General features: G+C 42.8%; 1 protein-coding gene across 4 annotated transcripts; it reads left to right on the top strand.

The window, feature by feature from the left end:
• Positions 1-23390: 23390 nt before the first annotated feature.
• TBC1D15 (TBC1 domain family member 15) lies at positions 23391-106887 on the top strand. Of its 4 annotated transcripts, XM_077832774.1 has the most exons (18): positions 23391-23507; positions 40462-40560; positions 40827-40901; positions 45531-45669; positions 54596-54806; positions 61827-61929; positions 62659-62709; positions 63006-63203; positions 65054-65182; positions 74096-74199; positions 74451-74545; positions 76307-76423; positions 76915-77015; positions 83791-83890; positions 84346-84443; positions 103838-103954; positions 104608-104694; positions 105513-106887. In XM_077832774.1, the coding sequence occupies exons 1-18, from the start codon at positions 23484-23486 to the stop codon at positions 105729-105731; spliced, it is 2067 nt and encodes a 688-aa protein (XP_077688900.1). In that variant the 5' UTR covers positions 23391-23483; the 3' UTR covers positions 105732-106887. The 4 variants fall into 4 exon arrangements, with proteins under 4 accessions (XP_077688900.1, XP_077688906.1, XP_077688904.1 ...); XM_077832780.1 differs by lacking the exon at positions 40827-40901; XM_077832778.1 differs by lacking the exon at positions 62659-62709.
• The last annotated feature ends 6412 nt before the right edge of the window (positions 106888-113299 follow it).

Below are 113299 nucleotides of genomic sequence, written 5' to 3'. Positions count from 1 at the left end.
GATTTTTTATATCTTATGACCCTGAAATTGACCAAAATGGACCGTGAATTGGGTAGGGCCCTAGTCATCACTGCTGCTGCTCCTGATCACTGCTGCTTCTGCCATGTTGTGTTCTGAGGTTCTACCGCTTAAAATCAGATCACCTCAGTGATTTCATTGGGTAGCTGGAAACCACACTGCTAGTGCAATCTCTGCAGTGTCTTTCACTGCCCCCACCCCAACTCCAAGGCTTAGCCCCTGGATCTAATTATCAGTAAGTTTAGCTCCAGTGATCACAGAACAGAAACAAGGATTGTCCCTTGAGTCCTATCAGTTCTGAGTTTAAACACTGAGGAGAGCAGCCAGGACACTTCAAGCAAAGTCTACACCACTACATAGAAATATCCATCTCTCCCCCCCCCCCCTCTTTTTTAATTAGAATTGGGCACTGCTATCCCTGGGTGACCCCTCCCCCCCCGCAATCAGGGCTAGCTAAGTACAGTTCTGCAGCTCTTTATTCATACAATAAGGATAACAACATTTCATCACCCCTGCATTCAATATTAAAGTGAATTGTGACCCCAAATCTATCAAAATTGATCACCTTGGCAAAGCAGCTCCGTCTGTTAGACACCCAGGTAGAGTAGGTGTGTCCATGCAAATATGGTCAGTCTGAAGTCTTTTCCCCTAGTTCATCACTTTAGATGTCGTGGGAAAACTCATTCAGACCCTTCTTATATATACTACCAATAAAAAAAAATAAATTTAAAGCATTTTTATATTCGTTTCTCTATAAACCATGTGGCATACATAGAACATAATAGCACTGCATGAAGGTTTTATTGGTGTACATTTGGGATGACCTACACGCCTTCACTCATTGTTTTATGTTTGAGGAAATCAAAAATCACAAACCAATGTCAATAAAACTTTTATGCTGCACCATGTAATTTATTATCTAGCACAAGCTATCTAGAATGTATTAAAATAAAAGTCTTTTCAAACTTTTTAAAATACCATCTACTAGGCTAGAAGATCTGTTTAGGAGAGGTTTAATAAAAAAGTGAGAGGCTGATTGTGAGTCAAGAAGATAGAGGAAATCCCTATCCATAAAATTATTTTAGACTTATGATCCTTAGAGATGAGCCTAAATCAAACTCTGAATGTCTAGGAACATTGGGGATGTTTATTTGAAATCTAAATTTGTATTTTGCAAATATCTGAAACCCCAGATCCAAACTTGGGGGCATCTGAAATTCAAATCTGAGTTTTGTGGCTTGGATCCATGTCTGGTGGTAATTAACTTTTTAAGTTAAACTAGAGTAGCTTGCTCCAGTATTTAGTGAGACAATTAAGCAGTTATAAGTCTCTTCTGGCTTGCCAGTTTTTCTCAGTGATGACAGCAGATTGTGAGTAGTTGCTTGCTTCCAATAATATTTAAAAACATTATTAATTCTTTTATTCCATCACATTTTTCCTGTCACTCTAACTGCTTGACTCATAGTCAGCCAGTCCTCCACCTTCAATCCTCTCTCAAACAGATGTAATCATTTCAACCCTTATCCTCTCCCAGGTTTCAGGTCAGGTGAGGAAAAGGAGTTTTGTAAGACATTAAAAGGCCATGGAACATAAATGGAGTTTCCAGAAGAGATGGGATGGTGCAGCGAAAAGTAACAGGGTTAGCATAAATAGTGTAAAAGAGAGGTAAGGGAGGGGTGTTTGGGACCAGAAGTAGAATAGTTGTCACTAGCAGCTATGAAGAGGAGGACTAAACAGCACTGAGATGAAGGTACAGGAGAATGGAAGAAAGGGAGAGGTGGAGGTCATGAGAGCAGAAGGAAGAAGTGGGATAGAAAGAGATAGGCAAGTGAGGGGTCTGCCACTGGGCTATTGAAGCTAGGAAAGTCAGCTCTGCAGTCTCCTGAGCTATTGGGACCTGGTGGAGTTGCTAGGTTATCATCTAATGATGGTAATTAGATTATTCAGGTAGATTCCTATAAACTGGTCTCCTAGGTTACTCCTCCTCAGTGAGTTACCTGTTGTTTTAATAAAGATAGAGACAACTATTAACTGTGTGAACAGAATTCCAGAGACAATACCAATACATTTAAAAATCGATTAGCCTAGACAGTGAGATAAATGATACTTTCATTGGTGAAATGTATACAGTTCACATATTTTGTGGGGCTCACTCTATCGCTCCCGTTGAAACTATTCCAGCGTGGATATATAATAAATGAATGATTGGAGTAGGTGGCTGGGTCTGGGGTACCCTACCTCCCAGGGGGTTGCCATAACCACTGGACTACAGAATCATGCCCACTCTGTTCCTCTGGCCATTTAAGCATTTATCCACAATGGAACAGTCACTGGGCCAAAGAATGAGAATTACTTTGTAGTCCAGTGGTTAGAGCACCCACTTGGGAGGTGAGAGAGACCCCCAGATTTAGTCTTCTTGCTCTAATCACTCTTTCGTTAGTTATCCATAGTGAAACAGCTTCAACAGGCAAAATGGAAGGAGCCCCCCCCGCCCACCTCAGAATATCCAATAGCTCAGTGGTTACAGCATGCTCCTGAGAAGTGGGAAAGCCCTATTCAAATCTTTTCTCCCTTTCTAGCAGAGAGGGAGGAATTGAACCTGGGTCTCACACATCCCAGGTGAGTAGTTGAACCATTTGGCTCAAAGTTAGAAGGCTGGTGCCACTGCCTTCTGTGGTGAAATTTTGAAAGGGACCCAGTTCAGTATGTGGCTCCTGAGCATGCTTCCTGGATCTGGCCCCACATGTGACATAGGCAGCTGAATGCTTGTATTCCCCTGACTTGTGAATTGCTCTGGGATGTAGGATGGAGATAGGTGTCTGGATGCCGAGAGGGAGGCAGCAGTGCAAATGCCCAGAGGCAGAAACATAAATGCTTAGCGAACTTTTGCCCTGAAAACTTAGGCACTGAGTAAGTTTAGGTGTCAACTGGGTTTGGCTGGAGTTTTGTGCACCGCAGTGGAGCCAAAACTGGGACTTAAGTCCCTTTGTGGATCTGGACCCTAGTATTTTTCCTCACAAAGCATAGGATGAATTTCCTCATTTGTCAGAATGAGAACTCCTAAAAAGCTAATTTATTATAATTTATTTGCATTACTGTAACATCAAGGAGCCCCAGTCATAGACCAGGAGCCCATTGTGCTGCACAAACCCAGAACACACAGATGGTTGCTGCCCCAAAGAGCTCCCAAATCCTGCTTTCTTTTAAATTTTCTGAGTGATGTATCTTCCCACCATTTCCCTATGGGTGACTACACTCATTGTCAGGAAGGATTTTCCTCTAATTTAGCCTAATTTCCCCCTTCGATAGGGTTAGATTATGCTTTTAAGACATAGCATTGTGTTGTGAATGCACATTAGAGGGAGGCTCTGCCACTCATTAGATGGATACAGAATGTACTCCAGCTGCCTGCACCCAGGCAGCTCTGCTGGCTACTGGGAAATGTGGTGCTCCCCTCCTGACTCCCTTTTCAGGGAGTCTAGTGCTTTGCCTGCAGAACAGGGATGGTGAGGGGGTAGGGAAAAGAACCTCTCCTCCCCACTTTGTGCATTCATGCAGGACCAGCCTCAATCTGGACCTTGATTTTAGCCTGTATCTGCCACCCCTATTATTATGCTAAATAGTCCCTTCTACCCTTGGGCTCACTACACTTAATATCCTTACATTTCCTTGACCCCAGTCATTTGGATTATACACCTGGGTATAGGTTAGAAACAGCACTAGCTGATGATCTCCTCTACCAATAAATGAATATTTTAGATTTGTCAGCAGCTTTTGAGAGGTCTTGGTCATAATATTTTAGACTTGAGCAGGAGTGAGTCCACTTTTATTTTGTGGAGAGAACCCAAATAGTAATTACTTGTTTGCCTTGCCCTGATTGCTCTCTCATGCGGGTGCCTATGTCACCCCTCTTTTGCAATGAAGATATGAGCCCATTGGGAAGATTAGTAGAGAGACATGAGTTGCAATGCATACAGTATGCTAACGGACATCCAGCTCTACAGCTCCATCACATCTGACCTGGCCCGAGCAGTGGACAATAGCTTGGTTGAAAATTCAGGCCCTGATTTTTCCATCAGACTATAGACCCTCTGCCAGTACAAACTGGCCATAAAGCTAGTGCATCTGGAAATTGCACCAGTGTAGGAGAATCTTTGGGTAGTGTACAGATGTCATACTGCTCCATACCACTTCCATTCACAGCCGCCAGTGTGAGGAGCATGGCCAAGGGAAAGGTGGTGTGGCTAGAGTCCCTCTGCGCATACTATTACTGGTTATTGTAATGGCCCCTTTCAGTTGCTAGCAGCCAGATGTAAGTCTAAGCAGTCTTGAGGCTGCTTTAACTTATGTCAGGGCAAGAACTGGACCTTAGCCACCCCTATAATTGAGGGGCTGCAAGGTGGAATTAAGCCATCTCCCCTCCTCCACCTCCTTGTGTCTCACAGCTCTGCTAATCAGACCCTCAATGATTACAACTAAAGATCACCTTTGATGAAATTAGTTTGGTGGTCTCCACTGCATCCTTAGGGAATGTCTATCCACGATACTAAACTGCCATACTAGCTGTCCTAGAAAAGAGTGAGGACTAGACTAGTCAGGGTCTGCAGGTCAAGAATGAACTGATTTAGCAGTAATAAATGTGTGACAAAACTTGCACAACACTTACCTGACTAGAGCCAGTTAAAATATAGTGTTCCATGTTGCCTGTATCATTATTTGTATTGTGGTAGCACCTAGAGGCCAGGGCCTTGTGGTCTGGGCACTGTACAAATATATAATAAAAAGATGATCCCTGCCCCAAAGAGTTTACAATCTACATTTAAGATGAGCAACAACAGACAGAGGGGAGATATGGGAGAGCACAAACCGTGAGACAATTATAAACAGCAATCACAAAACACCAGCTGCCTGAACATTGTCAAGTGGTTTGTAGGCATTGTTGGCAAAGTGGAGGAAAGAGTCTGCATTTCCCATGCCGATATTTTGGACTAAAAGGAGATTATTTATGAACCATTACCATGGTGACCAATTATTCAGTTCTTTAAGGCTATTAGATTGTGACCTGTCATGTCGGACAGAAAATACTTTCCCCTGTGCAACCCAGAAAATTAAACAAAGCCTAAATGGGCTATTTCTCTTAGTAAAATAAGAGAAATGGAGGCAGAAAGAGTGTCATGTTGTTGATCCTATTTAATCCCACTAGGGTATCTCAGTGGCTGTCACAATGAACCTTTTTCATCAAGGGAATGTTGCTCATCAAGGGCTATCAAGTTGATAGAATACTGTGCTCCAAACCAAAAATAAAAGTTACCACAGTAGCAGGAGTAAATGAAAAAGATGCAATACTTCAAACCATACATCAGCTAAAGTGGCAATGTCAGGTCTTGTAGAAGGATTCTTGTAGAAGGAATTGGAAAGCACGGGAGACTAAAAATGATACCCTCATAAATAGTACATATAGTACTTCACAAAACCTTCACTTTCCCAATGTATCACTGCTGCTGGAATTCTGAAAACCTTTTAGATCAAATGTTTTATTCAACACCATTTTTAACTAGAGTCAATTCCGTGAAAAACTCCAAGGAATACTAACCTATCAATCAAACAGAAAGGGAAACAAGATTAAAGACCATCTTTAGTATGACTGCTATTCATTCAATGCCAAATACTAGAGGTGAAAAAAATATTTAGAAACCACACTCTTAATACAAGGTAGTGTGGATCAATAGATGGGATACCATTAGTGTACTGAAGATCGATAAAAGAAAATAGAGCCGGAGAGTCTAAAACACCCGGCCTATGATTGAGTAGCATTATTGTACAATATAAAGGATAGCAAGCCACAAGACTCAAAGTCAGTGCTGAACAGTCTGAAATACAGCCAATCCTGGAATTATTAGAGCAGAGAAAATTTAGAGCTTGGATAAATAAAGATTTGCTAAAAGAGTGAGAGATGCGTGCTGGTGAGACTGCAACTCTTTTTAATGCACATGTGACAAATATGGGTCCAGACTCTGGGTCCCTCAGAGCTGCACTCAGCACGGGACCCAGGCTGGGGCAGAAGGTGGCTCTAAGGGGCCAGACCAGCCCTGGCAGAACTCAGAGCAGCTGAAGGATTGTTCTAAATTATACCAGTTAGTTAAAACAGTCCCCTCAAGACTATACCACAGGCTGGGCATCATCAGAGTGCAGCTCTCCCTCCCTCACCTGTCCATGTTACCCAGAAAAGCCCCCAATGCCTCCTGGGCTGTGGAAAGAAGAAGGTGGTAGAGAGCCACATATGCCCATTTTACACCACCCAGCCCTGGCAGGGTCGGTCTCTATCCCTTGCATACTACTGGAGCGGCACAAAAGGCTAGGCGGAACCAAGGCTCAGCCCTGGACTTTTAACTCCAGTGATTTCTGTTCAAATCCTGATTGAGTCACAAGTCACTAATGGACATTTGTGAACACTGGGCCATTGAAAGTGTCTGCACAAGAAAACCTAGGAATTAGCTAGGACAGCTGATATGAGAATAGGAGTGTGTGAGCAGGGCAACGTGGCAGACGCTTGGGCTATTTCTGGCACTGGCTGGTCCTTTCATTCTCTCTTGTTAATGAGTGCCACAGTAAAAAACCATGAAGATAGTTGTTTAGTCTGTCGGCACCTTAAAAGGGTCCTTTGCAAATTCGTTTTACAAACTTCTTCCCACACACTGTCACTATCCCATTTATGTTTCTATATTTCAGCAAATGTGTTATTTTGAATGACATCCTGTAATCATAGTTAAGGGTTGAATATCTCACCTAGCAAGAGGCATTCAACACAGCTAATCTTATTTTGTGGGAGATCCTTGTCCCAGAAGACAATCTGTTATGACATTACAGCAGCCACATTGCACTGCTGGACCGTGAGACCAGCTCCTATTGGTCAGGGAAGTGGATGGATTATCCAGGCTTAAAGAAGTTTTAAAGTATATTTAGATTGTAACAGTTCTAGAGCATGGGCCATCTTTTCATTATGTATGTACAGTACCTAGCACAATGGGTCTCTGAACCTTGACTGGACCTCTAGCCACCACCACAATACAAATTATTATTATTAATAAGAGGCTGAGTGGCTCAGGGTAGAAGCCTGGCTAGAAAAAAATAGACAACTCTGAGGTGGGTCTGAAGGTGGGCTGGAGGAAGGGGGTCACTGATGGAAGAGGCAGCTGTTGTGTAATATGGCCAAGTCATAAGCTGCGCTTTCTGAATGGGAAGCGAGGTACAGCAGTGATTATCCCCACCCTACAGTAACTGTCCTGTACGTTTTCTGCTTTTTCCAGGAAATGTTGCTAATTGCAATAGTGCTGTAGTGCACATGCACTGGGGATGGGCTTATTTTTATTTGTCTTCTGCTTTTGAACGCTCAGATTTGGCAATATTGCCATTTGCCAGTCAGCGAGCAACACATCAGCCTCTGTTTCGTCACCACTCACAGGATCACCTCCCATCTCTCTAGACCGGGGTGGGCAAACTTTTTGGCCCAAAGGCCACATCGGGGTGTGAAACTGTATGGAGGGCCGGGTAGGGAAGGCTGTGCCCCCCAAACAGCCTGGCCCCCACCCCCTATTCACCCCCTCCCACTTCCCACCCCCTGACTGTCCTCCTCAGACCCCCCGACCCGTCCAACCCCCCCCTGCTCCTTGTCTCCTGACTGCCTCCTCTTGGGACCCCTGCCCCAAACTGCCCCCCTTGGATCCCACCCCCAATCCAATCCCCCTGCTCCCTGTCCCCTAACTGCCCCGACCCCTATCCACACCCCCGCCCCCTGACAGGCCCCCCAGGACTCCCTATCCAACCCCCCCTGCTCCCTGTCCATCCCCTGCTGTTGGCCATGTCCAACCCCCCGTTCCCCAACCCCTGACTGCCCCAGAATCTCTGCCCCATCCAACCGCCCCCTGGTCCCTTGTCCCCTGACTGCCCCCTGGGACCCCCTACCCAACCCCCCACTGCCATGTGCACATCGCTGCTGCCCCCTTACCATGCCGCTCAGAGCTGCAGGAGCTCACAGCCCCACTGCCCACACGGAGGCGTAGTTGCAGGGGAGGGGAAACAACGGGGGAGGGCCTGGGGACTAGCTTCCCGGGCCAGGAGCTCAGGGGCCAGGCATGATGGTCCCATGGGCTGGATGTAGCCCATGGGCCGTAGTTTGCCCACCTCTGCTCTAGTTTATCTGGAGGCTGATACAACCATGCAACGTTCTCCAATTGGCAAATTCAGAGCATTTCATTTTAGTACTCTGCTTTGGCTGTCTGGTATTAAAAACCACTTCCCTATCCCACTCAAAGGAACTAGCTTCCCACAGCTCTCATTGGCCGGGAACGGCAAACCGTGGCCACTGGGAGCTGTGAGCAGCCATACCTGTGGACGCAGCAGGTAAACAAAGCATCTCGCAGCCTGCCGGGGCTTACCCTCAACAAGCCGCGAACCAAGTTTGGGAACCCCTGCCCTAGAGGCAGTCAATAGGTGGACCGTGGCCCAAATCTGGGCCACCAGACACTTTTGCACAGATCCCAAAATCTTCTTATTTACTTGTTGTTGTTGTTGTTGTTATTTTATTATTATTTATTATTATTTTCTCTAGAGTCTGGACCTTGACTCTACCTTGACCAAGAAATTTGGACCTTGACAAAAATAATTGACTACCCCTGCTTTACTTCTATGAGCTGAAGCCATATTATCTTACTTTTCTTGCATTCAGGCTAATAGGGCTACTTGCATGAGTAATGTGAGCAGGATTTATCCCTGAATCTTCCAATTATTTGCCAGCTACTCCAGGTAGCCTGAGCCTGCTGATCCCTGTTGTGGCTGCATACTGAAAGCTTAATGTTTACTTGTAAATAGCTTTCCTTTTTGTGGGCTTTTCTCTGTGTTGTTACTACTCAGGGAATAAAATCTAATAGATTATGGCTCTAACTATGTTATCAATTCTTCTATTGACAGACTGAGATTCTCTGTAAAGCCACTTTATATAACTAGTTAAAGCTTATTTCAAGGTTCCTTCCCAACTCTAGGGTACAGATGTGGGGACCTGCATGAAAAACCCCCTCAGTTTATTTTTACCAGCTTAGGTTAAAACTTCCCCAAGGTACAAACTATTTTACCTTTTGCCCTTGGACTTTATTGCTGCCACCACCAAGCAGCTAACAAATATATAACAGGGAAAGAGCCCGCTTGGAAACGTCTTTCCCCCCCGAAAATCCTCCCAAACCCTACCCCCCCTTTCCTGGGGAAGGCTTAATAAAAATCCTCACCAATTTGCATAGGTGAACACAGACCCAAACCCTTGGATCTTAAGAGCAATGAAAAAGCAATCAGGTTCTTAAAAGAAGAATTTTAATTGAAGAAAAAGTAAAAGAATCACCTCTGTAAAATCAGGATGGTAAATACCTTACAAGGTAATCAGATTCAAAACATAGAGAATCCCTCTAGGCAAAACCTTAAGTTACAAAAAGACACAAAATCAGGAATATACATTCCATTCAGCTTTCTTCATGCCTTGTGGCTGCCGTTTCCTCAACCTGGTTGTGTCAGATGCAGCATCATCTTCTTTAGATTCAGCATCTCTCTTTGGAGTACTGCAAAGGACGTACATCTTGTTTTCAGCATCAAATATCGCGTGGAAGATCCTCATGGACAAGGTTACAAATCTAACCGTGACTCTGCTAAGTTGGGAGAGCAGCACTGACAGCATGAGGCCAGTGAGGTACCAAGTTACTGAGGTTTATGATATCCTGAGAGAACTGGCTGTGACATTCCTCTCTGGTGTTATCTGGACTGGTGATCTGCTCAGTCACTCGAATCCTTGACTCTGGCAGCCAGCCTTACCCTGCTCTGCTGTGAGAACCCCCACTCCTGGGCTGTTCATGCACAGCCTCTGGCATGTAAGCTGCTCCCAGCTACTTGTAACTGAAAGACACTAGCCAATATCTCCAGTCCCAGACATAACCCTAGGAACCTCTTTCTTGCAGTGTCCAGTTATGCCCACTAGATGCTGCAAGCTTATTTGAGTTTGTCAGTTTAACAAATAAATTGATATGTACCAGGTTTGTTATCCCAAGGGGAGTCTCTGACACACTTCAAACCAAATGCAGTGCTTCAGGTAGAATAAACAAATAAATGTATTAACTATGAAAGATAGATTTTAAGTGATTATAAGTCAAAGCACAAGAAGTCGGATTTGGTCAAATGAAATAAAAGCAAAACGCATTCTAAGTTGATCTTAACATTTTCAGTGCCCTTACAAACTTAGATGCTGCTCACCATAGGCTGGCTGGTTGCCCTTCAGTGAGGCTCTCCCCTTTGATCAGCGCTTCAGTCGCTTGGCGGTGGTGGTGTCTGTAGATGTAGGTGGAAGAGAGAGGAAGAGCATGGCAAATGTCTCTCCCTTTTATCATGGTCTTTCTTTCCTCTTGGCTTTGCTCCCCCCCATACCTTCAGAGTCAGGTGAGCATTACCTCATCGCAGTCCCAAACTGACCAAAGGAAGAGGGGTGACTCACTCGATAGTCCAACAGATCCTTTGTTGTTTCCTAGGCCAGTGTCCTTTGTTCTTGTGAGGCTGGGCTGGGTTTGTCCCAAACATGCCCTGATGAGGTGTGAACTACCCCTCTGCTCTTGGAGAGTTTTTGCCTGGACTTGCTTTAAGTCATGAGGACACATTCTCAGCCTCATAACTATATATATGAAATTACAACCTATAACATTACTATAACAATGATTACTATAACTACAATGCTCAGTGCATCATGAGCCTTCTGCAGATACCTGACATGACAAACTTTCCATTAGATACCACACAATCATATTATAAGGATGAACATGGGGGTGCTGGGTGTTTCCCTGAGGTACAGAACGTCACACTAGCGCAGTCAAGTAAAGCTGAGGCTGGAATCTGAGATGAGGCTAAAAGCCTGGCGAACCAGATCACTGACTTCAGATTTCTGGTCTTAATTGTTGTTTGGCACAATATCCTATTCCAAGTAAATGTTGTAAGCAAGGCATTACAAACTCAGTCAATGGACATCGTGACCGCTACTACTTTGATGAGAAGTTGCCTTGATTTCATTGTGGCCTACAGAGATAACGGATTTGAAGATGCCATCACTGCTGCCAAAGAAATGGTGGAAAACTTAGGAGTTGAACCAGTCTTCAAAAAAACTCGAATTCATCAGAAGAAGAGACAGTTTGTTTACAAGTGTAGAGATGAGGTGATGGGAAGCTTGGAAGAAAAATTCAATACGGACTTTTTCAGCTCACTCATTGACACTGCTCGAGTGACCATAGGAGAAAGGTTTGGACAAATGAAGCACCACAAAAAGACCTGGGTTTTTTTGTATGACCGTAGTAAGCTGCCAGCAGACAGGATACTCTTGAACAATTGTACGGACCTTCACTGGATGCTGATACATGGGGAATCACTGGAGGAACTGACATCAGTGATAAAGGCCTCTATGACAAATTGGACAAGATCTGTCACATTTTGCAACACCAGAAGCACTCTCCACTCCTAGTTCTCCAATTCATTCATGATACAGACCTGATATGCTTCACCATTCTTAATTCCTTTCAACGAGTAATTTTTGTTTATGGAATTTTACATGGTTTACAAGACCTGTCATTTTTATTAGAAAAATGGAAAAACTCAAAATTTCTTTGAAGAAATGATTAGTGAAGTGAGGATTCCAATTGCACGCTTTGAGCGAAGCATCTCAGCACTGGCTTTGCTGAACAGAAAGGCTTTATAAAATATATTTTTGGCTGAAATTCTGAAAGGCTGATGTGCTGAGATAAATATTTATCACCTATTATATCTGTGAAAGATGATGGAAAGTTTCCACTAAAATGCCAGTGCTTCAGATAGGGCCTTTCACAGGGAGCTGTTTTAAAGAGGTAAGAGAGCCTCAAATGGAGTTTACATGAACACTGTCAAAAAAAGGAATGATAAAGATGAAGGACAATTTGGTGACAAAACAAACAAACAAAAAAAAAGAAACAGAAAAAGAAAGAGTGCTTATTCAAACAGATATCCCCCCACAACTCAACACCTGGAAACACCTCAGGAACAAAGGCTAGACGAGGGAGGTGGCCCCAGGATGAAAGGATTTCTACGCTGTGTATGGAAGATTGGTGGACTGTTTGTACCATCAGGGTGAGACACTGCTTGATTCAAATCCTGTCTAGAGTATAGAACTTAGATTGTGATTTTGTTGTATTTCTTAGGCAGCCAACTTTGATCTGTACACTATTACTTATAATCACTTAAAATCTATCTTTCTGTAGTTAATAAATCTGTTTTATATTTTTTTACCTAAGACAGTGTGTTGTTTGAAGTGCAAAGGGAAATCTCAGGAACAGGGGCTGGTGCATTGTCCTTTCCATATTGAGAGGGGGTGGACTGGTTAATAACTTGCACTGGTCAGGCTTTTGACCAGGGCAAGACGGTACAGGTCTGGAATCTTAGGCTGGAGACCTAGGGGAAGTTGGCTGGAGCCTCTGTATTGTTGGTTCATGGGTAGATAGTTAAAGCATTCATGTAACATAGCTAGGTGTGTTTCTGTCTGTGAATGTTTGTGTGAGTGCAGGATCTGGAGGGGTCTGCAGCTTGTCACAGCATCACAATGTGAGAGGGAGCCCAGGTTGGTAGTACAGAGGGCTCAGCAGTACCCCACTTCCAGGTTGCACCCCAGGGAAGTACGTCACAGTAATTAAAAAGCATGTGATGTCTCTTGAAAGACTTGGAAGGTAATTTACTAATGGATCTTAATAGTTCTGGTTGCTGTGGGAATTAAAACACTGAATTTTCTCACTTCACTATTTGCACTACTTCACTACTTGATTTAACCGATTTCACCCTTTTTGCTGCTGTTTTCAGTAGCCCAAGAGAACCAGATCAGACTGATTTTCAGATCTATAGCCTTACAAATTTATAGCTGTTTTAAACTTTTTTTCCACTTAGTTTTTTACTCTCTCTACTTGAATATGTTTCAGTTCCATTACCCTGTTGTCTTGTCCTTTCCTGTCTCTCTACTTATTCATAGTCCTCCCAATTTTATTTTGTTTCTCTCTCTTTGGTGGGAATAAAATAGAATGCAATGCCTAATAACAGATGTATCCAGGACTTTAATGATCTTCTGCTCTTTATTCTTTGTATTTTTCCTGCTGTGTTTAGTTGATTCTGATTAAAGTAACACATCCTCACAGCCACTGACAGGAAAAGCCTCTTATGAAGAGTTTGATTCTGGCAGAGACACTCACAGGCATATGCAGATGAGACAACTAATGTTAGGTCATGGCTTGACACAAGTTATGTTGGTGTACAGCTGCTGAAGCTTGTATATTGCTTGGACACGTGCATATTTGGCTGCTTGCCTCAGCACTGCGAGTATTCCCTAGAAGTGATTGTGTCGATATAAAGTGCGGTGGGTAAATGGATTTGCATCCCAGTATGCCACGTGCCACCATCTGGCACAATGACTATTGGGAAAATTTTGTAATGTGTTGTGGGATAGAAATGACTCACTCGGGGATCTTTGGGAACTAGGAAGCCAAGTTCTCAGAATGCAATTTTCTCCATCCCATAATGCTATCCATATCCCATCATTTAAAAAAAAATATATCCCACAAACCTGAGTAGCACTTTTCAGTGTCTGCCATCTCTGACAGAAGCATGCACCCTATAGAGTTCTGCGCTATCCTCATGAATGTTGCAAATAGAGGACACACAATTCTCCTGTATTTGCAAACCTGCAGAAAGCACTGCACTGGGTATCATGGGATCCACTCATTGGTGGTGGTACCTCCTGCTGGCCATCCTGGGGATTAGCTCCAGCCAGGCCAGGCATTGTGCCCCCCCAGCGGCATCTCTCTCATCGTCCTCTCGCCCTGAAGACCACTCTTACTCCAAGAACTGCAGCCTCCTATTCATGATTTGACTCTCCAGATGGGTCACGATTAGGGTTGCCAACTTTCTAATTGCAGAAAACCAAATGCCCTTGCCCTGCCCCCTGCCATGCTCTTTCTCCGAGGCCCTGCCACACACTCACTCAATCCTCCCTCCCTCCGTCACTCGCTCTCCTCCAATCTCAATCACTTGCTCATTTTCACCAGGCTGTGCTGACCAGAGCTGCCAGAGTCCCTTTTTGACCAGGTGTTCCAGTCAAAAACTGGACACCTGGCAATCCTACCATATATGATCCCCCCCCTTACAGGGTATCAAAATCCCACTTAACAAATGGGCTCAGACAGTCTTCCTGCTCACTGCCTCGCTGGTGCCACTCCACCAGTGGCTGGTAGGGCGACCCGTGTCTGTCCTCTACTCTGGGACCTGGCTCAGGGAAAATAGACTGGAAGGCCTCTGAACAAGAACACTCTAATTCTGATGCCCATCCCAATCCCAAGCTCTGAAATGAAGAGGGTGTGGGTTGGTATGTCTGATCTCACCATTCTCTTGAGTCACTAGATCTGGGAAACTAATGTGATGCCGATTTTTAAAAAAAGGTTCAAGAGGTGATCCTGGCAATTACAGGCTAGTAAGTCTAACTTCAATAGTAGGTAAATTGGTTTAAACTTGTTCATCTGGTTCATGAATTGGTAGTGCTCCTATTCTAGCAGGAACCTGAGAAACGTTGTGCAGGACATGTGAGTGTCTATATGAAAGTAAGCATCTTTCATATTGAGAGGCGCAAACCATGTGCCCAGCTCCAGAGAGGGGATAACTGATGCCAATGTGACCATGCAGAATTTTGATTTTTGAATACCGACATTCAGTTGGTGTAGACTGAGAATTGGCCTCCATCATCTGTTTTTCTTGGGAACTAAGAAATATGGGGAGTAAAATCCTTTCCCTTGGTGAAGTAGTACTTGCTAAGGAAGAAAGTCCATCTCCTGATGAAGGATTTCCTCATGAGTGGTCCCTGAAGAGGTACCAGAAAGGGGGTTTGTTATGGGGAAATGAGACTGTGATGGGTTGGATCACAGAAATCCCCTTGGGACTATGACCTGATATGCAAAATCACAGCAACAAGATGGAGTTTGTAGCCACCCGGGCAAGTCACGTATCCATGAATGATTCAGCTTTTTGAAGGCCAACGCCATTGTTTACATGTTAGTTTGAATGTTCCCAGGAAAGCTCAGATGTGGATTGGCATCTCCCAAAGTCCATTGTTAGTTAAGTACTCCCAATTACTTGAGTAATTCCTTCACAACATGTTGGTCAAACCTTTCTTATGTGTTCCCTACAGCAAACACTTTAAATACAAGTATAGAGCCAATGCTCATAAGTCAGATATAAAAATGATACATGCATACAAATAGGATGAATATATTCAGTAGCTCATAATCTTTGCAAAGATATGTTACATGGCATATCTAGCATAAAACATATTCCAGTTATGTCATATTTACACTCATATGCATATTTTTATAAAGCATTATGGAGTGCAGCGTCACAGAGACAAACTTGATCGTGCAGCTGGAGTGAATGATCTCTGCCACCCACTTGTCTGTTGTTATTGCTTTCCAGTTGTGAGTGAAATGGGTGAGGTGGCCACCAAAACTTTGGGGGGCAGTGTAGGATGGTATTAAGAGAGGAACACAGTTCGTGAATGTCCCATCAAAAGAAACCCCAAGGTGATGGGTGGGATTGAGCAGCAGCAGTTAAGGTGGAGTGTCACAGGGTTTGCTCATCGCTGGGGTACCTCCCTGTGTCTGAATTTGGGTATAAGAAGGGTCTGAATGAGCTCTCCCCTGACATCTAGAGATGAGCTGGGGGGAAAAGACTTCAGGAACAGACCGTGTTTACATAGAGCAGCATGATGGATTATTTGCAAAATTATCATGTTTGGCTTATGTTGTGTTACAAATCACTTTAATATTGAGTGTGGGGTAATGAAACGTTGTTATCCTTATTGTATGAGGAAAGAGCAGCAGAACTACATTTAGCCTGCCCTGATTGAGGGGGGGTCACCCTAAACTGAATCCTATTTGGTAAGCAGGGAGTAGGGATGTCAAATACCAGTGAAAGGGGGAAGTGAGAACAGGTGTTCCTACCTGGTGATGTGGACTGCCTAAAGAGTCTTAGACACCATTTGATCTTCTCCTCTCCAGCGTTTAATGACAGAGCTAATTAGACTCAATTGAGAGTATCTTTTTCTGTTCGGTGATAAGCAAAACAAGGAGATAAGCCTTAACCCTGGTGTTGGGATAATGGTGAAAGGAAAAGACACTGCAGAGGCTGTACTGGCAATGAGGTTCTTTGCTACCCAGTGAAATCGCTAAGAGTTGAAATCACTACGGACCTGGGTTAAGTGAGGAACATCAGAATATAGCATCGCAGAAGTGGCAGTAAGCGTCCAATGGCAGAAGCACAGAAAAGCAGTGACAGCAAGCAACCACTGGCAGCACAGAAAAGCAGCAGAAGTAGCAGTAAACAGCCAGTTGCTGAGGTGCGCAGAGACATTGCTCAATGACCCTTCTGGGGTGGGAGGTGAACCCTTGCAAACACACCTCTGACCTCGGACAGCCAACTGTGGCTGGGGTGCAAGGGAGGGAGAGGGGAGTGTTGTGTTAAAGGTCTGTCAGACTTTCCCATCAAAAGGTGGAAAACTCAGGAAAAGGGCACTGCCCAACACATTGTGTGGTCGGGTGTTTGCTTATGGTTGTGTGCTTTTGAATGTGGTTGTGGTGTTTTCCCAAACTAATGCTTGATTCTCTTTCCCTTTTATTAACATTTCTCATTTGTTATACACAGACTCTGTGCTTGCAAGAGGGGGAGTATTGCCTCTTGGAGGTGCACAGGAGTGGTGATACGTTTTCCCAGATTACTGGGTGGCACTAAAGCCTGTTCGGTTTTGTATTGTTAAGAGGAACCCCTAAATATTGAACCCAGCCCTTTGTGCTGCCAACTCCACCTAGCAGATGGGTTACATGGGATTACTTCTGCTTGGTCTGATGATCCCTTCCTTCAGTCACTCATGCCACAGCCCCTCTTGGTCTCTAGGAGTTGCAGTACTTTCTCTTTGTGGCTTGTCCCTCCAGCCAAGTCAATATATGGTCTTCCCCTTCTGGGGTAACAAAATCTCAACAGACCTGATGTCCAGGCAGTCTTCCTGTTCAAGACTGTGCCATTTCCCAGTGGTTGGTTGGGGAACCTGCACCCTCCAGCTACTTTGGGTTCCATCCCAGAGTCCGTACATTCAGCAGTCAAGGTCTGCACCTCTCACCCTTGCTCACATTTCCCTGGCCTTCTTCCTTCTCTGCCATTTGCTGGCTTTCTTCTCTATTACTCAATAAACCCCTTCCCTCAGCATCAGGATCCCATGCCTTCTGTTCTCCTCTTGGGTTTCCTCCTTCTCTCCTCACTAGGCCCAGAGACTGATTGCAGACTTCCACATTACAGCCCATTCTGCTTTCCCTTTCCGGCTTTATACACGTCTGTTTACTCCTGCCCAGATGAGCTCCATCTTAAATTAGTGCTTGTCAGTCAAGCCTAAGGCCATGTCTACACTACAGAGCTAAGTTGACTTAAGTTATGTTGATGATCATAAGCTGCTTTAATTACATTGGTTGTGCACGTCCACACAACACTCCTTGTGTTGGCAGAGTGTGTCCACAGTTGGTGCTCTTGCACTGACAGAGAGAGCGTTGCATCATGGGTTGCTATTCCATTGTGCAACTCGTCACCCTCTGCCTCTGGGAGCTCTGGGAACAGATCACGGTGCATCATGAGGGAGTGCTCACCATCCCATGATGCAGTTCTTTCCATCCCATCATTCCATAGGTTTCTGGCTATATTTTGCACCATTTTTCAACAGCCCTTGTTAACTGGGTGCCCGCCATCTCTGCCTGAAAACATGGATCCTGAACTGTTCACCAGTCTGGTGATGAGCATTATGAACACAATGCGGCTGGTCTTGCAGTATTTCATGAGCTGCAAATCAGAAAGTGAATTGGTGGTGCCTGCCCTGCTGTGTGTCATGGAAAGAAATAATTCAAGATTGCTGCTGGCATTCAAAGAGTAGCTGCATGGAGTACACCATCTGTACTGGGTTCAGAAAATAAGCACTGAGTGGTGGGATCGCATTGTGATGCATGTATGGGATGTTGAGCAGTAGCTGCAGAACTTTTGGATGCACAAATCCACCTTCCTGGAACTGTGTGCAGAGCTCGCACCAGCATGGTGGTGCAAGGACACCAAAATGAGAGCTGCCCTTGCTGTGGAAAAGCGAGTGGCAATCGCTGTGTGGAAACCGGCAATTCTAGACTGCTACCAGTCAGTCGCGAATCAGTTTCGAGTTGGCAAATCCAGCCTGAGGGCTGCGATGATGCAAGTGCGCAGAGCCATTAATTGCCTCCTGCTACGAAGGACTGTGACTCTCGGTAATATGCAGGAAATACTAGATAGCTTTGAGGCAATGGGATTCCCTAACTGCAGTGGGGCAATAGATGGAATGCATATCCCAATTTTGGCCCCAGACCATCTTGCAATGGAATACCTCAACCAAAAGGGCTACTTCTCTGTGGTGTTGCAGGTGCTGGTGGATAACTGGGGCTGTTTCACTGACATCAATGTGGGTGGGTCGGGGAAGGCGCATTTTTCGGAACACGGGACTGATAGCAAGCTGTGTGCTGTGCCTTTCTTTCCAGACCAAAAGATTCAAATGGGGAATGTGGAAATGACCATAGTCTCTCCTGGGAGACCCTGCCTACCCCTTTCTCCCGTGGCTTATAAACGCAGGGAACTTAGACAGCAGCAAGGAGTGCTTCAGCAGGTGCTGAATGACTGATGAATGTGACTTTGGCTGATTAGAAGGTTGCTGGCACTGCCCATTTGGCAGATTACACCTCAATGTGGAAAATATTCCAAGGATCATTGAAGCCTGCTGTACTAACTCTGCATAACATTTGTGAAGCAAAGGGGGAAAAGGAGCATTGAGGTAGATCAACTGAGGGAGGCTTTGAAGGAGCATTTTGACAATGATTCCCAGTAATGTGTCTTTATGTGATGCATTCAGCCAGGCAATATTTACTTGCCACCTTAAATGACCCCTGCAGTACTTGCTTCCTGCGTGTTAATTGTACTGAGCAAATATTCCTGCCTATAGCCATTGTGTTTGAATGTTAGCACCAACTAACGTGTGTATGACACAAATAAAGTCTCATTTTATTTCAAAGACTAATATGTAATAACAGGACAAAACACAAAATTTTTGTCAAACAGGGGACATGGAAATGAGGATCAGTCTCTCGGTTACGACTCTCACAGCTGACTGTAACTCCAGCTTTCATTGTAAAACCAGTTCCTAGGGAAGAGTGCATGGGGTACTGCGAGGGACCAGGAACATGCGAGGAATGTGGCGCAGGAGTTTGGGGAGGGCATGGAACGGAGTTCTGTATTGCCTGCAGGGTGAGTCATGCATGGATGTGCTCAGATTGCAGCGAAATGAGGGACCTGAGCACCTCTGTCTGGTCCTCCAGATGCCCCTGTGTCTTTTCCAGGCTATCCAGCCCGAGTCTTTCTTTTATAGTCTTACTCTACTCTCTTGTTTCACTATGTACTACATCTGTTGACTGCAGCACTTTGTGAAATGTATCCTCCTTACTCCTCCCGGTTTTCCACCTTATCCGATGAAGGAGCTCCACCAGTGTGGAGGAGTAGGTCCTCAAGGGCACTTCTGCAAAACCAAAGAAACAATGAACAGAGACAGTATTGTGAGTTCACTCACAGCCATGATCACAAAAGTTACACACACCTCTTTCTGACTGTCTCTCTGCTAGCACACAGCTCAGCGAGAGCCCGAAATATGGTGAGTTTGGCTGGGAGAGGGTAGCTACTGAAGAGGGAATGGGCAAGAAGGGACAAAGGGCCTGGGTGCTTTGCGAAGAGGGTCACTAAATGCACCTAGGGAGAGTGTTCTGAATATTGGCTCCCTTTTCCACAGGCTGGGATAATCGAACTCGATATCTCACTCCTGAGGGTAACCCAGGATGCAAGGGTGCATCTCCTGCATACGTGTGGCTTCAGACTGGGTTCATATGCTGCTTTGGTCCCTGCAGAAATAATTGCCAGTTGGTGCAGCAAAGTTTCCTACAGCGGGGGGATAAACAAGGCAGCTCTGCCAAGGAACCTTTAGCAGAGGATTGCAGAATACCTACAGGAAACTTTCCTAGAGATCGCTATTGTGGATTCCTAGGACATCCTGGTGTACATTAACAAACTTTCCCATTGGGCCCCCACTGCATAGCATCATCTGTTAATTGCAGTCTCTTATCACTCCTCTACCAAATAACAAAGTACATGACAGCTCAATCTCCTCTCACTGTGCACTATCAAAGCAAAATGTGTGCTTACCTGAGCTCGCTTTCCCTGCTTCAGGCATGCCAGAACTGGAGTGCTGGGACTTGCTAGTCCCCTCCAGAGGCAAAAAGAGGTCCTGACTCGCTGCACCATCAGATCTAGGTCTCTGTACCTTCTTGTGTATGAACAGCAATTTGTAAGGGTGCTGGTCACAGAATGGCTGAGGGGGCGATCTTGGCCTATACCTCTATTTGTGGTGTTTCCTCTATGGAGATGGGGGTATAAATTACCCAGACAATGAGGAGTCTTTGAGTGAGTAAAGGGACTCGTCAATTTTATTTACTGAATAAGTTAGCCTCGTCAAAGGGTAGGTCCTCAATGGTATTTTGTACCTCCCTGCGGGACCCTCAGGATTGGAACCAAGATTTGCGCCTCATGACAATTGCTGTAGCTATCCCTGTCAAAGTGGCATTAGCATCATCCACTGCAGCCTGAAGAGATGTTTTAGCTATCAGTCTGCCCTCATCAATGAGGGCTTGGAAATGTCCTCTTGAAGGAGTTTGTCCTTAAAGTCCAGAATTTGGAGCAGTTGGTGAAATCATACTTTGCTAATAGGACCGGGTAGTTAACAATTCGAAACTGAAGGCTGGTGGAAGAAAATACCTTCCACTCTAGGCAGTCAAGGCATTTAGTACCCTTGTCCATGGGTGTTGCCTTGAGATGCGGTAGCCTAGACCTCTTTGTGTCTGCTTACACTAGCAGGGAGTTGGGTGCTGGGGGTGTAAACTGGAACTCCACTCCCTTGCCCGGTACAAAAATAATGCTTCTCAGCCCTTTTGGGGGTGGGGGGTGCAGGAAGCAGGAATATGCCAAACTACCCTGGCTGGTTCCATAATAGCCTCATTCACTGGAAGGGCCATCCACCTAGGACCAGAAGGCTGCAGAATGTCTAGGAGCCTATGCTGAATATCCTGGACCTCCTTGAGTTGGATCTAGAACTCAGTCACCACCCTTTGCAGGCGCTCTTGATACTGCCTGTGGTCATCAGGAGTGAATGATGATGGAGGGACAATCACCTCATCTGATGAGAAGGATACTCCCATTGGAACTGTTGGTCCCAATGGATCTGGCTTGATTTTTTTTTCTCTTGTACTCTAACAAAGCTGGTTGGTTTTGGCTAGGAAATGGTAGGTGAGATTCATACAAGGGTCCAGGGTGTCTAGCATAGAAATTCCATGGACCCCAATAATGCCAGTATGTAGGGTTGACTGGTTGGGTGGACCCTATGACATTGGGTACCATCAGTCCCCATGGATAGGCAGGTCTGGGTGAAGGATGGATCCCAGACTTTTGAGAGTTTTTGTCTGGGCTAGCATCCCTGTGCGGAGGTGATGTTTCGTCTGAAGCCTCTGACTTGGCCAATGAGAAGGTAAGTTCCAGTTCAACCAACAGAGCCATTGGTACTGGTGGACAAATACTCTGGCTGGATGGGTGGGGGAGCATTCCTATCTCTTCACATTGGCTTCTTTCTCCACTGCTGTAATGACCCTAAATAGGGTCATACCCACCAGGAGAGGAAACTGTGGATAAGGTAGGGTAAAGATATCCTCTGGGGAGCTGTAGGTTTCAGTCCATCCTAGAGTGCAGGGTTTTCTAGTGGTCAGGACAGACGGATCCAGTGCATCCTAAGTTGTGATGGAAAGTGGTTTCTTGTGGGGCGTGGGGCATTGCCAGCGCCAGAGCAGAGTCTCATCTGGAACTCCTAGATGGTGTTTGTAGGTGCTGATCCTTGGGCTTATGTATTAGAATGGAAGTTGGTACTGACAGATCCTTATTCCTTTTTGCCATACCTTCATGTTCAGAAGATTTGACTGGACCTAAGTCCTTAGGACATGCATGCAAGGACTCAATTGACTTGGATGGAGTCAGGGAGAGATCTTTTACTCTAGGTGCAAATTTGGAAGGATATCTGTTCTTGTGTTTGCAAAAGTGCCCCTTACTCTTGTGAGAAGCCCTAGGTAACAATTGTTGAGACTTAGCTGCTTTGGCCTTGGATCCTGAGCTTGTGCTTGGAGGGGCACTGCCCTCTGACTGAGGTGGTTGTCTGGAGGGCGCCTCTCTAGCCCAGGTCCAGCTGAGCTCTTATGGCCTTCTCCATGAGACGCTTCTTTAGTCGGAGCCATCATCCCTCATGGGTTCATTGGGGGACAACGGGTGGGGACAGATAGCTGAGTGGTTTGAGCATTGGCCTGCTAAACCCAGGGTTGTGAGTTCAATCCTTGAGGGGGCCATTTGGGATCTGGGGCAAAAATTGGGGATTGGTCCTGCTTTGAGCAGGGGGTTGGACTGGATGACCTCCTGAGGTCCCTTCCAACCCTGATATTCTATGATTCACAGAGGGAAGGACTGACAAATGCTGTACATGAAAGAGATGTGACCCTCCCCAAGGCAATAATGGCAACACTGGTGCTCAGAACTCATGGAGAAAGAATGAAGACACCCTGACTCCGGGCATGGTCTTTACAGAGAAATGCTCGGGGGGGAGGAAGAACTAAATTACACTAACTAGACTAAACCTCACTACTAAGAAAAATAAAAGAAAGGATTCAGAATATACAGGTCCAGAAGAATACACACAGAGGTCACTTCAGACACAGAGGATTCCCACTCAGCCCACGCAGCTCTAGAAAGGAACCTGAGCAGCATCACTCCGCAGGGCCCCGATACCCTGGAGGGGGTCAAACCCCGGTATGTGAGGCAGGGACACGTCTATGCGGGGTCCGTGGTGGTGTGTAGGGGAACGGCCATGCCCTAGCATGTGGGAGTGGGTAGGGGAGCGCTTCGCCCACGGGTACATCTGCACAGGCGGGGGCGGCGGCACCGGCCGCGTCCCCACCCGCAGGCGGCCCAGCGGTGCGCCGGCAGCTGCCGGAAGAGAGGCTCCGGCGGGGCGAGCGCGAGGTCAGGACAACCCCGCCCCCGGTTCGCCATATTCGCCTTTCTCCGCCGCCACGAGGCGAGCTGTCCGGGGCGCATGCGCCGGCCGCTTGGCCCTGGGGCTCGCGAGAGGCGGGGGCTCGAGGTTGTTGTGAAGCTGTTGGAAGCACGTGAAGCGCGCAACGTCATCATAAACACTAGTAGGGGAAATGGCGGCTCCTGGGAGCGGAAAGGTAACGGGGGAAGGGGGCGCTTGCTGCCCGCCGGCTGGATCGGGGGGAGGGGGCGAGGCCTGTGCCGACGGGAGCGCCCGGCCCGGCCCTGGTGCCGCCGCCGCGTGTCTGTTTGTCTGACCTAGGCTGGTGGGGGAAGCGAGGCCCGGCCCCTCGTACTGCTGGGCTCTATTGCTCCTTAGCCCTGGCGGGGCGGGGGGCAGCGGAAATCCCTTTTTGCTGCTGGGGGTGTCTCCCTAGTCCGTGGCGCCCAGTGGGGGGGTGGGGGGTGGGAGGATGTCCCTGTAGAGCGCGGGGAGGCCGGGCATCCTGCACTGGTTCGCTGGGGACTCCTTGGTGGGGGAAGGGAGGTGCTTGGTGACAGACAGCGAGCGCCTTGCTCCCTCCCGAGGAGCTGGTGACATCGGGTGTCTGGCCCCGTCTGAGGTGGCGTCTGTCTTGCCCGGGCCCGCCAGCCTGTCCCGCTGCAGCCCCAGCGTGTCCCCAGTGCTGGGGGCGGCGAGTTGTTGCTCTGGCGGAGGCATCCCCGCTCCACTCGTTCGGCGGTGTGTGTGTTTCCGAGGAGAATGCCAGGCTGCTGGTCAGTTTGTGGCTGTTTAAAATCGTAGCGCTTTTGTGAAGAAGTGGAGTTGTCCCATTGTCCTTGGCCATGGTATCCTGGTGTTTAGCAGCCACGCTCTTTGCCAGGCTTGGTCGGGTTTCAGTGACGTGGGTGTGTCCACCTTTTGATACTTTGGGATGTAGTGTGGTCTGTAAAGAGAAGATAGTTTAACATAAATCTAATAATTGCGTTAACATGAATATCTGTGTTCTTTGATTCATGGTCGAGCCCGGGATGGGACTTTTTTAAATCCCATCCGACTCTGCAATTCCAACTTCCACCTACTCCCGCATTGTTTCTTGCATTTTTATCACACTTCCACCTGCAAAAACTTTAGATCCTGCCAATCCCGCAAGAGAGACTGATACCCCCATGCTACTAAAAAAACAAACAAAAAAAAACAAACCATGGTCATTTAGTACATTATATACATAATTAGAATTCAGACACAATTTTTACATGCTGAACTGATGAGAGATTTAACGTTTTACAGCTGATTACTAAAGTCTGGGTTTTTGTTTTTGTTTTTTTTTGCCCACCTAATTCCACCCACAACAAAGTATCTGTTTTCTTTGAATTGTGGTTATGATTCAGATTCATTTTCAAATAGTGACCGTCTACATTAAAACACTCGTGTGCTTCAGTTCTCTGTTCTTCATTGCAGTCATCATGTTTTTCTGTGCATGCAAGTAACTACAGCTAGTGTTTTTTTGGGAATGAGGACCTTCTTCCCTGGTGCTTTTGATTATATGCCTCAGCATGGGTACCTTTACCTCTTTCTGCTGCTTACCAGAGGCCAGTTTGTTTTCTTTGTCTTTGGGAATGGTCTCCAAGGCCATGTCTACACTACTGGGTAAATCGACACTGCTGTGATAGATGCGGTGGTGTCGATTTAGCGGGTTTGGTGAAGATACCCTAAGTCAATGGGAGAGTGCCTCCCGTCGACATAGTGCGGTGTAGACACTACTGTAAGTCAACCTAAAATTATGTCTACTTCAGTTATGTAACTTATGTAACTGAACTAGTGTATCTTATATCGACTTACAGTGTTAGTGTAGACCAGCCCCAAGGGATTTTCCTTATAAAACAATCATAGGATCATAGAATATCAGGGTTGGAAGGAACATCAGGAGGTCATCTAGTCCAGCCCCCTGCTGAAAGCAGGACCAATCCCCAACTAAATCAGCCCAGCCAGGGCTTTGTCAAGCCTGCCCTTAAAAACTTCTAAGGAAGGAGATTCCACCGCCTCCCTAGGTAACACATTCCAGTGTTTAACCACCCTCTTAGTGAAAAAGTTTTTCCTAATATCCAACCTAAACCTCCCCCACTGCAACTTGAGACCATTACTCCTCATTCTGTCATCTGCTACCACTGAGAAAAGTCTAGATCCATCCTCTTTGGAACCCCCTTTCAGGTAGTTGAAAGCAGCTATCCAGTCCCCCCTCATTCTTCTCTTCCGCAGACTAAACGGTTCCCTCCCAGTTCCCTCAGCATCTCTTCATGACTCATGTGTTCCAGTCCCCTAATCATTTTTGTTGCCCTCCGCTGGACGCTTTCCAATTTTTCCACATCCTTCTTGTAGTGTGGGGCCCAAAACTGGACACAGTACTCCAGATGAGGCCTCCTCAATGTCAAATAGAGGGGAACGATCACGTCCCTCGATCTGCTGGCAATGCCCTTACTTATACAGCCCAAAATGCCATTGGCCTTCTTGGCAACAAGGGCACACTGTTGACTCATATCCAGCTTCTCGTCTACTGTAACCCCTAGGTCCTATTCTGCAGAACTGCTGCCTAGCCATTCGGTCCCTAGTCTGTAGCAGTGCATGGGATTCTTCCGTCCCAAGTGCAGGACTCATCAGATTTCTTTTGGTCCAATCCTCTAATTTGTCTAGGTCTCTCTGTATCCTATCCCTACCCTCCAGCGTATCTACCTCTCCTCCCAGTTTAGTGTCATCTGCAAACTTGCTAAGGGTGCAATCCACACCATCCTCCAGATCATTAATGAAGATATTGAACAAAACCAGCCCGAGGACTGACCCTTGGGGCACTCCACTTGATACCGGCTGCCAACTAGACATGGAGCCACTGATCACTACCCGTTGAGCCCAACAATCTAGCCAGCTTTCTATCCACCTTACTGTCCATTCATCCAGCCCATACTGCTTTAACTTACTGGCAAGAATACTGTGGGAGATGGTGTCAAAAGCTTTGCTAAAGTCAAGGAACAACACATCCACTGCTTTCCCTTCATCCACAGAGCCAGTTATCTCGTCATAGAAGGCAATTAGATTAGTCAGGCATGACTTGTCCTTGGTGAATCCATGCTGACTGTTCCTGGTCACTTTCCTCTTGTCTAAATGCTTCAGAATTGATCCCTTGAGGACCTGCTCCATGATTTTTCGAGGGACTGAGGTGAGGCTGACTGGCCTGTAGTTCCCAGGATCCTCCTTCTTCCCTTTTTTAAAGATGGGCATTACATTAGCCTTTCTCCAGTCGTTCGGGACCTCCCCTGATCACCATGAGTTTTCAAAGGTAATGGCCAATGGCTCTGCAATCACATCCGCCAACTCCTTTAGCACTCTCAGATGCAGCACATCCGGCCCCATGGACTTGTGCTTGTCCAGCTTTTCTAAATAGTCCCGAACCACTTCTTTCTCCACAGAGGGCTGGTCACCTCCTCCCCATGCTGTGCTGCTCAGTGCAGCAGTCTGGGAGCTGACCTTGTTCGTGAAGACAGAGGCAAAAAAAGCATTGAGTACATTAGCTTTTTCCACATCCTCTGTCACTCTTTCCTTGACTTTCTTCTTGTTGCTAACATACCTGAAGAAACCCTTCTTGTTACTCTTAACATCTCTTGCTAGCTGCAACTCCAGGTGTGATTTGGCCTTCCTGATTTCACTCCTGCATGCCCAAGCAATATTTTTATACTCTTCCCTGGTCATTTGTCCAATCTTCCACTTCTTGTAAGCTTCTTTTTTGGGTTTAAGATCAGCAAGGATTTCACTGTTAAGCCAAGCTGGCCGCCTGCCATATTTACTATTCTTTCTACAGAAAGCAAGGTTTGTTAGAAAATAAAGTAAAAATAAAAAGTTGTGGCATAAAATCTTATTTTAAAGTCTGAAAAGCAACCTCACTAGATAGGATACTTTATAATTAGTCTGTTTATGGACAAATACAGTTTTTACATTCTTGGAGTTTGTGTATTTTCAGTATCTTGGCCGTTAGATCTTTCCCTCTGTGTTACCATCTCACACTCATTGGTACAGTTGTCATCAGGGAGGTTATTTTCTCTTGTGTGCTTCTTTACATGGTGTGAACATTCTGTTACGCTGAATAGGTGGGAATATTCTGTGTTACGTGCATAGCCCTCTAATTAAATATATTGGTCATTAAGACCAATATACATTTTCCATTATGTGAGTTTATTCAATATTTGATTTCAGCCATCTCCAGTCATTTGATATGTGCTGCTTCAAAGGAATCTCTGTAACCTTCATGGAATTAGACGCCTTTCTGTATATCCTCTAAATCTAAGGCATCGCTTAACAGACAGATTGATATAGGGCTTCTCTACACTTAAAATGCTGCTGCAGCAGCACAGCTGCGCCACTGTAGCACTGCACTGAAGACACCACCTACACCAATTGGAGGACTTCTCCCGTCGGCATAGGTACTTTACCTCCCAGAAAGGCAGTAGCTATGTCAGAAGCCCTCCCATTCATATAGTGCTATCTAACCTGAGAGTTAGGTTGGCATAACTGTGTCCCTTACAGGTGTAGATATTCCACACCCTTGAGTGATGTAGTTATACGGACATAAGTTGCTAGTGTAGACCAAGCCTCATAGTATGCTGTGAGCAGAGGCCTGTGCCTGCCTGGAGTTCTTCTGAATGTTAGGCCTTGTCTAAATTAGAGTGTTTTACCAGTGTAGCTATGTCTGTTAAGAATGTGATTTTTTCCCCCCACTCCCCGCGCCTTTCACATTTCTAACTGACATAGCTATGCCAGCGAAAGCTATGCAGGCAAAAAGACTTTTTGCTAGCATAGTATATTACATTCAGGGAACTGGTTTAAGCTATAGCATATATCTGTACTGGTAAACCCTTTTAAGTATAGACAAGGCCTCAGTTATGGTTTCACTGTGCTGAAGAGATAAAGTATAACTCTCCTTTACTCATAATTCGAAAGTTTCTGTTTATTCTTAATTGCATTTTATATCCATTATAGAACTTCTCTTGCATAAATGCTTACAGTAAAATTTGCTTATTACTACCTGAGGCTCTTCTCCTGTCTGTGCTTAAGAGACTTGTATTTTAGTTTAAATACCACTGTTACTGTATAATTATTCTAATAGCTCAAGACACTTTCAATGCATCTATGGCAGGACTTGAACAATTTGCTTATTTCCGTCAAGTAAGAAACCTTTACTGTGTGTGTGGTTCCCATAGTTTCCAACTCTGGCAAGCTTTTCAGTATTGGGTGGATTTTTACTTAAAGCCCCAACTCCTGGAATGAAATGAGAATTCCACTTTAAATAAATAAAAAAAGCTGATTTTTCTAGTCCTCATCATTGCCCTGAAAGTGCTCGAAGACGTGAGCCCTGAATGCTCCAAAAGCAGAAGCCACATAAAGACTCAGTTTATTTTTTTATTTTTTTAAAAAGCTTCTGAATTCTAAGCCATCTCATGATCTTTTAGGGGCCTGATTGATGTTTTTTGAATGCTTATGGTTGGCAATACCAGAACCCAGACCCCTCAATTTCTGCAGAATTTAAGCTTTAATTTAAAAATAGTGTTTGAAAGATAAGCTTCCAGATATGAACTGTTGCACTGCTTTTATCTTGAGTCTTCAGCCTCAGTTCTTCCTCAGCCCACTGCTCCTAGGAAAAGCCTTGCAATAGTGAGATTTTGATGACTGCTAGCACTGCTTCATCATTTACTAGGGTTACTGTACCATAGAATACCTATTTAGGATTGATTCATTGAGACCTTTATGTCCATTATAGTTGATAAAACTGGAGTACCATGTCTCCACTCCTTTCCAGACTTGTATTATCCATGTTAGGGTTAGGGTTTTTTGTTTTATTTAAGTCAGATATGGACATTCTTTAGCATGGTTTGGTTTGGCATCACAAAAGCTGTCATTAGAACTGAACAGATTTGTGTGATAGACCCATGGTTAAAGTTGCAACTATTCCAGATAGTTGAAATATAAAATAAGTAACTGTTTAGTTAGTACTTAAACATTTCTATCACCTGGTCTGTACTACACAATTAGGTCAATGTAAGGCAGTTTACGTTGACCTAATTATGTCAAAAGAAAAGGAGAACTTGTGGCACCTTAGAGACTAACAAATTTATTTGAGCATAAGCTTTCGTGAGCTACAGCTCACTTTGTCGGATGCATGCAGTGGAAAATACAGTGGGTAGATTTATATACACAAAGAACATGAAACAATGGGTGTTACCATACACACTGTAACGAAAGTGATCAGGTAAGGTGAGCTATTACCTGCAGGAGAGCTGGGGGGAAAGAACTTTTGTAGTGATGATCAAGGTGGGCCATTTCCAGCAGTTGACAAGAACGTCTGTGGGGGTGGGGTTGGGGGGAATAAACATGGGGAAATAGTTTTACTTTGTGTAATGACACACCCACTCCCAATCTTTATTCAAGCCTAAGTTAATTGTATCCAGTTTGCAAATTAATTCCAATTCAGCAGTCTCTCGTTGGAGTCTTTTTTTGAAGATTTTTTGTTGAAGAATTGCCACTTTTAGGTCTGTTATCGAGTGACCAAAGAGATTGAAGTGTTCTCCGACTGGTTTTTGAATGTTATAATTCTTGACATCTGATTTGTGTCCATTTATTCTTTTAAGTAGAGACTGTCCAGTTTGGCCAATGTACATGGCAGAGGGGCATTGCTGGCACGTGATGGCATATATCATACTGGTAGATGTGCAGATGAACGAGCCTCCGTACTCCTTTTGTACTCCTTTTCTGCCCCAAGTACTCCTTTTCTTTTTATGGATACAGACTAACATGGCTGCTACTCTGAAACCTGTCATTATGCAAGGCACTGAATTTAGCCATATGGAGTGGAAATCTATCAAGTTCATGAAAAAACTCATACAGATACAGACAGACATCATCTTCCTTTCCAAATGCAAACTGATGGACATCATACCAAAAGGACTGAAGGTAAAAATTCCATTACAATCTACATACCACACAGACTATGCTGACAGCTTGTGCCACACACTCTCAAAGAAACTGCGGAACCACCTGATCAACATCCTCTACAGCAAACAGGGAAAGATTAAGAGTGAGCTCTCAAAACTGGATACTCTCATAAAAAAACAACCTTCCACACAAACTTTCTCGTGGCTGGACTTTACAAAAACTAGACAAGCCATTTACAACACACACTTTGCTTCTCTACAAAAGAAAAAGGACACTAAACTACTACATGCCACAAGGGGCCACAACAGTGGTTCCCTTAACCCACCCAGCAATATTGTTAATCTATCCAACTATACTCTTAGGACAAATTCTTCTGCTGGGCTATCTCGGGGCCTCTCCTTCTGCCCCTCCACCCCCACGAACATGATTCAGTTCTGTGGTGACCTAGACTTCTTCTTTCGACGTCTCTGACTCAAATAATATTTCCAACACACCTCTGAAAAACATACTAACCCACAGAGACCTTTCTACCAAGACTACAAAAAGAAGGATTCTGGGTGGACTCCTCCTGAAGGTTGAAACAACAGACTGGACTTCTACATAGAGTGCTTCCGCCGACGTGCACGGGCTGAAATTATGGAAAAGTAGCTTCATTTGCCCCATAACCTCAGTCGTGCAGAACACAATGCCATCCATAGCCTCAGAAACAACTCTGACATCATAATCAAAAAGGCTGACAAAGGAGGTGCTGTCATCATCATGAATAGGTCAGAATATGAACAAGAGGCTGCTAGGCAGCTCTCCAACACCACTTTCTACAAGCCATTACCCTCTGATCCCACTGAGGGTTACCAAAAGAAACTACAGCATTTGCTCAAGACACTCCCTGAAAAAGCACAAGAACAAATCTGCACAGACACACCCCTGGAACCCTGACCTGGGGTATTCTGTCTGCTATCCAAGATCCATAAACCTGCAAATCCTGGACGCCCCATCATCTCAGACATTGGCACCCTGACAGCAGGATTGTCTGGCTATGTAGACTCCCTCCTCAGGCCCTACGCTCCCGGTGCTCCCAGCTATTTTTGAGACACCACTGACTTCCTGAGGAAACTACAGTCCATCGGTGATCTTCCTGAAAACACCATCCTAGCCACTATGGATGTAGAAGCCCTCTACACCAACATTCCACACAAAGATGGACTACAAGCTGTCAGGAACAGTATTCCCGATAATGTCACGGAAATCTGGTGACTGAACTTTGTGACTTTGTCCTCACCCATAACTATTTCACATTTGGGGACAATGTATACCTTCAAATCAGCAGCACTGCTATGGGTACCTGCGTGGCCCCACAGTATGCCAACTTTTTTATGGCTGACTTAGAACAACGCTTCCTTGCCTCTCGTCCCCTAATGCCCCTACTCTACTTGCGCTACATTGATGACATCTTCATCTGGATCCATGGAAAAGAAGCCCTTGAGGAATTCCATGATTTCAACAATTTCCATCCTACCATCAACCTCAGCCTGGACCGGTCTACACAAGAGATCCACTTCCTGGACAGTATGGTGCTAATAAGCGATGGTCACATAAACACCACCCTATACCGGAAACCTACTGACTGCTATGCCTACCTACATGCCTCCAGCTTTCATCCAGACCACACCACATGATCCATTGTCTACAGCCAAGCTCTATGATACAACAGCATTTGCTCCAATCCCTCAGACAGAGAAAAACACCTACAAGATCCCTATCAAGTGTTCTTACAACTACAATACCCACCTGCTGAAGTGAAGAAACAGATTGACAGAGCCAGAAGAGTGCCCAGAAGGTACCTACTACAGGACAGGCCCAACAAAGAAAATAATAGAACGCCACTAGCCATCACCTTCAGCCCCCCACTAAAACCTCTCCAACGCATCATCAAGGATCTACAACCTATCCTGAAGGACGACCCATCACTCTCACAGATCTTGGGAGACAGGCCAGTCCTTGCTTACAGACAGCCCCCCAACCTGAAGCAAATACTCACCAGCAACCACACACCACACAACAGAACCACTAACCCAGGAACCTATCCTTGCAACAAAGCCCGTTGCCAACTGTGTCCACATATCTATTCAGGAGACACCATCATAGGGCCTAATCACATCAGCCACACTATCAGAGGCTCGTGCACCTGCATATCTACCAATGCAGTATATGCCATCATGTGCCAGCAATGTCCCTCTGCCATGTACATTGGCCAAACTGGACAGTCTCTGCATATAAGAATGGACACAAATCCGATGTCAAGAATTATAACATTCAAAAACCAGTCGGGGAACACTTCAATCTCTTTGGTCACTCGATTACAGACCTAAAAGTGGCAATTCTTCAACAAAAAAAACTTCAAAAACAGACTCCGAGAGACTGCTGAATTGGAATTAATTTGCAAACTGGATACAATTAACTTAGGCTTGAATAAAGATTGGGAGTGGGTGTGTCATTACACAAAGTAAAACTATTTCTCCATGTTTATTCCTCTCTCCCTCCCCCTGTTCCTCGCCCATTCTTGTCAACTGCTGGAAATGGCCCACCTTGATTATCACTACGAAAGGTTTTTTCCCCCCAGCTCTCCTGCAGGTAATAGCTCACCTTACCTGATCACTCTTGTTACAGTGTGTATGGTAACACCCATTGTTTCATGTTCTTTGTGTATATAAATCTCCCCACTGTATTTTCCACTGCATGCATCTGAGAAAGTGAGCTGTAGCTCACCAAAGCCTATGCTCAAATAAATTTGTTAGTCTCTAAGGTGCCACAAGTACTCCTTTTCTTTTTGCGGATACAGACTAACACGGCTGCTACTCTGAAACCTAATTGTCACTGTCTACACTGCAGCCTTGTCCTGGCAATGTAAGTGCTGTATGACACCAACATAATTCCACCTCCATGAGAGGTGTAGGGATTATGTAAGTGTAGTGAGTGCGATGTAGTGTCTGTGGACTGCATTACTAATATCTGCTGTTAGCTTTCTCCAGCGGAGCCATGAAATTGACAAGAAAGCTGGGCAGCTAGAACTGAGCTCCCTTCGCTCGCCTTTAGAGCTGGTGCGAGAATGGACCCAGCTCGGAAGGACTTTCTCTCCCCCTGCTCTCAGCTGGGAATTGGCTGTCTTGTCATTTTCACAGCTCTATGCTGGAGCTGTGAAATTGACAAGGCTTCCTAGCTCATGGTGGGGAGCAGGTGGGGGCTGAGTTGGATGAGAAGACTGGGGAGCTGGACTCCGCTCCCCAGGGGCAAGAAGCCCCGCTTCTGGTGGGGAACTGGGAGGTGAGAAGCCCCGGGAGGCCAGCTGGAAGGCTGGTAATTTGTGGGGCAGCCAGGCTCCTGGCAGGGAGCTTCCAGCAGAGCTGAGAGAGCTGGGGCTCTCAGCTCCCCACACTGTTTCTCTTAGTTTGGTGGAAGTGCTCCTGGTGAGGATGTGCACCACCAACCCATGGAGGGTAGTGTGGACATGCACCACCGCAGTAATTACTGGGGTGACTGTAAGTTGACCTAATGTAGGTCGATTTAAGTTTTTAGAGTACACACACCCTGAGTATTTTCAATATATAGATACATTTTCAGGGCATAGACAGTTACCATTCACAATGTTTTGCTTAGCTAATTTATGATGTGCATGCATGTTATTCCAAACTGTAAACTTCAGAATCTTTAAAAGCTTGCACTTTTATCATGATCTGTATAACTACCTTTCTGTTTCCTTTCCCATAATTAAAAAATAAATAAAATGAAATTGCCATAGTGGTATGTTTTTTGTGATAAGCCTCATGGTTCAGACATAAAAGGAAGTTGGAAAGCTGGTGCTTACACGGTGGTTCTTTTCTTAGCATACTCATATTGACAGTTTGACCCATCCAAGGAATTAAAGGAGAAGAGCACCAGATATGGAAAAAACATTAATAGTTAGTGGATAGTTTCCATTCTTGGAATATTAATGAAGGAAACATTTTCCTCTTTGGCCTGTTGTGCTTGGAAGTAGTTATGTAAAGTGTAGTCTTATTATAATCAATTGTTCTACTTCTGTTTCAGTACAATGTAGCATAACTTTTAAAGTTACTAATCATCATATGCTGAGATATAGTCAAAAAATACATTCATATTTTTCTTAGGCATTTTCAAAGGTCTTAATTTGCTGTTCCGAGAGTGACCTGTGTGTTCCAGCATCTTAGTTGGATAGCAGCTTCATTACATTAATGTATATGGCTTTCACACCAACATATTAACATTCTGATAATTTGCAATAGTTAAGCTAACTGCTGATGGCTTTCTTTTTATTTTTTCTTGGAAACTGTGAAATGGTCTAAAATTAGATAATTTGGTAAAGATTCTGACCCAATGCAATGAACAATTTGTACTTCCAACAACTGAAGGAAAAAATCTCAGAGAACTAGGAAAGTGTTTGTGAAGGTGAAGAGACCACATTTGAGTATGGCAACAGCCTATCTACATGCCCCACATTTTATACTTTCGCTATGTAAGGGAGTTTTGATTTGGCTAAGACTTAGGGCTACTCAGAAGTTTTTGGGGGCCCAGGGCAAAATGGAGAAGAAAGAGTTTCAACTACAGGCTGAGCAAGTGCAGAATGGTGGTAGAGTGGGCATTTGGACGTTTAAAAGAGCTCTGGCGCAGTTTACTGACTCGGTTAGACCTCAGCAAAACCAATATTCCCACTGCATGACGTCAGAGAACATTTCATCACGAGTGCGTTTTTTTCGCCTTCTAATCTTTGCTAGCCTTTGGGAAGGAGAAGATCCTGTGATCCTTGAAACGCATGCAGCTGGTGGAAGGAAAAAAAAAGGGACAGTGGTATTTAAAAAGACACATTTTTATAGAACAATGGGTACACTCTATTTCAGGGTAAACCTTGTTGTTAACATTACATATGTAGCACATGTGCTTTCATTACAAGGTCGCATTTTGCCTCCCTCCACCACGTGGCTAACCCCTCCCCTTGGCTAACAGCGAGGAACATTTCTGTTCAGCCACAGGCAAACAGCCCAGCAGGAACAGGCACCTCTAATGTCCCCTTAAGAAGAGTACCCTATTTCAACCAGGTGACCATGAATGATATCACTCTCCTGAGGCTAACACAGAGAGATAAAGAACGGATGTTGTTTGAATGCCAGCAAACATACACTGAACTGCTTTGTTCTGCAACGATTCCCGACTATGTGCTACTGGCCTGGCGTGGTAAAGTGTCCTACCATGGTGGACAGAATAAGGCTGCCCTCCCCAGGAACCTTTTGCAAAGGCTTTGGGAGTGCACCCAGGAGAGCTTTATGGAGATGTCCCTGGAGGATTTCCACTCCATCCCCAGACACGTTAACAGACTTTTCCAGTAGCTGTACTGGCCGCGAATGCCAGGGCAAATTAATCATTAAACACGCTTGCTTTTAAACCATGTATACTATTTAAAAAGGTACACTCACCAGAGGTCCCTTCTCCACCTGGCAGGTCCAGGAGGCAGCCTTGGGTGGGTTCGAGGGGTCCAGGGTGAGAAACAGTTCCTGGCTGTCAAGAAAACCGGTTTCTCCACTTGCTTGCTGTGAGCTATCTACAACCTCCTCATCATCATCCTCTTCCTCGTCCCCAAAACCTGCTTCCGTGTTGCCTCCATCTCCATTGAAGGCGTCAAACAACACGGCTGGGGTAGTGGTGCCTGAACCCCCTAAAATGGCATGCAGCTCATCATAGAAGCGGCATGTTTTGGGCTCTGACCCGGAGCGGCCGTTTGCCTCTCTGGTTTTCTGGTAGCCTTGCCTCAGCTCCTTAAGTTTCACGTGGCAATGCTTTGGATCTCTGTTATGGCCTCTGTCCTTCATGCCCTGGGAGATTTTGACAACTGTTTTGGCATTTCGAAAACTAGAATGGAGTTCTGATAGCACGGATTCCTCTCCCCATACAGCGATCAGATCCTGTATCTCCCTTTCGGTCCATGCTGGAGCTTTTTTGCGATTCTAGGACTCCATCATCGTCATCTCTGCTGATGAGCTCTACACTCACCTGCAGCTTGCCACGCTGGCCAAACAGGAAATGAAATTCAAAAGTTCGCGGGTTTTTTTCTGTCTATCTGGCCAGTGCATCTGAGTTGAGAGTGCTTTCCTGAGTGGTCACAATGGAGCACTCTGGGATAGCTCCCGGAGGCCAATACTGTCTAATTGTGTTCACAGTACCCCAGATTTGATCCAGCAAGACCGATTTCAGTGCTAATCCCCTTTTTGGGGGTGGAGTAAAGAAATAGATTTTAAGAGCCCTTTAAGTAAAAAAAACAAAAAAAACCCAAAAAACGGCTTCATCGTGTGGACGGGGGTCGGGTTAAATCGATTTTAATGCTGCTAAATTCAACCTCAACTGCTAGTGTAGGCCAGGGCTATTACTTTGATAGTGGTTTCACTGCTTCAGTTCTTGAATTCCACTAAGTCTGCAACAAAATGTTTGCAGCTTTCTGTAGAACTTTTCATCAGGCAGGGCTGGAATTGAACAAGTTGCAGAGTTTGAACGTTTCCAAACAAACTCTTTATGTCACACTTGGGTCTGCTGCGTGCACTCCACAAAGACTCAGACTGCATGAACTATGTGGAGAGTAGATTGCCTGAGGATTCTTCTGTAAAATTAGTTTGTGCTCCTTCAGAAATTCTAGCCATGTTGGACCCATTGTCCTGTCTTTGACCTCTACAATTTTGAAGGTCGATACCACTCTTTTCAAGTACTCTGCATATTGGCTCTGCAATGTCCTTTCTCCCACCCTCCCACCCCCGAGTCCTCAGACATCAAAAAGCACTCTTTAATTTCCCATATGTTATCTTGAGTTTGAGCGTATCACAAAGCAAAAAATAATTTGCTCTCTATAGGAAGCATCTGGTTTTCTGGCAACAGTCATATCGTAGTAGAATGCCTTCTGTACATTTTGGATAAGTGTTTTGGATTTGGTTTTAACCGTCTTTTATGAACTCCATTCTGATACCTCAAGCAGTGGTAAAGTACAAAAGAAAAGGCTGTTCCCTTGGTCTCCTGTTTTGCTGTTAGATCTGCAAAATGAAACCAGCTAAAACCAATGTGACATCTAAGATGCATTTCAAAATTTCATGGCTTTTTATGCTTTCTTCCTCAACTTGTTTTTGAAGAGCACCATCAATTCCAGTGTGGTTCTTCAAACTTTTTTCCAGTCAAAGTAGAGTGAAAAATGGACAGACGTGTGCTCGTGGCTTTCAACCCGATCTTAGTTACTTTTGAGTCCATCACCAGACATGCAAAACACGGATACTTTTGTTGTTGTTGTTTTACTGCATCCATCAAAAAGACAACAAGGAAAGCAGAATGGTTGTTGAGCATGCTGACTCCACACACAATCCAATTTCTTGACTTTCTTTCTGTCTTTGTCTTTTTCTGCAAGTCATTAGATGTAGCTGTTTAAGCACTTAAAAGGAGTCAAAAATGTCACTAACACAATTTCCAGAGAATTACATACATGCACGTGCGCATGCAAGCACATATAGTCACAAAATCATTCACAAGCAGCTCAATAGTGTTAATAAAATCCATTCTATGCTTTTCTTGCTACATATCTCAAGCAACTAGTACGGTACACTGTCCTCATCAGGAGGATGCCCTCTGCTCACTGGAAAGGAAACTGCAGCCCTCTGCTCATTGGGAAGGCTCTGTACACTGCAGCCCAGGTTGTCTGAGGTTGGTTAATTTCAGCTGAGCCTCTCTTTCTTGCCAGCCTGGATTTGAGCAGACAGGTTAGTGAAATGGAGAGCCCAGAGCCAGAGGAAAAAAAGAATTCACCTGACCTGAGCTCGGGGCTGCAGGGAGCTAAGAAAGTAGGTTTAAAAACAAAAATTTGCTAGCCAGACCCCTTCCCCACTCTTCCAGGATTTGATTTCTGAAAACAGCTGGGCCCCTAACCCCAAGCCAACCCGGGGGAAAGAGTGAAGAGGAGCTGAAATCAAGCTAGTTCTACCTTTGATCCCATAGTAAGGGCTTCATCCTTGGTGCCCCCTTCCCACTGGCGCACATCGCCCTCTCTCATCCCACCACACCTTCCATCTGCGCAGCTCTCCTCACCAGCTAACCTGCCTTCCCAATCCTGCCCACTTCATTAGCCATCTTTCCCTGCATCACAGGGTTTTCTACCTACTATGGAGCAGCAAGAAAGAACACATTTGGTTAAAATAAGCCCTGGCTAATGTGGTGCTCTCTCCAAAGTGTGCCAGACTTTAGCGAAATATTTAATTAGCCTCCACAGACTTCTTTTCTTCTCCTGCAGATTATAATGATCTCAGTCCAAGAAGCCCTGGAATGCGATTCCTTCTGAGGACATGTTCAGTTGAGATGTAATGACTGACTTGGTGTGCAAAAGAATGTAGTAAGAAGAACATGGAATGGATTCTGTTAACACTACTGAGTTGCTTGTGAATAATTTTTTGACTATACATATTGGTGACTTCTTTCTCTGTATGTCACTAATTGGCAGTGAAAGTCGCTAGATTTGTCACTGGTCAGTTTGACACTTTTTCTCGTTAGGGAAACCAAAAGGTCACTAAATCTAGTGACAAAGTATTTAAGTTGGCAACAACTTTTCAAAAGCAAATACATTTGTAAAAGGAAAAGGAGTACTTGTGGCACCTTAGACTAACCAATTTATTTGAGCATAAGCTTTTGTGAGCTACAGCTCACTTCGTCGGATGCATACTGTGGAAAATACAGAAGATGTTTGTATACATACAAACCATGAAAAAATGGGTGTTCACCACTACAAAAGGTCTGGATTTGTGCTGGAAATGGCCCGACTTGATTATCATAAACACCCATTTTTTCATGGTTTGTAGGTATACAAACATCTTCTGTATTTTCCACAGTATGCATCCGATGAAGTGAGCTGTAGCTCACGAAAGCTTATGCTCAAATAAATTGGTTAGTCTCTAAGGTGCCACAAGTACTCCTTTTCTTTTTGCGAATACAGACTAACACGGCTGCTACTCTGAAATTTGTAAAAGGGTATTGGTATTTTAGCACAGATACAAAAGGCCGAGCTAGTTAGTAGAAAGAAAAGGAGTACTTGTGGCACCTTAGAGACTAACTAATTTATTTGAGCGTAAGCTTTCGTGAGCTACAGCTCACTTCATCAGATGCAATGTAGCTCACGAAAGCTTATGCTCAAATAAATTGGTTGTCTCTAAGGTGCCACAAGTACTCCTTTTCTTTTTGTGAATACAGACTAACACGGCTGCTACTCTGAAACTAGTTAGTAGAGGGGATTATTACATTTTATTTCCAGATGTGTACATTTCTCCATTTTGAACAATGCATACTGTTTTATATTTGAGGAACAAATATGTCCACAAAATGAATCACATAATGTTTTATGTTTTCACTTCTCAAAACCTTAGTGTTGAATGTTTGGGGTTTTTTCACTGGGTTCTCCCCCTCCCTTCCTCCCTCCCTCCCCCCCCCCCCAGCAAAATGGGTGGGTTCAGGTTTACAACGACCCTGGTTTTCATTTCCTTTGGTAGACTTTTGATTAAGGTTGTTTATATCAAGCAGCCCAGGAGATCATGCTGAATCTTGGCAGAGAACACGGTGTTTAGATTTTTGCAAATTAATTTGTATATAAAGGAAAATATAATCTCATTCAGCAGATTATACACAATAAGTCTTTAACTTTTACACAATTAGTCTTTAATTTTTGATGCACTTAAATTTACATCATATAGATACATTCAAAGATCACCATTCAGATTCATTTTAAAGATGTAAAATTCTTCCCAAGTAACTTTGTACTACAGTATTTCATTGATCCTATAAATTAATCTTTCAGTATATTGAAGTTGAAATCAAGTATTTTGTGCAACAGCCATTTCTTTTTCCAGAATAAGGATGTGGCAACTCACTTTTTGTGTCTGTGCAGCAGGATTAATTTTGAATTGCAGGACAAATCAAAATTATAGATCAAATTAATTGTATAGTACCATTTTGGTGCTGTAAATCTGATTTTTAGGACATGATAGTAATACTGAGAGTAAAGTTCCCCCTGTATTATCCATCTAGGTATTTACGTTGTCTAAATGTTGCTCTGCCATTAAAACAAGATGTTGATCCATTTTCCGCCCCCCCACCAGGTTGTGTATGAACAAGAAGGGGTTTTCATTCATTCATCCTGTGCAAAAAATGACGACCAGGACAGTATAATATCAGGAGTACTACGTGTCATAGAAAAGGTAATCATTTGATACAGTTGTTAGATTTTTTTTTCCTTACATTTACCTTCAGTGCATCTAACATACCTTTGCAAGTTTAAAATATTAAAAGAAAAATCCTTAGTGTTTGTATTTGTTAATGTACACCATGATGTTTGGCAGCTATACCTAAAATGTATGTATAAAGTAAACCTACATAATTCTTTGCATAAATAGGGAGATCTTCATTTTCTTAATTATAATCTTACTGAGTTTGTGCTGATGCATAAGTGTAACTTGTATTGTAGGAAGCTGAAGTAATAGTAGACTGGAGACCATTGGATGATACTTTGGACTCTTCCAATATCCTCTGTGCTGGAAAGGTATGCTTATTAATTACTTGCATTCACCTTTTCATCTCTCTCTGCAGGTTTTGTATGTATTGTTCATCTGTTAAATTTAGCTAGATGATCCTAAAACTGGAAGTTTACTTATTCAGGGTGATGGTTATTTTTGTTGCTGTAGTGCCTAGGCGCCCTAGTCCTGGACCCCATTATGCTAAGCACTGTTCAGACAGAACAAAAAGATGGTTATGTTTTGCTGTCTGAGTGGAGGGTGCTAGGGTCCAATGAAACCTGATCTTCAGAGTATGAAAGAGGGGAGTGCTACCTCTGTGGATCTGCCTATACGAGGGTTTAAAGATGTTGTGTTAGGATATTAGCTCACACACCCTAACTAAAATGGTTTAAGTCTAGGAGAGAAAATATCTTGATTAAAGCCTAGAGGCTTTAACTGTACTAGTTTGGTATGTGCTAAAACAAAGCTATTATAATACAAATGAATAAAATTTGCCCTGTTTTGTTTAGCATTTTGGAAGGTCTTAAATTGAGGTAGGTAACATGACCGAACATCAGACATTTAAATCCTAGTCAAGAAAGACTAGGCCTAAGACAAGTAATTCTTTCCTATTCCTCTTTTGATGTTGCAGAAATCTCTCTGCATGGGCTGGTCAGGGATCTATGCAATATTCATATGTATGTAGATGTTAACTTCCAATTTTTCTAAGTGCTTTAACAGTAAGCTTATATCTACCTCAGCTATAGTGGTTCTACTTCCCCACTATGAGAAGCCCAATTTTGGCCTCTGCCTACTAAGTCTGTTACAATAAAAGCACTATAAAAGATTAGAATGTTTAAGATCCTTTCACGTTGTTGCTTAAAACACATGACCCACAAGTCTAGAAAGCCAGGAAATTCTGTGTTGATAGTTACTAAAAGCACAAACATATGAAAGTGTTAGAGTGCACAATTAAGGTCACCCAAATAACTTTCTTTTCTTCATGGCAATGTCAGTCTCCAACTTCTCTTTCATTCCCTTTATACCCTGTGGTTGAAAACTGAACTCACTTAACTCTGTAGTGTAGATATAGCTTAAGTTGACACAAGCTATGCTGACTATCATAAATCGCTATCATTACAAAAAGAAAAGGAGGACTTGTGGCACCTTAGAGACTAACATTTATTTGAGCATAAGCTTTCATGAGCTACAGCTCACTTCATCAGATGCATTCAGTGGAAAATACAGTGGGGAGATTTATATACACAGAGAACGTGAAACAATGGGTGTTACCATACACACTGTAAGGAGAGTGATCAGGTAAGCTGAGCTATTACCAGCAGGGGAGCGGGGGGACACACGACCTTTTGTAGTGATAATCAAGGTGGGCCATTTCCAGCAGTTGACAAGAATGGGTGAGGAACAGCCGGGGGGGGAATAGATTTACTTTGTGTAATGACGCATCCACTCCCAGTCTCTATTCAAGCCAAAGTTTGCAAATTAATTCCAATTCAGCAGTCTCTCATTGGAGTCTGTTTTTGAAGTTTTTTTGTTGAAGAATTGCCACATTTAGGTCTATAATCGAGTGACCAAAGAGATTGAAGTGTTCCCAGACTGGTTTTTGAATGTTATAATTCTTGACATCGGATTTGTGTCCATTTATTCTTTTACGTAGAGACTGTCCAGTTTGGCCAATGTACATGGCAGAGGGGCATTGCTGGCACATGATGGCATATATCGCATTGGTAGATGTGCAGGTGCACGAGCCTCTGATAGTGTGGCTGATGTGATTAGGCCCTATGATGATGTCTCCTGAATAGATATGTGGACACAGTTGGCAACGGGCTTTGTTGCAAGGATAGGTTCCTGGGTTAGTGGTTCTGTTGTGTGGTGTGTGGTTGCTGGTGAGTATTTGCTTCAGGTTGGGGGGCTGTCTGTAAGCAAGGACTGGCCTGTCTCCCAAGATCTGTGAGAGTGATGGGTCGTCCTTCAGGATAGGTTGTAGATCCTTGATGATGCGTTGGAGAGGTTTTAGTTGGGGGCTGAAGGTGATGGCTAGTGGCGTTCTGTTATTTTCTTTGTTGGGCCTGTCCTGTAGTAGGTACCTTCTGGGTACTCTTCTGGCTCTGTCAATCTGTTTCTTCACTTCAGCAGGTGGGTACTGTAGTTGTAAGAACGCTTGATGGAGATCTTGTAGATGTTTTGCTCCAACCCCTCAGACAGAGACAATGCGGTTGTATCATAGAGCTTGGCTGTAGACAATGGATCATGTGGTGTGGTCTGGATGAAAGCTGGAGGCATGTAGGTAGGCATAGCAGTCAGTAGGTTTCCGGTATAGGGTGGTGTTTATGTGACCATCGCTTATTAGCACCATACTGTCCAGGAAGTGGATCTCTTGTGTAGACCGGTCCAGGCTGAGGTTGATGGTAGGATGGAAATTGTTGAAATCATGGAATTCCTCAAGGGCTTCTTTTCCATGGATCCAGATGAAGATGTCATCAATGTAGCGCAAGTAGAGTAGGGGCATTAGGGGACGAGAGGCAAGGAAGCGTTGTTCTAAGTCAGCCATAAAAAAGTTGGCATACTGTGGGGCCACGCAGGTACCCATAGCAGTGCTGCTGATTTGAAGGTATACATTGTCCCCAAATGTGAAATAGTTATGGGTGAGGACAAAGTCACAAAGTTCAGTCACCAGATTTCCGTGACATTATCGGGAATACTGTTCCTGACAGCTTGTAGTCCATCTTTGTGTGGAATGTTGGTGTAGAGGGCTTCTACATCCATAGTGGCTAGGATGGTGTTTTCAGGAAGATCACCAATGGACTGTAGTTTCCTCAGGAAGTCGGTGGTGTCTCAAAGATAGCTGGGAGTGCTGATAGCGTAGGGCCTGAGGAGAGAGTCAACATAGCCAGACAATCCTGCTGTCAGGGTGCCAATGCCTGAGATGATGGGGCGTCCAGGATTTCCAGGTTTATGGATCTTGGGTAGCAGATACAACATCCCTGGTCGGGGTTCCAGACTCCAACAGACTCCAACTAGAGACTGGTGAAATGGAATTAATTTGCAAACTGGATACAGTTAACTTAGGCTTGAATAAAGACTGGGAGTGGGATGGGTCATTACACAAAGTAAAACTATCTCCTCTCCCCCTCCCCCTCCCCTCCCGCCGTTCCTCAGACATTCTTGTCAACTGCTGGAAATGGCCCACCTTGATTATCACTACAAAAGGTTCTCTTCCCCCCCCCCCCCGCCCCGCCCCGCGCTCTCCTGCTGGTAATAGCTGAGCTTACCTGATCACTCTCGTTACAGTGTGTATGGGAACACCCATTGTTTCATGTTCTCTGTGTATATAAATCTCCCCACTGTATTTTTCACTGAATGCATCCGATGAAGTGAGCTATAGCTGACGAAAGCTTATGCTCAAATAAATTTGTTAGTCTCTCTAAGGTGTCACAAGTACTCCTTGTTCTTTTTGCAAATACAGACTAACACGGCTGCTACTCTGAAACCCGCCATACGTTACATTGCTTTTGCATGTTCACACAGTGCTCCTTGTGTCAGAGTGAATGCACAGTTGATGCTCTAGCATAGAGAGAGCGAGCAGTGCACTGTGGGTAGCTATCTCACTGTGCAACTCGACACATTCTGCTGCTAGAAGTTGTGGGAATGGATTGCAGTGCATCATGCGCGTGGGTTCCCTGTCCCATGATGCATTTTTTGTGTCGTCATTTCATGAGCTTCCAACTACGTTTTGTGGCATTTTTCAACCACCCCTGTAAACTGTGCACCTACCATCTCTGCCTAAAAACATGGATCCTGCACTGCCCTCTGGTCTTGTGATGAGTGTTATGAACATAATTTGGCTGATCATGCAGTATTTCATGAGCTACAAATCTGAACAGGAATCTGTGGTGCGTGCCATGGACCGAAACAATTCTAGATTACTTTTGGTATTCACAGAGCAGCTGCACATGGCGAACCATCGCTATTGGTGAATGCACACAATATGGACACAAAGTATAATGTTTGCCATCTTAATAACTTTTACTCTTTCTGTGTTTCTGCCTTAATGCTGTGATCTTGATTTAGAACAAAGGCCAATTCTGTTTCTCGCTATGGTATAATTGACACATCGAATCTTTGCAGGGAGTTGGGAATGATTGCTTTTAAAATACTATTTATTTAACTTGTAATTGTTAAAATGTATCCTTTTCTGTTGTCTGTGGTCATAAAGAAGGGTGGAAGTGGCTCAAGTACAAGTAAATTGTACAATTTAGAGTAATAAATGATACATCTGTCATTACTGGGATGAGATCAATTTGTCAATTATGAATAGGTAAGGTTGTATTAAAATTTCTGCTTGTTCTTAGTGCATCTCTAGTTGGGCAGATTTAAGATTATTTGTGTGATCTTCACTGTCTTTTTCTATAAGTTTCAAATGTTTGCGTTTCTTTTGAATTTAAACTGAACATGGAATTTCTTGTTTTTTTCCTAATAGTTGTTTGATAACTATGTTCTTCTGAGGATTTTAACACTCAAGTCTGTACTTTCAGCCTTAACTCCAATTTACCAAAGGTGTTTGTGTTTTTTAAATCTTGAAATTCACTACTGATAAAATTTAGTTTTAGTTTTTATGACTTCATTTTTTATTTTTATTTTTTTTTAATTTTGTTTAGGATTCCAGTTCAGTTGTAGAGTGGACACAAACCCCTAAAGAAAAATCTCCACGAGGGTCAGACCACCAGAATAATTATGAGGCAGAATGGGACATGGTCAACACAGTCTCGTTTAAAAAGAAGCCACGTTCTAATGGAGGTACGTGAAAAAATAAATTCTGAAATTTTAAATATTTCCCTTGGTATTAACTTGGTTTTGAAAGATCATTAGTTTATAAAAATACTCTCAAATGTGTTCCCTCAGGAACTGAAATGCTGAGGTGACTTGTGGCTTGAATTGCTTCCATTTTCCCAGCTGAATTGATCTCTGCACCCACAAAGCTGTCTGCTTCTTCAGTCTGATTTCCTCTCCAAATCACTCCAGGGGGAATTGTGTGGTTGAAGCTTATGTCTAACCAGCATTTTAAGAGCTCTCCTACTGTGTAACAAAGCATTGGTATGCCTGTCTTAATATGCATAATACCTTCACATCTCTCTTAAGCAAGTGAAACTTGAACAAATGTATGCAATAGTTAGGAGAGAGAATGGGAAGATTAATGCTGTATTAAGCAGATGCTACTTCACTACTGGAACACCAGAGGGAGATTGAGTATATTACTGTGCAGTGAGAGCTTACACATCAGAAAAAAAGAGATATAGCTGGAGAATTGTACTCTATTCACACCTAACACTCAAGTTCTGGTAAAATAAGAAAATAAATACAGGAAAATTGAAAGAATTAAAGAATTTGGAACCATCAAGTTTTCATAGCTAGCGTGTGCACAGTTCTTATGTTTCCCATTATTATTTTGCTTGTAATTGTGTGATCTTCTTACAGTTAGGTTTGTCCTCCCTCTGTAATCCCCCTCCATCTTTTTATATTCATGGTCTTGCACTATATTAAACACCAGTCCTGTAACTGGGGATTGTAATGGGGCCAACAAACCCCATACTGAGCGTAGACAGAAGGGGGAGGAGAACAGCTTGTAGGCAAACAGCATGACCACACCTTCACGCAGCTGCCAGAGCTGCCAGTCATGGAGGCAGGCTCCAAGAGCTTCATCCAGTAGAGGAAACAAAGCCTGCTATAAAGGGGAGAGTGCAGAGAAGGAAAGGGATGCAGAACAGCCTGAGACAGCAAATGAGTAACACCCTTGCACCAGGCTGCCTCTATGAACAGCCAAGAGACTGAAACATACTTCTAGATTTAATTCGAGCTGAGGGTCCAAGAACTGCCCTGCCCAGGGGCAAACTAAGGAGGACCAGTCGGGGGCAGCAGAGACCCCACAAAAGACCACACCAGGAGCTGGTGATAAGGGACCCTTATGTTTATATGGCACCCCATCAATGATGGTGGTTCTTAGAGTGAATGTCCACGTGTATTCCACTCCAGGTGTACATGAGCCATCTGTGCTGGATATTGGAGATATTTAGTTAGCGGTGACTGTTCAGTCTATTCATGCACCTTAAGTACCCCTGTACCCCAAACCAAGGGTATAAAGGACGATGCAGGACTAACCACCACTGCAGTTCCTTCTCACTGCCCAAGACTGCGATGGAGTGCTCAGTGTCCTGCACTCCTATTATTTTATTGTTGCACATAGTGATTATTTAATGTTAGACTAGTGATTTGCCTGTTGATGATCATTTTATAGCTGTTTATAATTTTTTGATAGGTTTCAGTTAGCTATGAGGAAGCTTTCATTCACATTTCCTCTTCCCCCCACCCCCTCCCCCCTTAGGGTTTTTTGGTCTTTTTGGGTGATAATGCCTCAGCCTAAATCACCTAGCTTCAGATATTGCTCTTCTTGCAAGTTAGCATTTCCTCTTAGTCATGGATGCACTCAATGTTGTCTTTTGTTATGGGAATCACTCATCCCCCTCAAAAAGCAGTGTGTATAAGTCCTTTTCAAAAAGGGTATGAAAACCGAAGATAAGACTGAAAATATCGGACTACTCCTTGGGACCAGCCAGGGAGCCAGACCCATCAATAGCCCCACCCCCAGTTTGTTGGTCAGCAAGTTCAAAGTGTGCCCCTCAAGCTCTGCTCCCAGTAATGCAAGAACGTGGGACAAGATAGGTCTTCATCTACTAAACGATCCTGGAGGGAAATGTTGGGGAAAGAGCTGAAGGATATCCATCTCCCTCAATCTAGAGGCAGATCTCTCCATAAATGCTCTAAGAAGAGGTCTAAATTGCTTCCCAAGACTCCATGGCCTGGAATGGATAGTGGTGGATCTCTTGTGGAATGTGGTGTACCACTTGTCTGGTTCCTATAGCCAAGGTATCGGTGCCTGTTAGGGTGCTGTAACATCAGCACAGATTTTCATTGTTGGCATAGGGTAGGCTGGTACTGAGCACCTTAATCACAGACGCCCCCAAAGGGATTATATTATTTTGAGGTTCCCAGCTCATTTGACATTGGTACTGATTAAATACATGGTACCAAGGGATGTAGTACTGGGAAGCCTGACTCTGTTACTATTAGGAAGGGTGCATATCTCTTTGATTTGGGAGGTTAATACTTCAATGGTATCAACTTCCTCTCCTGTACTTACCCCAAAGCTGGCTTTACCTTCTACCCCCCCTGCCTGTGCAGCTTCTCCCTTTGAGTCGGATATATTTTATTCAGTCCTAGCATAGTGGAGAAGATTTCCCACATATTTTCACAAAACTAGCTCTCTAGACTTCCTCTCAGAGAAGTTTTAGTGCTTGAAGTACAGGTCTCTACAAAAGACCTACTGTTTGAAGGGTCAGAGCTGTTTGGCGAGAAAACAGTATGTTACACTTGCCTAAAAACTCTAATAGCAAGCCTGAAATCATTAGACATATACACATCTCTTGTGTATCAAAAAATTTATCACCTGCAGCAGAGGAAGTGGCTGCTCTCATAAATAGGCATTCAAAATATTAACCTAAGAAGCAGCCTCCTTGCTACAGAGAGCATTATCCCTGTAATCGCTCAACCTCATGCCCTGCTCAGTCCTATTCCAGGTTTCTATTCCAAATATTTCCTCATGCCCAAGAAGAAGGAAAGTTAGAGACCTGTTCTGGACCTCAGTATGCTCAGTACCTTCATTCAGCAAATAAGGTTCAGGATGATTACCTTAATATCTGCGTTACCATTGCTAAATAAGAAAGATAAGTTTGCAGCTCTCAACCTGCAGGATGCTTATTTTCATGTTGCCATATATCCTGCACACAGAAAATTCCTGTAGTTTGTGGTAGGCCAAAAGAGTATCTTACCCTTTGATTTATCCACAGTTCCAGGAGTATTTACAAAGGTCATAGCAGTAATGGCTGCTCACTTAAGAAAACAGGGGATATCGGTATTTCCATACCTAGACAACTGGTTGGTCAAGAGAACTCTTACCAAGAAGGTCAGACCTCCACTCAGACCATTCTCCATCTGTTTGGATCTCTGTCTGTGAGTCAGCACTTGCGCTGTTTCATTCTAATACAATGAATAGAATTTATCAGGGCTATACTGTACTCCAAAACAGCGAGGGCCTATCTACCTCAAGAACAGGTTTGAGACTATGGCCAGACTTACCACAATACTTTTTAGATAGTGCCTCAGAAGTTGGCAATGACTTTTATCAGCTTACTAGGCCATATGACCTCTTGCACTTTCATAATGTTGCATGCCAGATGACACCTACGCTGCCTGCAAGGTTGGATGAAGTTTGTTCATGTGCTAAGTGTGACAGGTTTCAATCGGTCCACCGAGCCTCTAGGGGGTGATGGAGAGCTACTGTCCCACTGGCAGGCTTTAGTCACACGTTTCGGTCACTGGGGAATTAGCAGAGAAGGTGTGCTGGCCAGAGTCTGCGGTGCGCCCCTCAGGCAGGGGAGCGTTGGCACGAGTCTGCGGTGTTCGGGATTCTGCTACCCAAGGCGGGTTGGCCGGGGTAGGGGAACGCAGGCCCACCCAACTCCACTGTGTTCCAGCCCCGGGCCCTGACAGTGGCGGGAGGAGAGGGTCCCGCCGCTAGGTCAGCGGGGAACCATCCGCGCCACACTGACCAAATACACCCACCACACTGTGCAGTTCTGCCCCTGGGCTACTTCCTACCCGGTCTCTCAAGCGGGCCTCTCTGGTCCCTCCAGCTCGTCCGGGTATTCAGCTGCTGGCAGCTCCAGCTCCCCCTCTGTGTCAGGCTCACGCTGGCCCGGTTTACAGTGTGGCCCCTCTGGGTACTCGGCAGCTGGCAGTTCTGGTCGCCTCAGTCCTTCCTCCTGGTCAGGTTTCTCCTGGCCCAGGGCCTCCCCTGGGTCGGCAGCAGGGTCTGGAGGGAACAGCCAGCAGCCTGTGTCTGTCTCCCTCCCTGGTGCTGCCCTCACTGGGCAAAGGGCCCCGCCCTTTGTATTTCCTGTTCCACCTCTCCCCTTCTGGGGATTGGAATAAACTTGGTCTGCCCCGCCCACTCAGGCTGAGAGGGTGGCTCTTTACCCTCTGGTTCCAAGGGGAGCCACCCTGGCTCCCTACACTGAGCCATCACAGTTTGTACCTGCCGGTAGTGGTCCCTTGAGGTTCTTGCCTCCATTAATTGGTGGAAGAACCCACACTGTGCATGGGAGTTCCCTTCTCCCCATCTCTTCCAACAAAAGTGATAGTTACAAATGCATCTCTATTGGGTTGGGAAACCCACCCAGAACATCAAATATTCTGGAGCTAAGAGTAATCCAAAATGCCTGCATTCAGATTATGACGGACAATACAACTATTATCTTTTATATACACATGCAGGGAGTGGCACGTCATCTCCCCTGTGTAGAGAGCAGAGCAGCTGTGGAATTGGTTCATACAGCATTGCATTACATTCACAGCAGTTTACTTACCGGGTCTGCAGCACCCATTGACAGACAAGCTGAGCAGACACTTTTCAGCAGATCATGAATACGAAATACACAACTCTAATTCAGTCAATCTTCCAGAAGCGGGGTCACACCTCAGTGAACTTATTTGTGACACACAAGAACGAGAAATGCCCAACTTTCTGTTCCAGAGGTGATCAGAACATGTAGTAGATGTGTTCCTCATTCTGTGGTCTTGTGTTCTGATGTATACATATTCACTAATTCTGTTACTTCCAAGAGTGCTCAGGAAGGCCAGGCAAGATGCAGTCACACTTTCCCTCATAACTTCTGCATTGGTAGCCAAGATAGTTTTGGTTTCTGGAGCTCATATGTTTCTCCAGCAGCCCTCCCAACATTTCTTTTTGCTAGTACTGTATGAGATCTCTTATCTCAGGATGGGGGTTGAACCTATCTTCCCAACCTATCCTCACTTCATCTCTGTGAATTTTGGATGCGTGTCGGAAGTAGAAAGAGCATGTTCTACTAGCATTCAAAATATTATGATCAACAGCAGAAAATACCTCCACTAGAAAAAAAAAAAACTATGATGCAAAGTGGAGAATTTTCATCACCTGGTGTGAGCATTGTAGACTTGTGCCTCTTCAGTTGCAAATTCCCACTATCTTAGACTATCTGCTGTTATCAACAACCTTAGGTCTATCACTCAGCTCTCTCAGGGTACATCGTGGTGCCATAAGGGCATACTACCCACTTACATAGGGGTTTTTGGTGTTTTTCTACCTACCTGTGATCAGATTTATTAGAGGCCTAGTGAGGATATTCCCACCTATAAGGGAATGGAATCTTCTATATGGGATCTAAATGTAGTTGACAGCTCTCCTGAGACCTCCATTTGAACCTGTGGTTTCATGCTCCCTCTTGCACTTGTCTATGAAGACTTTCTTCCTTATAGCTATCACATCAGTAAAGAGAGTGGGAGAAGTAGGGACCCTTATGGCTGATACCCCTGCCCCCACAGTTTTTTTAAAGTTGGTAATGTATCCCTCAGACATGTCCGAAGTTCATGCCGAAGTTCATGAATTTCCTTTAAATCAGGCCATTCATTTACCCATATTTTTTCCAAAGCCCTGTTCGTAAACATGCTGACGTGAGATTATAAACCCTGGATATTTGAAGGGTCCTTGTCTTTTACCTTCAGAGGACAAAACCCTTTAGATCTTCAACAAGACTCTTTGTTTCCTTTGCTGAAAGGATGAGAGGCCATCATATTTCTACTCAAAAGTTGTTAAGGTGGGTTTCAGGGCATCATGAATTGACTAAACTAGGTCCACCGAGTATTGTCAGGGCCCATTCCCCTAGGAAATAGGTGGCATCAGCTGCTACTTTGAGGAAAAAAAACCCATAATTGATATTTGTAAAGCTTCCACCTGCGGTTCCATACACACCTTAGTAACCACTATACCGTGACAGAAAGATCTAGAGCAGACATTTCTTTTGATAGAACAGTCCTTCGGTCTCTTTTTAGATAAGACACTGAGCATCTAACACCTTAATTTAGATCTCTGCTTGGGGGTCACCTAGAATGGAATGCACATGTGGAGAAGCATCTGAAGAAGAAACTTTACTTACCTGTGCAGTAACTGGAGTTCTTTGAGATGTTTTTATATGTATATTCCATGACCCACCCTCCTTCCCCTTGCTTTGGAGTCGTCCTATACTTTCAGGCTCCAAGATGGCAAAGAAACTGGAGTGGTAGTTAGTTCTGCACTGCCCTTTATACCCTTGGTATGAGGCTGAGTACTGTGCCTCATACCAAGGGTATAAAGGGCAGTGCAGAACAGATGGACACTGCTAGCTAAAACACAAAACAAATGGACACTGCTAGCTAAAATCTCCTGTCTCAAGCACATGGGGTGCATGCATACTATAAGTTGTACAAACGTAGTCCCAGTTCATGAATTCTGGTTGATATTGTGAAGGTGTATTATGAAAACCTGCTGTATCATGAGTGCCTATGTGTATGGGGATCAGCTATTGCTGACAGGTCTTGTAGCAGGTTCACACTAGTAGGAACAATGGGAAATACTCAAAGTTAACAATGGTATTTAGACCTCAGAAAGGTTAGGCTGAAAAGCAGTTGCATCCTTAGAAATCTGGTTTTAGCATAACCTTTCTGAAGGGAGCGGGGGAAGGTAAGAGCAGTACAACATTACCAGGAGCAGAAGAGAGGCAGCCCAGGGGACTAGGAGGAGTTGAAATCAGGGAATGCACAAGAACAATGAGCCTGACAGGAAAAGGAAATGTGGGATATGAGAGAGCAGGGCCACAAGCTGAGAAAGGGGCTCCATGAGGGAGAGATGAGTCACCATGTAACAGTTTGCATGAGGCAGGGGACACCTTGCCTACTTTCCTGGACCTAGATGGTTCCCCAAGTAGGACTCGCTAACTCACCTTCCCTTGTGAAGGACTCTGCATGTTTAAGATGTTTGTTGTTTTGTATGAGTTGTACTCTCCTGTGCTCTGTAATATTAAGTATTAATGTGTTATGTGGTTCGCAACTGCTTGTGTGCCCCTGAGAGATTGAACCTGTAAAGCAAAAGCTTCACACGTCTGTGGTGGAATTCTGGGATAGGGTGTATTTAAGTAACTTGAGTATCTTGAAGGTCAGTCCTGATCCTGGGGGCTTAGGGCAGGTGGGCTGCAGAGCTCCATTTCTGAGAAGTGGTAGCTAGCAGACTGAGAGTCTGTGCCCAGGAAATGTGCTGGAGGGGTCAAGGGAGGAACCAATGCTTTAACCAGCTGAGGCTCCAAGAGGTTGAAACACCATGGTAATCCAGTGTAGGAGAGGCTTGGATTCCCCTCACAAGAGTCCTAGAGGGTGGCCTGGAGGAGATACTTTGCTAGGATCTGTGACATGTACCTAGAGTGGAATTAACTTTACAAGTGAATAACCTTTTTTTCTGACTGGGGTGAGGGGTCTACTCATATGTATATGGCTGCAGGATCAGGGCTTTAGATAATGGTCCCTTTGAGGCAAGGATTCTGCCTACCTGTGTGTTTGTACGGTGCCTAGCACAACAGAGCCCCAATCTGATTGGAGCCATTAGGCGGATCATGGGACATGGCACTTGTAGTTGGGATTTCATTAGCCAGTGAATTTACAGATGGTAGACAAACTGTCTAGGAAATAAGCAGGAAAATTATGTCTGATAGCTGTATCAACTGTTTAGAAGCCTCTGGGATGTGGACAGGTATAGTGAGAACTGAAGAATGCTACAGTGCACACTCCATTCCCAGAGCTAGTGTTACATTTCTGAAAAGTTGGCAGTATTGATATGGGGTATATGCAGTGGCAGATTTAGAGTTAGTGGGGCTCTGTGCGCAGATTCATTTTTGTGCCCTCGCTCCCCTCAGGACCCATCCAAGAAAAAGAACATTCTCTCTTATCTCTGCCTCCCACCTGTTTTTCATTCTTTTTTTTCTTCATCCTCCTCCTATATTATAAGTAAAGGGAAGTAAATGAAAATAAAGTGAGGTACCTTAATTGGGACAGGAGAGGGTGAGGGGTGTGGGCTCTGGGAGGGAGTTTGGGTGCGGGCTGGGGCAGGCGGTTGGGGTGTGGGGGGGTGAGGAGTCGGGCTCTGGGAGGAAATTTGGGTGTGGGGTGCAGGAGGGGGTCAGTGGGGTGGCGTTTACCTCGCGTGGCACGGCTCCCAAAGTGACTAGCGCATCCACCCCTCTGGCAGTGGCTCCTAGGCAGGGGAGGGCCAGAGGGTCTCCACGCACCACCCCTGCAGCTCCCATTGGCCGCAATCCCCCCTGCAAGGGGCCACAGGGACAAGCCGGCCGCTTCAGGGAGCAGCGTGGGCGTGGTGTGGAGGGAGGGAGGCAGAGTGGGGAAGGAACTGCCTTAGCCCTGCTGCTGGCACGTCTCTGTGCGCCCCTTGTGGGGAGGGAGGGCAGTGAGTCTCGGGCAGCACTCGGAGCCCTCTCTCCCCACCAGGGGTTTGCAGAGATGTGCCAGAAGCCGGCAGCTTCTGGGAGTGGCGTGGGGCCACTGGTCACGGCATGCAGGCAGCCTGTGCCGCTGGCCGGGACTCAGGAGCAGGTTGTCAGATGAGATTTGTCTTGCATTTTGTGGGCCCCCCTGTCGTTGGGGGCCCTGTGCCACTACACAGTTTGTTTCATTGTAAATCCGTTCCTGGGTATATGTAGATGCTAATAGTGGAAGCCAAACTGTAATTGTCACAATTTTGTCTTTAAAGATGCTACAACTCATGCAAATGGAGAAAGCAAGTGGTCATTCCAGTTCAGTTTGACAGATCTGAAGTCAATCAAACAAAACAAAGAAGGCATGGGATGGTCTTATTTGGTATTCTGTCTAAAGGATGATGTCATCCTCCCAGCTCTTCACTTCCATCATGGTGATAGCAAATTATTGATTGTGTCCCTTGAAAAATATGTGGTGTTGTGTGAGTAAGTATCAAAAAGTTCTTAATTATGTTAATATATCATATAAATAACGGCAATAATTGTAAATTCTAGTAATACATTTGCAAGTATGAAAGTAGGTTCTGAAAATTTAACACTGACAGTTAATAAAATCCCTTCCCTTTAATCTTATTTCTCACTACTTTAATAATTTATCTCATTTCTAACAATTGATTTAATCATGTTTTCATTTCAGATGTTTTGATATAATTAAACAAGCTTCATCAATCTATTGAAAATCAAACAACCTTTGCAAAAAGCTATAATGGTTTATGATATTAGCACCCTCTAGTGGGTACAGAATGGGAATAAGGAGACTTGTGTTCTGTTGCTCACTTCACTATTGTCAGACTTTGTGACTGTGAGTTTATCCTTTCTTCCAGTTTCCTCATCTAAATATAGGGGTGATAATAGTCAACCGGTGTAAATCACTTTAGATCGTCAGCTTTCTTCTCCAGACCTGAAAATCTCTATGAAGCTCAAAAGCTTGTCCCTTCCACCAACATAAGTTGGTACAAAAAAAAAATGTTATCTCACCCACTTTGTGTGTGTCTCACATATAAGCAAAATAATTATTATTGATGATGATAATTTCTATTGTAGGTGACATTGTCAGGATAAATGAGTCTAGAAGTTAAACTTCGTTTAAGAAAAAGAAAGTAACACCCTGTCATCCAAATCTATATATAAATGTTTCCTCCAAAGTGGTCTTCAGAATTCCATTTATTCCTGTTTTGATTTTAACAACTTCACATTCTCTTCTTAAGGATTTGAAGGAAAAAAAAAAAAACTGGCCAAGAAAACTGACCATGGATCCTTCCAGTTTCTGATAAAGTTGCTCCTGCTGACCCAGAAATGAAGGACTAAATACAAATCTTGAACACTGATACCCTCCTGAGAGGATATTACATCACTATTAGACTAGCTTTATGTACAGTATCAGAGGGGCTGGTTTTCTCACTGGGTTCTGCCTTGCAGGGTTCTCACTGGGTTCTGCCTTGCAGGAACTTCTGTTGTGTTGGCCTCTGGCTAGTAGAATTTGTTTTCTGATCAGGTGCATAGCTTATGTTTCATAATACCTCCCACTGTATTGAGCTCCAGAAGTTGTTGTTTGGTATCTTTTTTAATTATTTGTATTGTGGTAGCCCATAGGAGCCCCAGTCATGGACCAGGACCCCATTGTTCTAGGCACTGTACAGTGTAAAGACTATGTCCCCAAAGAGCTTAGACTCTAAATTTGACACATCAGCTGTCTAACCATTATCAAGTATTTTGTAGGCATCATGGCAAAGAATGGATTAGAAGGGTGATAATGAGATGGTTTTGAAGATTTTTTTTTTTAATGGGGAGCTCTTCCTCCAATGCGAGAAGGGCAGTATGGGAGAAAACATGAAGGTGGTTGGAAAATAAAGCAAGTGGGTGATGAAGGGTGGCAACAAAGGCAGAACAGAGGGGCGAGTCAGCATCCCAATAGTGTCTGAGATATGACAGATAGGGTGGGTATAGGTTGTGAAGAATCTTGAAAATGAGGACAAGTAGTTGGTTCTTGTGATGAAAGACAGTAGATGTGGTCAAAGCTATGAGCCAGGAAAATGATCTTTACAGCCGTATTTTGATCTTTTTCCACTTCTCTATCTCTGCTCTGTTTATGTTCTACTACCCTTGCCCTCCATGGGTACAGAGATTTGGTGGTAGAAATCTTCCATTCCAGTCTGTGGAGGGGCTAGGTGGGTGTGGGGTGAACCCCCCTCTTTGGGGAGGCTAGCCCCCTGACCTCACCCCTTCTGTCTGAGCCCGTGCCCCTACCCTGCCTGCCAGAGTCCCAAGGCGCCCCGCGGCCGGAGCAGCCTTGGCCGAATCGTCCGAGCCGCCCGCCCGAGCTGGCGCAGGCCACTGGCCTGACCCCGGAGCTGGCCCAGGCCACTGGCCTGCCGAGCCCCAGGCTCCAGGCCACTGGCCTGAGCTGAGGCCCCACCGGAGGGGGAGCAAGGACAGGGCCTCGGGGCAGATCTAGGGTTGCCAACCCTCCCGGTTTCACTGGGAGTCTCCTGGAATCAGGCCCTATCTCCTGGAGGGTACTAAAGCCAAACTAGGAGATTTTCTGTACTGATCTGTGAGGTATAAGGAAAGAAATGCACACTTTTAGTTGAGGCTTCCATTTGACCCAACAATTTTTCTTAGTACAAATCTGATGGTTTTACATTAGGCCACAAGATACCACCTTGTCAAAAAAGGAAATAGTGATTATGAAATTTTGTAATAAATATTTTGACCAGTTCACTGTGTGACAAGCTTCACAGGGTTAACATAGTTACTATAGACAGTCATAATAGTCATTATAGACTATAATTTCCAGCTGAAAAATATCCTTTCGATATGCAACTCCCCTCTAATTTGAAAAGCTGTCTAGTGCTTTGTATTTTCTTACAGATATATCTAGTGTTTAAAATATGTTTTGGGGATTAGAGCGAGTGCTTCATGTTCACGTACTTTGTGACTCGGAAGCATGTTAGCTATATTTGTGAGTTAATTCTCTCTTTTTTTTTTTTTTTTTTTGAACAATATTCCAGATGTTTTCTAGAAATAACATTAAGGTAGCAACACATTCAATTTATTTTTCTTGTTACATTAGAAAAGTAATTTAAGGCAACTAGCAAGATAAATTATGAATCTGTAAATACAGTAATTGTAATACTTTAGTATTACACTTTAATATCACTTTAGTTTGTTAGCACAAAAGTTTAATGCTTTTTTCTTTTTTGTAGTGAAGTATAAATCTGATGCATTTGGAGAATAAGCCAAGAATAATTTATCCTTATCTCCACCTATCCCATTTGGCCCATATTTTATTCTGTACTACTTCCTTTCCAGCGTGATCTGTTGTTGCATTAGTGTAGCCCAAAGATAAATGTATGGTCTCTTATTTTCTTGACAACTCTCCTTTGAAGTGGCACTCTTTCGACAGTAAAGTCGATACCTTCTCACAACATGCATTCAGTACTATTTGTAAGACGTTAAGTGTGCTCTGAACCAAAACAAACATCCTTCTTTGTTTGTCTATAAACATGATAATAGCAGTATCACAAAAAGAAATAAGGCAGGATTATTAGACCTTGTTTAAAAGGTTTGCTGGTATAGCTACATATACGTTAATGCTTTTGCCTGAATAATTATGTCAGCAAAAAATCATACCCCCTAAGTAACTTATCTATACTAGCAAAACTTTTAAGTGCAAACCAGGTCCAAATATATAACTGCTGTTTAAAGTATACTTCTACCAAAGACTGGATTGTCAGTTTGTGGTCCAGTCCTTAGTAAAGGGCTGCTCCTGGAGCAGCCTGGGAGAGAGATTGTGATTTAGGAAGTCAGTTTCCCTCCAGATTTCCCTAGACCATTGGAAGGAGTTTACACTTCATGATGCGCTGGTGTATTATGCTGCCAGGCCCTTTCGAGGGGTGCCGTGATGACTCCCTTCCTTCTTGCCCACCTGTCTGGGAGGGGAAACCTAACAGTTCTGCAAAGCCCAGTTCCCTTTTCACACAGGAAGCAGTGGTACAAGGGAGCAATAGGGTGTCCCCATGTCCACCCCTGCCTCTACTCCCTTGAGCTGATATGCAGCACAGGCTGCAACCTGGCCCCAAAGTAGCATGTGATTAGGAGCATGTGAACTACCATATTGGATCAGACTAATGGTCTTCCTAGTATGGTGTCTTCTTTCTGGTAGCGTCCTCTAGCACTGGTGGTGAGACACTCTGAAACATTTTTTCATTGGAATTTGGCTATTGGTTGAGATCTAAACATTTCACAGAGACAGTTTAATTTTGACAAAGTTCTGACAGAACCCAGGCAGGATTCCATTGGAAATCTGTCTGGTTTCCTCCAGCTATCTCCCCCTTGTTTCAAGTGTCCCCAGCTCTGGTACAGTCTGTCAAGAGGGTCTGGGTCATTGAGAGTTCTGAAATTTTTTTAGTTTTCATTGCAAATTGAAACCAAATTTTGAAATCCTCTGCTAAACATAATCAGCTTTCTCTATCCAGATCTAGTATCCAGTACCAAATGCTTCAGAAGGAGGAGTAAAATTCCCAAAAAGAATAATTAATACAGTTTAGGGAGAAGTCTTTTCTACTTGTTTGTTCTGATTTATCTTCAGTGTGCCCATTCTTTAAAATTTTTAGCAACTTGTCTTGGTCAGGACTTGTGCATCCTATGATAACGGAACTTTTATTTTTGATGTGATCTAAATTAGCTGTTAACTCTCAAGAAAGAGATTAGAAGTCATTGTGGATTGTTCTCTGAAAACATCTGCTCAATGTGCAGAAGCAATCAAAAAAGTTAACGATGTTTGGAACCATTAGGGAAAGAATAGATAAGACAGAAAATATCATCATGCCACTATATAAATCCATGGTACACCCACTCCTTGAATACTGCATGCAGTTCCGGTCGCCCCATATCAAAAAAAGATGCATTAGAAATGGAAAAGGTACAGAGAAGGGCAACAAAAATTATCAGGAGCGTGGAACAGCTTCCATATGCAGCGAGATTAAAACGATTGGGGCTTTTCAGCTTGGTAAAGAGATGACTAAGGGGGGATATGATAGAGGTCTATAAAATCGTGAATAGTTTGGAGAAAATGAATAAGGAAGTATTATTTACTCCTTCACATAACACAAGAACAAGGGGTCAGTCAATGAAATTAATAGGCGGCTGGTATAAAACAAACAAAAGAAAGTACTATTTCACACAGTGCACTGTCAACCTGTGGAACTCATTGTCAGGTGATGATGTGAAGGCCAAAACTATAGCGGGGTTCAAAAAAGAATTAGATAAGTTCATGGAGGCTTGGTCCATCAATGCCTGTTAGTCAAGATGGTCAGGGATGCAACCCCATGCTTTGGCCTCTGACTGCAGGAAGCTGGGAGTGGGTGACAGGGGATGGATCACTCAATAAATTGCCCTGTTCTGTTCATTCCCTCTGAAGCACCTGGCATTTCCTGCTGTCAGAAGATAGGAGACTGGGCTAGATGGACCATTGGTCTGATCCAGCATGGCCGTTCTTACATTACATTTTTATTGTTGCATCATTATAGATGTTTCCTTGTTCTGCCCATCATTTGCTCTTCAGCTTGTTACTGTGCATAGTACGTTGATATAAAAACACTAAAAGTGCTTTCTAATGTTTTTTTTTTTTGACTAATAATGATTTTTATTTTAATATGGTGAGAAGTAGGGTACCTTGAGTGCTTGAGAGTTATGCATGGTTGTGGTAGCTAACAAAAATCGAGGTTGTTAGTGTGGTCCTAGCTCCATGCAGATCTATAATCAAGTGTCATTGACTTATCTGCTTTTAAAAATCTTAATTTTAATAAATGTGTATTTTTGAAATTCTTCAGTCTTCTTCTCCCCTCCTCAATTTGGAATAATGTTTTCTTATTCTGTACCCCACATCTTCCCACTCTTCTAAACCCACTTCTTTCTATAGTTTCTCCAACAAATATTTGAACTTCTGTGTCTGCTTAATATGATCAACATAAAGAAAAATAAGAGATCATATGTTCCTTGTGAAAACAACCAACTTCAGACCTTATTATGTGTAAATCTCCTTCCCTCCTCTTGCTAGTATCATCTCTCCTTGCTTTATTTCCTGACATGTATAACCTCAGTTACAATATTTTTTGGGAAAAGGCACTATTTTTATTATCTCTGTGATGTGTCATAGACACCTGTGATAGTATATAAAAATGTTACATAATCAGTTATTTAATGTTTTGCTTTCTTGCTGTTTCCATTATTCATACATACTGTACCCTTGATATTCATATAGGGATAGCATAACTGCTTTGTAAAACAATATAATAATAGGGCAGGCTGGCATTTCCCCCTCCTCCTGAACTTTGATAACCTTTTTGCCTTCCATCTAATAATATTCTGTTATGAAAGTATTCAGTCACTGCTCAAGTCAGTATGTCTGAAGTGGCTGAGATGGAACAAATATATTTATTGGATTTATCACTTTGAACATTCTGTGCTATTTAGTTTGGCTTTGTGTATCTGTTTTTATTGAATACAATCCTGTTCTGATGCCACATTGTCAAAGCTGGAATTCTGTGAATAACTGCTTTTGTGAATGTGCGTAGCTCCACATTTTGTTTTGAACAAGTATCTGTCCAGAGAGAGAATGTTTAATTTAAAATGGAAATTTCTTACAAGGGTTTTCATCCTCCTGGCTTGACAAATCATAGTACATGACTCAACCTTTGTCCCCTCTGCTGCTTTTAGCAAAACCCAGTTGAGGTTTATTAACTGCCATTGCCAGAGACCTATGACTGTGGTCTGGCAGACTTGAAATGAGATCTCTTGTTGAATTTCATATCCTCCTGCATTAACATTGTATCCTGTCATGTTGGAACTGAAAAGAGATAACCGTTATTAAAGTTCTTATCTTAGGCTTAATAGCCAAGTATGTGTTCTATGTAGCAATGAAATAAAATAATTTTTGTTTCAAAGACCAGAAATAGTGAATTTAACCAATTGATTTCCCGAATAGTGAGCCTCAGGTGAAGGGCAGTGGAGGGTGGGGTTTGTCATAATTTTTTAGATGCTTCTCTGAAATACTAGATTGCTCAAGTACTTTGAAAGCAGCCATCTGATGATCAGGTTTCAGAGTGGATTTAGCATTTGGATTCCAAACTAGAATACCTTTTTGCAGGGCTGTAATATGACAGTTCTGTTTCAGAATATAATGAGTATAACAAAATTAATGCACCTTGTAAATGGCAATCCGACTCTGATAATTAAATAGATTGAGAACTATGTATAAAAATGAAGAAATTGCATATTGTAAATATTTTTGTAAGTGTATTGTGTAAAGGGGCTAAGAATGATTTTATGTTCAGCATCAGCTTTTCTCACACACAGCACCAATTGTAACTTACAAAACCTAAAATTTTAAAAACATTTGTAGAAAAACTGGCATCTTGTGATACAAACTGTATTTTATTACAGATCTCCACAGGATAAAAGAATTCTTCTTGTCAATTGTCAGAACAAGAGTCTTTCACAGTCTTTTGAAAATCTCCTTGATGAACCAACATATGGTCTAATACAGGTATGTACTATGTATAAAACCTTCTACTCCTCAGTATTCCTTTCAGATTTTAAAACGAAGTCATCTAAAAATACCTCTGCCCTTCCGCTGCCAAAAAAACTTCCCAAACAATTAAGCAAGCTTTCTGTAGAAAGTGAAGAACTTATGTTCTACCTGTATACTATAACTACGTGTTCATGAAATTTCATTATTTTTCATATGATAAGCTATTCCTTAAGGTCCAAGTGTTGCTCCTCCATGTTGTACAGATTTTATTTCAATAGGCAAAACCTTGTTTACTTCAGCTTTGCCTACGGTCTTATACATAAAGATATAAGTATTTTAGATTATTCAAATATACTCCATAACTTTTTTTCATAGGGTGGGTGGGGGAAGAAACACAAGGCAAGTCTTGCCCAAATGTTAGGTAATTATTCAAGGAAAGAATATTTTCACCAATAATGTTCTTTCACCTAATATATGTGCTGTTCAGTGCACAATATTGCACAGATGGAAACTATTCTGTTTTATAACTGCCAATTACTGGGTGAAATCCTGGCCTCACTGAAGGCTGTAGCAAAATTCCCATTGACTTCTTTGGGGCCAGGATCTCATCCCATTGATTTGATTTACAAAGGAAGTAATATTGACTAAATTGTATTAGTTTTCAGATTTAGTGATCAAAGAGAGTTTTTCTGTAAGATTTCTAGCAGGATGCTTCTTGCTTCAAGATGTATTTTCTCTGTGAAGGTAGAGCAACTAGACAGAAGAAAGACATTTTGGGCCATTCACCATTGGAAAGTAAGCACTGGACATGACTTATTATTCTGATATAAGTAGGCTAGATTTAGCTAGCACATCACTGGCCAATCTCTCAAATTAAATCATTAGTGTTATACTACTACCTGTTGTGATTTCTCATTTTAGACTTTTTTAGCACATTAAAATTATGCTATGCAAAATTGATATTATAAAACCTTTAACTTTCAGAATAATTTTTGAGAAATTTTGGTTATAATTTATATTTTTGTTAGGGTAGTTGTGTGAAATATGAGGCTGTTACTGTTAACTTGTTTTCCTCTCCTACTATTACATAGAAATTGAAGAAGGATCCATATACAGCAACTATGGGAGGATTTTCCAAAGTGACAAACTATATTTTTGATAGTTTGCGAGGAATTGACTCTTCAACTCAACAGCGACCACCATCTGAAATGGCAGACTTTCTCAGTGATGCTATTCCAGGGCTAAAGATAAATCAACAGGAGGAACCAGGATTTGAAGTTATTACACGAGTGAGTGTGTAGATAGCATAGTAGCAAAATACAGACATAAAGCACATTTCTTACATCCTGAATATCTTCACCGCTACAATCACTGAATTTAGAATTGTTGAAGCATGTTGTGTTTGTTCTTGAGGCTTTGGTTTATGTCTTGTCTAGAAAGTAGAGGTCTGCTCAGGCCTAACTTTTTAGGCTGAATCCAAGCCCGCCTGACTTAATCTGAGCCTGAGAGGGTCAGCAAATTTTACAGCCCAACCAGACCTTGACCCTTCTCCTTGAACCTGAGCTAGCACCTCCTACCCATGAGGTCCGCTCTCCTCTTGCCTGTGGGGTTGGCATGGCAGCAGCTGCATGCTCTGCTACTGTTGAATGCCGGCCCCTGCTGCGCAATGTGTGCGCTGCGAAGTGAAAGGCACGACGCCGCAAGGTGGTAGTGGATGACGAGAGCAGGGCACGCAGTCACTGCTGTGCCAACCCCACAGGCTGGAGGAGGAGAGCCCAAGGGGGTCCAGTTGTTTTTCCACACGATCCGGACCATGCACTTGTAGTTGCGTCCCATCTTGTTGCAGGGCACTACTATAAACCATGACATAGCATAAGATCAATACTAATAGCTTGAGAATGTATATCAAAATGCTTCCTTTCATGCATTCAGAGAAAAATAGCGTTGTTGCTTATTAGCATCCAATTTATCTCCCATTGACGCCAGTGGAAGCTCAGGTTGCTCATCTTACAAGACCATCCCCATAGAAACTGGTTCAGTTCATGTTTGGCTTATTTCCTGTGTTTGGTTTTAGATCTATATTATATACTTATACCTTCAATCTCTCTTAATATATATGTGCAATTAACCTTATTTCTGTATGGTTAATTTAAACAGTTTAGACTATCCATTTATACTTACACAGGTCTAATTGTATTAAAACAAAATACTAAATGGAATGATCAGTTGTATTGTAAAGACTGGGGGATAGCAAGTAATTCCATGCACTTGTAATTCTACCCTGAATCACTTATTGTGAACTCTGTGGATATAAATTTTTTACAGTTATATAAATAAAACATAATTATTTTATTAAGTGATTCATGGCAGTGAAATTATTTAAACAGCCCAATGCTTTGAGGTGGCATTAAATATATCAGAAGCAGTTTTTATAAAACTTTTTAAAAACTCAAATCGTTCAGGTTTTCTCAATAGCTGAAAATGAAAATTGTCAGCAAGTTCAACTATGTAATCTGTAGATTCTTTGGATTTACTACCCAGCAGTTGTTCAGTTAACCATGGATGTTACAGAAAGTATATGATTTATTTGAGATAATGTTGACCTGTGTGCTTTGATATGCTAAACTTGTGTCGCTTCTAAGCAGTTAAAACCCACTTGAGCTGAAGTAGGCTTTGTTGCTGCCATGAGCAAAATATTTCGAGCAGCAGGGCTAAAATAGAAACTATGTCTGAAGCCTGAGCCCTACTCAGTGCTCACATATTTGGGTTGGGGACTGAGGGGAAAGTAATTTCCTGGCCATGGAGCTCTGCTGCACTTTCAAAACTGCCCTCTCTCCGGAGTTGAGGGGAGAATGGCCAGTGTGTACACACAGCAAATGATCTGCTAGTCTAACCCCCAAATCCCTACTATGCTATGATGTGCAAGAACCCCCTTTGGAACTGTGGCATGCTCCTCAAATCTGTCCATTTCCCCCGTCCCTTTTAACTCCCTATACACAGTGCATCTGCTGTGGCCATAGCCCCAAGTGAATATGGAGGAGAGAGCTGGATTTAATACTATCATTTGGGTTTTTTTAAAAGAAAATTAATGGATCAGTGTAATGGCATTCATGTAACATAGGGTTTTTTAATATTTTAGATTGATCTAGGTAAACGACCTGACGTTATCAGAAGAGAGCCAGTGTCTGCTGAAGAATGGACTAAGAACATGGATTCAGAGGGAAGAATCTTAGATGCTGACTTCATAAAGCAAATGATATTCAAAGGGGTAATTTATGTTCATTAATGAAGCTGTTGCTAGGAACTGAGTCAACCAACCCCTTACGGTCAAATTTTAGTTCTCTTTCCACTTCTCTGCAAACTCTGCTACTGAGCTGATTTCATCATGCTTGCAATTTCCAGAAGGCTTTGAACTTGTCAGTGTTGTTGGACAGATTAAACAAAGTCTGTTGAGGTGTTCAAACAATATTAAGGCAAGTCTGCAGCAACACAAAGAAATGCAGTCCCAAGACACAGAGGACTTTTATTAGCTGGTAAGAGAATTTGGAAGTAAAAAGGCGGAGATAGGTGACTGGACCTTGGCCAATACAATAGAAGAGGCAAAACTACTTAGGGAGGGAAAGTGTTCTAACTATGGCCATGTCTATGCGACAGACGTTGGTTGACGCAAGTTACACCAGTGTAAAAGCCTTTGTGGTTAATACATCACTTGTGAGTTCGTATTTGGCTGCTTGCATTGCATTGACCACTCTCCAGGAGTGCTTGTGTTGATGCAAAGTGTGGTACATCATGGGTAGATACTACAGTATGCCACACACTACCCTGTGGTGCAGTGCCTTGTGAAGAATTTTTGCAGTGCATTGTAGAGCACACATAAGTTGTGCGTAGGGGGGAGCTGTGAATAAAGGGTCAAGATTCCATCATACAACTTTTCCCATCCCATAATGTGGTCCCCATCCCACAATTTATGCCTTTTCTAAAAATCCCACAAACCCGCATGGCACTTTTTGCTGTCAACCATCTCTGACAGAAGCGTGGAGCCCGTAGAACTCTGCGCTATTGTCATTAACCTTGCAAACACAGAATGAACAATATTCTGGTATTTTCAGAGCTGCAGGAAGTTCTGCAACAACAGAGGACATGTTGATTTCTTTGAGGACAGATGACTGTGGAACATAGTGAAAAACAATTCAAGGTTGTTGGTGGCATTAATGGAGTAGCTGCAGATGATGGAGCTTTTGGGCCTGGGAAACAGGCACCAGCTAGTGGGAACACATTGTAGTGCAGGTTTGGGACAATGAGCAGTGGCTGCAGAACTTTCAGATGTGAAACGCTACATTCCTGGATCTGTATACAGCGCTCACCCAAGCCCTTCAGCGCAGACACCAGAATAAGAGCTGCCCTGACAGTTGAGAAGCAAGTGGTGATTGCACTCTGGGAAGTTTGCAGTGCTGTATTGCTACCGGTCAGTGGGAGATCTTTTCGGAGTTGGAAAATCCGTAATGGCAGCCACTGTCATGCAAGCGTTTAGAGCTGTTAATTGTATCCTGCCATGCAGGACTGTGACTCTAGGCCGTGTGCAGGATATTGTGGCTAGATTTGCAGCTGTTGGGTTCCTGATCTGCAGTGGAGCGATAGATGGCATGCACATTCCTATTTTGGCCCCAGCCCTGTTACTCTGAAAAATAGGTTTGCGGGCACCCCTAGAATAATCTTCCTATCATTCCCTTAATCTGTCCTTCCCTAGGTATGGGTCTCCAGGGTAGTCAAGGAAACACTTTGAGGATACGGATATAGCCTTCTGATTAAAATGATTGACACAGGCAGTGTTCTTTCCAACACAAAGTATCTTTTTATTACTATAACTAATAATCCCTAATACAGTGTAATCTAAAAGCATGGATTAAACACAAATCACTTGTTGCAAATTAAAGAGAACTCAAACTGCAGTACAGTTTGAATGACGTTAAGTGGGTGTGCTCTGTTACAGATGACCAGTCTGTACAGGGTGCTGACAGCAGTTCTTAAATTGAACTTCCAATTTTACATAGGTAAATTGGAGTGAACACAACATTTTATGCACCTTTATCAACACACACATACACGCTAATCCCACACTATACTATAATGAGATTTAGCAAACACTCTAAAATCCATTGATGTTACTCTTTGATTGCTGTTGCCAACTCCCATTAGTTATCAGCTTGGCATGTGTTCTCTCTCTTCTTAGCTCCGCTCTTCATTTCTTTCAGCTACACTGCTGACCTCCTTCAGCAGTTGCTCTGCTCTGCTCTCAACTGTTTTAACTGCTCACCTTTTTAAACCTTTCTATTCTGACAGCATGCTCACTGTTAAACATTACCTCATTCTTGGATGTATGCTAACATTCTGCACATGCTCACTGCTGTTATTTACTGCACAGTTAAGACCTTGCCCTACTTGACTTTTTGCCAAGTCACCATCTTACATACTCTTGGCTTTCTGCCAATGACCTTTTCCCCATTTTTTGCACTGGGTATACTCAGCCTAGAAACACTTTGTGGTCAGACCTCATTTTACTTGCAGTGGTCACGTGACCCACAACACTCAGTGGTGAGGTGACTCCTGCTTATTCAAGTGGAAAGCTAGGGTTAGAAAATGGAGATTAGAAATATAAAATGGAGTCTGGGGAGTTTCTCCGGGACCAGCCAACAGAAAGGGCTACTTCTGTATGGTTATGCAAGTGTTGGTGGATCAATGGGGATTCTTCATGGATATCAATGTGGACTGGTCAGGGATGCATGATACTCACATCTCTAAGAATGCAGGACTGTTCAGGAAGCTGCGAGCGGGGATATTTTTTCCCAACCAGTAGATTGCCATTGGTGATGTTGAAATGCCAATAGTGATCCTGGGAGACCCAGCATGCCCCTTGCTTCTCTGGCTCATGAAGCTGTGTGCTGGTCACCTTGACAGCTCCAAGGAAAGTTTCACCTACTGGCTCAGCAGGTGCAGAATGACAGTTGAATGTGCTTTCAGTAGACTGAAGGGATGCCGGTGGTGTTTACTCGCTAGTTTAGATTTCAGTGAGAAAAATATCCCAATGGTTATATCTGCCTGTTGTGCCCTGCCTAATATCTGTGAGGCAAAGGGGCAAAAGCTGCTGCAGCAGGAGTGGAGAGCAAAGGTGGAGAGGCTGTCTACTGACTTTGAACAGCAAGACAAAAGATAATTAGAAGAACTCAGCTTGACGCTATGTGGCTGATAGGAGAACTTGAAAGAGCACTTTAGTAGTCAGCCACGGTAGTGTGTTCAGCTGGACTATGCTCTACTTGGCCCTGAAGTTTTGAGGGTTACTAGGAATTGCATAGCACTTGGTGTACATTTATGAATCACCTCTTTAAATGAACCAGTGAACTTTGTGCTGTCTATTTTACATTTATAATTATTACACGACTTTTTCACTGAACCTGTGAGTTCTGTGGTCCTGTTCTGTTACAAGTGATGTGCCTTGAGTATTGCTAGGCATGTTATTAATAGGACTCTACCAAATCCAGGGTTCACTTTGGTCAATTTTACAGCCGCAGGGTCTTAAAATTGGTCAATTGTACAATTTCAAATGTTTACATCTGAAATTTCATGCTGTTGTAACTGGGGGGATCCTGATTCAAAAGGAGGTGGGGGGGGGGGTCCCAAAGTTGTTGTAGGGGGGTTGCAGGATTGCCATACTCATTTCTGTGCTGCCTTCAGAGCCAAGCTCTGAAGACAGCAGCTGCAGAGTTTTCTGCAGCTAGAGGAGGCTCCCGGAGGTGGAGGCTGGTCTGATTTCCCCAGTGTTGCTGGGAACGCCCCAACCGGGGGATCCTAGCTGCTAGTCGGGGCCAGTGGTGGATTAATGTATGGGCCCAGGGGCCCTGGACAATTTGAAAAATGGGTGCCCCATCCCTGGCAGGAGCCATGGGTTGGAAGCCCAGGCGGAAGAGGGGCTGGAGCTGCAGGGAGTGGCAGCCTCCAGCCCAGGTTCCTGAACCCGGACAAGAGCCACAGAGGATGGAAGGCCCAAGTCCTTCTGGAGCCACAGCTTTGAAGTGCCTCTTTGAAATGGGGAGTCTGACCTGTGAGGGATGGATGGTGGGGTAGGAAATGAGGCAACTGTTCGGTTGCATGAAACAATAAAATTTTATCCCGTTTCCATGGGTATGAGCACAGGGTAGTGGCAATGAGTACTGGCACTATTTTCCATAGGGAGTAATGATTTCAGCTGATAACTTCATTCTTTGGGGCAACAAAGGCACAGTGAACACAGCTGCTGCTGGTGTCCTAAAGCTGCTTGGGTCTGTATGCTGCTGACCTGTTTACTGCAACTGAGTCCTGCAGAAGTCATCGTGGAGTGGCATGGGAATGTCCTATTGTGAAGGAAGAAATAAGGTTGCCATCCCTAGAAGTCTTCAAAAGAGGATTGCAGAGTTACCTCCGTGAAAGTTTCATCAAGATCTCTCAAGAGGATTCTAGGGACATCCCAATGTGCATAAACAAACTGCTCCACATGGCTCCCCTTTCCCCACCTAACCTGACAGTGGAGTAAAATGCAGATGAGAGCTCTTCCTCTGTTGTATCTCTTCTCATATGAGAAAAACAATGAAAAGTAGATAACTATGTAGTTCTACCTTGGGATTGGGCTGAGTGCCATTTTCACATTTAAACACTGTAAAGGAGAATGCATGCACACACCTGAGATTCCTTTCCCTTCATTGAGCTCACCCGTGCCCGGCTGGTAGGACTGGTTAGATTGTGGTAGAGTCTCAAAAAGATCCTGGCTCGCAGCACAGCTGGACCCTCCTGCTACATCTCCCTCCTCTGCTTCTTCCTTGCTGTTCACGGCTGAGGCCTTGGGCTCCTTGGAGGTATCCACAGTGGTATGTGAGGTGCTTGGTGGGGTCTCCACCAAGTATGGTGTACAGCTCATTGTAAAAGTGGCAGACCTATGGCTCAGCACTAGATCAACTGTTGGCCTTCCTGGCCTTCTGGTACGCCTGTCACAGTTGCTTCACTTTCGTGTGGCACAGCTGCTGATCCCTGTCATACCCCTTCACCTGCATCCCCTGTGCGATCATTGTGTATGTTTCTATGACTGGTCTGCAGCTGTGGCTGCACAGCCTCTTTTTCCCACAGGCCCAGGAGATCCAATACCTCCTGTCCACTCCAGGCAGGAGCAAGTGTAGAGCATGTAGCCAGCAGGTCAGTTGGGCAGTCGCATACAACGAGGGAGAGCTGCTAGGTGTGCTCTCCAAGGAGTGCAATTAGGAAAAAAGCATTTCAAAAATACATAGAGTTTTGAAGGGGGTGGCTTCCATGACCCAGGGGCAATGGAGTTCACAAATGTGACTAGAGCGGTCACTGTCGGTCACTGGGGAAGCTGCTGGAGGATCATTAACGTCAATACGGGTCTCACAGTGTCCGCGCTCACACTGTGGTGACCACAATATGTCATCCATGGCTCAACGTCATTCGAGGAGGTGGTATTGCTGCCTTACCGTAATGAGGCGCTTACATTGACAGGAGATAAATGTGAGTGCAAACAAGTTGATGCAAAGCTATTTACATCAACCTAACTCTGCAGTGTAAACCAGGCCTAAGAAGGTGCCTCCCAAGAAACTGTTAATGCTTTAATGAAAGTGCTGTTTTCTTTAGGAAGGGAGTCCCCTTTTTTCTGAATTCGTAGTCTTCCTCTCCTATCTTGCCCTTGTTTATTGCTCTCTGTGGTTTGTTCTGGTAGCGAAATTGTTGTGGGCTGTGCTAAAGCTGACCCTGAAGATTTTCGTTAATTTTAGCCTTGTTTTGTGGAGTCCTGTATTACATGAATTCAGCTTCAGTAGTGCAAATCTAGTAGTAAATACAAACTAAAGTTATGAAGAACAGTTATAGCAAGGACACATCTCCTAATCAGTTGTCGTGTGTGATGTTTGCTTTTTTTGTTTTCATGCTGCTCCAGGTGCCCAGTGGGCTCTCTTGCTCACTTTCGAATCTCTACCGTGTGCTAGGGAGTTCTTGCCTGTTTGAGCCAGGGACTTAGAAATGCATGACCTCTTAAAATGGAGTAATAACCTTATATCCATCATTTTTATTTTGGGCCACCACTTTCTTTCACACATACAGTCTTACATCCATTTTTAACTATTTCTCATATGCATGAAGATGGAAAACATGCGTTGGAGGGTGGAGCAAGAATGAGGACCTCTTCCACCTGGCCTGGGTGTTTTAACTACCCTGTACCCAAAGCAGTCAGTCCAGGAGCCTGTTGCAGAGCAGGCTCATTGGCTGGCTGTTGTCACAGTGCAGCCCATGTGCGTGTTGCTTGCCCTCTCAGCATTACCCTGCAAACCCTAAACGTAGAAGGCCAGCATGTTTTAATGCCCTAAGCATCTGACAGCCTGAGAAGTGAACCCAGGTCCCAACTTGCTTCCCATCTGTTGGGTTTGATTACACTTGACTTGGTGGCATAGCCAAGTGATACAGCAAATATTTGCACTATTGTACCTGTTTTAACCTAGTAGAAGAGGGGAATATAGTGAGGAGTAAAGAAATACTGTTGCTATGGTGGCTAATATTTCATTATTGAACAATGTTCAAGAAGTAGATTTGTTTTGTCCTCCCAGGCACAGTGCAGATGCTTGCCCATAGGAGATGCAGGGGCTTGTCCTATTTGAGGCAGGTAACATTCAGGCAGGAGTAGTCCTTGGTATAGGAAAGAAATGTGGTAGGAAGTGCCAGATTTACTATGAAAGGTTATTGAGAAATAAACGTTCTTAAGTACACACCCATATTATGAGTTGTGTGGTGGGATCATCTGCATGTTATATGCTCTTATTTATAGTTATGACACCAGGTGTATTTTATATTACAAATGGTGTACCAGACCTTGGAGTATTGGGTAATTGGGTCTAATGGAGAGCAGGTTTGGGGGTTGCAAAATAAAGTTTGGACTCGTTAGTTACAGTACAGAGTTTTAAGTCTAGAATTTATCTTATCTTTTAATGCTTATACAAAGGTTCAAGAATGATGTTTCTGAGGAGGGAGAGAAGTGTAGGGTGAAATGTGACTTAATCTTCTAGTGATATTTTCTTTCACTGTTGCCAGGTTGTGCCTGATGCTTTGGTAGTTTTCACCAGCATCTATGTAATCATTTGATTTTATTCCAGTCATTTGACAAACCAATTGCATTGGTTCTTTAAATGTGTTTCTAGATAAAGGCTAATCAGATTCTCTCTGTCCAAGTCTCTGATTGTCTGCACTATGAGCTTAGGAGTGTGATTTCCCCTGTTGGTGTAGATCCTCATCAGTAGGGTCCTACCAAATTCCTGGTCCATTTTGGTCAATTTCACCATCATATTTTTAAAATAGTCAATTTCAAGGTTTCAGATGTTTTCCTCTGAAATTTCATCATGTTATAACTGGCGGTCCTAACCCAAAAGAGGTTTGTGAGCAGGTCGCAAAGCTGTTGTAGTGGGGTCATTGGATTGCTACCCTCATTTCTGTGCTGCTTTCAGAGTTGGGCTGGGCTCTGAAGGCAGCAGCCACCTGCAGATACGGAAGGTTCCGGAGGTGGGCCTGATCTCCCTCCTGAGAGCAGCCATGCAGGGGAAGAGGAAGTCCTATCCTTCCCCAGCCTGGCCGGGACTAACAGCTAGGAACCCCCAGCTGGGGCACTCCCCAGCAGCATGGGGAAGATCAGACCCATCTCCAGCAACCTCCCCCAGCTTCAGGAAGCTCAGTGGTTGCTGTCTTCAGAGCACAGCCTTGGAGCTTCCTGAAGCCAGGGGAGGTACCCGGAGGTGGGTCTGATCTCCCTGCAGGAGCAGCTGTGCAGAGCAAGTCTCGTTTCTCCCGAACCCTGCTGGGACTAGTAGCTGGAGCCCTGTGCATGGGAGTCCCCAGTGAGGCACCCACAGCCCTGCCAATCCCCCTCCCCTACAATAGCTAGATTTCACAGGGAAAGTCTGATTTCATGGTCCATGACGCATTTTTCACGGCCATGAAATTTGGGAGGGCCCTACTCGTCAAGCTAATGCGAATATAAATAGTAGTGAGGCCACAGTAGCATGGGTAGTGGTCTTATCCAGGGTTTTCAGAACCCCCAACAGGGGCAACTAAACTATTTCACTCCAGGCGGCATAAGGAATAAATCAACAGGAACTCAGCACTTCTGTCTGATCAAGGAAAAATGCAAGTAAGCATGCTCTAAAACTGCAGTTTATTAGATTTAAGCACACACAAACATAAGCAATAGGTAAATACGTGGGATGTTCTAAACCTAACATCTGGAATGGTATTGAGTAATTAATAGCAGGTTTGCAGTGGCCAGTGGCCCACCGGGGAGAAAGGGTGTCAAGAAAAAGTCTCTCAAGATGGCTTCAGAGGACTGCTCCAAAGCACACTCTATTAGCTAATATTTTATAACTTACTTCTATAAAACACATAGGTCATAATGACCCCTACTGTATCATCACTTTTCTAACTTTCAATAAACTTTTAATATCAGAGGTGTCTAAATTCAAGGTTTTCCAACCACCAAGGTTTTCACACTCAGTTGTTTACTTGTCTGTCCCTTCCTCCCATTCTGATTGGCAGAAACTGCCAGCTAGATTTGACCTTGTTTCTAAAAGCCAGTGTCCAAATTAACCCTTAACTATGTGGCGTCCTGTTTAATTAATTCAGGGTGGCTGAATGCACACAACATGATTGCAATTCGCTTAATCACATTCTGGGGTTTACACACCCCTCAAATCCAGGGCAACAGTGGAGGCGCATCTGAGCTGTGCTGAGTACAACCCCATCTGAAATCAGTGGGTATGTACTCAGCACAGCCCAGCTGTCTCTCTGCTGCTGCTGCCTGTGCTACCGTGGCCACACTGCTATTATACTTTTGCTAGTGTGATGAGAATGCGAGTATGTGTACACAAACTGGGGAATCACACCCCTAGCTTGTAATGTAGACATCGCCTGTGAAACCTAATAAGGTGAGGTGGTAGGTACTGTAAAGCTGTATGGGAGGATACTCTTTGCCTTCAGCTAATCTGAAAAGTCATCTTAACCTTTGTTTTCAATTATTACTTTCAGCCGTGTCTGCTTACTGTGGCATTGTTTCATCGCTAGAGCTAGAATCTTTGATTCTTATTTATTGCATATGCATATTTTCCCTTAGGGACTCTGCCATGCTTTGAGAAAAGAAGTATGGAAATTCCTTTTGGGTTATTTTCCTTGGCACAGTACCAGAGAGGAAAGAACTAATTTGCAAAAAAGAAAAACGTGAGTACAGACACACTTTTGTACTACGAAGTAGGTTTAAATAGTTTCAGAATTTTTTCAAGCATATGCTTATTGTAGTTATGTGGAAGTCTTCCTAAGTCTGTTTAATGTTGTTGAATGCAGTTATCCATGGCTTACTCCTGTTTGCGCCATTCTTTTATTTTTTGAGAGATTGTGACATTCAAATTGTGAAAAGTGAAATGGCTTAGCAAGTTGCATTTAGTTTAAAAATGACCTTTCTTTTTCTTTAGAGATGAATATTTCAGGATGAAACTTCAGTGGAAATCAGTCAGTGATGAGCAAGAAAAACGAAATTCAAGATTAAGAGACTATAAGAGTCTTATAGGTAATTTTCCTTTTGTAGGTTTAGGGTGCAACATATGGATTAGATTAATGGCGAGATTTTAAAAAAAAAAGAGAAGTGAAGCTCTTGAGATTTAGAATACTAGAGCCATTGGTCAGTGTATCTTGTGGCCAGAGAATTTGCTGCATAATCAAGCTCCAAAATCTCAGCTTTCACTTAACTTTCTTAAAAAGCTTCTTGGAGTGCATGGGTATGTCCTCAATTAATTAGAGACCTCCCCAGTGAAGAAGGGCACTGGCTTGCTTCAGAGGAGTACCATCCAGTCTTCAGTGGCTCTGAAATTATGAAAGCAATATTGAGTACAGTTTGTCATTTTTATCTCATTTTAAGATAAAAATGAGAGCCAGCATAATCCAGAAACTAGCAGGTACGACGTGGGGTGCATCAGTGTTGCGAACATCTGCAATAGCACTTGTATATTTAGTAGCTGACTGTTGTGCACCAGTATGGAGCAGATGCAGCCACATACAAATTGTGAATACCCAGCTAAGTACAGTGATGCGGTGCATCATGAGAACCCTTAAGTTGACTCCAACACCATGGCTACCTGTCCTGTCTAACGTTGCTCCTCCGCCAATACGCCGAACTGCTGCAACGTTCTGCGAAGCTCAGTGAACCTGTGAAAACAGATGTCTTCCTGTTCACCAAGACCTTGACACCCTCCACCCCACCCCCCCACCTCACAATGTCTTAAGTCCTGCAAGCCTTTCTGGGAACATTTGTTTAACCTCATGCAATCAGGCTATGATCAGGAGGAGGCGTGGAAAGCAGATTGGGCTAAACAAGACTTAAAAAAAAATAAGCACCTTTTGCCAGATCCCACGCAGAAGGTTCCCGGATTTGACCTTCTATAGTTATCTGGGTCACCTCTGAACCGAATTTGAACCACCCATGCTAGATGTGGACATCTAATGCACAAATGGAAAATCAAGGACTCCTTGGTGTGTGTGTGTGGTTCCCCATAACAGACCATCGAACGTATCCCTATCTACTGCCCAATTTATAAATATGAGGGAGGCATCACTGCAATAAATTCTGCTACTCCTGATGTAGCCACTTGGCTCAATCAACTTTAGGTGAAATTGTAGTTGCTGCTCTACCCCAGCCATACAAGAGAAGTGCAGTTTGTAATCAGATTCAGGCAGTGTGAACTCTGTTCATTGAAACAACAAAAAATGTACAGTCTATATCTAGGAGCAAGCAGGCAGTTTCAGCTCAGTAATGATTAGAGAAACAAGACAAACTAAAATTTAATAATACTTGCTATAATGAACCAACCAATTACAAGTGTAACAAAATCACTTTATGCTTGTTTGCATATTAGCTTTTTCCCATTATAGTTTTTAAATTATGCTGCATATCATATGCATTTGAGTGGCATTTTACAATTAACTCATCTAAAGTAGTCTTCTTTGTTGCTTTGAATTCAGTAAAAATATTTTATATTTAATCATGAGGGTTCTGTAAAAAGTGTGTAACAATTAAAAAAAAAAAATGGAAAATCTGCTTGTAAGTATATCTTTTTCTAGACAGGAAGAATTTTCTTTTAAATACTTACTCTTAAAATCCCCTTTAAATATTTTTTAATGACATTCAGTGAATATAGTTGGTTTCTTAAACACTTCAAAGCTCTGCAATAGTGTTTTGAGAAATCAGTAACTTAAAGAGCATTGTGCATTTGTTAGATATAGGCTTAGTAAAAATTGTTTTGAAAGTGTTTTGTATCTGTGGGTTATTTCTCAGAAAAAGATGTAAACAGAACAGACCGAACCAACAAGTTCTATGAAGGCCAAGATAATCCAGGATTGATCTTGCTTCATGACATTTTGATGACCTATTGTATGTATGACTTTGATTTAGGTAAGTGGGACTTGTCTGAATATTTTTTTATAAAGAGTTAATGGTTAGTGAGCAAGGATCACTTTTCAGAGTATTACTGCATTTCAAAAATCTTTTAGTGTATAATTATATACTTTCTGAAGGTTGTTAAAGTTAAATTAAATAGAAATATGGGTGTATGTTTTCTAAAGATTTGGAGAATCAAGGGTATATATGTATACAGTTTCTGTCCATGTTTGCAGAACATAAACTTTTAATGATCAAATGCAGGTATTTTTTTAAGTCATACAGAGGAAATTGAATTTTCAGACTATTTGGTTATGCTGATTTGGAACATACCTACCAGTCTGCTGTACCATTGAATAATTGTACAAACAATGAGTGTTCAGTAACAAATTTGAAGCTTGGCATCTTGGAAGATAAGGAAGGAAAATCATTTAATTTAGAGTTCATAATTGTGTAAATCACTAGTTAACAGTCTAAGATTAAGTTTAATTATTTCTTTTTTTAAGGGTATGTTCAGGGAATGAGTGACTTGCTTTCTCCTGTCTTGTATATCATGGAAAATGAAGTGGATGCCTTTTGGTGCTTTGTATCATACATGGATCAAATGGTAAAAACAAGATGATTTATTTCATAGTGTTCATGCAGCTTTCATTATCTGAATTTAGATGTAAAACGTTGTCGTTTTATCTCTTATGTCTTCATGACTAGACTTGAAAATTTTGCATTACTTCCTCTGTTGTCTTTAATGGAAAGAAGTGTTTAATATTTGCAAAGCAGAAAGAAACAGTTTAATATTGGTGTATGTATGACTGCAGAATAGCTCAGAGGCACATTTGTCCAATAGATGGACTATGCCCATGTAAAGTAGGTGGCACTTGTTTATCTTCTCTTTTTAAAGATAGGAGGATCAAATGCCCATCATGGCCAGTCAGTCACTAGAGGTTTACACCATCTGTGGACTGATAAAAGTACACCACCACCACAACCGTTCAGCTTCCAAGTCCTGTTACACCATCAGTGAGAAGCTGGCCATATTGTGTTACCCAAAAGTGCTCATATTTATCAATGTGTATACATACTTCAGCGACATACAAAAATTGGGAAGATAGGGTTTTTTCCAAGTCTCCTGTTTTCTCCCTTATATTTTTTCTGTTTGTTTATATGTAAAATAAACACATTTGGTCCTTGACACAGCTTATGGTAGCTTTTGATCTTCTGGGAATATAAAGCTTCCAGAAAGTTGACCAGCTACGGGGAAATTCTCCTAGTGTAAGAGGAGGTCTTGGGTGTGACAGTGTCTTCTCTAAGGACCCCTATTTCCTCTCTGAGTGCAGCTGTGATCTCTGTATGCTGGAACATAGCTCTCTTGGGAGGGCTTGCAGCCCTGAAGCTATTCTGAGTTATGCTGATGGCCAAAATAGCCCCTGGCTGGCACCAAGATAAAGCTACTATTATTCTTCTTTGAGTAGTGTCCCAATGGGTGCTCCAGTATAGGTGTGTTTGCGTTCCTGTGCTGCTGACCAAAGAACTTTGGTAGCAGTTTCCTTTCGGCCCACGCATGGTTTGTCCGTCGTCCGTCCGTCCCCTGCACCCCCGGCCGTCTTTGTGCTCTGCCACAAGGCTAGCCAGCATTGCGCAGGCGAACCCGCCTCAGTTCCTTTTCTACCAGCCCTGGCTAGAGATGGAGCTTTTAGCTGGCTGTTTATCAGATTATTAATTTACCAAAGACTTGTTAATCATTTCTTTTCTAACTACTCCTTGAAGTTTCCTTTGTGTGCCCTTTTTTTAGTCTTAAAAATATATCTATTTTTGATTTTGGTTTCTCTCTCTCTCTCACGTACACGTACACGTTTGGGACCACCCCATCTCAGCTGCAAAGAATCTATCCTGGTGTCTGTTGCCTTGGGGAAAATCGCATTGCCCAGAAGTGTGGATTTTACCAGCAGTTGAAACTGTGGTCCCGAAAGGATAGAGAACTGAGACTTAAACTTCTTCCAGTGGAAGCAGCTCTCCAACTGCCTTCAGACTCATGTCAAGACTCAGTATGGTGGGAATCCTCACCACAGCTCTCTACATCCAAGGGGGGTGAGCCTAAGAAGACACCTATGAGCCATTCACACAAGGCTTTTAAAAAGAGAGCCATGAGTCCCCACAGCAAGCCCTGAACCAGCCGAAAACCGCCAGTTCACTCAGTATCATCGGTACGGACGGTACAGAAGCCATCCAAATGCAGTACCTAGAGCTCGCATGGTACTGTTCCAGCAGAACACGTTAGGCTGCCTAAGGACCCGATGGGCCCAGGCAATGAAACATCGGTAACGACTGGGTGAGACAGAGATACTCTGCCTTTGGGAAAGCTCCATTGGTATGGACAATGGCATCTGTACCATCAAAGGTATGCCAACCACTGGTGAATCGTTCAACCAGGACCGCATCACCAACTCCATTGGTATAGTCACTCCGGCACCATCGTCCACCCCCAGTACCGCGACCTACTGTACCTCCTGACTTCAGATACTCAAGAGACCTTATAGTGTCTGATGTACTGGAGTCTCCTCTACTTACTACGAGGGCTCTGGTATCAAGTCTGCCTTGAGTTCCAGATTCTCCTTCTGCATTTGCCTTTCACCCGCATTCTCTAGCAGGGAGTCAGACAATGAGCAGGAGGAGGTAGTCTCCCATTGCTCCTCATGCACCTTATGGTATCCATTACCAATCTGGACCTCTTCAGCCTCCCTGTCCGTCTGACCCTCAGCCTCCTGGTATGGTCAGCCATGGTACCAAACACTGGGACCTTTCCTGCCATCCCAGTGGCCTTACTGGGATTCATGGCAGGCATATAGACATCGTGCCTCCTGAAGTTCTAGCATGGCTTACCAGGAACCAGTGAGGCACCCTCCTTCTGCCACTGCAGCCAGAGCCTTTGAGCCCCCTAAAGAGATGAGGAAGGAACAGGAGGACAATATTGAGGAAGAGGTTACACCCCAAACTAATTTCTCATCTTCATCACGCGATGAAACAGTGATGTCCCTCCACCACTGTTAGCAGACAACTTTAAATTTTTTCAAGAACTAGCTCAGAGGGTGGCTTACATACTGCAGTTACCACTACAGGAGGTGACAGAATCCCACCATAAATTACTGGATATTTTACACCCCTCTGCCTCATCCAGAGTAGCTGTCCCTATCAACGAGGCTCTATTATACCCAATCAAACTTATGTGGCAGACCCCTGCAGCGGTCCGGCCAACCTGTAGGCAGGCTAATAAGAAATATTACGTGCCAGTGAAAGACACAGAATTTCTCTTCTCCCACCCCCACACCCTAATTCAATCATTGTGGAGGTGGTAAACTCCAAAGGTCAGCACCACCAGAGCTTTCCCAAAAGTGGGGGAAGGCAGTGCCCCCACCCCCTCCGTGGCCCTGCCCTGCTTCTTCCGCCTGAGGCCCTGCCCCAGGCCAAACTGGAAGCCAGAGCAGGCCAGGAGCCATGGACCCTCACCACATCTGCCCAGGGTGAGGGGGCTGAGAGCAGCCCCCAGCCTGTGTCCCTGCCCTGCGGGCCCCCGACCCAGGGCAGGTGGAGTGTTCATGGCTTACCACAGTTGCCCACACGGTTTTTCTCAACCCAACCATCTGTTACGAGAACAGATAGACCAAAGGTTTCTACTCTTATTACTTCCTGATACCAAGAAAAAGGGAGATTGGAGACCCATTTTAGATCTCAGAGCACTCAACAAATTTGTCAAGGCTCAAAAGTTCAAGATGGTCACTTTAGCAACAATTATTCCAGTGTTGGAACAGGGAGACTGGTTCTCAATCCACTACCTCCAGGATGCTTATTTCCATATTTCAGTCATATCCTCTCACAGATGATATCTCAGATTTACACAAGGGCAAGACCACTACCAGTACAGAGAATTCCTTTTTGGCCTCTTGTTGGCTCCCATAGTATTCCCCAAGGTCCTCTCTGTAGTGGCAGCCCACCTACGCTCTCAGTGGATCATAATCTACCTTTATCTGGACAGTTGTCTCTTCAGGGCACACTCCTTTGACAAAACTCAGCAGGTTACCCATACGACTTTGGATTTATTAAGAAAACTAGGCCTACAAATTAACATACAAAAATAGACATTAACCCTAGTATAGAGTGTAGAATTCATAGGAGCCAGTCTTGACTCTGTCCAAGTGTAAGCGCTCCTCCTATAACACAGATTGCTCAGTTTCTCCACGCTTATAGAGACAGTGCAAACCAGCCCTTAGATATTGGCCAGACATTGTCTTCAGCTTCTGGGACACGTGGCCATGGATACATTTGTGATGGCTCATGCCAGACTTCGTATGAGATGCCTCCAGTCATGGTTCAGCTCGGTTTACAGACCGAACAAAGACAGCCTGAATAAACCACTATCTCTACCAACCAAGATAAAACAATCTTTGAATTGGTGGAAGAACCCAGCAAACGTCTGCATGGGGATCCCATTTGTGTAGCCTCCTCCTCCACCACTCCTCACCATCAACGGATCCCTCATAGGGTTGGGTGCACATCTCAATGACCTCACAGTACAGGGTAAATGGTCGCCCTCTGAGATGTGTCTTAACATCTACCTCCTTGAGCTCAGAGCTGCTGCTGGCGGTGACGTTGCCTTCAGAGCTGGGTGCCTAGCCAGCACCCGCCGGTATCAGGCTGCCCTGCCAGTGCTTAATTTGTGCCAGGGCTGAGCTCTGGCATCTCTTTCAACACAAATTCAACACTGGGGGAGGCAGCGGAGCCCAGAGGTGAAGGGGGGTGTGGGAAGCTGAGCGAGCCCATGGGGGCCAGGAGTAACGGGGAGCGCCAAAATACAAGTTTGCCCAGGGTGCCATTTCCCCTAAGGCCAGCCCTGGATACTCCACAACATACTCCAGTAATGAGGGACATCAATAATAGACTTGTTCACCACTTACCTGAATAAGAAATGCTCGCAATACTGCTCCAGAGCAGGCCTCGGAGAGCACTCTTTGGGGGGTACTCTCCTCCTCTCATGGAACAAGGGCCTTCTTTACACCTTCCACTGTTTCCTCTCTTGCTGAAAGTCCTGTTGAAAATAAAGAGAAAAAAAGCAAATGTCATAGTGATTGCTTCTACCTGCCCAAGAGAGATGTGGTACCCTTAACAGTCACAACTGGCAGTGTGTCCACCGATCACTCATCAACCCACTCCTTATCTCCTCTCACAGAAAGAAGGATGCACTCTCCATCCCAGCCTATGTATACTCTGGCTCAAAGCCTGGCTTCTTCATGGTTCCGGCATATAGATAGATCCTTCTCTGAGGAGATACAGGAAGTGTTACTATACAGCAGGAAATTGACTGCTCGTCATACTTATCTACAAAAGTGGACCAGATTTCAGATATGGTGCATTCTAGAGGAATTACCGGACATCGACTACTCTACCACTAGTCTTAGACTATTTTCTGATTCTTAAGAAATCATGACTCTCTATTAGTTCACTAAAGGTACACTTGACGGCAAAAGATCAAAAGATAGAAGGGTAACTAGTTTTCTCTCACCCAACTACAAAGAGGTTTCGTAAAGGCATAACAAACCTCTTTCTCCAACCCAGACATTCTACCCCACCATGGGACCTGACTTTAGTATTAAAAGCGTTGACCAGATTGCTCTTTGAACCCATGGCCACTTGTTCACTAGCACACCTTTCAGTGAACACTGCCTTTCTAGTCGTCATCACCTCAACGAGTATAGGGGAGATAGTGGCTCTTATGGCGCAACCCCCTTTCCACTGTTCTTTCCTGACAAAGTCATGCTCCGACCACACCCAAAGTTCACCCTCAAGGTGACTTCCACCTTTCACGTGGATCAAAACATTCATCTCCCTACCTTTTATCCCAAACCTCACCAGGATAACAAAGAAGCTATTCTACACACGCTTGACGTAAGGAGAGCCTTGGCTTTTTATTTGGACAGGACAGAGGCCTATATGAAATCTCATAGGCTCTTCCTCTCCATTGCAGATAGGTCTAAAGGCATAGTGATTTCAGCCCAGAGACTCTCTGAATGGGTCTCGAACTGCATCAAACTCTGTTATCAGGCTCGCAATTTAGTACCTCCATCTACAATCCATACATACTCTACAAGGTCGGTTGTCTTCTTCAACCATGTCCTCGTCCTGGAAATCTGCAGAGCAGCTACTTGAGCATCTGCACACACCTTTGCAAAACATTATGCCATCATGGGAGACTCTGATGCCGATGCTAGATTCAGCTGTGCAGTCATCCATAGCAGACTCGACTCTGAAGCTCCAGCTTCCCATTGGGGATACTGCTTGGGAGTCACCTACAGTGGAGCACCCCTAGGAACAATACTTGAAAAAGAAGAGGAAGTTACTCACCTTGTGCCATAACAATGATTCTTGGAGATGTGTCCCGCTATGGGCGCGCCACAACCCTCTCTCCTCCCCTCTACTTTGGAGTTCTCATTATTGACTCTGCGGTAGAGAAGAAACTAAGGAGGGTTTGCCTGCACAATGCTGGCTAGCCTCGTGGCAGAGCACAAGGGTGGGCATAGCCCATGTGTGGGCCGAACGGACACTGCTACCAAAGTTCAACGATCAGCAGTGCAGGGAGGCAAACACACCTAGTGTGAAACATCTTATAGGGACGCACATCTCAAAGAACCATCGTTGCTGCACAAGGTGAGTAAATTCCTCTTCTGTCCTGCTGGATTGGGCGTAACAGTGATGGAGCTGAGGGTCTGGTCCATAAAGAATGACTGTTATTACATATATGGTATACTGCTTGTATGATACACGGCAAAGATGTCGATGCCCAAGCTCTTGTAGGGGTAATATAATTTTTACAGTTTTGATAATTTTTATTCATTTAAACAAGTGCTCATTTCCAAGAATAACTTTGTATATGGGATGTTGTGAAACATAAACACAGTGGTTTAGAATAAAATACAGTCAGTTGTCTTCTGATAAAATTTAATATTTTTCTCCAGTCTGTCTATTCCTGCCTGCAACTCTCTAGCTCCAATTTGGAGGCAGATGAATTTATTCACTCCAAATCTTGTATCCAAGTTTCAGTGTAAGTATGATTGTGGAAGATTAAGTACAAATATCCCTGAGCCAGAGAGACACGGTTTGTTGTTTGTTGCTTTAAGCTTCCAGTTGAAGGCAAAAATTTACCAGACCTTGGCTCCATCTTTTTAAATGCTTAGTATGTGAAACAGTTAAAGGATAATACTGTCTGTCATCAGGACAATTAATTTAACTTGCATGTAAACTAATCATAGTTTTGTGGTTTATAACAGTATTTGACCCAGTGAACTATTTACCAGTATTAATACCTGACAGAGTGCTAATGTTTATTTCCTATCAAGCACGAGAACTTTGAGGAACAAATGCAGGGTATGAAGACACAGCTAATTCAACTGAGTACTTTGCTCCGCTTGCTAGACAGTGGATTTTGCAGTTACTTAGGTATGTGTAATAACTCAAACAACTTGTTACTTTTAGAGAGAGAGATGCATAGACATTCTAAAGTGCCCTTAAACACTTTTCCAACATGAATCTGTTTCATTATTAATGCAGGACTGCCGCATTCTAATAATTTGGCTTTAGTACAATGCCTCTGAAAGAATAGAAACTTACTGTTGTATTTCTCTGAGCCCTAGAGTGCAGAGTCCTTAATGTATCACTATCTACGCTGTTGTCCTAAATGAACAATAAAAAAATGTTTTTAATTTGAATATTTAATTGGTTTTCGTGGATAGCAAAATATAACAGAGCTATGTCATGCCATTGATATTTAAGCAAAACTTCCGACTGACTTTATTGGAGACTTAGTTTTACAAATTGATGGCAGGATAACAGCCCTATAATAATCATATTTTCTTTGTTTGATATTCATAAGAAATGTGACATTCTTGCCCTAGAATCTCAAGACTCGGGATACCTTTATTTTTGCTTCCGGTGGCTTCTGATCCGATTTAAAAGAGAATTTAGCTTTCAAGATATCCTTCGATTATGGGAGGTAAGAACATAGATATTTAATCTAAACTTAATTCCATTTGTCTTTGGAAGGTGGCTGAATGTGGTTCCCTTATTCAGATAAGGAGCAGTGATTATGGAAGATGACTGAAAGCAAAATCAAGGGTAGAGTAGTAAAACAGTGGAATAAATCTGACATGATGGGGACAAACTAGTACAGCTTTTGTAGATAAGTTGTGGCGCTCTAACCTATAAGAAGACTTTTAAAGTCTTAATAATAGTGGAGTGATGCGATGGATATAATTTACTTGGCTTTTCAAAAAGTGTTTGACAAGATCCATCAGAAAAGACTCTTAAGGAAAATAAATAACCAGAGAATAAGAGGTAATGCTCTGTCAGGGTTGAAAAAGTGGTTAGGTCATAAGAAACAGCCAAAATAAATGGCTGCTTCTCAGAAGTGTGAAAAGTCTATTGGGGCATTCCCAGGATTGGTACTGGGGTTAAAGGTGTTCCATATTTTTATAAATGATGTGTCTAGAAGTGAATAGTGAGACAAAGAAACTTGCTTTTAACACAAAACTAACTAAATTAATCCAAATGGAGGGGGTTGTAAAATGCAGTTGGGGGATCTAATCAGTCTGGGTAATTGAACTGCACAATACCAGAAATATGTAGATTAATATAAAACAATGCTTACTGGAAAAATGGAAATACTGTTGGACTCTGAGCTAGTGGGATACTATTGTGGTCTGAGGTGGTCTAGGAATTATCCTGATGATGCCAATTAAATAAATTAAAATCTTGAATATATTTTTTAAAAGTGAGAAATAATACAAACTAAAATACAACACCATATTAAATGTTAGCATGATCTTACCTCAAGTATATATCAACCTACTTCAAAAAGGGTATAGTAGATAATAGAAAAGGTCCAGACAGGATAAATAAAATGGCTCAATGAATGGCTCAGTGCAGGTGGGTTTGCAATAGAAAGATATTACATAAAACTGGAATTAATTGGCCTGGAACAGAAAAAAAAAAATGGAGACAGCCGGATTGAGGTATGTACAGTTATTATTACAATGAAAGCTGATTTGACACTTTTATTCACTTTATTCCATAAATGAAAAAGGGGTCATTCAACAAAAGGGAAGGGCAGTAAATTTAAAACTGCAAAGAGAAAATCATTTTTAGCCATTGTAAAGTCAGCCTATGGAATTTTCTGTTTTAAGAGGTTATTGAGGCAAATAGTTCATCAGAATTTTAAATGATTAGGTAACTTTATAAACAACGTTTACTAATGAACCACAATTCACAAATACAAAAGAATTTAGCCTATTATTCCATGGCATAAGGTGATCACAAAAGAGGAGTTTGGAAGACGTTTTTTCCACCCTCTTTCCTTTTCCCTTTCTAATGTTGTAACACTGTATGCTGGCTATTTTGTTTTTCTGAGGTTCCTCACCCCACCGTTTTTGAAGCATCTGCTGAGACAGGTTACCAGACAGTGGATCCACAGGCTGTTCTGATATAGCAGTTTTAAATTGTCTCTCTCATATTTGGTGGGTTTTTTTATATCCTCAATAACATCTTCCTTAAGTTGTGTGCTATGAGCACAGAACACCACTGCTGTCATTTTCTTCAGTGTGTGGTACTGTGCACAGAGGCTGTAAGATGAGACCCTCAAAATTTAATCAGGAGAAATCTAGTTCAGGATAATGCCATTTTGAGCACTATTGATTCTGAATGAACTATATAAACACATATATATTTCTAAAAAGTCTATAGAGGAATCTGAAACTCAGTATTGCTAATTATTGGTTTGACATTTTATGTCAGTTTTGTATAACATCTCTATCTTATCTAAATATGGTCTACACACACACAATTTATTTTCTGTAGTGATTGTTTTTTGCTATTTTAAACCCTTTCAACTAATGAATAAAGACATCTAAGATATTGGTGGAATCCTACTAAAATAATTTGTTGGGTCCTTCCAGTGCATCTTAAAAAATATGGTACAAACATTATTTTTCAGTTTTGTTGCCAGGAGAAGTGGAGCTAAAAATCACATGCTTAGTTTGCTTTTTAAAATGTTCAGAAACCTATTTAACATATAATCAAGTTGAGGCATTTATGCCAACATTTCCTCCATCTGAAGATTAATGCCTTTCTTTTAGAAAGTTAGAGCCTGATTCACCACTACATCACTCCAGTTTTATACCCAGGCCATTCTACTGATACAAAAATAGAGTGCTGTCAAATGTACAATATAAACAGGAAAAATACTCCATTTCTTAAGTCAAACTTCTTTCACATACAATAAATGTAGGGGTTACTTGTCTACAGTAAATGCAATATTTTCAGACAGAAGTGTGATTTAGCAGAGTTGGACCATTCCGCTCTTATGTCACGGGTATTTGCAATATGTACTAAACACATGTAAGGGCTTTATTCACCATTGTGTTAAACCCATTTTACGTTGGTGCAAGTCAAATGACATAAGACTTGAATGACACTGGTGAACTGGGACTTTTGTGTTAGTACTTGTTACAAATATTCATACCTAGTGAGGTAGCAGTGGACATAAGTAAGCCCTAAGATGACTGTATCTGAAAAGTTAGAAGGTGGGGGGAAGCCTTGTTCTCAATTTTTTGAGATTGTGGATTTTGATAGCACTTGTATATGCTCAATTTAATTTTTGTTAGTTGGTTTCACTTCCTTTCGCATCTGCTAATCTGGAACATGACTGTCATGCAGTCCCCTGGAGGAGCTCATGTGTACACTCTTCTCCTTGTTTTGTGAAAGACTTGTTATCAGAAAGTCTGGAACGGAAGCAGCAGCTGGCAGCTGTGTACATGGATAGGATATGGATAAGCCCAGCACATTCATTTGCTCTCTCAGCCGTATTCTGTTCCCAATAAAATTGATGGATGTCAACAATACTTCCATGGTAGTTAAATCAGGCCCTATAAGATTTCATCATGGAGCAGAAAAACTGTTCTTCAAGAGATGTCCCAGTGGGTGCTCCACCTCAGGTCAAGGTGTGTCCCAGCGCCTTTTCAGTCACCTGAAGTGGAGCACCCACAGGGACATCTCTCAAAGAAGAGGAGGTTACTCACCCTGTGCAGTAACTGACGTTCTTTGAGATGAGTGTCCCTGTGGGTGCTCCACTACCCCCCTCCTCCTCCCCTCTACTTCGGAATTAGTAACACACACGGTTGTAGAGAGGGAACTGAGGAGCCCGAGCTATGCACTCGCTATTCAAACGCTGACAGCTCAAGAAGCAGGCACAGCACATGTGCAGTCCGTAGGCGTACTGCTGTAGAAATCTCAGATCGAAGGCGCTGGGACGCACCTTGACCTGAAGTGCAGCACCCACAGGGACACTCATCTCGAAGAACGTCAGTTACTGCACAGGGTGAGTAATCTCCTCTTATAAAAACTTCTTCTTTAAAAGATATTTTTAAAATTCAGTATATCTGATTTAAAGGGGTTTCTATTAGAAAACCACATTTTTTTTTAAGAAATTTAAACTTGAAAAAATATTCAAGTTGACAGATCTTTAACCAAAGCTGTATTTTGATAGGATTCCACTATCTTTACTGTAGGCTGGTGTCCATCATTTGTGTTTTGGTGTACAATTTTAAATTCCTGGAGGTGACATTTTCAGCTCCATATTCCTTTTAACATGCTGCTAGATCTCTGTTAATAGTAACTATACCTGTTACGTTAGTGATTATGTTTATATATAATGATTAAGACCTTACCTGAATCACAGCATGATCTTCAAATAATTGCATACAAGATATGGAAAATCTCAGAAAAGTAATAGACCTCTATTAATAGCAGTAATTTGGAAAAGCCACAGTAGATGTATTTAAGAAAAATTTGCTGGAACGATATAAACACTCAACTATTATGTTATGCCTTCAAATGTTTTTGATAACCAGACAATTTGACGCAACTACAGGGCCATAACCAGGGTAGGGTGTGTGGGGCAGCCATCCAGGGTGCAAAGCTGGGGACGGGTGGAACACGAGGGGTGGGAATGAAGAAGAAAAAGTAGGGGATAGAGCCCTGAAACGATTATGATATTGCCACCATTGCTTCTGCGCTGCTACTCTTGGCATCTCTGCCTTCAGAGCTGGGCGCCTGGCCTGCGGCCACCACTCTCCAGCTGCCCAGCTCTGAAGGTAGTGCAGCCTCTGCCAGCAGCAGCACAGAAGTAAGGGTGGCAATACCATGCCTGCTGCAGGGTTCTACCCCCTTCCGTTTTTTTAGTCATTTTTCCATTGACCACTGCCACATCCGGCTGTGCACCCTGGGCGGATACGCAGTTTGCCTCACCCTAGTTAGAGCCCTACCCAAAACTCTCCAAGATTATTTAATGTACTAGTGGGAAAAAAGTGTGTTGCAAACCTCAAAATGTATGTAAAATTGTGGACTGTGCAAAGTAAGCTAATTTAAAGCAAAATTACGGTGAAAGCCTAATACTCCGGAATCCACAATTTCCTCAATATTGCGAATTAATTAGGACCTTAATAATGATGTATCTACCAGGGGAATTTATGAGTATACTGCAGGGAAGTTGGGGGTGGGTGGGCAACAATATGATTGCTAGCAACAGCCTTGCGTGGCAATCAATGTGTGTTTATTTTATAGTGTGAGAACAACAGAATTAAAAGAAAATTATCACAGAAATGGACTCTGCATGCAATTCACTTTGATACAGTTTGTTCTATTTATCAACCCTTTTACATTGTTTCTTTCTAAAGAATGAATTACAGTTAATTACAAAAAGGAATATCGGATATTTGAAATAGATTCTTAATCTGTGTCATGGCTTAGTAAAATGAAACTGTCAAGGTTAATTGCATTATAATTAAACATTTTTAATTGAATTTAGTTTGGATATCACTCAGATTTATGCAGTTCTAGTGAAGGGCTGGGTGCATTGCAATGACAATTGTGCAAGAATGAAATAGACTATTCTTTTAGCTTCAATAGCAGTGACCCCGAATCTTAAATAGTGCAGAAACTATAATTGTGCTAGCTAGGATAGAAATTACTTCTAATATCAACCCCCTGACATCAAAGACACAAACGGAGCACCAGAAGATTTCAAGGGGAATTGCTTATACCTTTTCCCTGTTACCAGGCTTGTTTAACTGGCCTAATAAATGTCTGCCTTCTGTGCAGCATTTGCTTTAGGGAATTTATTGATTTCTGGATGTAACAGCATAAAACTAATGATGCATTATAACAGTTCCTGTATAGAGCTGAATATCCTTCATAAAGCTTGCCACAGGAAATAAGTGAGATCTATATGGTAGTAAAATTAAATGCAACAGGTGTTTACAGCAATTTGAAAGGTCTGCTGTAACTCTGAATTGCTTATGAGTTTAAGGCTGGCAGTCTCTCCTTACTTTATATTAGGGTTTGGCAACCTATGGCACGCGTGCCAATTTTTAATACAATTAAAAATCCTGCCCAGCCCAGCCCACTCTTCTCCGCTCCCACCCACCGCTCTCTCCTTGCAGGGCAGGCAAGCTTCCCACTACCCCCGCCTCTTCCCCCAGCGTGCAGGGTTCCTGCCCCTCCTTCTCTCCTGCCCTGCGGCCGATCAGCTGATGGCCCCTGCTATGGAGTGGGAGAGGGAAAAGCGGAGCCACAGCACGCTCTCTGCTCCGGGGACCTTGGGGAAGGGGGTGGAATCAGCATATCCCCTCCAGCCCCCTGCCGTAAGCTGCTCAGGACAGGCGGCTGGGAGCACCTCCATGACTCCAGCCCTCTGCCCTGGCCCCTGCACCACCCTCACACACCCCCAGCCCTCTGCCCTCTGCCCTGACCCCTGCACAATCCCAGCCCTGACTCCGGCACCCCCCACACATACCCAGACCCCTTCCCTGACTCTTGCACCCCCCACATCCACATCCCCACCCAGAGCACCAAATGGGAGCTCCTACACACACACCTGCACCCCTTGCACCAAATGGGAGGTGCCCAGGTAAGCGCTCCACACCCAAACCTCCTGCCCCAACCCTGAACCCCCTCCCTCATTCTAGCTCCTGGCCAGACCCTGCACTCCAACCCCGAGCCTGCTCCTTCACCCCCAGCCCTGTTCTCAGGGCACTCCCACCCTCATCTCAGTGCAGAGAGAGGAAGAGAATGGGCCAGAATCAGGGAGAAAGTAGGTACCTACTCTATGTGGACAGGGCCGGGACCCCAGACCGGCAGTGGGCTGAGCCGCTCAGCCTACTGCTGGTCTGGGGTCCCAGCCACTGCCCTGCTCAGCCTACTGCTGGTCTGCGGTCCCAGCCACTGCCCTGCTCAGCCTACTGCTGGTCTGGGGTCCCAGCCACTGCCCTGCTCAGCCCGCTGCCGGTCTGGGGTTCTGGCTGCCAATCCCTCGCCAGCCGGGGTACCGGGTGCAGGCCCCGCTCAGCCCACTACCGGCCTAGGTGAACAGAACCCCAGGCCGGCAGCGGGCTGAGCGGGCAGGCGGTGTAAGATCAGCATGTTAATTTAATTTTAAATGAAGCTTCTTAAACATTTTGAAAACCTTGTTTACATACGATAGTAGTTTAGTTATATAATATATAGACTTCTAGAGAGAGACCTTCTAAAAAACGTTAAAATGTAGTATTGGCACGCAAAACCTTAAATTAAAGTGAATAAATGAAGACTCGGCACACCACTTCTAAAAGGTTGCCGACCCCTGCTTTATATGCTGCAAGATCAACTTCTAACTATGGAGTAAACCCATTTTTTCATGCTCCTGTAATAACTAAATACAGTAGGTTGAGTGAAAGAGTTCTTACTTGAAATAGTCAACTAAGTAATACTGTGCAAAAATATTTTAAAATGAAAACATGTAATAGAATAGTGTGAAAGGTCATTCAACACCAAAGTACTAAACTACTACTTTCCATTCTTACCGTGTAATTGTAATAATTAAGCAACTTCTTCAGAGTAAGCTGGAAGAGAGCTTACATGTCTTGCCAAAACTTTTGGAATGGAATAGAGCTAACAAGCTGTCTTTTCAAATTGACTCATTCATGTATATATGTATAGTGACATTTTTTGTAGAAAAGTTTGTTAGGTTACATCCGAGTACATAATTTCAGCATTTACCAGTATAATATTGGAATGTTCTCATATTGCATATGCATACAAAATGAAAATATTGTAAAAAGTTATTACCCTGTATACACCATCCTTTATAATTAACCTTTGTTTGATACAAATTAAATGTTATCAGTTTAGGATGTGTAGAAAATTCTGATAAAATGTGAAAGTAGTTCGATTTATCTTTTGAGCGTAGTATATTATATCTTAGAAATGCTGGGTGTAGGACATTAGTTCATGAATCAAGAGCTTCATATGCTGTAGGAAGAAAGAATAAATGGTCAGTTTTCAGAATGAAGAGAGGTAAATAGCAGTGTCCCCCGGGGATCTGTACTGGGACAGTGCTGTTCAACATATTCATAAATGATCTGGTAAAAGGGGTAAACAGTGAGGTGGCAAAATTTGCAGATACAAAATTACTCAAGATAGTTAAGCACAAAGCAGACTGTGAAGAGTTACAGAGGGATCTCACAAAACTGGGTTACTGGACAACAAAATAGCAGATGAAATTCAGTGTTGATAAATGCAAATTAATACACAATAGAAAACATAATCCCAATTATACATACAAAATGAGAGGAATTAAATTAGTTTATACCAGTGGTTCTTAAACTTTTTTTTTCGCAGACCACTTGAAAATTGCTGAGGGTCTCATTGAACCACTTAATGATCTTTCCAAATGTTGTTTGTACCGTTTGCTAACTGTTGTAAAGCACTTGGGATAAAAGTGATATATATATATATATATATATATATATATATATATATAAAAAAAAAGTAACAAAACTTAACAAGTTGGAAGAATTGCTCTCTGAGGCTTCCAGGAAGGAGTTCCGAGGGATCCTCGATGAGGGCATGACCGCAGCCAGGGCGGCCCTCCAGGTGGTGTCAGACATTGCTGCTGCTTACACTATGGCTTCCGCTATCTCCATGTGGTGAGTCTCTTGGCTGCTTCTCTCTGGGCTGTCCACCGAGGCCCAGGCGTCTATGCAGGACCTGCACTTCGACGGCTGGGCCCTATTTGCAGAGCAAACAGACAGAAAATTGCATTGCCTCAAGGACTCCTGCACCACTCTGAAGACCCTGGGTCTCTATGTCCCAGCCCCGGCGCATAAGCAGTTGAAACCGCAGTAGCCTTAGGGCCAGGGGAACCAGACTCGGCAGGACCAGTCCCATAAACAAGCCAAGGGCTACAAGCACCGTCTGAGCCACCCACCTCCACCCTATTCTCAGTTGGGCTCGACCTAGAATAAGCAGAGGGCCAAATGGTCATTTTGAGGGTACGCCAGAGGGCGACCTACCATACTATTCCCCAGATCCATTTTTCCCAATGTTCTCCAACCGCCTTTCCCTCTTCTTCCCCGTCGGAAGGCTATAACCTCGGACCACTGGGTTCTCAGCACAGTGGAACAGGGTTATACCCTATAGTTCCTTTTTACCCCCCCTTTCCAGGGTGGATAAAAATCAAAGTTTTTTAAAAAAATAAATAAATAAAAAAATCGTATTTTTTCCTCAAAAAGCATTTTATCAAAAAAACCGATCTGAAGATATTTTTAATTAAGATACATTATAGCCAGGACCAGCTTTAGGCACCATCAAACCAAGCATGTGCAGCATTCTGGCCATCCTTTTTTGCTTGGGCAGTTGCGCTCTTGGAGCTTGGGGTGACAAAAAACATAGAGCCGGCCCTGATTATAGCTCAAAGATATCTCACCATGGAATAGGGATTATAAATTCTAATTCTATAGTATGAGACAATATATTCATGTAATGTTTAAGAAAAGTTTTGTAAATGATTTCCAGTAGTTCATGGATTAGGGACCAAATCTTATGGGGTTCCGGGGGCTCCTGTATAGATTATTTAGGTTAATCTTTCAATCTACGCAGTGGGACTCAGTGCTCAGTCTAGAAGATACCATCCGAGATGCTTATTTTTGCAGTTCTCAAACTGTGGATTTGTCTCTCCGGAGATAACATGCTTGCTAACAGCAAAAATGTTTTTAAATAAATATCTAAATATATAGAGGTGAGAAATAACAGACCTCAACCCTGTTGTCCCTCTGCAAATTTGTGTACACATTGTCAATCCCTTAACTTTCTCTAAAAGTACAATGTTTTAAAAAGTTCAGTGAATAGAAGGTTGTTGGGGGTGGACTAGATCTGGACAAGGAGAAGTCTGGAGATAAATGTGAGAAGGGAGGGACAGGCAGTAGAAACAAAAGTGAAACGTCTTTGAGCAGCATATTCCAGAAGTCTTGAGGTCTTTCTGAGTGTAGCCTTCATTGATTTGAGATTTACCATACCATTCTCTCACTAGAAGTGAAAACCTATAATGGCAGCAGGCCTCAAAAGAGACCCAGTTTGGGAATATTTTAGTGAAGTTCCTTAATTAAGAGGCAGCAAGTTTAAAACAAACAAAAGCAAGTAGTACTTCACACAATGCACAGTCAGCCTGTGGAATTTGTTGCTAGAGGATGTTGTGAAGGCCAAAACTAACTGAATTGGAAAAAGAATTAGAGAAATTCATGGAGACTAGATCCATTAGTGGCTATTAGATGGTCAAGAATGCAACCCCATACTCTGGGTATCCCTAGTCTCTGACTGCCAGAACCTGGGAGTGGATGATGGGATGAATCACTCAGTAATTTTCTTGTTCTGTTCATTCACTCTGAAACAACTGGCATTGGCCACTGTCAGAAAACAGGATACTGAGCTAGATGGACCATTGGTCTGACCCAATATGGCCGTTCTTATGTTCTTATGATGGTTAGTTGAGATAGAAATGTTCTATCAGTATGATTTTGGAATGACTTTTATTATTCATGAGTTGGAATACTATGAGTAGATTATGCAGTGGCAGTAAAACCTTTATACCTCGCCATATAAGTGTGTATTTGGTTTAAGCCACCTATTTTCCAGAAAAACTCTAGAAAGTCTTCAAAAAAAAAAAAACCAAAAAAACCCCTTTACAAAAAATAGTGCCAATAAAATATTGTATCGTTTGTGATCTCCCAGGCTGCCAAGATACCAGGTCTTCGAAGGGGAGGAAAATTATAGCTAACTCATTTTAGAAGCCTCTAATAATGTATATTCTAAAAAGTTATTATAGAATCATAGAATATCAGGGTTGGAAGGGACCCCTGAAGGTCATCTAGTCCAACCCCCTGCTCGAAGCAGGACCAATTCCCAGTTAAATCATCCCAGCCAGATGATTCTTTGAGGACCTGCTCCATGATTTTTCCAGGGACTGAGGTGAGGCTGACTGGCCTGTAGTTCCCAGGATCCTCCTTCTTCCCTTTTTTAAAGATTGGCACTACATTAGCCTTTTTCCAGTCATCCGGGACTTCCCCGGTTCGCCACGAGTTTTCAAAGATAATGGCCAATGGCTCTGCAATCACAGCCGCCAATTCCTTCAGCACTCTCGGATGCAACTCGTCCGGCCCCATGGACTTGTGCACGTCCAGCTTTTCTAAATAGTCCCTAACCACCTCTATCTCCACAGAGGGCTGGCCATCTCTTCCCCATTTTGTGATGCCCAGCGCAGCAGTCTGGGAGCTGACCTTGTTAGTGAAAACAGAGGCAAAAAAAGCATTGAGTACATTAGCTTTTTCCACATCCTCTGTCACTAGGTTGCCTCCCTCATTCAGTAAGGGGCCCACACTTTCCTTGGCTTTCTTCTTGTTGCCAACATACCTGAAAAAACCCTTCTTGTTACTCTTGACATCTCTCGCTAGCTGCAGCTCCAGGTGCGATTTGGCCCTCCTGATTTCATTCCTACATGCCCGAGCAATATTTTTATACTCTTCCCTGGTCATATGTCCAACCTTCCACTTCTTGTAAGCTTCTTTTTTATGTTTAAGATCCGCTAGGATTTCACCATTAAGCCAAGCTGGTCGCCTGCCATATTTACTATTCTTTCGACTCATTGGGATGGTTTGTCCCTGTAACCTCAACAGGGATTCCTTGAAATACAGCCAGCTCTCCTGGACTCCTTTCCCCTTCAAGTTAGTCCCCCAGGGGATCCTGGCCATCCCTTCCCTGAGGGGATCCTGGCCATCCCTTCCCTGAGGGAGTCGAAGTCTGCTTTCCTGAAGTCCAGGGTCCGTATCCTGCTGCTTACCTTTCTTCCCTGCGTCAGGATCCTGAACTCAACCAACTCATGGTCACTGCCTCCCAGATTCCCATCCACTTTTGCTTCCCCCACTAATTCTACCCGGTTTGTGAGCAGCAGGTCAAGAAAAGCGCCCCCCCTAGTTGGCTCCTCTAGCACTTGCGCCAGGAAATTGTCCCCTACGCTTTCCAAAAACTTCCTGGATTGTCTGTGCACCGCAGTATTGCTCTCCCAGCAGATATCAGGAAAATTAAAGTCACCCATGAGAATCGGGGCATGCGATCTAGTAGCTTCCGTGAGCTGCCGGAAGAAAGCCTCATCTACCTCATCCCCCTGGTCCGGTGGTCTATAGCAGACTCCCACCACTACATCACTCTTGTTGCACACACTTCTAAACTTAATCCAGAGACACTCAGGTTTTTCTACAGTTTCGTACCGGAGCTCTGAGCAGTCATACTGCTCCCTTACATACAGTGCTACTCCCCCACCTTTTCTGCCCTGCCTGTCCTTCCTGAACAGTTTATAACCATCCATGACAGTACTCCAGTCATGTGAGTTATCCCACCAAGTCTCTGTGATTCCAATCACGTCATAGTTCCTTGACATCACCAGGACCTCCAGTTCTCCCTGCTTGTTTCCAAGGCTTTGTGCATTCGTATATAAGCACTTGAGATAACCTGCTGATCGCCCCTCATAGATCATATAACCCCTTATAGATCATCTTAATATTATTTTAATGTCTATCTCACACACAATAAGGGCTAAAAATAAATGGCAAATTATTTTGGAAAGGGGGAATTCCCAGTGCTTCAATGCTATAAAACATCCATTTCTACCATTGATAGTTTGCCAAATACCAAACCATAAATTTGTAGTTGTTTTATAGGATTGCTCTTTATTGTAGACCAGTATAATTACACAGGGAAATTCCACATAAGAAGGAAAGGCAGCTGTGTAAAGCTGCTCAAAAGTTTAGAATGTTACAAGTAGTCTCATTAGAGAGGGATTATTGGACAGACTGTTGCTGATGTGGTAAAATGTGCATGATATATTGTATGGTGGTGGTGTTCATCACATGGATATTGCAACCATAAATGCAATATAAATATGTTTTTATGTAGTTTAAGTAGACATTACTCAATACTTAAGGTATTTGAAACTTTGAAGCATAGCTAGTTTGTCATTCTGCTGGCTTCTTTAAAATAAGTCGTCCTAAACCACTGAGTGGTGAGGTGGCCAAGCAAAAATGTGCTGGGCTCTCCAGTGACTGATGACTGGCCATGACCTGCTGTAGGGTCTTTAGCTGAGAGGGAGACAGGGAAGAACTGCCTGGACGAGGTGTCAGAATAAGCCTCTTAAAGGTCTGTGGAGCAGGCAGGGAGTTGTGTACAGAGCCTCAGAGTGGGGTAAGTTTCTGTTTGGCAAAAGACTTCTGAGAGTCCCTGAGCTACCTGGGGTGAGCCCTGGACTCATGAGGTAAAGGGTTTTGGACTTCTGTTGGATTTTATGTTTTTGTTGTACTCTTGTTTATGCTTCAAGTGCAGGTGTTTTTTTTTTGTTTTTTTTTTGGTTTAGGTGTAGGGTTAAACTATGGTTCTAAGAAGAGAAGACACAGAGGCAGCTGCTGCACTTGATCTGTAATAGATAAGCTACTCCTGTGCTATCCCTGAGAAGTCTCAAACTGTTCTTTGTCAGTTAAGTCTCTCTTTATCAATAGCATAACGTTAGCCATCTATGTCAACTAATAAGAAAGTCTTGAAAAGCAAAGCATCGTTACAGAAAGCATCAAAACTTCCTGCTATTTGTCAGATCCACTGTGTACCAGGAAAACTGAGTTGCACGTTAGGTTGGCCCAGTCAAACTGCCATCTGTCTTGCCTCATGAAGGCTAAAGGAAATCTGCCCATCTCTTATTGTGAGATTTGGCTCATTGGTGATAGGATAATTGAGAACACCACCAAGCAAATATTTGCTATAGAGATTGGCACCCAGTGCCAGTAATACAAAATCCTGGCCTTTCAAACAAGGTCTTTTCCAGGTTGCCATCATTTCAAGGTTTTGCAAAACATGGGCAATGTTCCTCTTTTTGATACTTGGGCAGGGATGACTGGAGCTAAGAATTCTTCACTCTATTTTTGAGTTTGTCGAAAAGGGATGTGGTAGAATTTTATAATGGAGCTCCCTTCTGGTTCTTTTCAGCCCTGGATGTTCTGTAGAGGAATTTCCTCAGGACTTCTAAGTGCTTCCCTCCTAGGTTCCTTAAAGTTTCTGCCTCATTAATAATTATTAACACAACTGATGAAAACTAGACCTGAGACCTGTAAGGAAAGAAAATCTAAACTGTTTTCATTATTTGTAGTAAAGCATGAATTTTTGAATTGAGAGAAAACGCAGGGAAACTTTAATTTATAGAAAAAACAAGCAAAATAACAATAAAATGGACATGCTATGACCTGTTGAAAAAAGATTTGAGTAGAGCCATTGATAATGTTAATGAAATATTTTATATCTTCAAATGAAAATCTGTATCAGAAAAGAATAGTCAGTCACCCTGCCAATGCCAACTGAATGATTTTTTTTCTGAAAAATATATTTGCTAAGGTAATTAAGTTCCCAGAAAGATAATGTAGGTCAATCAGTTGCAGCTCTGGAATTGGTATTAAATTGATTTGAGCTGTAGAAAGACAGGCATGTTAAATGACGTCTCAACTTCTATTTTCCTTCAAATGTTTGAAAATTTAGGAAACATTTTTAGTACAGCCTTCAAGAGGGTTTACTGCTTGTTTCTCACAGGAGTGCACTTATAACACTTGAGACTGAGAGGAGATAAATGTAGTAACTATATGCCCATCTCATTTAAATAATATAGCTTGCAAGATATTAGCTAAAGTGGAACTTTAGGGATTTGAGATAATCTTGCTGGAAATAACATATTAATCTGTTTGTAATAATAATAATAAAAAAAATTCAAACAATGAAGGGTTACTTGCCAGTACCGAGCTCTCAAAATATATTGCCTCTTCACATTCCCACTGTAAGAGTCATTTGCTAGGCTTTATTATCCCAGAACTATTTTAAAGTAATGTAAATGCTGTCCTACAGTTCAGATGTTCCAACATGGTTATAAAAGGTACTATCCCATAACCACCTTTGGTTCCTCCCTGCCTCTTCTAAACTAGTTGTACAAATCTGAAGAAGTAGGGAAGGAAAGGGGGTCAGTGTGGTTGTGCAAAGAAAATATGTTCAGAGAATTCCATATGCAAGTAATTTTTCCCCAACCTGAAATTACCTATGCAGATCTACACTACAAGAGATGAACAAGTGGCAACATTCCTCAGAAATACTACTTGAAAAGTGGTTAGCTGATTAAACACTGGAGGACTACTTCACTGAAATGAGCATTCAGTTTGGCTCCAGTTATGAAATAGTAATATTGAGTAAAAGTGACAAGTGGCAATCTGACAAATATCTATAATAAATACATTTTCAGAGAGAAATCTTGGAAGTGGTTGCTATTCTGGCAGAATGAGTATCATGTGTCTCTAGTGCTGATTTAAATGTAAAACTTAAATTGTTTAAATAATCTCGGGGCAAAAATTGCTTCACCTTAGACTTTTTGCCAAAAACCTCGAACTAGGATGATTTTCAGAAGGGTTTGGTGCTTTTGCATAATACTTTTTGATGCAAAGGATTTGGTGCTCTGCATAACATACCTCAGAATTGCTGTGCTGCTTTGTGTATTAAACAAAGAAACATCCCAAACAAACTAACTGGAAGACATGATTACATTCTGATAAAATTCAGAAACCACTTAGGGAACCTCCATTTTTCTGCATCATTGTTCTAATTCCTGACAGAGGCAAGGCAAACACATATGTGGTAGTTGTGTTGTCTTTGAGAACTTGGACCACTTTTTTCCTGTGGTTTGTGGGAAGAGAGCTCTGCAGCGGCAACCTTATACCCAAAATGGCCTCCCTTAGCTTCCAAAACTGCCTAAATAGTGGATGGGCCTCTTCTCCGGTCCTCCTCCTATAAGCTGGGGATGGCTAATATCCCTGTGAGGAAGTTACTATTAAATCAACTTGTACCTTATAGTCCCAGGTTGTTGGGTGGGCATAAATTTAGGATGAGGTCACCCGGTACTTATCTTTTCAAAGGGGGTCACGGAGGTACATGAGGCTGTTAAATAAGAATAAATAAATAGTAGTAAAAAGTAATGTCTCTAGCTGAAATCTTCTTGCTGTCTAGGCTGCTACCTAGAACTCCAGAAAAAGTCAGAAGGAAGGAATGCAGCTGATACCCTTGAATCCCGGCGTGATTATTGTAAACATTATCTGTTAACTAGAAGATGAATTTATTTTGGTTGCCCTAGACTCTGAAATAGAACAATTAACTTAGAATTTTAATCACATTCCTTGAGGGGAATTTTTTTTGAAGGACAAATCATCTAGTTAATAAAAAAAAAAACTACACCACTGTCACTAGAAGTGGTTGGCTACTAGTGCCAGAGGTGGTGAAAACTGAGTGTTGATCCCACTCCAAATGGGAACATGAGTTAGGAATGGTCAGAACTGACTTCAGAGAACTACGTATGATCCTATTTTACTGATAGGTGGAAATAGTTACCTTCAAATCTGAGAGCTCTGAGTCAATTGTGATTTCATTGTCACCTGCCTTTCATTGCAGCGTGTAGCTACACATACTCTACATGCCAATGCAAGAGGTGTGCAGTGTAGACATGGCCTTTGTCCACTGACAGTTTCTCAGGAGAGGATCATGGAAAAGTGATCTTTTTTAGGCCTCAGACTGTAAACTTGCCCTCTCCTACAATTCCTAGGGCCCAGTGGGTTCCCATAATCTGCATGAAGAAAGAAAATGGGATAATTGGTCTCCAAAGACATGGAGAGAAAAATGGAATATAAATGGATTGCTGCAGAGTTCTTTGGTGAAATCAGAATTTCTGCTCTCCAGAGAATGAAGCATTTGCTGGAAGCAGAGGAGCAGAACATCACATCCTTTGCTTGTTCTGCTGACTCTTAACATGATGAACAGTTTTGAGGCTGCCTTTGTTTGCTCTGAGAGTTGTACAAAATTGGGCTCCTGACTGTTGCTGAAAATACTGCTGCTCATACCTAAATGAAAACATTTACTTTCTACATGTAGATTGGGAAAAAGTGACACAAAACTCATGTGTGTTTTTCTCTAGTCGTCTTAAGTTATTGTAGTAAAAAAATCACTTGTTTTTTCTGTAATTCAGCAAAAAAATATTTTTGGACTATATGAGATACCACAGTAATGTAAAGAAATGTGGAACACAACTGCTGGATACTTGTTGAAACATGGGCAAGGAGGTGAAGGGGAAAGGACATTTCATATATTTATTATGGTATTACTCTAAACCAAAAGAGTATTTTGGCAGGAAATTTGAAAAAGGTAAATGTAAACATAGAAAGTAACGGTGACTCTTGCTGAGTTCTTGCCATTACCCTTACAGTGTGAATGGTGGGGCTTAGCCTATACAATTGGCTATCTGCTCTGGGAATTTTAAATGTTTTCTAGTTCTGCTTGACGGTCTCTTAATCATTAGTTGATTTAAGAGTAAGGATGGTCTTGCGGTTAAAGCACTCACTCAGGAGATCTGATTTAGATTCCTGGCTCTACCACAGACTTGCTGTGTGACATCAGGCAAGTCACTTAGGTTACAGCATTTGGGAGGTGTAATTCCCAGCTCAGGCAGACATACGCAGGAGCAGATTTACCATGAAACAGACTGTGCGATGGCACGGAGCCCCCAAAATGCAGGACATATCTCATCTGACAACCTGCCTGAGTCACGGCCGGTGGCACAGCAAGGCGCAGGCAGGCAGCCTCCAGGCCGTTGGCCAGTGGCTCCACGCCGCTCCCGGAAGGGGCCGCCTGCTGGCATTCTCTGTGTGCACCTGGCTGGGGAGAGGCAACTCTGCATGCTGCCCCCACCCTGAGCAGTGCACGGAGGCCTGCTGCCTCCCTCCCCCCAAGGGTCGCACAGAGATTTGCCAGCAGCAGGGCTAAGGTGGCTCCCTGCCCGCTCTGCCTCCCTCTCTCTGTCGTTCCCGGAAGCGGCTGGCATATCCCTGTGGCCTCTGGGTGGGGGCGTCTCTGTACGTTGCCCCTGCCTTGGGTGCCGACTCCGCAGCTCCAGCCCGCTCCCAAACTTCCTCCCAGAGCCCAACCCCTCCCACACCCCTGCCCCAGCCCAGAGCCTGCACCCAGCACCCAAACTCCCTCCCAGACTCCAACCCTTGCACGGCCTCCTACACCCCAACCCTCTGCCCCAATCAAGGTACCTCACTTCATTTTCATTTACTTCCCATTACTTATAATATAGGAGGAGGATGAAGGAAAAAAGAATGAAAAATGGGCGGGAGATATAATCTTTTTCTTGGCTGGGTCCCCTGGGGTGGGGTGCCGAAAATGAAGCTGCACACGGGGCCCGCTAATTCTAAATCCACCACTGGACATACAGCCACAATGTGACATTGGTCTGAGCTGGGATTGCAAAGCAGTACTTTAATATAAGTAATGAATTATATGTAATTGTATAGCCTCCAGCTTTAGATTTTTAGGTCGTAATCTTCGTATGGTTAGTGTAGTGTTCAGGTTTTTTTGCTTCCTTTTTTAAAAAAGTTGTGTTTCTAGAACATGAACAGCTCAGTGTAAAAACCCAGAATCCAGGCTGTCTTTGGATAGCATAGTCTGGTGGGTTGATTTTGGACCTCTGAATCAAGAACTCCTGTGTTTGTAATCTTGGATCTACTGCTGAATCACTGTAACCTGGGCCAAGTCATTTAATCATTCTGCCTCAATTTTCCCACAAAAGCGTGTTGAGGATTGATTGATTGATGTTTGTACAATGCTTGGAAGTGTAAAATGCTTTGTTTCACTAGTAAAAGTAAAAATCCAATAAGATGCTGTCAGGAAGGCCACTCTTTCATTGAAATATGTTAAGAATATTGCTTACTGATTGTATTGTCGATTGCCATCGTGCCTGTATGTATATGGGGGAAAATACCTGGCACAAAAGATGTTTGATTAATCATTTCCATACTATTCCCTGAAGGAATAGTGAGAAAATATCCTCTTTTATTGAATATTCATTTAAGAATGCAAGATGACTGTGTGGGGGCGGGTGGAGGGGGGGGGTAAACTTGTGCAGGCCTTGTGGAAAGCAGCAACTTCAGAACCTTATTTTATGTAAACCTTCCTCTCGCTCTTCATCCCCCCCCCCATGTCATATCTAAACAAAGCCTGATTCTTTGAACTCTTACTCTTGTTTGTAATCTTTGCTAAAGGAGTAGGTCCCATTAACTTCGGTGGTTTTACTCACTTGAATAAGGACTACTCTTGCAAGTAGATTTTTCAGGTTTCGGTCTTTCATTTTTGATTTCCCCTTCCGTCAAACAATTGTTATAATCTACTCTTTTAGTCACCAATCCTAATGTTAAAATGGAGCCATCATAATTATAAGTGTACTGTGTTCAAAGAGCTAAATCTTGGTCCCATTGAACGCAATGAAGGGTTTTTCTATTGATTTCTTTGATCAGTATTTGACACAAAGCAGCAAGCCATTAGTTTGCATACATGCTCTTTGACTACAGGCTTGTTATAGAGTGGTAGGGTGAGGATGGAGGGGCAGTTTGGCTTATAAGAACCTTTTGTAAAGATTTGAAAGCACAGTAAGCGTTTCTATCAATTCGCTGGATTCTCCTGGCTTTATACCAAGACCTGTCAAGCCATGTAAAACAATTAGAATTCATAAATGTTTTGTACACAATTACCTGTCCTCTTGTTTGCGTAAGAGATTTTTTTTCTTGAACTAGGACAGAACCAGCAGGCATCAGTAAGACCATAAAAGCACATTGGGCTTGAGAGTATCCATCGTAGACATCCTCAGCGGACCTATGGTCTTGATGGACTGTGCATGTAACTACTTAGACTTATTTATCACTAACTGTTTTTCGGCCAGTGATAGTAATATTCAGTTGGTTTAAAAAAGGAGCTTGTTGTTTAATTAAACCATTAGGCTTAGGAAGCATACTGAAGCTATATTATTATTAAATGTGAAAAGTTGTTATACTTCAATGTCTGTCTTGATCTTCAGAAGAAAGGCATAAATTCTCATTTCCAATTTAAAAAGCAGTTTTAACGTTTTAACAGGTAATGTGGACAGAGTTGCCTTGCCAGAATTTTCATCTTCTCATCTGTTGTGCTATCCTGGAATCTGAAAAGCAGCAAATAATGGACAAGCATTATGGTTTTAATGAAATACTAAAGGTATCTGCTGAGGTTCTTAATTTTAAGTGTAAATTAACTTTTTGAATGGATTCTTTTCTGGTTCTGCACTGAAAAAGACATAGATGTACAGTGTGTCTCCTGAGCAGTTATAGTTACTTCATTCCAGAACTCTTTAAGGGGCAAGGCAACCCAACAAATGTAATTATGGATCAGTAATTTTTCACCTATATTTAGAGGTTAAACCTCTAGTGTTGCGTTAATAAGTGTCAATAATACTTTCACTCTAGTAGATAGAATATTCAGCACTTACTCTTTTTAAACCGTCTAGGAAGTTGCATAAATCTAAATCATTGTTACCTTATCTTCTATACACTTATTTATTACCTCTTCAGCTCTGGGAATTATGGTTGCCTGGTGTGATATGCTATTGTATATTACATTAGAGTAAGAAACACTGATACATACTCATTTTAAGAATCCTATAAAATGCTGATCAATTGCTTTGAGATATTGAACACATTCAGCTCCTGTTTATCAATGCATGTGCAGTGTTTTGAGCATTTTGGAGGTTTGACCCCTTAATGTCCATCGTGGCACTTACAATAGAGGAGAATATTATTATTTTAATACAACAGCATATTTTTTTCTAGTCTACTGTTTTCCATTCTTATTTTTTGTGAATATATTTTTAGCATATAAATGAACTGTCTATGAAAATTGATGTGGAAGATATACTCTGTAAAGCGGAAGCAATTTCTATCCAGATGATGAATTGCAAGGTAAAGTTATTTTAAAGTATATCTATGAGTATTTGAGAGAGTAAAAAAAATACATAGTTGTCTATATTCATATACATGTATAGCTTTTGAAATAGTCCCTTTTGAAATAGTTAAGTTTTTGGAAGTGATGGAAATATGCTATCAGCCTTTGATTAGATATTTACAAAAGCCTCATATACTTGTCCAGGCAAGAGTTGTACATTCACTATCAAAAGTGTATTATTGTGTGAAAAAAGCTGGAGTTTTGCTCTTGGATAGGTTATTTTTACTTCGTTCAGGTTAGATTAGCTGGTATACAGTTGAGTTGATTTTTGATGTGTGGGGAGGGGTGAGAGGGGAGTCTGAGTTACCCTGCTGCCCGCTGGACTAAAAGCACATAGACTTAGTTTTGTTGTGTGCTGAAAAGTTGAGTATTGATAGATTGGTAGAAAAAGTTTTAGGCAGTGTTATGAAATTTATAATGGTTGGTTTGATTTGATTTGACTTATACTTTGGGTTCAGAGCAAAGATGAATAGCATTGTTAATCAGATAATAATTACATTAATATAATTTAGACTGTGGCATAAAGGTTCCCTATCACCTTTAAAGATCTTTTCAGGGAGCAAAGATAGCAGCTGGTAATTTTCTTGAAAACAAGCAACCCTTACGCAAAATTAATATTTAAACACATTTTCACTACAGATTAGACTTCTATTCTTATAAGTGCTTTCAAGAAGTTATTAAGCATAATATGCTTGCTAATGTGTTTCAATTAACTCTTCAATTTTATTTGTTTAATAGAATAAAAAATACAATGATAAATGTTTCCTCCTCATAGGAATTGCCTCAAGCAGTTTGTGAGATCCTGGGGATGGAGAACAGTGCTGTAACAACACCAGATTCAGACACTGGAGAAGATGAAAGTGTTACTATGATGAGTCGTTCTGCATCAACATATCAAAATATCTCCATGCCTGTAACTGCTGCCAACGGAACAAAAGATAATGCACAACATATGGCTGTGACACATATTGCCCATAAATTGACACCTACATAATTACACTTGGTTAAATTCTTGAAGAGACACTTTACTGCAGCTCTTTTTTCAAGCACTTGAGAGGTGGATGTTTAAAATTTGGTGTTTGATTAAGCTTTAAGGTTTTGGAAAGAAATTCTGTACTGTAATGCTCTTGCATTAAAGCTTTACAACATGACCTGACCTAATTATTTTTGTAGATACTTCTACCGAAATAGCCTTTTGTTTTCAATAACATTCCTTACTATTTTTGTAGCAAAGTGCATTTCTTTTTTGGTGATGAACTGGAAATGGCTAATAGTTACAAGGTGGGTGATTTGGAAATGATGCATCTGCTGAGTTTTGACTTTTATTATTCTAAGCTTTGGTGATTCTTTGGTTTTGATCAGATTCAAAATGGGCAAACTGAAGCTCCTGTACAGCATTTCCATGCTGAAAAGATGCTGATTTCCAGAAGAGGAACATTTTGTAAATGAACAGAGGTTTTTCCTTCTCAAATGTTTACAAAAATATTTGTTGCTGTTTGAATGTAGATTTGAAATGGATGTTTTGACTTATGACGTTTTAATGTCCAGATGCTGAATTTTGTGTAACCCAGGAATGGACAAACAATATATTTTTTACATTTAACATCTCTTCACTTACATATATATATACTATCTACATAAGCAATTGTTTGTGAATACTAAAAGGATAGGCATATTTTCAATATTTGAATAAACTTCACTGTTCATTAGTCAGTTTGACCAAATTAATACACAACAATTTCAACCTGGGGTCTTTTTGAAAACTATTTTCTAAATAATAACTATTTCTTGTGGGCATGATCAGTCCTACGCCTGGTGTAATTTTACAATTAATTTCTTGCAAAGTTTATCTTTACCAATAATGTTTATTAAATTTGCTAGTAGTATATTAACTGATCAGTAAACTCCTACTTAAACTGTTTCTATGTCCGACTCCTTAGGGCATTTAAAAGCAGGTACAAAACTATTAGAAAATAGTAATCACAATGATCTTAAAACATTCTTTTGTATATGAAAAAGGCAGTGTGAGTTTATACCATGCCATGCTGTATGATCTTCTTAAGTCTTGTGGTATTTAACAAAACTGATTCAATATATTCATTGTTATTTTGCAACTATTGTACATATTATAAAATAAACCTCAAAACCAATTTAGTGTTTTTTAATTAAATCATATTTAGAGAAAAAACTTAATTGTCTGGTTGTTGATATGAGAAAACAGATAGAAGATGGGACATAGCTAATAGCAGTTTCCAAGTCACTTAAATTTTGTTTTGAATGGTAACGAAGGGCAATGGAAAAATCTGATTTCTCCAGAACAGAATATATTATTCATCTCAAGGTGGTTGTTGATAGTGAGTAGGCAGAGGAGGTATTTCCCCCTCCTACTTTGGAACAACTTATTATTATAAATGATGCTGGAACTGTCCAAAGCAAATACTTAAATTGACACAAAAAGGCTTCAGTCGATAAAGCAAATCATTGCAATGACTGGAGACCTGGTTCAACTTCTCTCACCTGTTGTGAGCAAACATGGCAAAGAGTTAGTTGAATCAGTACAGATTTCATTTTTAATATCATCAGTGTGTTATCTCTCATCAGTTAATAACTAAAAAACTCATTCAGCAAAAGTCAAGGATTCAGAACTCAGCATCTCCACAGTCTTTAATTTCCTGTTTTACAGGAAATTGCTTGGAAGCATCATGATACCTTTGTTCCCTTTGGGTAATTCTTTTTACATAACAAGAAATCTAATGCTTTATTTGTTCTAGTATATTACATGAGTTAAAAGTATAAAATTAACGGAGTTTTGCTTTAGTGTGTTCTAGAGCAAAATACGTTGTTTCACTGAGAACCTTGCACAATATATTTCTAGAATATTTGCATGAATAACCCTGTGAAAGAAATGTTATATAGGTAATATGGCTAAACCATACACAAGCTGTGAAGTTTTAGTAGGAAGACTGTCATGGCAAGCTTTGCTCATTTCTTGGCCATTATCTCATGTATTCTATATTATGAGACCCTCCCCCTCTCCCCCCCCCCCCCAAAAAAAAAAAAAGTCCCCAAAGTGTAATCTGCAGGGTTATTGTGGCTTTTTTCTTTCATGAAAAAACACAATGGAACAGGTTCCCATCCCTCCCAAATGCACAAAGATTTTTTTTTTAAAGGCATATTGTCTGGTTCATCTTGTATGTGTATGCATTTCTCAAATCTAAAGAGGCACGCATTTTCCAAATTATAATGGTTGCCTTTCTGTTCATTAAAATGTAAGAATACAGTCCCTCGGTCCGATAATTCAGTAGGCCTACCAATCTTCACCCTGTCCTTAGATACCAATATCTTTTACCAACTTATTTGCTTTTGTAATACCTATCCTTATCCAAAACAATCTGTGTGTGTTAAAACATGTTCCGTTGATGCTGAGCTGGCTGGAAGGAATGCAGAGGTGTTCAGAATAGTATAAAATTCTGAATTCAACATATCCTGGCTTTTGTGAACTTACTGTCAACAATTTGATATAATGAATTGTTGAAAAACTACCTTTGCAAATCTATATTTGGGATACAAATCTGGATCTTCGACGTTAAATGGTAGAAAAGGAAGGAACTCATGTTTGTTTCATGAGCTAGCATTAAGCTTATTCATCCTCATGTTAGCATCTTCATATGGGTTCATGCTATGACAGTTATTTTTTTAATTCAGTCCTGCTGGCTCAGAATCTTTTATTTGAAGTATCTGTGTGTGGTTCCAGTGTTTTGTTAATTAAATCAAGCCATATCGAAACTGCAACAACAATATCTTCAGCCTGTAATTTGTCAAGCCCTTCGAATTGCGAAAAGCAACCTTCAAATTGCTTTTGTAAATTGAGTCTCTCCATAGAGTTCCGTCCTTTTTGTGTAAAACAAATCCTATCTTTAGATCAAAGACTGTCCTGAGATCCATGGATATTTCAACACATTTATGGAAAATACAGAAAGACAATCTTTGAGAGTTCCACTCAATGCCATTGGAAAGCTGGGGTATCAGTCCTCCTTTTTCAGATACCGCTGACAAAGCTGGTGGTTGCAGAAGAAATGTTGAACTTCTGCAATGTGGCTTAGAACTGTGCTACCTGTTACTCCTTTCTCAACAAGATTTGAATAGTATGGTGAACATAAGTATATTAGAAGTTTAGGAAGAATATATTCAGGTTGAATTGTTTCAATCATTTCTTTAAATTGCTTATTTTTATTACACAGAAGGTGTTGTTAACATTAAAAGAAGGTTGCAACTTTCTTCGGTTAAACTCTGCCTTTCACTTGCTGTAATGACCGTATTGATTGATAGATCTTTGCCACTTTTGGGGTGTTGAAGATTAAAAGGGTCAGCACTTGAGCTGGTGCTAAAGAGCTGCTGGAAGGCTTGGAGCGGGTTGGATATGTTTTGATGACAGTGATGGCTCCATTGCAAGATCACTCATTAGTAGACTCTTCTTCTGTAGACTGTTCAGTGATGCAGCGGAAGGAGAAAAATCTACCACTGATTTTTATGGATGCATTACTCTAATCTGAGACCACGATCAGCCTTAATCATATGGTAGTGTGATCTTGGATTTATTTTAAGTGTAAACTTGACTCTGAATTTTTGGGTTTTTGTAATGCTTGGTTTGGGGATAATTACAACATCCCTGTCTTTTTTTTAAACTGTTAAAGTACTAATACTCTCAACCTTAACTCCATTTATTACATCAGTTATAAAAATATATATAGTTTTGCTTATCTGACAGTCCACAATAGTGATTTGCCCTTACAGGCCTGCTCATACAAAAAATTACACTAATTTTGAAGATGCCTTCTCTTGGATTTTTGTTTGCTTTTTGTTTTGGGCAAGAGGAGAGCTATGGGAAAAAGGAGAAACATCAGCGGTTCCTTGAAAGTTTAAACCTACTCAAGTGTTTGATTTATAGTAGCTTTTAATGTTGCCAGAAAGAAAGGATGGATTAGTGAGAGGAAGAGCGTTACTTATCTGTACACATCTGAAATTTTAAACCTAGTTCAATTCAACTGAAATAAATGTGTAGATGGTTTGTGTGTCAGACATGGTTTTTAAACAATTGTGTGTGCACCGCTGGGGGGGCTAGCGAATGTGTCTTAAACACTCTTCAGTGGAAGAGAATATGTATTGGTTTGGCATAAAGGATACCTCTGAACAGTGTAGGTGCTACACTTGTGCTATAAGAGTTGTGGTTGCTTTAAGGACTATAATCTCAAATTCCTTGATTTCTATTTTATTTAGCAACTTTTTTGCATTGAACTGTAAGTTTGAGTGAAGTTGAGCATTGAAAGAATGTTAATAGATCCCATCTTGTTACTGATTTTGTCCACTTGGAGAATTTTTTTAAAAATTTTCATATGGTATTTTTCCTAAGGACAAATTAGTGACTTAATGTTGCATTGTTGATTATTCTGCTCTAATTGTATTTGTATAGTGATTGCTTTTTATATTCCTAGGACTTCTCTATGTGGTGCTTTAGTCCGCACCAAAGGGGTGTAAATTAGTGAGTCATGCACCAACTGGTCAATATGGACCCTGCTGGTGAGCACTAGAAGTTCTCTAGTAATTTCCCATTTCATAACTTGCATCCCAGCTTAGAATAAAATGTACTTCCAAGTGCTATGGCATTCACTGCTAGAGATGTTAACAGGAGCTTTGGGACAACCAGATTTTAAAATGCTGCAGTTTCACTGGCTGCTCATGGCTGTTGAAGTGTGATGCAAGTGAATCCCTATCTAGTTAGAGTGTGACATTGCCCATCAGATAAATATTACTTCCAAGAAAGAAAGTTTGACTCCCTTCCCACACACATAACACACACCTGCTCCTTTTCAGCCTGCTTTTTAAATTCCACTTTTTAAAAAGGAGAGTGATGTTTGTTACAGACTTGTATTGCAGGCGTTCTCAACCTTTGACACCGCCCTGCCCCCCACTGCGCACGCAACATGCTGTAAAAACTCCATGGCTCACTTGTGCCACAACAACTGGCTTTCTGCATATCTAGTAGATTAAAAGCCAGGGCCGGTGTTAGGTGGTAGCAAGCAGGGCAATTGCTCAGGGCCCCACGCTACAGGGGGCCCCATGAAGTTAAGTTGCTCTGGCTTCAGCCTCAGGTGGCAGGGCTCGGGCTTCAGCTTTCTGCCCTGGGCCCCAAGGAGTCTAATGCCGACCCTGCTCTCTGGTTTATTTTGGCAGACCCTCTGGAACCTGCTTGCGGTCCCTTGTTAAGAACTGCTGTCATATTTTATCTGATGGTTTGTTTGCCTGGGGATAGTGACTGGAATAGCTATTTCAGAATAAGCTATTCTGCAATAGCTATTCCAGAATAACTCCCCTCATGGACACAATTCCAGAACAAAAGTGATTTTTTTACTGGAGTACTTCTTCTGCTTAGAAGGGCGCTCATTATTTCCGAATGCGGTTTATTCAGAATAGCATCCACAGGGGGAGCTATCCTTGAATAGTTGTAGCAGAATGACTTATTCCACAATAGTTATTCTAGTCAATTTCCCCATGTAGACAAGTAGAGCCCTGCATGGATACAAAAATAGGGATCCACATACAATCCGAATCCGCCAGGATCAACCCACGATGCGATCCACTAGCCATCGTTTACCTGTATCCATATCCACACCCGCAGCAGCAAGCTGTCTCACAAGGGCTAGCGACGGGGGAGGCGGGGGTGTCTTGGAGGGAAGAAGCAGTGCAAGGATGGGGACTGGAAGTAAGGAGCAGTGTGGGGGCACGGTCTCGAGAAGAAGGGCGGCGTGGGGAAGGGGCCCGAGGGGTGTCACATTGCATGCTGCTCCTGGGGGCTCGCAAGCGATGACACATGACAGCAGCACTGCGTGTTGCATCACAGTGGGGCAGACGGGTGAGGCGCTGGGGCCCTGCCCACTCCAGGCCCAGGACTGGGAGCGTGGCCAGTGCTGCCGGGCTGGATACGCTGGCGCTGCCTGAGGAGGCCCAAGCTGCTGGAGACGAAGCTGCACAGTGAGCGAGTGCTGGATAGCCCCATCTGCAGCCTGCTGCCCAGTCCCAGCCACTGGCTGCTGGCCACTGTCCCCGAGTGCACTGTGCACCTTGGGTTGCCTGAGCTGGATGCTGCGGGCCAGGTGCCGCCGGTGGGTAGAGCCCTGCGTGGTTGTATCTGCATCCGAACCATTATCCACAAAAATGGTCAGATATCCACAGATTTGCAGGGCTCTATAGACAAGCCCTAACAGTGAATTTCCCTAGATGTGGTCCTCTGCGGTTGATGGAGAACAGGATGGTCACATGGCTGTGGGTGCTAATACACATTAAAATAACCAGAATACATTAAATGTTTTAATAACATTATTGTCTCATGTAAAAAATTGCTGTATTTGCCACATTGGTGTTACGTGATCATGGATGGGAGAGAAGATTCTCTATGCTATTAAAAATAGGATGAAATTGGGCTATACAACCATGGGGTGGGGGAGATGATCCACAAGATCATCTTTATTTTAAAATGGGCAATCCTACTTGGCCCTTAAAAGACAAATTTTTAAGAGGAGACTGAAGCTCTGTCCAATGCACCTGCATTAGGATAAATTATTGCTGTGATTGCACATGCAAATTGAGTGATAGCATGCACAAATGTCCAGCGGAGTATTTCAATAGACATTTACATGTGCAACCATTGTACTTGAGTGTGCAAACATTTGTTCCTTCAATGAAGACATCAGGAATATTTACTCAGGGGTTGAAGAAAGAAAAGGAATTATGATTCAGAATATGTTTTGTTTTCTTAGGGCACTAATCACATTATTACTAAATTCAAGAAGTGCTGTATTATGGAGGCACTGGTCCCAACTCCAGACTTAAGTTTGAGTTCCATTTTGCAATTAAAGCAGGGATTTAACCTCTTTGTTTGGTATGAAAAATACAGTGTATGCTTCCAAAAATGATACCACTTAATCTGTGGAACAGACTGCATTTTCTGAGAATTTACAAGAAATTTTGTAATTTGAGTTTTAATTAAAATTGGGCCTTTAAAGAAATTTAGCACTTGTCAGTCTGTTTTCTTTTTCATCAGCGATCTTCACAATGGAATAAAACAGACTTTCCAAACTGTCCATATAGTTAAAATTAATTGACCTTCTCTGCAGAGACTACATGTGAAGAAACCAATTTATAATTAAACTAAATTAACAAATGTATCTAATTATTAATATTGTTTAGGTTAAACAGCCTTCGGTCAACAGCTAAGATAACTCTTAGGCTGTTTTCATTAGTTAATAAGACACCTTTCTTTCCTAACGCAAGGTAAAATCCTAGCAAAAACAAAGCAGTTCATAGTTTTCACAGACGTTAGCAAGTTGAGTTGGACTAATTTTTTCCTCAACTTTCCTCCACTACTAACGTCTGTAAAAACTACAAACTGCCATCTTCACGGGATTTTAACTTGAGTTAAGAATGCACCTTTCTTCTCAAAACCAAGCTGAAAGGAGGTCCCCTGAGACATCAAAAGTAACTCCCATCATCACCTTTCCACTACAG

Source organism: Eretmochelys imbricata, chromosome 1, assembly GCF_965152235.1.
Source record: "Eretmochelys imbricata isolate rEreImb1 chromosome 1, rEreImb1.hap1, whole genome shotgun sequence".
NCBI lineage: Eukaryota > Metazoa > Chordata > Testudines > Cheloniidae > Eretmochelys > Eretmochelys imbricata.
Note: the sequence above shows the minus strand (reverse complement) of the source record. Positions and strands in the feature narration are given on the sequence as shown.

Bases quoted from the DNA above. Each gene is read 5' to 3' on its own strand.
- TBC1D15 (XM_077832774.1), top strand. From the start codon at position 23,484: ATGGCGGCTCCTGGGAGCGGAAAG. The intron at 45,670-54,595 runs GTACGTGAAAAA...TTGTCTTTAAAG, and splicing joins GAAGCCACGTTCTAATGGAG to ATGCTACAACTCATGCAAAT. The intron at 74,546-76,306 runs GTAATTTTCCTT...GTTATTTCTCAG, and splicing joins AGACTATAAGAGTCTTATAG to AAAAAGATGTAAACAGAACA.